The sequence below is a fragment of the Peromyscus maniculatus genome, chromosome 21, assembly GCF_049852395.1.
Source record: "Peromyscus maniculatus bairdii isolate BWxNUB_F1_BW_parent chromosome 21, HU_Pman_BW_mat_3.1, whole genome shotgun sequence".
NCBI classification, from domain to species: Eukaryota; Metazoa; Chordata; class Mammalia; order Rodentia; family Cricetidae; genus Peromyscus; species Peromyscus maniculatus.
Genome location: NC_134872.1, coordinates 27,610,916 through 27,752,846, shown reverse-complemented (window position 1 = coordinate 27,752,846; position 141,931 = coordinate 27,610,916). Strand labels below are relative to the sequence as shown.

Sequence of the window (141,931 nt, the reverse complement as noted above, 5' to 3'; positions counted from 1 at the left end):
CCTTTGACAAGAGACTTAGGTATCCCAGGTCTCTAGAGTATGCTCCAGCATGGGAAAGGGTTGTGGGCTCTAGTCTGTCAGGTCCCTTGGGTCCTACAACTCTGTCCAGGGGACAAGATATAAATAGCTCTGAGGGCCTGTGTTAGTTTTATTTTCTCATTGCTGTGATCCAATGCTTGATGAAAAGGCAAGCTAAGGAAGTGTTGATGTGGACTTCTGACTTGATGGGATGCAGTCCATGCAGAAAGGGACGGCCGCAGGAATGGGAGGCAACTAGTCACATTACAACCACGGTCAGGAAATAGAAACTAATGCTGGTGCCCAGCTCACTTTCTCCTTCGTAGCCAGTTCCCAGCTTAGGGGATGGTGCTGCCCACATTCAGGATGGGTCCTCCCGCTTCGGTGGAGCCTTTCTCGAATCATTCCCACAGACACACCCAGAGGTGTGTCTCCTAGGTGAGTCCAAATCCAGCAAAACTGATGATGAAGATGAACCACCCGATGGACCTGTGAGCACAAGCTAGTAAAGCCTTACATATTCTGTGGTTCACAAGATGTTCTGATACGATCAGAATTTTGAGGTATGCCAAGACTAATAATCCAAGATCCTGGGGCTTCAGGGAGGTCAGTGTCCCCCAATTTTAAACAATGTAAACAGACCTTTTCCTGTCCCAACTGTTTGCTCCCAAATAACTGACACAGAGGCTTAATATTATTTATAAATGCTCAGACAATAACTCAGGCTTGTTACTAGCTAACTCTTACACTTAAATTAACCCACAATTCTTATCTATGTTTAGCCGCGTGGCTTGCTATCTTTTCTCGGCATAACACTCTCATTTTGCATCTCTGCGTTTGTCAGTAACTCTCTACTTCTATCCTTCTCCTTCCCATCATCCTTAGTTTGGCTGCCCCATCTATACTTCCTGCCTGGCTACTGGCCAATCAGCATTTTATTAAACCAATTGGAGTGACAAATCTTTAGAGTGTACAAGAGGATTATTTCACAGCAAACCCACCTCTGATTCTTACATTTCCAGAATCAAAGTAGCTAGCCTTTGACCAATAGAACAGGGTGTAAGGAGTGACCAAAAGAAAAAAAAAAAAAAAGGCAAGGAGTGGGAACATTTTCCAGCTCCTCACAACAGCCCAGAGGCCAGGCATTGAGCATTAAACTACCATCAATTGGCCTGGCATGTTGGGGGCACCTGACCTCCCACTCTATCCCTGGGAGCTTAATAAGCAGAAGACGAACTCCAGACATCTCTTTTCAGAAAGGGGACTTGGAAGAAGCGAGGCCAGACTTCTGCATTTTTAGTTCACGGGACATTATTAGAAAATGCAGAAGGTTCAGTTTCTGTTTCCAAGAGTGTTTGCTGAGTGGTAATGGCTCATTTCCCTCTCGGAGTCTCAGCAAAGACTCAGCAAAATGAGAAGCACGGAGCCTCACCTCAGCAGCTAATGAGCTCCAGTGAGCAGCAGGTAGGAGGTGTGACCCTCTCCCTGCAGGTGACGGCCCTGCACCCCACCCCAGTTCCAGCAATGCCTGCCAGGAGTGAGATCACAGCTCTGCATCTAGACAGTCCCCCCTCCAGTCCTCACCCTTCCTTACCCCCCTCCCTCAGGCCTCAGGTGAGAGGGGAACAGGTGGGAGGGTGTGACGGAGAAGACAAGCCATGAACCACACGGCACATGGAGAGGCAGAACCTGGCACTTGAAATGCAGAGGCCAGCCTGAGTCTGTGACTGTGTCTGCAGAAGGCTGAGCCTCGATGCATCGGCTCCTTCAAGGACTTTCCAGGTGAGCCCTCAGCCAGAACAGGAGCAGATGAAGTCTTCACTCCCTCCCGGGCCAGGGGCAAACTCCTGACAAGCCCTCATCCATCTTCCGGCGCGTGGTGGTTCTCCTATAGGCAGCATTAGTGACGCCTGGGAACTTGTCATCCCACCTGCACTAGGAGATGGGGCCCTAAGGGTGGATTAAGCCCTCCGCATTCTAGGGAGTGCTTCTGAGGTTTCTGATGAGACCTGCTACTGTGGGAATGGCCATGAACTGGTCCTGGAGGCCAGCAGCCTGGGCTTCAACCTCTGCAGCCTCTGCCACGTACAGCTGCATACCCGTGTCTCCATTTTGGCTCCCCTGAAGTGTCCACGCTAATGTGTGTGACTCAATGACAGTCATCAGACCGGACAGGTGACTTCAAATAGGCCATGGGAAGATGCTGCAGCAGCATCTCTCGGGCTCTTTCAGATTCATAGCTTCTGCCTTGGGCCAGAGTCGCTTCCTGCATTGTGTGGAATGTTGACTGGCTCTTAGCGGTTGGCCAGAACTGAAACTTTGGGTAGATTTGCTTCACCCTCTAGTTTCCCTAGAGGGCATCCTCCTAACTCTGAGAGCAGACTCGCTCTCCCATGATGTCACCTGCCAGCCAAGGCTCTAGACCTGAGTCGCCATCTTGTCTCCATTGTTCCTCCTTACGGAACCAGTGCCGAAGGGGACAAGTGACCCTCTGGCTTGGGTGACCAGCCATGTGTGGATGAGCTCAATCTTTACAAGCTGTCAAGGAAGTCATGGAGACGGGCACACAAGGGACCACAGCTACAGAGGTTTCTCCAAGGTCATTGGCCAACTGGAAAGAATCCTGCTCAAAGTCATTCTTGAGCAGGAGCCCATCTACATCGGTTACAGGAGCTGGGTGCCCAGGCGCACTAACACCATGATCCATCACTGACTCTTTTATGATCTGCTGAAAGCTGTGATTCCTATCCCCAAGAGAGGCAAACACACTGCTGCCCACAACCACAGGGGTTCCTTGACTTCCTCATCCCACCCAGGAACCCCAGGGTAAGACTTGGATATGGAGCCCGGTGGTGGTGGTGCACGCCTTTAATCCCAGCACTCGGGAGGCAGAGGCAATGAATCTCAGTGAGTTTGAGGCCAGCCTGGTCTACAAAGCCTGGCCCACCATTACATGGCCAGGAAGAGGCGAGAGTGCAAATCCACACCACTGGACTGGACAATGGCCCAAGCTCTTGCCCTAAGGGTGGGGACTTGTTTTTTTAGGATATCTGTGCTCTTGGTGGGGACAGGCATTTCCTAGTTTAGGCTTAGCAATGAGAGTGAGGTGGCTTGTCTGTGGGTCAGAATGAGCAGCAGCTCAGCTCCCGTGTCTTACCTTTCCCATCCCTAGTGCTCCTGACTCCGGGCTGGGTGTGTCTGGGAGGCAGACCCAGAATTGGAGGTGTTGGCATAAACAGCAGCCAATAAGACCTGGAGCCAGGCAGCGGTGAGTCCTGAGCACTGGGCAGGGGATGGCCACCCAGAGGGAAGTTGCTGGGCATTGCAACAAGCTGACTAAGCAGCAAAAAGTGGAAGAAAACCAAGTTTGCTGAGGGCCTGAGAACATGTCATCTTTGCCACCATCATTTGGAGTCAAGCCCAGAGCGGTCTATGCTGTGGTCAACGTCGGAGGCAAGGGCTACTTTTATATCTACCATGTGGCTGAGGCTGGGGTGGGAGCAGGAAGCTGTGTACCTGCCTACGACGGTGCCTGTAACATGTGCTGCCATGTCCGGTGTGTCGGGGGTGGGAAGTGGGCATGGCACGCTGTCACTGTCATGGGACTGACTGTTGCCTTGGTTTTAGAGACGAGGAATCAAGACACACAGGAAGGCTGACTTGCACTCCACAGGGAGTAAGACTTTCTGACACCCACACTGTTTCCCATGTCCCACTCTCCAGGCTGGAGTGACAGTCATGGCCGTGGCTGGTATGGGGGAGGAAGGGCACATGGGAGAAAGCGAGCCAGGGCCTTAGCAATCTCAGATCCTTTGCCCAGCAAGTAGGTGAGGGTGTGCTCTGGGCTGGGGCAGGACTGAAGTGGGCTCTGGCTCGCGGGAATCCCACCAGCGCACCTCTCGGTCCAGCATAGCCAGCACCAGGCCAGGGTTCTGAGCAATATATCCGGATGGCACAAAGAACCAAGGAGACAAAGGTAGGCACTGTGCTTAACTGCTTAACGGGCAGTTAATTATGCCTACTGCTTGGGAGACGGAGGCAGAAGAATCTTGAGTTTGAAGCTAAACCGGGCTTCAGGGTATACCCTCTCTCAATAACACAAAGTCAGGACCACGGAGAAAGCTCAAGTTGAACCAGGAGAGCAAGAAAGGAGGGTGGATAAGGACTTGTGAGTCTGGGAAGAACGAGGTTTGACGTCTATCTACGCCATTTATCAGCTGAGTGACCCTGGGAGAGTTGTTTGACCTCTCTGAGCGTTACTGAGTTCATCTCCAGCTCAGGGCAGGGAATCTACATAGAAGAATTCCCTTGCCACAGCAGGATGCTCACACTCCTGAGTGTCTGAACTGCTTCGACAAGGTCACTGTGGTCAGAAGACTCACGCCCATGTGCTGCTCACCACCTGAAGGCGCGTGTCTGCCCCTGCCTGGAACTGCACCTTCCTCTCTCCCTCCCCTCTCTGAGAGGGATGGCTCTTTGGGCATATGCCCACTCAGGTGAGTCGAAAGGAGATAACCCTGCCAGCTGAGCAGCCACTTTTCTCCTCTATGCTCGGGATGGGCACCGACTCATCCCTCTGTCTGGTTGCTGTCAGACCACAGCTGCTACCACCTTCCTGTCCACTCAGATGCTACCCTTGTCCCCGAGAGCCACCCCTTCATCAGAGCATGTGAGAGCAGTCCAACACACACACACACACACCCCGCTATTTCTCTTTAACCAGACACATGGTCCACTTCCAGCATACCCGAGGTTGGGATGAGTCACCAGCCAGACCCACATCCCAGACCATCCACAGCATTACATGGGTCACGGGGAGGGAGGAATAGAAGGCAGATTGTTTCCCCCCCCCCTTTGTTTTGTTTTTTACTAGATTCAAGTTTAGAAACCCCCTCAAGGGTGTCTTCTCCCATCCTTCAGCTGGAGCGGGAGTGCAAAGCGGGTGACACTAGGGAGCAAAAGCTAATGCCACCAGCACCAGGGCGGGGGATTACACTGCCTCCCACTTACTCAGCATCTGCAGGATCCCCCAGCCCACGCTCTTCCATCGGCTCCTGGCTCAGAGGGTAGCCGTATCTTGGGGATGAGCTCTCCTCTCTCTGCAGGAACCTTGAGAAAGGACGCTTGGTCTAGTGAAGTTACCTGGTCCCCAAGCCAGCTTTTCTCCCAGAAGAACAGCCCCTGGCATCTGTCAAACCAGGACTTGGTATCCATGTCACTTCATGCAAGTATGTCGAATGTGAGGGGACATGGTCTCCTGGGTGGGGCGACTGAGTCTGGAGGTCCTCTCCCGAAACCATCCCAACTGCAACCGTCGGGAACTGAACTCTGATTTCTGCTGAGCATCAGTCACCTTGGCACTGACGTCTGGAGACCTACGCAGCAAAGGTGACAGCTGGCCCTGCTGGGCAACACCTCAGGCAGGACATCCTCCTGCGTCCCGTCCCCCCCCCCAGCTCACGTTTCCACCCTCTCAGGCAGTTGTATAATCTTTAGGGATGTATGTAGGGTGGGTGGGTGGAGGAGGGAGTCTCTGCCTCCCAGCTGTCTGGGCCTGCCCCTGCTCGCCCCAAGCAAGATCACATGCCTACGCTCTAGAAGGGCTCTCCCTCTTCAGGCTGAGTGTGAAAGGCCTCGATCTTACTGGGTCTTCAATAGCATGATGGTTAATCTCCATTGTCTATGAGACTGGATTTAGAGTTACCATGGAGACATGAGTGTCTGCTAGGATGTTTCCAGAGGAGTACCACTAAGGAGGGAAGACCCACCCTGAAGGTGGGCAGCACCGCTCCATCCCATGGGCTGAGGTCTGGACTGCGTGTACAGTGTGATCAGCCACTTCCACATCCACTGCTGTGCCTTTCCCACCCTGATGACAGGGGACTGTGCCCCCCTTAAACCGAGAGCCAGCAGAAACCTTGCATTCCTCGAGCAGCTTTATTTGGGTATTTCGTTACAGCAACGGGGAAGGTAGTGAACCCCAAGTCCTTGGGGTTCCTGTACCTGTCCCCACATCCCTCCAAATCACCCAATCTCAGCACGCTGTTTCCTGCCTAGACCTCAACTGATGGAGACGCCAACAATGCTCACATTGAGAACCCCAGTATTTATTATGCCCTTGAACCGAGTGCCCCAACAGGCTGTAAACATGACTGTTAGAAAGACTTCCCCTGCCTTAAACAGGCTGCAGGCCACTGGGCCACATGGTCCTCATCGGGAGACCAGGCCTACCAGGCCCAGGCCCTGACACAGAGAGACTTCAGGAGCCCAGGCCTCAGGTAGGAAGGGTTAGGAAGCCCGCCTTGTGGGTCTTTCCAGATTGTCTACTCTCACCCACAGAGCCCAGGGATCAGCACATGCTTGGGCCCTAGGTCTGAGTACTGGCCATAGCAGAGGGGACCTCGAATCCAGGAGCCACCTTCAGTGGAGGAAACACTGAAGATTCTCTCCCAGCTTGCTGCCAGCCGGAAACAGTGAGGCTGGGTTCTGGCCTTGTGAGAACACAAGTTAGACAGGCTACTTATTAGCCACAAAGGTAACAGACCCCCTCTTTACAACTGTACTTTTTTTTGTCTTTGAGACAGTGTCTCATGTAGCCCAGGTTGGCCTCAAATTCCCCGTGTAGCTGAGGATGACCTTGAACTTCTGATCCTCTTGCTTCTACCTCTCAAGTGCTAAGATTACAGGCTTTTACTAACATGTCCAGTTTACGCAGTGCTGGGGATGGGAGTCAGGGCTTCCCTTCATGAATGAGAAACAAGCACTATATCCTAGCCACGACTGTGTCCTTCAAATGGCTCTGGAGTGTTCTCTTGAAGTGTTTGGAATGTCTTGGGGTTTTTGTTTTAGCTTTTTTTTTTTTTTTTTGAGTTAGGGTTTCACTATGTTGCCAGACTGGCCTCGAATTCACAGCAGTCCCCCAGCTTAGCCTTGTGAATGCTGGGATTACAGGTTTAAGCCACCATGCTGGGCTGTGTCTGGAATGTTTCCTTCCTTGCACAAAATGTGCAAGGATGTGGCTCAAAAGCACCCCTAGAGAAAGGCAGCCCGAGTGGGTTCTGCTCCGCACCAAGCAAAACACCAGCCCCTTGCTTAACACCATCTGAGACCTCGGCTCCCCCGTGCGACTCTCCCAAGGGCCCAAGCCTCACACGGTACACACATCCTCGCCACCCCTACTAGATAAAGTGTTCAAGCAGGGCTGCACAGGCTGAACCCAGCATCAAGCCCACAGACATGTAGAAAGACATCACTACACCAGTGGCCTCCGCCAGCTCCCGGGGCACGATCTTGGGCCCATAGATGAGCACCAGTGTGGTGAGGTAGCCGTTACTGAGCCCCAACAGGCAGGTGAAGAGCACAGGGTAGATGTCGGACTGGAAGAGTACCACAGTCAGGTGTGATCGTGGCTGGTAGTTACAGAGCAGGAAGAGAGGCACGAGGCAGACACGCAACAGCGCCAGTCCGGGGAGCACCTTGCTCCTGGGACCTGGCACCTGGATCCAGACTGTGACCTGTCGGCCGCAGAGGTCAGCAAAGTTGAAAAGGAGGAAGACAGTGAGGGGCACAAAAAACTTGGAGGTCCACGGGGAGCCGGTGCCCTTGTGCATGGACTGGATGTTGGTGGAGATGGCAGGAAAGATGAGGGCAGTGATAAGATAGAGGAAGATGGTACAGAACCCGAGGCCGGCCGTCTTCTTCAGGATAGGTCCGAGGGGTGGCGTGTGTACCACTCTGGACCCAGGGGCCACCGAGTAGGTGCCAGGAGCGTCCTGTGATGGGCTGTCTTCACCAGAAAATATGTGGACTGGGGCAACTGGCCTCATGTAGTACCTGCAGAGGGACAGTGACATGGTCAATGGGTCACTATGGAACCGCTCATTCAGTAACTCCAGGGACACAGAAGGAGACCTCAGAGTCTGCATAACCACTGTGGGGTACTCAGAGCAGCCCACAGAGACCCAGCAGGCAAAGCCCAAGCCCTGGGAACCTCTTGGCCAGGATCTCACAACATGATGTGGGAGGAACAGGTTGTTAGAGATGGCCTGTGTCATCCCTGGCCAGCCCGCCAGACTGGACCCCAGTCCCTGGACCCTGGTCCCTGGACCATACCATGTGCAGGGACAGGAAACCAGCCAGTATCACTGCATGGTGAGTGGAGGCCCTGGCCTGGTTTTGTTTTGTGGTGGAAAGGGGAAGTTTAGGTCAATTTTTAAAAAATATAAGCAGTGTGATGGCTCAGGCCTGCAACCCTGGCACTTCGGAGGCTGAGGAAGAAGGATTGCAATGAGTTTGGGACCCATTTGAGCTACATAGTGAGACCCTGTCTCAAAACCAAACAACTAAAATGATGTGGCGAAGCGGGTAACAGGGATGCGGAAGTGTGGCTCAGTTAGCCGGGTGCTTGCTTAGCATCTTTGACACCCTGGGTTTGATCCGCAGCACCACATAAACTAGACATGGTAGCTCATATGTAATGCTGGCACTCAGGAAGTAGAGGCAGAAGAGTCAGAAGTTCAAAGTCATTCTTAGCTACACAGTGAGTTGAAGCCAGCCGAGGCTACATAGTGTGTTCCAGGGTAGCCTAGGCTACCTAGTAGGTAGTCTCAAAAAATAAGCAAAAACAGCACCCCCACATACACACAATCCTGAGAAATTTTACACACGTATACACACACACACACACACAGATTTCTGAATATCGAGTCCAGCTACACAGCTCTTAAGACCTCAGCCATAATGCCTAAATACTTTTTACAAATAACACCCACAACAGCCTAGGTCCCGCATCCCAGCATTCATAAACACACACCTATCACAGTCTGAACAACACTAACTGTGGCCCTCCTGTCACACACGTGGCTCCCCCCCCCTTCTGTCACTGAAGCACAGCTTAGCATACACTTGAATTGCTCCCCTACAGATGGCTTTCAGGGTGGCCCAGACTTTCAGTACTGCCAGACCCAGGGCAGAGTGTAATGCATGCATACACCTGAACACACATCCCCGAGTATTTCTAGAAAAGACCAGTGGGTTCAACTTTTAACCTATATTGTGGACAGAGAGAACAAACGTCTTTAAGTTGTCCTTTGACCTCCATATGTGTACACGCATGCACACACACACACACACACACACACACACACATCATACATACATGGTAATAACACAAATTTTAAACAAAATTAAAAGTAGATTGTTAGGAAGAAGCCAGGCACAGTGGTATATACCTGTGATCACAGGCCCTGGGAGGTAGAGGCAGGAGCATCGGGAGTTCAAGGTTACCTTCCAGCACACTGCAATCTCAAGGAGACCCCAGCTCAATGGGACAAAGACAAAGAAAACACACTATTGCTACTACTGAAACTATAATATAATCAAACTAGAATACAGTTCTGCTAGCCAGAAACTGCTCTTCAGACAGAAAGTGCCACTTATCTGGGCTCTGTCCTTTGCAAGCTCTGAGCAAAGTGACTCGTCTGTTTCTCTCTGTGACAGCACGTATCTCATCCTTTTAAAATTCTGACCACTGTAAACTCACGATGTTGGTCTACTGATGTATTAGTCAGGGTTCACTGCTTGAGGTACAGAACTGGTTTTATATATGCATATATACATGTGCGTGCATGCGTGCGTGCGTGCATAAAGGACATATTACAATGGCTGTAATATATATCTTATAGAACCCAGGACCACCAACCCAGGGACAACATCACCTGCAATGGACTGGGCCCTCGCTCATCAATCACTGATTAAGAAAATGGATCATATGGAGGTGTTTTCTCAACTGAGGCTCCCTCCTTTCAGATAACTCTAGCTTACGTCAAGTTGACATAAGACCGGCCAGCACAGGAGGTCCAGAAGCCCAAGCTGGTGTCCCCCAGCTCATGGCTGAGAGCAGCTGAGGCAGTGGTGGGAGTCATCTGGTGACTCCGGGCTTATGGCAGCTCCTGAGCATGCACTGGGAGCTCCCTTGAAGTGAGAAATAGTCAGTGCAGACCTCTGCGTTCAGCCCTCCATGAGCACCAACCCATGAGTTTCTGCAAACAGGATTCCTGTCCCAGGTTTAACCAGCAAAGATACAGATGCTTCAGGGACAGCAGGGCCCCAGGAGGCCCAGCAGGAAAGTCTTCGGCCTGCCCAGGTGAACTGATAAGCACCATCTGATGGAGGCAGTACACCATCTGATGGAGGCAGTACTGGGGTGTGATGAAAGCAGGGCTGTGGGGACTCTCAAAGTGTCATTCCACTCAGAGACAACGACACAAGAAAAGACCCTCAAGGCCACAGTGCCACTCTGGGAACAGCCCTAAGGTTAAATACCACAAGGAGGGCTGCCGGATCCTCCGTCCATCCTTCACCTCCTAAGCGCTAGGATAACAAGTACGTGCCACCATGCCTGGTGCGTGTGGCATTGGGGATCGAACCCAGGGCTTCATGCTTTCAAGGCAAGCACTCTACCCACTCAGTTACATCCTGAGCCCCGTCTCTGTTTTTAAAGAGCAGTAGAAAGCACAAAAGACGTGGGTGCAACTTCTGAGAAACCAGGGCGCCCACAGGCAGGGAGATAAAAGCAGGAGTTTGGAGTCTCTGCTACCTCCTGGCTCCCTGACCCCTGGCCCCCTAACCTGCACGTGGAAATATTAACTAATGACCATAACCTTAAGAGAACCAGGAATGGGTGAACATACATGAGATAGAAAAATTTAGCTAGGTAGGCTGCATCTCCTGCCAGAGCAGGGGGTGATGGTGGGAATGTGTTCAGTGGTTAAGAACTATTACTCCAGGGCTGGAGAGATGGCTCAGAGGTTAAGAGCACTGGCTACTCTTCCAGAGGTCCTGAGTTCAATTCTCAGCACCCACATGGTGGCTCACAACCATCTAGAATGAGATCTGGCTCCCTCTTCTGGCCTGCAGGGATACACGCAAACAACACTATATACATAATAAATAAATCTTTAAAAAAAAAAAAAAAAAAAAAAAACCCAATACTCCTTATTTTTCTTGCCCAATCCCACCTCCACCGCTCAGTCTTCCCAAACCCCAAGCTCGCCAGTCCTAATGATTCAGAGGTGTGATCGAAGCCAGCGTCTCCCACCCAAGACCAATTCACCCAGCAACTGGGGGACCCCCTGGAACAAGATTCCTACATGCTATGGCCCTCTTAAAACTCACAGTCCCGGGGAACAGGCAACCCGTAAGGACAGGGACCTATGATCCAGACGGATGACCAGATGCGGAGGACAGGGCGGAGGGACCTCACCTGGCATACTCCAGCCGAGGCAGCAGCAGGTAGAGCCCCACACAGATCCCAAGGAAGACCGCGGCGGTGAGAAAGAAGGCGAGCGCGCTGTCCCGCACGTCACTGGATGCTGCCAGGTCCACTAGTGAGGCCACAGCGCTGATTGTCCCTCCCATGGCCCCTCCTGTAGAGAGCAAGAAGACACCACAAGGACATCACAATAGGCTCAGGAAGGCACATGGCCACACACACACACACACACACACACACACACACACACTGAAAACACCTTGGTGCTCACAGCATCGGAAGCTGGGAAGGAGGTTGGGGATGGGGGCATGGGTCCCTGAAGCCTGAGTTCCAGAGCTTTGAACAGTGGGCAAGTGTTTCTGTCCACCTTACTGTCTCTCCTACAACTGCAGGAACTTCCCTTGGTTCCAATGGAAAATTCTTCCAATTTCCCCCAGATAGATTCTACCAGCCCAGGTGGGGCTGGAAGCCAGGACTTGAGGCCAGGCAAAACACACACACACACACACACACACACACACACACACTCTCTCTCTCTCTCTCTCTCTCTCTCTCTCTCTCTCTCTCTCTCTCTCTCTCTCTCTCTCTCTCTAGCAGAGTGAGCAAGGGGATTCACGCTTAAATCAGAACCCAAGCTGGGCAGTGGTGGCGCATGCCTTTAATCCCAGCACTCGGGAAGCAGAGCCAGGGGAATCTCTGTGAGTTCGAGGCCAGCCTGGTCTACAGAGCGAGATCCCGGACAGGCATCAAAACAACACGGAGAAACCTTGTCTCCAAACAAACAAACAAACAAATCAGAACCCAATCCCCGTTTGACCACTTTGGTCTGTGTGCTCCCTGACACACCCCTTGACCTCTCTGTGCCTCGGCTTGCTCGTCCGTAAGTGGGAGTGTTATGAGCGGCCACCCCTTAAGACGGCTATGAGGATTAAAAGGATTATTACATGTTGAACAGAGTCTGACGCAGACAGGAGCCAAACGCCAAATCAATCTTCAGATTCCCAATTAACTGTTTGGCTATTACCCATCTTTCACACATCAAAGCGGCAGCAACAGGGTAAACCCTTTGCCGGGGCCGGGGGGGGGGGGGGGGGGGGGGGGGCGGGGGACACAACACTTCTGAGAAGCTGTAATCCCCACCTGGGCGCTCTGGAAGAAGTGGGGTTAGCTCAGAGAGCCGCTCGGTGGCCGCCGGAGGAAGAGATCTTAACAGCCCCACCGACTGATCCCCTCTCCCTTCCAACTTGAATCTACAATATTATCAGCAGCCACAAACCGGGCCCCCGGGAGCTCATCCTTCACGACTCCCACTATCTCATCAGTTATGGAAATACATGCAAATGAGGACTTTGAGGGAAAAAAAAAAAAGAAAAACACCAGCACAAAACAAATGAATCGTTCCTCAGATGCCAACATGCGCGGAATTCACAGATGGGCTCCTTTGGACAAAAAGCAGAGGGGGCTGGGACCGCTGGGAGACCGAGGCATCTCAGCTGGTCCGGGGTGCTGGCCTGGTACCAGGGAGGGCCCCACACATTACCCTCCTTCAGTGCTAGCATCTAAGTCCTAATTTCACCTACCCTTTTTACTCTATCAGACAGAGTCTTACTATGTATTCCTCCTGCCTCAGCCTGTGACGTACTGAGGTTATAGGTGTGTGTCGCCATACCTGGCATCCCCCACTTTTCCAAAAATAGACTAAAAAAAAAAAAAAATTCCCAAGAGACACTCTTCCCTAGAGCTCTACAGGTGGACAAAAGGGGCCACTTGCCCTTGCCGGTGTCCAGCAGGGCTGAAGCTGTGCTGAAAAGCTCCACCAGGACCGAGGGAGATGAGGGGATAAGAACCTCTTTTTGAGGCCAGTGGTGACAGAGGGATTAGCGTTTGATGGCTGTTCTGCTTAGCTCCAGACCTGCCTTTCTTGAAGCAACGCCAGGAGCATGTTGACTGCACTCAGAAAACTCAATGACAAGTTCATTTTTATTTTATTTTAGGCCCAAGGGTTTCCTGGGATAGAAGCGAGGCCTAATCCTATATCAAAAATGGCAAACAGACGGAGCTCATATCTAGACTCTGATCCACAGAGAGTAATTGCCTCAAGTGCTGGCTTGAGAGGGAATTAGAGGCTCAAGAGGAAAGATAGGGATCTATTAGTGATGTCTGGCACTGGCATAGAGCGGGGAGGGGGATATGTGCTTGTCAAGGTGCTTGTCATCCCTGCCACATCCTACCTGGCATATTAACTAACAGATACAGTCCTGTGCATTGTGCAATTCTTCTCAGGTAGGCAAGTGTTTAAAGCAGTCTTCTGAACATCAGGGACACATGGGGACAGAGAGGACAGCAGCCTCCAGGCTTGCTTTAGGGGACAGTGGTCCTCAGATAGAGCAGATGCTAACTGACCGGGCTCTGTTTACCTTGTGGGGCCATCTAGGTGAGAGAGGAAACAGCGGAAAGTCCCCGTAACAGGCTTAGCATCCACTTCCAGACTTCAGCTAGAGAGATGCCCCAAGTCAGGGCCCGAGCAAGCCACAGCCTGGCACAGTCTCGGGGAACCAGGAGCTTAGTCACTAGGCTATTGGCTCTGATAGGACACAGTCTGGTCCATCTTTCTGCCCCTGGTAGAGGGTGGAGCCTCCATAGAACTAGAAAGGAAAGAAAGACAGAAGAGAGGGAAGGAGGGAGGGAGGGAGGGAGGGAGGGAGGGAGGGAGGGAGGGAGGGAGGGAGGGAAGGAGGAAGGGAGGGAGGGAGGGAACGGCGGTGTGGGGGGGGAACCAAAGGAAAGGAAAAGGGACAAAGAGGAAGGAGGGAGAAAAGAAGGGAAGGAAGGCTGGTTTCAGAAAGGATGCTTCGAAGGTACAGGGTGCCTCCACCACGGCTGTGATCCTGTCTCCCATCGACCCGCTCTTCTGCTGGTAAGACCTCAACACCTTCCAGGGAGCCACAGAGACCCATCTGGAGTCTGGGTGGACCAAGGGCTGCGGAATTTGTTCCCCACATGGCTTCTATGGCTACATCAAAATGTAAGTGCTGTCCGGGTCTTCTCCGACGCTCAGGCTCTGTACAGCCTGGGCCTATGCCGCAGAGACAGCCCAGGCAAACAGAGCGAGGGCCACAAGGAATGCCATCCAGCCCTAGGCCTTAATCAAGTCACCACCACCACCACCACCCCCCGCCCGGTGGACACTGGGTGGAGCAGTGGAGAGCCAATTGTCTTCTCAATCCGCTGTCCAAGCTGCATACTGAGCAGAATGAACGACTTTCAGCTACCCAGGCTAGGATGGTTTGCTTGGGGACACTAAGAAAACACAGGGGACCCAGGACACATTTCCTTTTCTGTGGCTCCCTCTCATGGTGGGCTCTCACCTGATATCAGTGCCTGGGCATTCCTCATGGGGAACGAGCCCGTCAGGCCATACACGCTGCTGTTGAAGATGGTGGAGGAGCCGCTGACGATGGCCATGCACACGATGGTGACCGTGAAGAAGCCTCGGGTCCAGGAGGAAGTGTCCACCTTCACCAGCACAATCATAACCACAAAGATGGCCAGTGAGACGGACAGTGAGGCCAGGACACGGACATGCACCTGGACCCTGGGGAGAGGACCAGAAGCAGGGGGAGATGGTTGGACTCCCCTCAGGCCTCTGCACGGGTCAGCTGGTGAGCCACAAGAGAGAAGGGGGGTGAGCTCAACACACGGGCTGTTCACTTCAACACTGTGACGCCTGGCCTTGGATTCTGCCTTCCTGCTCACTAGCCCTGTGACACCCAGGAAGAGACTTGGGGGCCTGGCTTCCATTTCTGCAGAGGGGTGTCCATCTACCCAGGGGGGAAGGGGAGGCTCCGGAGACCTTTACGCAGCACAAAGACCTGAGCCCAGTGCAAGGTCAGTAGACACTGGCACTTGTCACCAACTTGTGAGGCTCCAGGCCAGGACACCAGGCAAGACTCCACTTCTCCTCCTCCATCACGGCCCTCCTGTTAGACCCATCTAGTGTTTAAACTGCACAACCACCCCGGCTCCCTTCTCCAGATGTGGCCATGGGCAAGGGAAGAGGATCGCCATCACTGATGTCACAGAACTTGGTTTGTGCCCAGTTTTCTTCTAAACATTCTCCACACTCCACCTCATGCACCTCCCACCCTGGCTCTGTGAGACAGACATACTCAAGGCCCTCCCTGTTCACAGGTAAGGAAGCTGAGCTCAGAAAGGTTAAGGAGCTGGCTTAAGGTCACTCAGCTGTGAGCCCAGGAGCTCTCATCACATTTCTCCTAAATGGTCTTAGCTGGGACAGCAGCTGCTGAGACCACACCCTGACAGTCCAGTGCCAGGACCCCATGCATTCCATAAAAGCACTACCCTATACCCAAGTTAAGCGCTCCAGCTACCTCCCCAGCCCACCGACCAGGGAAGAGGACAGGGATGGGGACCATTGGAGATGGCTGTGCATGTCTCTACCGTTAACAGAGAGAACACCATCCCAAGGCTGTTCAAACCATCAGATTAGAATAAGCTCTAAGTCTGATTAGATGCTCAATTCCATTCCCCAGTTGCCAGAGAGAAAGTGGGGGCTGGGAGAAAAGCCCGATGAGATACAGAGATGCTTTCTGGATTAAAACAACAAAGTCCGCTGTATAAGGTAGGAAAGGACAGATCTGTGTACACAGCTAGGTGTGAAGTGATTTACATGGAGGAAGGAAAGTGTTAGTACAAGGAGCTCCTGCCCTTGGCTGATGCCACTTCTGGATCCTGAGAGGGAGATCAGGGCTGGAGGAAGAATGGGGCTGCCTCCCCTTCGTAAGGGGAAGGACACAGAGGGAGTCCCTGGAAGCTGGGATGGGATCTTAGGTGAGCTTAGCCCCAGCCCAGGCTCTTCTGTGACCCTCTGTCTTGATGATAGTCTTGCCCATAGACACTGGGTGATGACTGAACTCCTGGAGCCCAGGTACACATGCCAGGGTGGCAGGGACTCAGTGCACCCCAGTACTAGATACTCTGGCAGGAGAGCTGGTGGCATCTCGGGGCACAGCTGGGGCACCTCAAGGAAGAGAGCATGTATGTCCTTGGAAGACACAAGAGTCTGGCTGAGCCTTGCCGAGGTGAGCTGGAGACAGGCAGAACCCCAGCCTCCATGTGAACATCTCATCTACCTTATGAGCCAGGCCTTAATCTTCAGAGGGGGCACAGGGTGGGTCTGCAGGCTTGTCTGCCAAGCATCTCCTCTCTGGGAGAAAGTGTTGCTTCATGCCAGCATGATGGAGGTGGTGGGCCATGGCATCCACACCAGTCCAGATTCAAAGAACAGCCCCTGGTGGTCCTGGCTCCCACAAGTCAGGGGACTGCATGTGACCACGCAGTAAGTAACTGCATGAGTGTGTCCAGCCAGCTGTGTGGGATAGGACTGCATATGGAGTGCACCCCCCCCCCCCCCCCCCCGTGATGATGCACAGAGCCCCAGGACCATGGGAAGAGGAAGAGTCCCTGGACCCAGCGATGCCTGAGGGCAAATCTGACTTTAACTTTCAGTTGGAGAACAAATGTCTACTTCCTGCAGGCCATTTGTAACTGAGTGTCGCTGCTAACACAGAGACATCAGAGCTCTAGGCAGGAGCTGAATTTCAGAGATACTTTCAGGACATTATGGCCCAGGGTTAAGTTGGACATGACTTCCCAACAGCAGCCTCCAGCCAATGGCTGGTGAGATTGGTGGGTACCCCTCCTAGCTCCCTCTGCGGGGTGGAGGGCTCTTTTAGATCCCAGAGGGCTCTGGTGGCTCTCTGTGGGGCTGGTGACAAGGCCTCCTCTCCTGGCAACTTTCTTGCTCTCTCCACATTCACCCCCAAATTTACTACACGCTCTTGAACTTTTCCTTGTTTGGGGGCCTGCTTTGGGGAAACGTCTAGCCTTAATAACCATTAGGACCCCACACTTGGGGTGTCTCTTCTTAGACTCTGTGGGGCTCCAGACAAGGTAGGGCAGGAGCGAGGGCCAGGTAGAATGGCTGGACCTCTGTAGCCCACAAGAGCTGTTATGACAAATGAACCCCAGCACCCTGGAGGCTTGCAGCCAAGCCTCAGATTGGATGCTCAAGGTGACCCTACACACTTACCTGCCCCACAGAGCCCCACCTTCACGGCGTAAGGAGCCATTTACCCACCCACAAGATAGGAGATAGCACACGGCCTGGCTTTGTCATGGATTTGCTGTGCGACCTCAGACAAACATTCACTGTCTCTGTTCCTTTCCTCCTCATCTCCAAAGTGAGGCTGGTCTGGGTGATAAGGAGGTCCTACTGAAGAAATCCACTTGGTGACATCTTGGGACAAATGCCAGTGTGAACTGACTGCCTGGGCACCTGGTGGGGACTGCTGGAGGCAGAGACTGGCCGCGGAAGGAGGAGGTGGAGTGCAAGGCGTTTGTCCAGCTGCACACCTCCCCCTGCGTCTAGCCATTTCCCTGAAGTTAGGGTGATAGGGTCCTGTGGGGTGCCTGGGGCTTGGGCAGGAATAGGTGGCTTCTTACTCAGGCCCCCCAAGAGGAGCAAACAGCAAAGGCACCCACGGGACTGCCTGTACCTGTCCCTTACCTGCCCAGGGCTCCTTCCCACCTGCTCTCTTGGTCCTGCCTTAAGCACCCTCTGGCACAGGCCCCAGGGCCCAGAAGCCTCATAGGAGCCAGTCTCAATGTTCTGAAGATGGAGGCCAGCCTTACGTACACTGTGGCGGTACACTTTCCTCTGCAGGGAGGGTGGCTTGGAATGGGAGCTCCTGGGATTCTAGGGTCGTCTAGGCAAATGTTGGCTTGCCTCGTGTTCTACTCCAGGTATGAGGCCGGCTGAGGGACCACACCACCCCAGGATGCTGGAGGAGGGCGGCCCATCCCCACTTCACTCCCCTGCCAGTGAGAGCTCAGGACCCCGGGGGACTGATTTCTTCCCACATCTCCAAAATGTAAATCTAGCTCATCTGTATTTATAAAGCTGCAGATTTAACATAATAAAACACTTGGCGATTATGGATGAGCCAGTCGGAGGAGCCAGGGTGCTCCAGGAGGGAGGAAGGAAGGAGACATTTCAATCTCCCACATTAAATAAAAAACAGCTTCGCCCTAAACTGTCCTTGGCAGCTGGCAACAATTGAGGCCGGAGAGCTGTTTCCCCACGGGCCCTCAAACATTGCCTGCAGCCTGGGTTAGGGAACCTGTGGAACCGCTTTCCTGCCCAGCCCCCTCCTAACTACCCGCCTCCAGCCCAGAGCCAGAGGCCCGGCCCTGGGGGCTACAATGCTGGAACTAAGTACTCTCGGGTAGGCCAGCTTTCAAGTGCAGACAGGGTGCGGAGATCCCTCTAGAAATAGATTCCTGCTCTAGCCTCAGTGGCCAAGCGATCTGAGGTGGTCAGCTGAGTGGACTGTTTTCCTTTAAGCTGGAGGGTTCAGGAATATAAAATTATAAGCTTAAGAGATGAACACTGACAGTCATCAGCTCTAAAGATTAACTGCTAACAATGGCTGTCTGCTTTACAGCCCGCTCCTCTGTCCACAGCCAGGGGTTAACTTTTAGGGTTAACTTTTAACCCCTTGCCCCTTTATAGCCAACAACGGCCTGGACCAAAGTTAACTTGTAACAGTTGTTTCTACGTGACTCCTAGCATGCACCCCGTGCCTGATACTATAAAAGGGGGGGCAGTAACCACCTCCATGGCCACAGCCCCAGAATTCCAACATTGGCTCTCAGCTAGCTGATAAGCTTTTGTACCCTGCCGTGTTTTTAATTTTAATTATTTTTATTTTTCTGGAATAAAGTTTGCTTCTGGTTTAATAGGCTTGGGTGGTCTGTCCCCCATTACTGCGTGACCCCGGACCCAACAAAGCAGGGCCACGAGTGACTGACTGGCTATTGTGACTGGATGCCAGATACTCCAAGATCCCAAGAGGGACTTTTCACTGCTCCTGCTGACCCCAGAAGAACTGGGCCAGCTTCTGGTTCCATGGCCACCAAGGAGACCGTCAGGGATGTGGCCCCACTGTGGCACATCTGGGACCGAAACAGGAAAAACAGGATGTTGTTTCCACCTCATGAGTCACTGCACAAAGTCACAAGGCCTGGAAGGACCAAGGGTGGGTGGGGTGGGCCTGCCTGCTATTGCAAGTGCTCCTGTCCTTTTTTTTTTTTTCTTTTTCAAGACTCTTTTTCTCTGTGTAGCCCTGGCTGTCCTGGAACTCACTCTGTAGATCAGGCTGGCCTTGAACTCAGAGATCTGCATGCCCCTGCTTTTAATCTCTGCTGAGATCAAAGGCGTGTGCCACCACCACCCGGCACTCATCTTTCTTAACTTCTTCTGATACCCTTCCTCTCCTTTCTCTGGGCACTTGTCAAGAACTCTACTCTGTCGTCAGGGGCTGGCAGTGCTGAGGGAACACCCAAGTCAGCGCTTAGCCACGAGAGCAGGAGACAGACACCGGCCAGGTGGGGCAGGGCCCCCACAATTCTCACTCTGAGAATGTCCTTGCTGGAGGCCGGGAACGCCAGGAGAGGTTCTGGCTCCCCCGTCCCTTGTTATTTCTTAGCCTTGCCTGGAAGCTAGGCTTGAAGATTTCCCTGAAGCGAAGAAGAGATACCTAACACCTCATGGATGAGCCAACTGGACGGACCATCTCATCCCACCCCTCATGCTCACTGAACTTTCTGCCTGAAGTCCTCCCCAGGTCCCACACTAGCAACTTCATGGTACCGGATTTTCTAAGACCCTTCCTGCTATACGGGAGCTTTTCCTCTGTGGTGTGTGACTTTCATCCTTTCATCTTTTTAGCAACTCAAGAACCCAAAAGCCGCCGGCTTGGATAGCCCTAAGGCTGGCCCTGGACCTTTCTGCAGCCTCTTCCTGCCCCACCCCCACCCAAGCTCACTGAGAGCTCAGAAAGGCTATGTTGTACTCAAGGATACCTCCGAATTTTCCCTTATTACTTGTACCCACAAAGAGTGTATGTCTGAAGTCCAGAGACATCCGCAGGTAGCCCTAGGGGCCGGGAGGTGAGGCTGAGTTCTTTCTTCTCTCTCAAACTATGCCCGTGGTCTTACAGCAGTGGTTTCAACCTGTAGGTTGAGACCCTTTTGGGGGTCGAACAGCCCTTTCATGGGGGTCACCTAAGACCATCAAAAAAAAAAAACACAGATATTTATATTATGGTTCGTAATAGTAGCAAAATTGCAGTTAAGAAGTAGCAATGAAAACAAATTTTATGGTTGGTGCTGGCCGCCACAACACAAAGAACTACATTAAAGGGTCACAGCATGAGGAAGGCTGAGAACCACTGTTTTAGAGGAATACTGTTTCTTTGACACTCCCTCCATGGGGAAATGGGGTCTCTGTCTCCTTGAAATGGAAGAGGCTTTGTGATGACAGCCTTGACCAGCTGAGTGTGACAAAAGTGACACTGTGTGGCTTGTCCCTGGCTTTCATGGAACATTTGCTCTTCAGCCACAATGGGAACACTCTCTGACCCCATGTGAGCGAGCCAATGAGGAGAGACAGACAGGGAGGCGGGAAAGGATGAGCATCTCGAGCCCCTGTGCTGTCTGACTGCATCAGCATGTTCCAGTGTAGCCTGGCTGACTCCAGAACCCCAGATAGTAAAAGAAACTAATTAACTGTTACTGTTACAAGCCCCTAACTATGCTTTGGGATCCACTACACAACTGTGCCCTATACCATGATGTGTTTTTGAAAGACTGCTCTATACACAGGCTTAGAAAGCACACAGGGTGCATTCTGCTCTTTCCTCCTGTGCCCAGAGCAGACATTACTAATCACTCCCAGCACCCTTGCTGAGGCCAGATCTGCCTTAGAATGCTTTTCAGCAGGAGATTCAAGAACTGAAGGACCAGAGCTGAATAAATTTGTCACCATAGGATCTGACGTTTCTGAAACATGCTCAAGGGATGCCCAGAATTTTGGACCACAGAAAGGCCATGATTACTGACTAGAGGCAGCTTCAGGAAAATGCAAATGAGGTGCTAGCACTGTTGCCATTGTCAGGTCAAATTGAGACAGGAAGGGACAGTCTATGAGATGCCACTGTGAGTGGGGGACACATTGAATGGTAGCCTCAACATATACAGTAGATAGGACAGTGGGAGCTGTCAGCATCTGGCTGCTCTGGGAGCATGTGGAAGAAGAGCTTCCTCAGGCCATGGCCTACAACACGGCGACACTGTGTCCTGCCTGCAAGGGCCTGTGGCCCTACAGGTCTCTCAAAGGGAGATGCCTCTTACCTGGTGTCACTGTACGCGACTGTAAATGAACACCGACCCCTAAGTGGAGTCCCTGGCACCTGCTCCAGTCTGCAAACTGCACGGCAAGGCTGAACTGCCTGCCTCCAGTTTGAGGGGGACCACCACTGGAGATGAAAACTCCTACTGTGGAATAGAGGGGAATGAAGGAGGCAGGGGGTCAAGGTCAGGGGAGAGGGGACAGTGACTGACCTACCTGTTGACGAGCAGGAAGTTGGCCGCGAGGCAGAGCAGGGAGGGAACAGTGGAGGCAACCGCCAGGTAGCTCTCAAAGTAGTTCTGGAAACACACAAGGGAGAGAGTTGCTTGTCACTGGGGGTACTGAGGGCTTGGGGGAGGGTGGCTTTCACCGTCCCCAGATAGCCAGGAGCCATGGCTAAATCCGCCCCCATCCATGTGGTCCCGACCCTGAATCTCCAATCTGACACTCACTCAGTCATTCAACCAATGGCAGTCAGTGACAGCTGTGCTTCCTTAACTGTGCTAAGTGCTGAGGTCACAGGGAAGCCTTTGACATTGTCCTCGTCTCCTGGGAGGCCCACACTTCCTTTGCTCCACTTGCCCCATCCACAGACTGGATCAGGGGAGTGAGGCTCAGTAGGCAGCTAAAAAGGAAAGCCCCGCCCTCTTAATCCGGTTGGCCCTTTGACAGGATGCAGTAACCGGCCTCTCAGACCATTTAGACAACCCCAGACCTGGGAGAGTCAGCTTTCCCAAGGCCACTGCAGAAAGCCAGGAGGGTGAGTACCTCCGGAATTAGCCAGGAAAAAGGACAATCCTCACAAGGAGGTGGAGACTGTTCACGGAGAGCAGGATGAGGGACTTGCCCAGCCACTGCGAGATGGGACTCAGGGCTACAGACCGGCCTAGTAAAAACTGGATGCATCTCTCAAAATCCCAAAAGCTGCCCACTCGTTAGGAGAGACTTGATCGTGTGGGTATTATCTCTGGGCATGCACATCTTTAAAAATAACCACAGCAAGCTGTGTGTGTGTGTCGGGGGGGGGGGGGGGGGAGGGGCTCAGTGGCCCTCAAAGAGATGGCCCTGGCTTCCACCCCCAGCACTACTGGAAGGGGGTATGAAGGAAGAGAGGGAAGCAAGAAAGGAGGGAAAGAGGCAGAAGAAAGGAAGGAAAGAGGGAGAGAGGAACAGAGGGAGAAAGGGAGGAAGAATGGGAAGTAAGAAAGGAGGCAGAAAGGGAGGGAGGGAAGGACGGAGGAAAGTCAGCCAAGGACTGACTATCTTGCTTTGGTCATGAACCCCAGATGAGCTTTGAGCTGCAGGAAGGGCTTACGTACATTAAGCATTCGCTGTGTTACAAACAGGGCGGGGGGGGGGGGGGGGGATTTAAATGGATTACACCGTTTAACTCTAAGCAAACAAAAAGAAGCATCCGACTTTTCCTATTCCGCTCTGGAGTGCTTAGGAAATGCAACGCACAACTGACGAAACAGATCGGGCAGGAGCCAAGTGCAAAGAACAGCGTGTGTAAAACCCTCATCTTGTCTACAGGAGGATGGAGGAATCCAAGATGTGCTTCTCGCCCCTCGGGAACGCAGCGCGTCCCACTGGGAGTAACGTAACAGGGGGAGTGTGAAGGCTTTTTCACAGCTCCAAACCCGGAGAGCTGTGAGAGTTTCCTGCTAAGTTGTTACAGTTGCTGCTGTTTGGCAAACCAAAAGAGAGATGGATTTCAAGGAGTTCCAGATAGAAAGTGGGCCCTGCCTTGGAGAAAGTGGAAACTGCCTGGGTGTGAGGTGAGGTCCCTGGGGCAGCGGGGCTGAGGTCAGGCAGGCCTGGACCGAGGGTCAGATTGCCCAGAACAAAGATGAAAGGGATAAATATCCTGGGTACCTCCCGGTCTGCGGCACAGACCCTCTGGGGTCCCTTTGAAGGCTGCAGAGGGCTTTGTGCTCTCTGGAAGGGGCACCCTGACTGTAAGGTGACAGCCTTGAAATTAAAATGATAATCGCAGCTCATCAGCCGTGAGCCTTAGAAATAGCCTTCTGCCGGTGAGGTGCCCCTTCATTGTCCTGCCCTGATGGGCTCAGCAGAGCCTGCCCGGGGCTGGGCAGTCAGTCAATTACCTCCTGACACACTGGCTGAGTCCACGTGAGGCCAGGCAGGCAGAAGAGGAAAAGGAGAGAGTGAGGGACACAGGCCAGATGAAGGCTAGTGGGAAGTAGAGACCCCCCCCCCACCCTTGACAAGCCCCCTCCATCCCTTGGTCAACCCTGGAAGTGTGGCCACATGAGGTGGAGAACCTGTTTCACGTTTTCCAAGCATGTTCAGGGTCCCTGGGTATGTTAGGGACGGGGATTTTCCGGGTAACTAACTGAATGTTCTGGCTTGCTGGTAGCCAAGCTGAAGGCTGTGCCTTTTAAGGTTGGAAAAGCTTTTCAACACCGGGACAACTGCATTGTCAAGTTTCAAAGCTGGGACAAATAGCTGAAAGTGCCTATTAGCATATCAAAGCGGACCCGACCTCCAGGTTCTCCCAGCATCCCTCAGTCCCTACCTGTTACAGGGTATGGCTGGCATACCCCATCCACTACCCTGAACTCTCCAGTCCAGGGGCTGGGCCACCCTTCCCCCAGAGGCTCTTCCCTACATGATCCAGACATTTGGGTTACCCACCTCTTTCGTACCTTTGATCTCCTGGCAGTTGCACCTGGTTCCCCTCTCTCCCCTCCCCCATCCATTCTCCCGACATGGTCCAGCTCAGCCTGGTCATATCCACTCTGGACTCCCAGATGTCTCTGCCTCTGACTATGCTCTCCTACATATCTGTAATAAACTTTCTCCTCTACCATACCTAGGAGCAGTCATGTCCTCTCGTTTCCTTTTTATTTCGAGTTTTCATTCATGCACGCGACTCCGAGTCCCTCGCTGTTGACTAAGCCCATTTCTCCACTTTATGAAGAACAAGCCAGCGGGGAGAATGGACTTGGACTGGGCCATCACTGCATGAGCAGGGACTGGAGCTGCAGATGGTGATGTGAGGTAGATGTGGCACCGCCCATGCATCTTGATTCAAAGATACAGTGGTTTCACTGTGGGGTGTGTGTGTGTGTGTGTGTGTGTGTGTGTGTGTGTGTGTGTGTGTGTGACATTAGCAAATGAATCTTGGGCTTCATACCTGCTAGGCAAGCACTCTTACCAGTGAGCTACAGCCCTAGCCCTTTTTATTTTGAAACACAAGTCTCAACAAGTTGCCCGGGATGTCTTTAAACTCACTCTACAGTCCAAGCAAGCCTTAAACTTTTGATCCTGTCTCAGCCTCCTAGGTAGCTGGGATCACAGGCCCAGCCTGGTGGCAGACACTTAAGATGACTCCATAACCTCCACCTGGGGCATCACACAAGCCTGCTGTGATCCAGTGATCAAGTGTGGACTTTTAACCAAGAGAAGTAAGTAAACGTGACAGGCATACATGACTGAGTGTCCATTAGTACGAGATGATGTCTTGCTAAGTTCTCCATCTCTTCAGCTAACTTTGAGGAGACAGGTGGCCTTCTGGGGAACCCCATACACCAAGAATCTGCAGGTGACCCCAATTCACTTAGGCTGGTCTCCTGCTAGAAGAGAAGCTGTTGGCTCTGCAGCTGCCAGGTACTAGGCTCTCTCACAAACCCAAGTGAGCCTGGACCTGATCCTCCAATGGCTGAGCCTCCTCAGAGAGACCCAGCCACAAAGGACCCTTGCTCATAGCCTCACAAAGACCCAAGCCACACACAGACCTCTGATGTACTTGCCCTCAAGGGAACAAAGGTATGCTTGCTGGGAACCCTGGTCTCTCCAGCCTCACCTTGCCATCTCTCTGTGGAAATACACTGTTCTCCTTAAATGGCACTTGATATACGTGCTACCCAGGCCCACCAGGCCTATGCATTGTCTACTATCCAGGGTGGGCCTTTTAGTTGTGCAAGAGGCCCAGTATCTCTCCCAGAAGGGTGTTGGGAGTAAGGGGTTGAATCCATGCCCCAGAGTTAGCTCTGACCAATGAGAGGCAGGAAATGAAAAGAGTTATTATTCCCACCCTACCTGTGGTTCTGAGATGTGATACAGTCCCCCTGGCTTCTGGGGAGCCCGTCCATGTACCTGGGTGGTGGCTGTGTTTGCTGCTAAGCTGTGGCCAGCTCCAGTGTTCCCTGGGCCTGTCTGGCTCCCTTGCCCCTCACTGACTCCGAGCAGAATCCCTGCAAAAAGGCTGGCTATGTGATGAAGGCCAAGCTTTGCCCAAGCCCTGTGTGATTTTGGTGCTTTTTATACAGCTTCCTGAAGACCAGAAGGCCAGGTGGGAGGGGGGGGGGCTCATGGGACAGCAGGTAGAAGACGCTGACAAAGCGGAAGGGGAGGGACCTTCACAAGCGGGTTTTTCCACCTTGGCAGGCTGGGCCCCAGGCACTAGATCTGAACCGTGTGGACCACCCTAAGCCGTCGGTCATGGCTGGGCAGTCACTGTTCGTCCCATCAGCACCTTCTCTTTTCACTCATTCCTTTGCTGGTACCCGACCCCAGTGCACATGCAAATGAGCAGGAGTTCCTCAGTGCCCGACAGAAGCACACTGCCTTGGCCCAAGAGACACAGATGGTGAACACAGAAGGAGGGGTGACCAGGGGCTTCCAGTAGGACCTGTCTGGGTGTCCAGGGGACTGTGTCCACAGACATGGCAGAAGGGTGAGGTGGAGAGAGAGGGGGAATCAGCATGAGGTAATGTTTTACTTTGCTTTGTTCCCTTTGGGAGCCAACCTGAGAGGCCTTGCTGTCCTCATCGGGGCACACTGCCAGGATTCCAGACGGCCATGCTCTCGGGGTGCTAATGCCTGGTGGGGTGAGGTGGGGGTGGGGGGCATCAGTTCCACTCTGAGTGCCCAAGGCTGGCGTCTGAGCAGCTCTGAGGAAGCAAGAGGCAGAGCTCCACCCTGGGATGCCTGATCTGCTCACCCCATGCTCACCTCACCATCAGCTCCCCGGGTTGTCTGCATCCTACAGTCTTGGGCTCAGGAAAGGCTCAGTCTGTGGAGGCAGTGTCGCCAAGGGCTACCTCGGCACCTGCGGTGACTAGAGTGGGCAGAGGAAAGCCACCCAGAACATTTTGAACGGCACGGCTCCCACACACAGCCCTTTGTTCTTATTACAATCTGTCCGCGCAAGGCAGGCCTGGAACAGGCCCCCATCTTACGAATAAGAAGCCCGAGGCTGGAAAGAAGGTGATGCCTCAGTGGCTAAATCCCCATCGCTTAGTGAGGGCTACCCGGGCTATGATCAACACCATAACCAAAAGCAAGTTGGGGGACGCAAGGATTTAATTCATCTTTCGATGCTCAGGTCATACTCCATCACTGAGGGACATCAAGGGCAGGAACTCAGGGCAGGAACTGGCAGAGGCCATAGAAGACCACTGCTTACTGGTTCACTCCACCTTATGGCTGGCTCAGGCTTTCTTAGACCATCCAGGACCACCTACCCAGGACTGACACCGACCCCAGTGAGCTGGGCCCTCCCATACCAATCGCTAAGAAAAATGTCCCCACAGGCTTGCTTACATGCAACCTGATGGAGGCCGTTTCTCAACTGAGATTCCCCTTTCTCAGATACGTCTAGCTTATGTGGAGCTGACCAAAACAAACAAACAGACAGATCAAACAACAACAACAAAAACCAGAATGCAGCCCACGATGGGTCGGGAGCACATGTCTGCGATCCATCCTAAGGCTCAGGTGGGGAGATGGGCGATGGAACTCTCATGGGCCAGCTAGCCCGGCATATTCAGGGATGAACAATAAAGAGACGGTGAGTCAATCGAGGTGGAAGACCAGGAGGCTGACCACCAGACTGGCCACCCACCTTCACACTTAACCACGTGGGTAAATTCAGAGATGCTGGCGGCAATGGCGGGGCCTTCCCCCACAGGACCGGTGGGGACACTGCCATTTTACCCTGTAATCAGGTGCCTCCCCCACAGTTGCATAAGCCATTGTGGCCACAGTGTATCACCTGCCTCAGTGGCCGACACAAGCCTTCCAAGTAGGCTCTTGGGGCCTATGGGTGCAAGCCACGGTTATTCCTCCAGGCACTGTCATATTCTTCTGCCCAAGGCAGCAAATGTCGGGGTTTGTTTGATACCTCTCCTCTCTGTCTGCAGGGTGCCCAGGAGTGAGGGGATGCGAGAACTGTCCCACCCCCTTTTTTTTTTTTATTCCATGGGCCGATAGCTCTAAGCAGTGTTAAAAAGAAAAGTCTTCCCTCTATTGACCACGGGGGATGGATGGACACGGTCAGTGGTTAAGCCGAGATCACTTTAAAGAGGACAGATGGTACGGGCTGGGGTGTGGCTCAGTGACAGAGGGCCTGCCTGGCACATGCGAGAGAGACCCTGAGCTCCCTGCCCGGCGCCACAAAACAATGGCAAACCACAGGTGGCTTGGTGAGCAGCAGTGGGCAGATTTCCAAGCTGCTTCCTGACGGGTGTCAGCCTCCCAGTTCCAGGGAGGTGCGCCAGCACAGACCCCAGACTATGGGCAGAGCGCCTGGCCGAGGGTGCCTGGTACCAGCAGCCTCTCCAGGGCCTGTGAGTGTGAACAGGCCACCCCTGGCCAGGCAGGGGGTACGTTCTTCACTTGCAATAAGGAAAGCCGTTTACATCTGCTGTGCTCCAGTGTGAACCCTGGGAACCAGAGAACCGCTCTTCGAGTGAAATTTAAAAGCCTAGCCGAGCCAGCCGGCCAGATGTGAGGCCATTTTCCAGCAGAGAACTTCCTCTAGCCACCTCGCTGAGAGCGCCCCCCCCACTCCCACTCCCCCCACCCCACCCCCACCCCCCGTGCTAAGCGGCTCTTCTGGAAGAATCTAATTCTGGGCTCAGGGTCCAGGTAAAGAGGTTTCTCTGGGCAGGGAGGGCCCTGAAATGAGCCTGTTTATCTCTGGCAGGGCTTGGGTAAGCTTCCTCTCCTCGGAATGCCATTTGGACCCTTTGATATAAGTGGAGTGCATTAGTCACGAGCCGCAGTGGCCTCCGAAGTCTGAAGCTGCTGCCACTGAACAGTTCTGTGTGGCCCCCACCTCCCAGTCTGCGGTGGAGGAGGCAGCTGGGCTCCTGCAGGGTGAGAAAAGTGATTCCAACCCCCAGGGGTGGTAGCTCAGGGCAGCAGAGCATTACCTGGATCACAGGGCCATGAAATTAGCAGCAGTAAGCAGGCTGCAGGCAAGAATGATTGGCCACACAGACCCATGCCTTCAGCTCTATGGTTCCACGGGCCTGGGGTGTTAAGGATGTATCCTCATCCTGGTACAGTCCACTCTGGTCAGAACAAGAGGGAAGGCATCGGCTTCCTGTGCTCCCGGAGGTCCCACGGTAGGGGACATGGACCTGGGATATGGGGAAGTTTTAGGAGCCCAGGTCCCCAGAGGCTGGCTCCTCTGGGGTGGGGGGAGAGAGCAGGGGTACCAAGAGGAGAACAAAGCTGAAGTTGGGATCAGACAGAGGAGCCTCAGAACACTTTAGCCAGTCAGTCTGAGCCACCACAGGTCCCGAAGGATGGGGAACCCCCATCAGATGGTTCCCTCAGCCCTGGGTCCCTTGATCCCTTGGGCCATCTCCAGGCCGAGGTGCACTGAGAACAAATCTCGTTCTCCCAAGAGCAAGGCCTCCCCGGCCCTCTGTCCTCGTTCATACTTTCTAGTCCCTCCCAGAAGGTCAGCAGAGCTGCCCTTGTCTGCACAGAGTCAGGAGTTACTCCCTCTTCCATTGCCATCATGGGGGGTGGGGGGTCTCTCCTTCTCACCTCCCTGCCAGAAGGAAGCACCATCTCTCCCTCCCCCTGAAAAGGGGTGGGTGGGGTGGGGGTGGGGGCTCTTCCTTAGCCTGTGCTGACTGAATCATTGCACCAAGACTGCCTGACTCAGCTACACTTTCTCCTCCAGGGCTGGCTGGCTGGCTCTTCCTTCCCTGTGGGTCGAGAGCTTAAAAAAAAAAAAAAAAAAAAAGCACTTGACCTCACTGTTCCTCCCCCACCGGGTCCTTCCTTCCCTTTAGGACTCCTAGAAAGCCTTGGCTCCTCCCTCCCTGTGGAGAGCTCTGTCTGCCTTCCTCCTTGGCTGCCCTGGGAGACTGTTCCTGCATAGGGTCCCAGAGTCCCTACAGCCTGCAGCCCCAAGCCAGGTCTCCATCCTCATGTTTCTGGTATCACATGCCCCACCTTCCAGGGTGGGTCCAAGAGCTCTCCTCTGACCCGAGGGTAGTCTTGGATCTGGCCAGAGCGAAGGAAGGTGAGCCCCACACCCAAGGCATGGGGTACACACGGAAACAGAGGGTGTGCACATGGGGGTGGGGGACAGACCCAGGAATGCTGAGGGTCGGAGGCCCCCAGAGGCTGCAAGATGTTAGGAATGCTCTTTCCAGGAGCCCTGGCTCCCGGCTCCCAGTTTGATGTGCTGTTGAGTTATTGAGAAACACCTGCCTCATCTGTTGGCACCCACACATGCCTCTCAGCCCTGTACAACCTGATCGGTGCCCAGGCCTGTACCACCAACACAGGTGAGCCAGGAGCAGTCCCGGGACCAAGTGTGGTCCTCACCTTTCTGTAAACATGGGGATATGGTCCCTCCTGTCGTTCCTGCCTGAGATGGCAGCTTTACTGAGCATCCTAGGGCCCTGGAAGCCTTTGATCTCTGGCCCTCACGGGCCAGCCCAGTCTCATCTCATTTTGAGTATGTGCACACATGAATGGCATGTGTTCTTACGGGTGCGTGCACATATGTGTGTATTTGTGAATGTGGAGGTCAGAGGTCAACACCAAGTGTCCTCTTCAGTCTCTCCATTGTATGCATTGAGACAGGGTCTCCCACTGAACCCGAAGCTCATTGCTTACGCTAGACTGGCTAGCCAGCAAGCTCCAGGGACCTTCATCTTTCTCCCCATCCCCCCGCCCCTTGGTGCTGGAATTAAACCCACATACTGCTCATGTGCTGGGGATCTGAACTCAGGTCCTCAGGCTTGCATGGTAGATACTTTATTATCCCCTGGGCCATCTCTCCAGCCCTCCTCTCTTTACTCCTAAAGATGGCCATGAAGCCCCCAGTAACCAATAAGGAGGAAACACGGAATTCGAGACCAGCTCTCCCCAAACCAGGGTCCCCCTGCCTCAGGCTGAGGAGTAAAATGGCACTGTTCTTTCTGCCAATCTTATACCCCACCCTTCCAAGCCTTCCCTAGGCCCCAAGAGGACAAGCCAACATCTTCGCCGTTCCTCTTTCTATTCCTCCTACACCGGAACCAGCCAACCAAACAGCGGCTCTGGGGGCCCACAAAGGAAGGGCCAGAGAAAAAAAGAGCCTGAGAAACACACAGACACACACACACAGACACACACACACACACCAGTGATAGTCACTGTGAGTGTCCAAGTCTGCCTGCCTCTCTTTCTCTTAAGCCATGGAGACACAGAAAGGTGACCTTCTTAAAAAACCTCCCTAGCACCCATCTAGCCCATGCCTGCACAGGGCAGCTTCTATAGCCCCTAGGTGGGGCCCAAGCATCAGTTAGGGACAAGGGCCATGCCTGAGACAGAGCAGTCGAGGGGTACGCTGCCACTGGAGGGGCCTCTTCCCCAGCCTTGCCAGGTGCTTCCTCCCACACGGGCGCGTGCGCTTTCATTGTGGCAACAAACTTCTCTGAAGATTCATGTGGTGTCAAATCGACAGGTTATGACCGGATTCAGGTGTGCACACATACGGCACTCTCTCTCTTTCCCCCCCTCCTCTCTCTACCCCCCCCCCCCGCCACCCCGATACCAGTGACAGCCTAGTGGAAACCCAGCCCCCCCCCCACTGTCCCTGCAGAACTTTCTCAGCCAGGGCCTGCCCTTAAGAACACAACTTTGGGCTTGTGCAAGGCCTCTACTCCGCTTTGCTCCCAGCTTGCTCGCAATGATCAACCACATTAAAAAGACACCGACAGACAGACACCCAGGCTACCTTGTAGCATGCTGGGGGGAAGACTCTCTGGATGCTGAGGATAGATATGGAAAGAAATCAAATCGTAGAACCAAAGACAGAGGGAGAGATGGATGGGCCTGGCTGGCAGTGCAGGTGGAGGAGGGATAGCGCGCAGGAGGGGAGAAAGCAAAAAGGGGGTGAGAGTTGCGGGGGTGGCCAGAGAGGTGACTGACTGACAGGGCTTCAAGGGAAGTGGAAGAGCTAGCAGAATGGGGAGCCGTGGCAGGTGTTACATGCTGGGAACCGCACGCAGGCTGGACTGTGGTTGGCAACAGAGGGTAGACAAGGAACCTGAAAAAATGACTCATTTTTAGTTCGTGGTTCCACAAATGGCTTACAGCGGCCATCCACACGGGCCCAGTGATGCGGAGCTGGCAGGGAGAGAGGCAGCTGACCCTTATGCCTGACGGCCACCTACCCACACTCCATGGCAGATAGCCAGAGTCCCCTGCAGCCCACTGACGATGGCTATCTCTTTTTGAGGGGTGGGCAGGGCTCAGGCAGGTGCCTTAGTTCACTTTGGTGTGTGTGTAGGGGGGTGTGTGTTGGGATTATTTGGGATTTGACCTTTAAAAAGTTCATGACCAAACAGACTACCTCTCTTCCATCTGGAAAGAAATCCATGTCACATTAATATCTGCCTATCTCTAGGACACCAGTGTCCCTATACTGGGGACACTCTGGCAGGTCCGGTCCCCCTGGCAGCTGGCCACATCTGCACCTTGGGAGGCGAGTCTGCAGGACAGGGCTGGGAGCTGAGGACACACCAGGTGCCCTAACACGGATGTGGGCTGCGGCCCCCATCATCTGAGCAGCCACCAGCACGTTCCTTCAACCTCTACTCACCTCTGTGAGCAGAGGACACGTGTCCTCATGTCTCACAATGGCAGAAGGTTTCTCACATTACAGGCTACAGTCCACGACAGGCTAGGACCGAATGGGATGGGGCCAGGCCAGGGTTCCACCTTTATTCTATTTCCTTTGCGCTGCCAGCCTTTCATACCACCAGTGAGCTGTAGCATCTCCTGAGGCGCTCTCAGGAGACAGAAAGAGACAGACAGACAGACAGAACCACGCGCATGCCAGGAGACCAGAAGAGAGCGTTGTATTCCCTGAACTGGAGTTACAGATGACTGTGAGCCACCATGTGGGTGCTGGGAACTGAATTTGGGTCCTCTGCCAGAGAGAGCACTCAGTGTTCTCAACCTGTGAGCCATCTCTCTATCAGCTCCAACAGCGAGATTGTTAATTTAGGAAACACCCCCCAGCAAGCTATCTAGGTACCATCTCCACTCCCGAAAGTCTGCAAGGACATTGTCCCAGGGTCAAACCCAAGGGCAGAGGGTCAAATCCAAGGGCTTCCTGCCTGGTTCACACCATTGCCTGTTACATGCTACTCCTCACACCTGCATGCAGAGAGGGCTTTATCTCCTCAATTGCTTGATTCACATTTTACCGGGAACTGAACCTAGGACCTCCCATACACGCTAGGCAAATAGTCTACCACTCAGTTCATTCCCCGGCTCTCTTTCTTTCTTCTGAGGAACTGGGATGACATACAGGCCTACACCACCAAGCTAGGCTGAAGGAGTCGTTGCATGTTTACACAGAGATACCACTTCCTGGAAGTACAGCTTTCTTGCAGACGTTGGCTTTCCCAGGCGCATCAAATATTATGGTCCAAAAGAAGTGGAAACATTAAAAAATGCAGACACAGGGGGCCCAGGAGTTAACACGGATGACACACAGGATGCTCGGCTTAGTCCCAGCTGTCATGCATGTGTTACTGGGTGAGAATTCCTTGCCTCCGTTCAGCCATGGTGATGATGTCCCCTGCAGCGACGGCCAGGAGATTATGCCTACGAAGGCTCTGCCTGGCACAGGATGCCCGCTAAACATTACAGAACTAATGGTCAACTTGGTGCCCCTAGCCAAAGGCTCAGTAAAGACCGTTGCTGTGGCCCGGCTTCAGTGAAGGCCTCAGAACACATGCGGTAAAAACGCCAGCCTTCCTCCCTCGTGGTTTCCGAGCACTGTGTGCATACCACTGGTACAGAGACCTAGGCCCACAGAGCATGTCTTATCCTTGTCACACAGCAGGTGGGGGGGATGTGACTGGCTCTCCCAGCTGCCCGATGGCCCCAGGAGGCAGCGCTGGCCCTGCCCTCTCCCAGGTATACAGAATTCATGACATAAATGACCCCAAACTCTTCCCACTTCTTCGAAAAGCCTAGGTAGGTTCCTGGGCCAGTCCAGGCCTTGCGGATGTTCATAGTAGGTCGGGGTGTGTGTGTTTGTGTGTGTGTGTGTATGTGTGTGTATGTGTGTGTGGCACACATGCCTTTCCTTTTCAAGGTTTCCTATCATCTTGCTTTGTACCCCCCTCAGATGACTCCTATCTCGAGATAGTCCCCACTGTTGCTGTCCTTAAGCCCTGGAGACAGGAAGAGGATTATTCAGCCTTTTTCCTAGCCACACTCACTAGGCTCCCCAGTCCCCCTCATGGTGAGCCTCTCCCAGAGACAGGGCAAAGAGACCCAATGCCATCCCTGGCTGACGTGCAGCTTGGAGACAACACAAATACACTCAAGAATCAACCATGCTCGATACCAAGCCTCCCCAGCCAGTCCCCAGCCCCCTTGCTCTGTAAGGGTCCTGTCAGCCCCCACGCCCACCCCACCCTGCACCCCGGCTCTCTGCTACAGGAGAGGTCATTCCTTGGACTTCCTGGTACGGTTGCTCTAATTCTCCAAACAGGAAACAGGCTTCCCACTGCCAGGTTTGGCAACTTGGCTTGCACTGGAGGAAGTTCTTTGAGATGGCTTCCCGGAGTCTCTGCTGCTCTAGCCACAGCCCACTTAATGACAGCTGCTTTTCACCCCGTTGGACTGGACCATTTCCCTTTGATCTTGGTTCTTCCCTAGCTGTGCGTAAGCCTCGTCCACAAAGCTGGGCATGCGTGTGCCCAAGTGAGTCAGAACTGGGTGGCCGGGTAGTTTGTAGCAGCTCCCTGGTGACTCCACCGTGGTGGGGGGGGGGGACGGGACAGTGACAAGTCAGGGCATGGTTATTGCAGGGACTCGGCCGGTCTCTGGCTTGATCGAAATCCCAGTTGCTAGCAAATGACCTTGGACTGGTTGACCTCAAACCTGGGAGCCTCAGTTACCCCATCTGGAAACTGGAGACAAAACACTAACCAGAATGGCGTGTGGGTGGTGGATGGTAAGTCACAGCGTGGGTGGGTGCAAGCGGCATGGTAGGGACTCGGTAACGGTCAGCAGATCATCCTCCAACAAGCCCTGTGATAACCCATCCTCCATTTCCTCTTTTAGAAGCCAGTTCATCCCGGTTCCTTTTAACCCTTCCCCTCTGGAGTCGGGTGCCTGCCCTTAATTATATGGGGGAGCTCCCATATTGTGCTATTCTGCGCCTAGGCAGTTGGGACAGGACTAGTAGGCTGTAAATACTGGAATGGGACTCCCTAGGTTCCCCCATCGGCTGAGCCAGGCAAACTTGGCCTTCCTTCCCTAGGGAAAAACCTCATTTAACATCTGTGCCAATCCATCTGAAAGGTGGGCCACGGTGACCCCAGATCTGTTTTCCTACAGCATAAGCCCTCCCTTAAATCAGGGTATAACTTTCCTCCTTAACCACATGATAACTAACGCCACACATCCTTGTGACACATTACCATGTGCCAGGCACCTGCCAGATGCTTACCCGTGTACGTCCTGAGGGTTGACAGTGCAGTGGGAAGGCAATCCTCCCAGTTCACTAGATCCTACATCCCTTGCTGTATAGCAAAACTGGGCCATAGTCACCAAAGCTTGGCTCAACACCCTGGGTTTCATGGTGAGGCCCGGACGGGGAAACATTGGTGCTCTAAGGACACAGATGTGAACCTGTGGCCTAGGGGGAGCCTGAGGGTTCTCAGGGAAGCATCCACGGACTTGAAAACACACACACACACACACACACACACACACACACACACACACACACACACACAGCCTCAGACACAGAGGTGGGGATGTTGATAAAGGACCCTGATAGCCTGGGACCAGGGGTGGAGACCAAGGTCGGAGCTCCAGGTCCCTGGGCTTCACAGGAGAAGAAGGCAGCCTGGCCACACACCCGCAACAGCCTCCTACACCCCACTCTCAGAGCGTGTCCAGTTTTGTGATCGTCTACCTATCCAATCCCCCAATGCATTTCTCTCCAGCCCCGCCTTACTGTGTGACCTTGGGCAGGTCGCTTAACCTGTCAGAGCTTCTGGGATAGAAGAGAAAGCCTGTGTCACCCCTGCTCGCCCGGCGGGGACGAGGAAACCCGAGCCCTCGAGGCTCCCCCTGAGCTATCCTTTCACGTCAGTTTGTCTACTTTTGTGCTGATGGTTTTCGGTCCAGGGCGGCTGCCCTTCCTCCCCGGGCCCCCCCCCCCCCCGACTCCCCCACCCCACGGGCTACAGCTGAGGTTCTTATCGCAGAGAACAAAGAGGAGAGGGGCTGGGAAGGCAGAACGCTTTCTAAACCGTCTCCAGACCTGCTGTAGGCAATAGGAAATGAGCCCGGGGACGGGAGATGGCCCCCCGAGGGTGACACAGTAGGGAGGGCTGTCAACGTTCCTGTTGGGCCAACGTCCTCCACCTTAGCAACACGCTGGAGGAAAGGGGTGTACGGGAACAAGCTGTCTCCCCGACTCCCGGTGGCCCTCAGGACGCAAGGCAGACTGGGGCTGTCGGCAAGATGGGGAGAGAGCAGGAGGGAAGATGGGTGGCAAGGGGTGGTACACGAACGAGGAGGCGAAGAAAAACAGCCCCTGTCAAAGGCAGAAAGGCCCCAGCACGCTCGCTTCCCCCAGCCTGGCCCATGAATCGACGGGGTGACAGGTCTCTCATCTCTGATGCCAAGAGCCAGGAGCTGCGGGCAGCGGGCAGGTAACTATGCCTGCACCTGCCAGTGCTCGAGCGCGGCAATAAAGCATCCAAGCGGGACCTGGAACGCTAAGTGCCTGCAGCTGGGAAGGATTGGGAGCCCCGCGTCCCCTCGCTGGCAGACAGGCCCGAGGATGGCCCGAGCAGGGGAGGGACAGGTGCACACGCAGCCTAGCCCTGCCCCTGAGGAGACAGACAGATGGACAGGCAGGCAGAGAGGTTCTGGAGGAAGGCCAGTGGGCTGTTTCGGTCAGTGAGGCCGGCAGAGAGCTGGCTGGCTCGTGTCACGAGGTCCATAAAAGAATGAGGCCAGTTCCGCATGGCGCGAGATGCTGTTTACACAACACCTGGGACACTGGTGCCAGACCTTATCCCGTGGCGTGGAATAATGGGCCTCCTTGCCACAGCTTCCCTAGGAGGGTGGTATAACCAGTCTATCCATAAGGAACAGAGAGTGTGCAGGGTCCAGAGCCAAGAGAGGCCACGTCCTGGGGGAGCTTTCCTGAAGTCCACCATTCCATCAGCCACCTGTGTGAATGTGTAGGCCCTGACTCCAGGATCTGGGTGGAACAGGCCTGTAGTGGGTAGCCATTCCAACCTTGATCTGGAAGTTCCAACCCCCACTGAGGCTTCGGTAATGGTGACGCCTACAAGGCGGGGCCAAGAGAGGACCCGAAGACCCGAGATCCGGATGCACCGACTCTCTTGGTTTCTGGACCCTGGACGCTGGAGGTAGACCAAGGAGAGTTCTCCAGAGAACACCGCTGGACTGTGCTACGTCTTTCCCAGACCCTGCAACCTACCTATCCCTTCATTTGTAAGTTATGCCACTAAATAAACCTCCCTTTTAACTACGTGGAGTGGCCTTAATAATTTTACCAATATAGGCCTGTCACCAACAAGTTCTTAGGCTGCTCCTGGTCCCATGGTCCCATGTGGGGGCAGTAGGATTCTAAGCCACTGTAGTCTGTCCCTAAGGGCTCTTCGGGTGCATATATGCAGTGACAGCCTCTGCTCTAGACCCTGGAGCCACCTCTGAATCCACAGGCACGCAGAAATGGCCCCCTCCCATGCATGAGGACCATGTGGGTGGGGTGAGGGGTATGCAGCAGTCAGTGTCATGCGAAATCTTAGAAAAGGCCAGCGTCCCTTCTGAACCTTCAGCTAGATCCATCAGAATCCCCGGGCTGGGTGTCACGGGTAGTTCCGGAACTGGCTACCAGTGATCCAGGCATGTGTGAGCTGGAGCCCTGGAGTGATGCTCACAGATAACTCATTCATTGTGTGACTTCCAGCACACAAAACTGAGGCGTGTTCTGGAGGGCTGGCCAAGGACTCAGAGGGGCTTCCAAGGAAAGAGAAGTGAGCCACCTCTGGGGCCCCTGGAGGGGTCGGCTGGGATCTGCCAGCACATTGCTTCTGGTCCCCGAGGGCCCCATGGAGGAGGGGCACACGGCTGAGCGGTGTCAGCCTCCTGGGTTGACATGCCTAAGAGCTAGCCCTGTGCCCACCAGTACTGCAGGTAAAAAGAGCCAAGCTTTCCAGGTCCCAAGCCACTGCGGAACGACTCCTGACGGACTCCGATACCAGGTGCAGTCAGGCTCCTCTGAACCCTCCTTCTCCCTTACTAGGCATTGACCTTGGACCCGGTACCCAGTACTGGTGCAGCCTTCCTGAGGGGATAATATAGTCACTGCCATCATGGAGGGAACGTTGTTGTGGTGACCTCCAGACAATCTGGATCCTCACGGCAGAAAAATAGGACAACGGACTCTGAAAGCTAATGCCTCCTTCCTGGGGCAGTTCACCTGCTCACCCTTCAAGTCCCTTTGCTCCAGGCCACAGTGACTTGAGTGTTCCCAAGACTTCACCCCCACCCCCCAGGACATAGGTGGCATGTGGTCTGAGTCCCCCACACTTTCCTATACAGAAATACATTCCTCACCAGGAGGGATGAAGAGGATGGACACTGGTTCCAGCTAGGATGTGTAGAGGGCATTATGGTTGGTCATGGGATGGAGGCCTCACAGCTGCATCCTGGTGGCTTTATGGGAAGAGGGAGAGGGGGCCAGGCTCACATACACAGATGTTCATCTCTCCTCATCACAAGATGCCTTGTGCCACCTGAAGAGGCCACTAACAAAAAAACCGCTACCACCAGACACAGCCTCTCAACCGAGGGCCATAACCAAGAGCCAAGGCGATCTTCCTTTCTTCAGAATGGTTACCGCTCACCTGGCTTGTGGTACTTTGCTCCCAGCCATGGTAAACAGACTGGTACACACTGTCTCTCTTAGCTACAGGGCCTCTAGTTTACAACAGTGTTATAAAACTATGATATAAGACTGTGCTTAATGCCTATATTTGACAACTCTCTCTCTCTCTCTCTCTCTCTCTCTCTCTCTCTCTCTCTCTCTCTCTCTCTCTCTCTCTCTGTGTGTGTGTGTGTGTGTGTGTGCAGGGCATGTTAACAGGTGTGAAGCCTTGGTTTTAAGCTCTAGGACACACACAAAGACTACATTTTCCAGCCTTCTCTGTAGCTGATGGAGTCGCGTGATTGAGTTTGGACCTATATAATGTAAAGAGGAGGCAGGTACAACTTCTTATAAGCAACAGGCATTCCCTCCTTTCTCTCTTCCTACAGATGCTGTAATGGCTGGAGCTTCAACAGCCATCTTGGACTATGAGGTGACCTTGGATGGGTCACCTACATGTGGCGAAGCAAGCTACCTGCCCAAAGTTGATTGTGACAGAAAAATGACCTTCCCTCATTTTAGCTACTGCTGGTTGGAATTTTCTGTACCTCACAGCTGACTTAACATACCTTCAATTTTTTTTTTGAGCTGAGGATTGAACCCAGGACCTTGTGCTTGCTAGGCAAGCGCTCTACTGCTGAGCTAAATCCCCAACCCTGAGACTCTGTATTCTAACATGCACCACTACACACTGTATAGAACCATCATATCCATCCTTCTCCCACAGACAATGGCAGACAGTCTGAAGTACGGGTTGGGTCTGCCCAGCTCCATCCCTTCAGCCTCAGGAGGCAGAGACGAGGCCTGGGTACCACACAATGCAGGGCCTAGGGTCCAGTGGATTCTTCCTGCTGTGCCCACACAGCCTCTGCATCAACACCCATATTCTCAGCCTATAAAGGACCTCGCTCCAGAACCCCTAAGGACGATCTGGCCCCAGATTTCCTGCTCCCCTTGTGAGCCCTTACCAGGATGTCTGTGTCCTCAGAGTCCATCCCTGAGGCCAGGCTGGAGCAGTTGCGGAGTTTGAAGGCCCAGTACTCCTTGGCAGTGACAAAGAAGTTCCAGGGGAGTAGGCCCCCAATTCCCAGGCTGAAGAAGATGATGTAGGCTCCATTGAAGCGGTCCTCTGGCCTCTGCAGGCCGGGGGCTGGGTAGTCTAGTAGTTTCCCAAGCAGGGCTTCCTGGTCAGCTTTGTGAGGGCTGCCCAAGGCTCTGTAGGTGGCATTTGAGCTATGGTATACATTGTCCTCGGAGGCAACGGCCACTGTGGGAGCAGAGAGAGACACAGACATGGCAGATGAGCAGGCATCAAGGCCGGGGACTGACTTATTCTAAACAACATCTCTAGCCTATGCCGGGTCTACCCTGTCCTTGAAGTCTGGCTGGAGAGATTCGGGCTTTAGGGTCAGGAAGAAAGTCAAATGTCATACTGGAAAAAGGACAGGCTGTCAGAACGGTAGTGACCTCAGAGGTCATCTCAGCTCTGCAAGGATAACACAGGCAATGCATATACCGCATGGGGCAAGTGGTGTGAACATCCTTGCAGGTACAGATTGAGGCAAGCAGTGCAGAAGGGCAAGCCTGGGCTAAGGGCCTTCACCTGGGAATCAGAACCCTTGATGGGCAAAGAACGAGCTCCCCAGCTCTTCTGCTTTACACAAAAAGTGTGAGTAAGGGGAAACACACACACACACACACACACACACACACTTTTGTGCATGTGCTCAACATACCTTGGAAGATACACAGGGGTCTTCCAACAGTGGGTGTCTTTGGAGGGAGACTGGGACAGGGAGGAAGCTTCACTGTTAATCCTTATTTTTGTGCCTTTTGAATTTGAGCAGTGTGAATTAGCTGTTCAGTCATTGAATTGGGCCAGGAATAGTGGCGCGCGCACACACACACACACACACACACACACACACACACACACACACACCTAAAACTCAGTAGAATTCTGGAAGTAGAAGCAGAAGGATCAGGATTCAAGGCCAGCCTCTCCTACATAGAGAGTTCAAGAGCTAGCCTGGACTAAGTGAGACCCTACCTCACAAAGAAACAACTGCAGTACTTCAGAATGCCACGGTTACACCCAACATGTGAGCCATGACAGCCGGCTGTTAGGTACTATCCACAGATAAGAAGTCTGAGGTTCAGAAAGACCAAGCCACTTGTCACATGCCAGGTCACAGTGGCATGAAATGATACAGCCAGGCAGTCTGCGTGCCCCCTGGGGGTTCCCAAGCCCCAACCCTAGGGATGGTCTAGGAATGTGACTCTGCTGGTTCCAAGTCCCTGCAGACCTCCCTCCTGAAGGCATCCTGCAGCAAGAAGCTATGAGCAGAGAAGGCCCAAGGGGACCTCCATCAACACTGCTGCATGAATGGACGCTGCGTGGCCCTGACATCACCCCAGACTACTGCAGCTGTGCCCTGGAGCAGGGAGGCTGGAGGTTCTACAGTGTCCTGTCAGGATGAGCAGGGTCCCTCTGTAGCTTTGACTCACATGGAGACCAAAGAAGACCATCTAACCAGACAGTGTATGCACGGAGGTACACACACACACACACACACACACACACACACACACACACACTTAAAATTATTGTTTAAATAAATGTAAACAGGGGCTGGAGAGATGTCTCATCAGTCAAGAGCACTCGCTGTTCTTTCAAAGGACCTGAGTTCAGATCCCAGCACCCAAGGCAGGTAGGTGTTCAACTACTTATAACTCCATTGAATCTCTAGGGGAGTCAACGCCTCCTCGTAGCTTTTGTGGGCACCTGAAAGAACTTTCACAAACCCACAGAAAGACACCCGTATGTATATACACTTAATTTCTTTTTAAATGTAAAAGATAACCATGAACCACAGAGACCACCAGAGAACCTGCGAGGAGCCATTCCCAAAAGTTTAGGCTAGGAGGGTGGTGGGTGCGGGGTGGGGTGGGGGTGGGGCAGCGCGGGTGACCCAGATCCACACAGGGCTGGAGGCCCTTCTAAGCTGCGGTGTCTGTTCATCAAGGACCATTCAGCCTTGACCAAGCATCTGAAGTTGTCAGGGATCCTCTCTAACCGGGTCACCGGCGGTGCAGCAGACTGAGCAAAGCCTTATTACTCTTTATAAAAGGGTAGCTGTGGCTTCGCATGAACAGAGAAAGACAAAGAAAAGGAGAGGAGGCCACGAGCTTCCCCAGGCCAGGCTGCCCCCTGCTCCTGCCTGGAGTCCTGGGGGTAAGGACTAATCAGAGCTGGAAAGGGTGGGCGTCTAGGGCCTGAGAAGAGCCTGGCCAGCCCGTGTGCGCGTGCTGCCTCGATGGCTCCTGGGGACACAGACTGGGGGCGAAGAGCTAGCCTGACAGCAGGCTGGGACTAGTTCTCGCAGCAGAGACAGCTGTGGCCCCCGATCTGGACCCGCAAAGCCTTCTGGATCCTTCAGGCTGACCTGTCCCCACACGCAGGATCAGAGAGTGAGGCGGGGAGGCCAGGTTCAGCCTCGGGAAGGGGGAGACCCAGCCAAACATGGGGGCCGCCGCGCCCGCACTTACTGTCGCTGTCGCGCTGCTACCTTCACCAGGTCCCAGGAGCCGGGCTACGGCGCCTAGGGATCAGCCAGGCCGGGCTCCGCCCTTGCCTTCCCCAGCCCCGCCCAGTTCTTCCGGGTTCCCTGGCCCCTCCCACCGGGCCCCGCCCCGCAGCGCGCCCCCGCCTGGCGCACGGCTGAAACTGCAGGCATCCGTTCGCCAAGTGCAGAAAGCGAAGCTCTGGGCCAGGACCCGCGCTGTTAGCATCCCGCCCCCATTCCCCGGGGGGGCGGGGGGAGGAATCTCCCCCGCCTCGTTCCCCGGGGAGCCCCACCACACTCTGATTCTCCCCCCAACACTTCCAGAGCAGGATGCAGCCCTAAGGATGAACTTGGCCTCCCAGCCTAGGTGGAAGGGGATTCAGAGCTTGAAGCTATTTGGTGACCGTGAGCCGAGGCCAGCTCGTGCACTCAGAGCGGGTGTGTGTGGAGGAGCGATCCAGACGCCAAAGAAGGGAAACTTTTGGGAGACTCCGAGATATAGGTCAGGAAAAGGGCTGAAGATGGAGCCGGAGCTCTGAAGAGCTGGGCCCGGGTAGGGGCTAAGGAGCAGACCTGCTTTGTTTTGTCTTCTTTTTAAGAAAGAAAAAAAAAAAGGAGCGGGGGCGGGGGGGGGGGGGGGGGCGAGGGAAACACCTAAGAGTGACAGAAGTCCGGGGCCTCTTTCTAGCTGGGTGACCCGGAGCAAGACTCCTCCTCCATCGCCCTGCAGGGGCCGTGGAGATGCCCACCTATATCACCCAGCCCAGCCCTCGGGAGGGGCTGGGGTTCGGGGCCCCCCCTCAGCTACATAGTGAGCATGTTGTCAGCCCAGGCTACTCGAGACACATGCACACCTACATACCTACATGCACACTCATACGCATGTACACACATGCATGTTCATGTACTCATATGTGCACATTGTACACACATGCACACCCACATATATACACATGCACACATGGGTGAGGCTCAGAAATGAGCAGATCTCAAAAACATGGCCTTAAGCTCAGGTTTAAATACATCCTCAAGTGCAAGAGGAAGGAGTGGGGACTGGAGCATGGCCCTGTGGGAGAGTGCAAGCTGGCATGCTCCAGACCACCGTAGGCACATCCCCTCCAGGGCGCAGGGTGGGCAAGGGTGCCTTAGGATCAGGAAAAGCCAGCGAACAGGAAGGCGGCCTGTGCAGTTCTCCTCATCTCCCTGTGTCGTTTACTGTGATAAAACACTGAGCAAAACCAACGTGGGGAGGAAGGGGTTGATTTCACCTTAGAGTTTCACTGAGGGAAGTCCCAGCAGAAACTGAAGGCAAGAAGCTGGAAGCAGAACCCAGGAAGGAACTTTGGCTTACAGGGCTTGCTCTCAGTGGCTTGCTCAGCCTTGCGTGCGTGCATGCGTGCGTGCATGCGTGCGTGCATGCGTGTGCGTGCGTGTATGTGTGTGTTTGGGACAAGGTTTCTCTGTGTAGCCCTGACTGTCCTGGAACTCGCTGTGTAGACCAGGCTGGCCTTGAACTCACAGAGATCTGCCTGCCTCTGGCTTTCCAGAGCTGGGATTAACAGCATGTGCCACCACTCCAGACTTCAATCTTATTCCTTATCCAATTGAAGACCACCTGCCCAGGGGTGGTACCACCCAGAATGAACTGGACCCTCCACATCCATCATTAATCAAGAAAATGTCCCACAGGCCAATCTGATGGTGGTTATTCCTCAGCTGAGGTTCCCTCTTTACAGATCTGTTTGAGATTGTGTCAAGTTGACAAAAGCCATCAGGAATGGGGAGGGCCACCCTTCCGCACAAGGCCCTTCTTTATAGATGTCAAGTCCCCTTACTAAAGGGCAGCTTTTCTTACCATGTGTCTGAGGGTCGCTGTTGCTGTGAGGAAACACCATGACCAGAGCAACCTGGGGAGGAAACGGTTGGTTTGGCTTACACTTCCACATCACTTCTCATCTTAAAGGAAGTCAGGACAGGAACTCAAGCAGGGCAGAGACCTGGAGGCAGCTGATGCAGAGGCCCTGGAGGGGTGCTGCTTACTGGTTTGCTTCCCATGGCTTGCTCAGCCTGCTTTCTTATAGAACCCAGGCCCACCAGCCCAGGGATGGCCCCACCCACCATGGGCTGCCCCTCCCTCCCCCATCCATCAATCACTAACAAAGAAAATGCCTTAGGGCTGGATCTTCCGAGGCATTTTCTCAGTTGAGGTTCCCTCCTTTCAGATGACTCTCGCTTCTGTCCCGTTGACATAAATCTAGCCAGCACAGAGGGGAAGGAAGGAAAAGCAGGAGGCTGTCTTTGTTTACTTTTTGCTGTTGTGGTAAACATGACAACCAAAGCAAATTGGGAAGGAATGGGGTTAGTGGCTCACATGCCCCGGTCACACACAGTCCCTATGAAGGGAAGTCGGGGCAGAAACTCAAGAGACGGGAGCTCCTGGAGGCAGGGACTGAAGCAGAAGCCGGGCGTAAAAATGCCTTCCAGTTTGCTCAGCTTGCTTTTAATACAACCCAGGACCACCCGCCGAGGCGTGGCACTGCCCCAGTGGGCCAATCATTAATCAAGAAGATGCCCCATAGACTTGCCTACAGGCCAATCTGATGGAGCAATTTTCTCAGCTGAGGTTCCCTTTTCTTGGATGACTAGCTTGTGTCAAGTTTACAAAAACTCACCAACATAGACATCGTTGGGAAGATTCAAATTGAGTGTTGGGAAGATTTAAACCTAAATTAAAAGTATTTAGGGCCTCATCTTCTAAAACTGGGGGTCTATGTTTTCTGCCTCTACCAGCTGTCTTCATTTACTTTTCTGCTCCTGTGATAAAACACTCCAACGAAAGCACCATAAGGGATGAATGGGTTTCTTTTTTTTAGCTCACAGTTCTTCTTCCGGTCCATCTAGGCAGGGGCATCCAGGCAGCATGGGCCTGAAGCAGTGGATCGCATTATAGCTGTTGTCAGCAGAGAACGGTGTGCATGCTTGTCCTCAGCTCGCTTTCTCCATCTCTATACAGTTCGAGACTTCCCTGGTTAGGGATTGGTGCTGCTCACAGTGGGCTAGTTTCCCCACCTCAATGAGTGTGGTTTAAGTAGTGCAACCCAGACATGGTCCATTTGCTAGATGATTCTGATGTCTGTCAGGTTGACAATGAATGGGGGTTAATTATACCTAGAGTCTTAGTTTTTTTTTTTGTTTTTTTTTTTTTTTGTTTTTTCTTTGTTTTTTTACCATATGGTCTTTTCCCATAACTGGTCAACATTAGAGAATAAGAGACTGTGGAGGGTCTATATCACACCTTCCCTTCCCTCTCAGGGAAGACTCAGGGGTCGCTGAAAAAGGGCGAAAAGATGATAAGAGCCAGCGGTGGTAAATGACTTTAAGGAAATAGTGTTTGGGGCGCAGCGGGGGCGGTAGGGGGGTTTGCACATATGAACTCACAGGGCTTGGGACAGCATGCGCAAGAACCACACGAACTTAGCCAGACAAAATCCCAACGTGGAAGGGGACAGGTGGACAGAAGGCAGGGCGATTCTACCCCTCCCGGAAGAGCAGCTAGGAGAGGGAGAGTCAGGGTTCTTTAAGGGTGTGGCCCCTGATAGGTTGACCCCTCTCCAGGGCAGGCACCACCAGAATTTAGACAACAGAAAAATTGAACCCTAGGAGGAGAGAGAGAGGCAGAGAGACAGAGACAGAGAGACAGAGAGAGAGAGAGAGAGAGCATGTGCCAGAGAGCACAACAAGTTGGGTAGATAAGGAGTTGGGGGTGAGTATGATCAAAATTCATTCTATGAAGTTCTTTAAAAATTAATAAAATTATTAAAAATTTAAATTCACAAAAGAAATTGTGTATACACATTTCCAACAAAGTTAGTTTATACTTTTCTTGTCCAAAAGACAAAACAAGACGGAAAGGATAGGGGCTTCCTATGTATCCCTCCTCCTGCACGCCCCCTCCCCCCCACCCCCTCCCCGCGCACAGGTGGTCGGAGTACCTTCTTTGGAGTCAGCCTGACAGGCACAAACTTGTCTATTGGGATTTACTAGTAGATGCTGCCATCTTGTGGCACTTTTTCTGCCACTGCACAAGCTCCGGGTTTAGACCCGCCAGTGTCACCCCACCCCACCCGCCAGGGTTCCAGGGCTCCCAAACAGAACACTTCTAATGTCCCTGCAATAACTAGTTCTAATCCAAGTCCCTCTCCAAGGTGACTTGCTTGTGTGTCCCCTCTCCTGGCTGCCTGGCTGTGGGCTGGCTCATCAGCTCCCTCAGGCAAGTTCCGACCTTTAGGGGGCTCTGGCCCTTGAGTCCTCTGCCCCTGCTCCATACGTGGGACACCCCTTTACTTTCACCCTGAGTCTGCTTAGAGCCCGAGGTCTTAGTAACACCCTGAACACCCATGTCTCTGTTTCCCTGGTACCACTATGCACCAAACCTGGGCGGCTCACTTAGACGCAGTTTAAGAGTGTCGCTGGAGAGCGCCAGCAGTCGGTGGGTCCACTGGAATCCATGACCACCCATCCAAGCCAGGGCTTCCCAGTATTCCCCACGCGCCTTAGCTCCGCTTTCACCTGCTCCAAGCTGCAGGGTCACATCCCACCCGGCACGGTCTGTCCTCCCGTCCCCACTTTACAGAAAAGATGAAAATCACAAGGGGGTTCACCCTGCCCTGTATCCCCTACCCCTCTTCTGCATTTACATCGAGGAAGTTCCTCTACCACTCCTTAGTCTGGCCCCCTCTCCGCCCCACCTCACCCCACCCTCTATGCCCCCTGCCTGCTCAGGAGCCTCCTGGGACCCATGCTTTCTTACACTGTCCATCCCACGCTCTCTGTTGCTTTCTGATCTCTCATATCCCTAACAGAAGCATAATCTACATAGAGATCCGTATGCAGATCTCAGGTGGTGCTTGTGGATGAATGCACGTGATAACAACCGCACCATCCGCGTCCTGGCCAAGAAGTCTGTATTAGTTCCCGTTCTTATTGCTGTGACATGATATGGGCAGCAGGAACTTAATGGAGGGCTTCTCTTGGCTCACACTTTGATGGCTCACCGTCCATCATGGGGGATAGGGGGAGTCCTGGGAGGAAGAGCAGAACATGAGGCAGCTGGTCACATGGCATGCCTGCACAGGGGCAGAGAGAAATGAATGCTGCCCAGCCAGGGACCCCAGCCTGTGGGACGACACCAACCATATTACTGCTGCTCTTCCCAACTAATCTAGATAACTCTTCACAGACAGCCCACATGCTGTGTCTTCTGTCAGGATGGGACTCAATAGTCACCATCACCCAACAGAGCTGTACTTGGGCCCCAGAAGGTCATTTCTGCTCACTATAGCCTAAAACGAATGCCCTTTACACAAAGCAGAGTCAAGTATTTATTATGCCATGGGCGGTGCCCAGTGAACACATCTGTCTCTGCCTTGTGGTCTCCATCATTAGGAAGGTCCAAAGGCTGAGGCCCCAACTGCCTTCCTCACCTGTTCGTGTGTCTGACTCTCGGTGGTCCTGGCTGTCACTGGGACCTGAGCTGGAGTCCCCGACCGCAGTACACGCAGCTGCTTGCTGAGACTGCGTAGGCTTTCTTGCATGGTGGTGATGGTCTCTGGGGGGTGATCATCTTTTTGTGACCCAGGAGTTATCCAGGGTGGAGTCTCACGAGGAGGCTGATCTCCAGCTCACTATGCAGCCGAGGATGGCCTTGAACTCTAGATCCTCCTTCCTGTGCTGGGATTACCGTTGTGCGGGCGCCATACCTGGCTAACCGTCATCTCTAGGTGGAGGAGTGCCCAGGTCATTTTGTAAGAGGAAATTACGGCAGAGAGAGAGAGAGATGCTGTGTCATAGAGACCCCAAGACACTCCAAGGCTGCAGCCGCTGCCGGGTCTCGCGTTAGTGCTGTGTCGTTTGATCCCGCAGTATTTGAGGACTCACTTGGATGCCGCCTTTTCTCGTTGTCACAGCTGCTGCTGTTCTGTCCAGGTGCTCTCTCCACCATCCTTTGCTCCGCCCCTCCCCATGCTTGTCTCCTCCTCCAATCCTTTCTGTTTCTATCAAGGTCAGTCTGCTAACCTTTAGAAGGACAGCTTCTGGTGTCCCCAGATAACTCGGTGGGTGAGGGTGAGGGAACCTCTGTAAGTGGTGGGTGGAGAGAACCATCTCTCCGAAGTAGTCCTCTGACCTCCACGCTGTGGTACGTGTATGCTCTCTCTCATACCCATCAAAAATAAATACAGCCAGGCGGTGGCGGCACACGTTTTTAATCCCAGCACTCGGGAGGCAGAGCCAGGCGAATCTCTGTGAATTCAAGGCCAGCCTGGGCTACAGAGTGAGCTCCAGGACAGGCACCAAAACTACATAGAGAAACCCTGTCTTGAAAAAAACAAAAAAATAAATAAATAAAAATATGATGAAAATAAATACATATTTTTAGAAGAAGGGTCTCTTCACAGGGTCTGGAATTCCAGTTGGTTTTCTTTTCATTTTTTTATGGATGTTAATTCACCATTTACTTCCAATGGAGATTTCTGTGATCCAGCTCTGCGGGGCTTTTACCCACCAACCCCAAAGCTCCCCAGAGTTTTCTTGAGTGAGAGCAGCAGGAAATATTAGATAGAAGGATTTATATTGCAGAGATAAACAGAAAATAAAGAACAACCTCGAGAGGGCCTGGAACCTTTTCTAATGGGCCCCGACTGTCTCTGGCCCAGAGTTTTTATAGAGACGCCAAGGGGTGGAGCAAAAGACCTCCTCCGCCAGCACAGCCAAGTGCAGACCATCTCAGACCCCTGCACTCAGGCCCGTGGCCCTAATCATACTCTATGTGGACCTGCTGGGTAAAGCCACGAGGAACCTGAAAACGGGCTCCCATACAGCTCTAAGCCTCACTGCTATTCCCATCACACACCAGAGGAGGGCGCTCCTGGGATGCCTGGAGAAAAGCATTCCAAGCTCCCGGGGTTGCGGTCAGAAACATCAGGAACACTGGAGCAGCTCCTTCTCGGTTCTAACTGCGTCGGTTTTCGGGCGCCACCTAGTGGTGGCTTTCTTATTGTCCCTGTGGCACACTGGCTCTACCGCCTCAGAAGGTGGCTTAATTAGCCACAGTACCCAGGGCCAGGTGTTCCAGGACGTTCCTTCTGAGAACCTTTCCTTCTCGCCAAAGTCCACACCAGGCCCTACCGCCCCTCTTCTGCTGTGGCTCGATGGCATCTGTGCAGGTCTTGCCAAAGTGGAGACCCGCTGTTAAGAGGAGGGCAACTAAGACCTCCTGCCGTCCCGGGAAACGCTGAGGCGGCTTCTCTGACCCCCACAACTGGGAGACACAGTGGCTTTAACCTCAGTCTAGGTACAAAGTTCTGAGGCCTGGCCTTTGTGATCTAGAGTTAACGGTGGCCTGGGAGACCCCTTTGTCCTCTATAGCCTGTCCTCTGTTTTCTCATTCACAACTCTGTGCTGAGGACCACACTGTCCTCTCCACCCCACTGATCCCAAGGCAACCACTCTCTCGGGGCAAGCAGGACCCTTACTTCCTGTTCTCACCCTGACCCCGGTGTACCATCTACAGGTTCCACTTTTTACACTATGAGCTGCCCAGCCTAGCTCACTCCCCATACCCCACCCCACCTACCCCCCAGACATGTCCACCTGCCTGTCCTATCAATAAATTCCCCTTGAATTTTCAGACCACACACCTTCGCCCTGGGGCAGCTTCTGGGGCCTAGAAACTCGCTGAATGTGGCTGTCTCAGGTCTAAGCTGCCCAGGTAGTGAAAGCAGGCCAATGGAAGTGTGTGCACACTTGTGTGCGCACACGCCACACGCCCTGCCTCCCTCCCAGACCAGACACCCAGAGGACCCATGGATTTCCCTCTTCTTAGTAACGTCTCATCTCAGACCTGCCTCACATGCCCTCCACACTGAGACAGCCCTAGAGCCAGTCACAGGTGCTGGGGGGCCAGAGCGGGCAAGGCCCTTAGGAACCTTGATCTCTGGAGACACCCTGTATTGACGAAGATGAGGGTCTTACCACGGGGATAAGAAAGCCACCACTAGGTGGCGCCACCCTTAAGTGTGTGGTGGACCGTGTGCTCCTCCATAACGGAGCCAAGGGCTGGCTCTCCAAACTCAAGGGACTGGAGCAACACAGGCTGGGAACTTCCAACCAGACCAAGTCACAGGGTGAGGACAGGATGATGGGGACCAGTTTAAATGGAGGTAACCAACAGTCGTGAAAATTAAAGAGTGCACCCCTCCGCCTGCAGGATCCATCCCATCTGCAGGAAAACTGACACAGGCCCGTTGATCTCATTAGGAGGGCTGGGAGAACTCAATGCTGTCTGCCATTGGCGAGGAAATATGCTGCCACCCTCCTCCTTGGATGGGTATGTGTCCATGTTAACTGCTCAGCTGTGCCTGGTACCCAACCATTCAACCCTGTGTTCATGTCACTCATGTTCATGTTCTCCTCCTGCCTGGACAGCATCCTCACAACACAGGCTGACGGCACCGAAAGGACCCCCAGCCTCAGTTGGGGCGCATCCTTCTGAACGGGGAGGCAGATGGTGCTGGTATTAGTCCATCATCCCCCTGCGCCCCCCACCACCACCTATGTTCTGTGCTTTAAGCCCTAGGTGGTGAGCAGGGTGAGTGAGGTCCAGGCCATTCATGGGGACCTAACTTGCTGTCGAAAAGCCCATCCCCCCCTCCACCTGTTTTCCCTTCTGTAAGGTGAAGGGGTTGAGCTGGATCAAGGATTGGAGCTCTCACTTGCTGTGGATTGATGGGAAGAACAAGACCATCACACTCAACTGCCATTAAAAGACACCAAGACGACATGACAGGCCGGGACCTGGATTTTTTTCTTTTTTTTTATTAGACTAGGAAATATAATTTATCTCATAAAAATTAATCTCGTTACAAGAGGAATGCTGAAGGCTATTTACAGGTTGTTTACAGAACGAATGGGTGGGACTGAGAGCGTCCCCAGCATATACTCCAGGGACACGGCAGAGCCATGTTCACATCCCTGCATCCAAGCTCCCAGCCACCTGCCCTCCGAGGGTGAGTGGGAGGGGCTGATTCAGATGCCTGGGAGCTTCAAGGTGGGGACCAGAGGGCCCTGGAAGATGCAGGGATGAGGAGGGTCCCCATCCCTCAGGAGGAGTCTGGCCAGAGCTCAGAATCATGGGCCCCATCAGAGAGGGCAGGAGAGGCACATAGGATATACACTGACTGACCCTGTGACAGCAAACAGGCATGGCCACCTCCAGGGGCACAAGCCTGGGCACAGAGGCCACGTCCACATATGGGAACAGGTGTGTGCGTTCTGGGGGAGGGGGTGCCCTGATGTGCCCAAGTTGAAAAGCACAGGCATGCACACACACACACACACACACACACACACACACACACACACACACACGCCGCACACACTTGCAAACACACATACCCCAGATGACACACGAATACCCTGCAGGACCCGGCAACACCAAGCTGGCCAGGAATGGGTAAAGGAGGCTCCAGGTCACTGGAGGCAGGAAGTGGAAAAACCCAAGCCAACAGCCCCGGCTCGGGCCAGAGTTGGCAGGTATTGCCTGGGTTGCTGCTGCCAAACTGCCCGCTCGGAGCCCTACCCCAGGCTCCAGCTAACTGCAACCCACTCGCCAAGTGCCCCAGCAGGCAGGTTTCTGAGGATGGGCAAAGGAGGGCATACAGACCACGATCAACTTCTCACTACTTGAGTCCCTTCTGAAGTCCAGAAGAGTGTGAGACCTCAGGGGGCCTCACAGATAAAAAGGACACTGAAGCCCAGAGAAGGCAGCCATGTGCCCAAAGTCACACAGCACAGCATGGACTTGGTTCCTGGTCTCTGACTCCCGGGGTGCAAATGGACAGAGGTCCCTTCTGTGCATGGGCTAACAGTGACCAGCAAGGTCATGTCCACAGGGATGGGCATCTTTGGCAGGAAGAGCTGAGGGGCCACTGTCTGAGGCAGTGTTTACCTAGGTGCCAGGGGCACCTTGGTCTCAGTCTCAGAGCCCCACCTCAGGACCTGCGGCAGGGAAGCCAGGACACAGACGCTTGCTGGGTCTGTGGCCAGGAAACCTGCTCCCCCTGAAGAAGCTCCAACTTTCAAATCCCAGGCTGTGGCCAAGAGTGAAGGCGTCCACTTAGCAAAGGCCACCTTCACATCTCCTGACCCCAGCAGGGGAGCGAGTGGGCGAACGGAGGACCAGAGGCGCAGGGGTGCGGACTGGCCAGTGCCCACCTAGACACAAAGCCATCCAGCCTGAGAACCTGGAGGACCCCTCCCCCGCTCTCTGCAGGAGCCTCACCTCTGGGCCACATTACTAGACCAGAAACCTCCAGGGTAAGAAAGACCTGAACAGTCTCCCCAGGTCACAGCCAGCCTGGGCATCCATCCAGATTCTCAGAAACCCAGGAGGCCACAGAAGGGCATCTGCCTGGGGGGTCTGAGGACCACCAGGCCCCAGCTTCCACGTGAGATTTAGAGCCCAGTGCCATGGCTCAAACTTCATACCAGCTCCCTGCAAAGCTGGGGAAACGGAGGCCTTGTCGGAATCCAGTCCACAATGGATTCAGGAGGAGCAAAGCATTTCCCTGTGCGGTCTTTGCCGGACCACACTCATGCGCACACGTACACATATGTGCACACATGTGCCCATGAATTCGCTCGCCTGTGGTCCAGGCCACAAGCATACCCACTCTTAACCACACTGGAGAATAAAAGTCCCCCTGCCCCACGCCACCCCCCTTTTTTCTTTTCTTACTTTTTTGTTTTTTGTTTGTTTGTTTTTTCTTAAAAAGGACTATCCAAGTATCTGGATAATAAATCACTTGCGTTTCCTAAGAAACTGGGTTTTTTTTTCCCTTGTGGTTTTTGCTCACTGACTTATGAAGTGTTCATTCTTTCTTTCTTCCTTCCTTTTTTTTTTTGCTTGTAGATAGGAGACAGCAGTTTGTCTGAACTAAACTCAACCTTTCAAAGAGGACCAGGAATAAGAGAGACATCCCTAGCAAAAGACGATGTGAACACAGAATGGAAAACTGTGAGCCCCCAAAGTCACAGGCCTGAGGGTGGTGGGTTGTTGGCGTCGGGGGGAAAGTCTCTGGCCTTAGGCTGCCCCAGAGGCCTCAGCCCATCCCAGTGTGAGCCAGGAAACGGTGAGGCAGCGGATCCTGGCCTCTCAGCAGTAGAGCATAGAGGTTTTCTAAGGCTGGTGGTGGTCTGAGGGTTGTGGCAGAGAAGGGGGGTGAGGGACTGTTCCAGCCGTGAGCCAGGGATGGCGGAGGCTGGACACCCCCATGGAGAGGCTGCTAGGCCTCCTTACACTGTCTCATACTGCCGCATACTGGTCCCAGCTGGCCTGTGGTCACAAGCACTCAGCAGTCCCCATCAGTGGCCATGGCTACCAGCATCTCACTCTTGCCCATCTCCTCCAAGGCACTGGCCAGGCTGTTGAGGTCCCCATCATCTTGCTGCTGAGCTTCCCAGAGGTCCAAGATTACGCCTGTAGGACTAGTTTTGGTGGCGAAGTAATTCAGGTACCTGTTGGAAAAAAAGAGAAATGTTGGCTTCCCTGAGGTGATCTGCCGGTGAGTTGGGAAGATCCAGGTGGTGAGAAGACTTTAGAGTCCCAACAGCCTTGGGTCTGAATCCCAGGTCCTCCGACTGCAAGCTGTACAGCCCCATGCACATCAGTGCAGCCTCTAAGACTCATCCCATCTCCAAAATAGGAACAAACGTCAGTTATCTCCTGTTAGAGTCTGGGATGCAGTATTCCTGAAAAGGCTCGTGGATGAACGGCCTGATCTACAAGCAGTGTTTTTTTGAGGTGGGGCTTTGAACAAGTGCCTGGGCCCCAAGCCTGTACATTCACCAACAGATAAACCCATGGAGGGATTCAACATCTGATTAAGGGCTGGCAAGACAGTTCCATGGGTCAATGTGAGGACTCGGGTTCAAGTCCCTGGAACCAACATAAAAGCCATATGCATAGTGCGAATGTCTATAATCCCAGCGTTCCTTGAGCACCCCACCTCAGGGAGCAGAGACAAGGGAGTCCCTGGAAGCTCCTGGGCTAGGCCAGCACACAGGCAGAAGAATCAAGAGACCCCCCATCTCAAACACGGTGGAAGGTGAGGCGGGACATGATGGAAGAAACCGGTCACGCTGGGGTGTGTCCTGCCCTGGCCCTTCCGGTCTACTTCTGAGGTGACTTTGCTCCATCGTAGCCCCGACCCCTACCCCCTCCCGCCACAGTGCTCAGCTCTGACGTACAGCATCGGCAAAAGCTGAGCAGGAGCCAAAGCCTCTGGAACTGTGGGCCGGGGTCCCTTTAAACGGCCTGATGAACTCCACAGTGGGAAAGAGTTGACTCCTACAGCCGCTCACACTGCCGATGAGGTCCAAGCTCACCCAAATCACCCTCATCAAAAGATGCGGGGACCCTGAGAGACCTCCCAAGCGGTCATGCTACACAATTCTCTGACATTCACTTTCATTCTGGGCCTGATCCCCCAGGACAAGCTCCACTGAGGGTCGGAGCGGAGTCTCATCCATCTTTCTCAGCCCCTCCCCTTTCGAGGAACCAGTTGTTTTTTAAAAATTAATTTTTAACGTGTACGTGTGCGTGGGTCAGAGGACAATCTCCTGTGTCATCCTGAGCTACACCGCCCACCTCATTGGAGGCAGGGTTTCTCACTGGCCAGGAGCTCACTATTCAGCCGGACTGGCTGGCTAGCACATCCCGGGGATCTTCCTGTCTCTTGTCTCCCCAGTGCTGGGAATGTAAGTGTGTGTCAGCATGCCTGGCATTCTGACGTGGGTTCTGGGGATTGAACTCAGGTCCTCATGCGTATGAGGCGAGCGCTTCACTGTCCGAATCATCTTTTATACCTGCTCAAGGCCAGTGGATAAGAATTTCCAGCAAGTGACCATGTAACACTTCCACCATGTATCCCTGGCATTCAGAGTACCCTAAAAGAGCCTGGGCACCGAGACGCTGGTAGCGGCCATGGCTACCTGGTGTCAGGGCTGGGTCTGCCCTTGGTATGGGCAAGGAAGCGTTTGCCTACGCTGTGGAAGAGCAGGGCTTCGAGGATAGTGAGGCGGTCACTCAAAGCCCACCTGGCTCACAGGCCTCGTCTCTGAGAGGGACACTGAGCAGGGGGACAGTGACCTCCGTGCATACAAACCCAGCTGTGGATCTGTCACTGATGACGGCACGAGGGGATCGGAGCTGGGGAGCTGGCCTTGGTCTGCTGGGATACGGGGACAACAGAGGTGACCGTGGCTTGGGATACTCACCGGTCCATCGAGAGTTTCTGTGCCAGCAGCCGCCAGTCATTGCCCCGTGAGCTGGGGGCGTCCAGGCTGTTGCAGATCTTCTGGCGGATGGACAGTGGTATCTTGAAGGCATAGGGTCCCAGCTGGGTGGTGACAGTATTACCAGGGGCAGAGCAGAGCGCATCCAGGGAGCCAGCAGGCGTCTGGAAGGGTCGGGAGGAGAGTGATACAGCCGGTGATGGACAGGAGCTCATCCCGTCTCCCTGCCTGGATAGGGACTGAAGGGCTGAGGCTGTAGATTAACTGGTCGAGTGCTCGCCTAGCCAGCACCCATGGATGCCCTGGGCTCTACGCTCACCTCTGTCTCCTCTAGGTCATCTCTAGCAAGGGTGGCTCGGGGCCCCGTATCGGGTATGATCTTACTTGGGATCAGCCCTGGGCACACGCTGACTCAGCCTTGGGAAGAGGAAGCCCCAGGAGTCATAGCCATGGCCTAGGCCATGAAGAAGACCAGCCCTCAGCCGGGCGTCGGTGGCGCACGCCTTTAATCCTAGCACTCGGGAGGCAGAGCCAGGCGGATCTCTGTGAGTTCAAGGCTAGCCTGGGCTACCAAGTGAGCTCCAGGAAAGGTGCAAAGCTACACAGAGAAACCCTGTCTTGAAAAAACCAAAAAAAAAAAAAAAAAAAGACCAGCCCTGATACAGGTAGAAAGCAGAGACTAGAGAGGACAGGCGACCTACCTGGGGGAGAGCTGGCTTGAGTGCTTTCTACTTCATCTTAGGGGGCTTTGTCTAAAGCTCAGTTTGGAGTTAGCGGTTGGGAACCACAGGCCAGTCCTTAATGATATTCCCTTCCCTAAGACCCTAAGACTTTTTTTTTTTTTTTTTTTGAGATAGGGTCTCAGGTAGCCCAGGCTATCCTTAAACTCACAATGTAGCTGAAGATGGCCTTGGATCCTCCTGCCTCCACATCCCAAGGGTTGGGAGTACAGGTGTACACCACCGTGCCTGCTTTATTTGATGGTGTCGCCCAAGACACCATGCATGCTATGCAAGTACCCTGACAAGTGAACCCCAGCCCCCCAGCCTTGAGACTCATCTCCCACACCGGGGACCACGACAACCCCTCTCCCTGTGGGTGTGACACTTGGATCTGGTAATATATGCCGTGGGAACAGTGCTCAGTAAGTGAAGGGATGGTCGCTCGCTCGCTCGAGGTGACCAGGTCCCTGCTGTGACTTGAGGGGGCTGTCACCGACCCTCACCTCGGCCAGCGTGGTGTGCAGCTGGAAGATCTGGCCTTCCCCTTCCACCTGCCGCACGCAGACCTTACAGGAGAACTCGGTGGAGGCCAGGCTGTGCCTCTCCAGGGTGAAGGTGCAATGCAAGGCTTTCTGGCTGCCGTTCCAGATGTGGTAGAAGGGAATCTCCTGCAGGAGAGGTAGGGTAGGTCAGTGGTCAGGGCTGCAGGAGAGAGGAGGCATTTGCCAGAAGTGGGTGGGGACCAGCCTCAGGGAGAGCTGGGCCTCTGGGGGCAGTTCAGGACTCTCTGCGGGATGTTCTTAGAGTAGGGGAAGCTGGCTAGCTAAATGGTGGTTCTGGGAGGGAGTTGAGAAATGGGCCTGTATGGGAAGGGAAGACCGGAGTGTGTGTGTGTGTGTGTGTGTGTGTGTGTGTGTGTGTGTGTGTGTGTGTGTCAGCGGGTATACATGAGCTGGAGCATGGAGCCTAGGTAGGGCCTCCATGGTGGCACATACTGCAGAATGGAACAGAGGACCATGAGTGCAGCGGTAAGCAGAGTTAGTCTGCAAGGCTTGTATTTGTTTAGACGGGCGTGGCCCCAGCCCAGCAATGTGCAGTCTAAAGGTCCTGAGGATGTGATAGGCATGGGTATTGGGGGGGGGGATGTGCAAGAGGGGCTGCAGACGTGGCTGTCACTGGCACAGAATTTAGGGTTGGGCCTGAAGATGGCTGGAAACATGGAGGACAATAGACTGGGGAAACAGGACAGGGATGAGAGACCCGGGAAACAATGCTTGCGTCACTACAAGGGATGGAGCAGTGGTTCCTCCTCGACCCTCCTCACCCCTCCCCGCCCCTCCCCAGGTCCAGTGCTCACCTGGTACTTGGCCAGTAGCTTGCTTCTCCAGTGGGCATGGGGGATGTCGTGGAGGGAGAGGCGCAGGTTGTGGTAACTGTCCTTAAAGAGCAAAGGCTTGGGCTCTTCTACCAAGTAGCCGCCCAGAGTCCGCTCCAGCTCCAGCACTTCCTGTTGACGGGGCAGTGGGAGGGGCTTGTTACCCTTGGCCCAGGGGTCTTTTATACTGCAAGTTGCTAGTCTGGGGCCAGACCCATGTGATCCAATTAAGAAGGTGCTTCAGACGAATGGATGAGCAGATACATGAGTGGATGAATGGAAAATGGGTGGGTAGATGGATGATGGATGGATAGGTAGGTAGACAGACAGACAGACAGACAGATAGATAGATAGATAGATAGATAGATAGACAGACAGACAGAAAGACAGACAGGCTTACAGGCTATGGGGGATAAACAGATAATCAGTAAACTGGATAGATGATATATGGGTGGACAGACAGAGAGATAGATGCATATAGAGAACACATGTGTAACAGGAGCTTGGAAGGAGAATTAGATAAATGTATAGATGTATATAGTTAGGATACTGAGTATATGAATGGGTAAACACAAAGATGATGAATGGATGGAAGGACAGATGATTGAATGGATCACTGGATAGATGTGTGGGTTAGGTGGGTAAACAGATAAGCAGATATACAAAGGAGTAGGTATATGAATAGAACATTTGGAAGGAAAAGATACCTGAGTGAAGAGATGGGTAGTAGCTGGATGGCCACGTAGGCTGTTGACGTGTACAGTTAAGAGTGTATGGTAAGAGCAAAAAGGCCGTGGGAAGGAAGGGTGAACAGATGAGGCTTGAACAAGTAAAGAACGCAATCAGGCCAGAACGTGGCTGCTTCCTGTCGATCCTCACACCACCCTCTGGCCAGGACCAACACTAGCCAGCACCGATGCCACCAGATCCAGCTGCCGGAGACTGACAGCAGGACCCCACCCCTTTGGGAGGCCTCTTGGAATGTCAGGGTAGTCCAGTTCCCACAGGGGATATCCCCCCCCCCAAGGCCTTTTTGTCTGTGTTGCATCAGTCTCCAGCACGGAGCTTGAGAAAGCCACATGAGCCTCAGAGACATGACTAGCAGAGACCCCAAGTCAGGGTCGGGAGGAAGCATCCGTCCATCCGGTCTGTCCGGAAGAACTATGAGGCTTCTCAGAGGGCTGCTGGAAGGATGGAGAAGAGAGCCAACTCTATACCCTCCAGTATCATGCTAGAATGAGACTGAGGACCTGGGAAAGGGACAGTGACTTTGAGACAGGTACGACAGGCGGTACCTACACTGGGCTCCACATCTGCCAATATTATTATCCCCTTCCATCTCTGCCTAACATCTCCTCATCTGCCCCTTGCTTCTCCCTCACTTCCGGTCTCCATGGGCTTTTCTTTGTGTCTGTTAGAAGTCTGGGCTAGGCTCGCTCATCCCATCAGTCCCTGGTCTGTCCATCCTACTGACCAACCACAAGGTCCAGCCTCATCTCCTGGCCACTGCCTGCTGTCTGGGACTTAGCCCCAGCTTCCCAGCTGGCCTTTGTCTCAGGTTTACCAACACACACACACACACACACACACACACACACACACACACACACACACACACACACACACACACACCATAGCTGCAGACCGTTCTACAGAGCACCTGTGAGCAGGGATCTGCTACAGCTGGGCCCCTTGCCCCTGGACAGCATCCCAGGCACTGAGCATGACCCGAGCTTACTAACAAGCGGCTCGTTTCTCCAGCCCTCTCTCTCTCACTTACACGGTCACACGTACACACTCCCTCCACACTCTCTGCACATGCTGAGCTGCACACCTGTTTTGGCAGAAAGTCTCTCTGCTGGTTAGAAATACCTTTCCTCTTCTCTACCCAGACTGACCCAGAGTTGGTCTGAGGTCCACTTTCTCAAACTCCTCAAAAGAGATTTCCCTGCTTGTCCCCCACCTCCAGCCCCGAGTCAGGAGCCGTGGCCGCCACCCCTGTCTGAGAGTCCGGTGCTGTTCTGATGATATCTGATGACAAGAAGAGTGACTACTGGCTGACGGGAGGCTGGTGCCAGAAAGATGCCTGGCAGGGACCATGCACCCTGGGAGGGGAGCCACTGATGACGGGGCTGTGCCGATGCCCCGGCCAGTGCCCCCACATGCTCCTACCTTCAATGCCACAGGCGTGTCCTCCAGACAGTAGACCCTGAGGCTATACTCCAGGGAGGTGCAGAGGGCTGGGGCAAAGATGGCCAGCTGGAGCCGCTTGACTGCCGAGCGCGAATAGGACTCGCCCGTGAACACGTAGGTGCCCAGCTGGTCCAACAGGATGTGGCAGGACTTAGCCTCCAGCTGGCAGTAGCAGGGGGTGTTGAGGGTCTCCTCATCCAGGGTCACCACCTCCTATACAGGGGGAGGAGAGGATGTCGTCCTCTGGGCTGGGATCAGTCAGGAGAGGAGCCGTTCTGAGGGGTCAGCCACTCCACCCCGGCGCCTCACCTCCCAGTGGCCCTGATGGGTCTGGGTCTTGAGCTGGAAGATCCAGTCTCCGGCGATGACTTCAGCACAGTGGGGCACAGTAAGGATGACAGGGCGGCACAGGAGGAGGCCCGTGGGGCCACAGGTCACCGAGGGGCTCAATACTGTCTGGGACCCTTCCGAAAGCGGGCTAGGGGGAGGGCAGAGGGAGGCAGTGAACAAAAGCCGGAAGGACCCACACAGCAGGGGCACACTTCACTCCTGCAGGGCCCCCCCCTCCACTCAGGGCCTGTGCCAAGGCAAGTCTCTGCTGCTGGGGGGGGGGGGGGGACACGGACGGGGACTGGGGCTGCCAGGCATCACAGCGGTGGGAAGTAGGGATGTGGTCTACACGGGGAATTACGTTCTAGGTTTTGCTGTTACGTCCAAACAGTCTCTTCCAAAGCTTTGCCCAGCCTCAAAGGTCTGGGGTTTTACATAACATTCTGGTCTTCCTTTACTTTTTTTAAAACAAATCAACCAAAACACAAAAACAAAACAAAACACAGTCTGGAGAGATGGCTCAGTGATTAAGAGCACTGACTGCTCTTCCAGAGGTCCTGAGTTCAAGTCCCAGCAACAACCACCTGTAATGAGATCTGGTGCCCTCTTCTGGCTTGCAAGGACACATGCAGACAGAAAACTACATTATAAATCTTAAAAAAAAAAAAAAGGTGGGGTGAGGGTGGGAGAGAGAATGAAAGATTCAGAAACCAGAATGAGCTGGGCATGGCACATATCTTTAATCCCAGCACTCAGGAGGCAGGAGTAGATGGATCTCTAAGTTTGAGGCCAGCCTGGGGAGTATATAGGGAGATGCTGTCTGGGGGGGGGGGGGGAGGACAGGGGACACACGACCATTTGAGACCATAAACCAAACCATAGTGGTGCATACCCTTCATCTCAGCACTCGGGGAGGCTGAGGCTGATCTGAGTTCAAGTCCAGCCTGTCTACATAGTGAGTTCCAAGACAGCCAGGGCAACAGGGTTGCATGCCGTTTACACTACCCTCGGGAGAGCTGGTTCTAATCACCAGTGTGTCAGAAAGGGCATGTGCCCGTGTTCTTGGAGGCAAGACGGTATTAGCATGAGGGAAAACATCCTTGCAGGTTCCTTAAGCAGAACACTTCTTCATGTCTCTCCAGGTTGTTTCATTAACTGTCTGTGACCACCATTCAGATGGAATGACCTCTCATGAACAACGCACACGGCGTGTGTACGTGTGAATCCCTTGTTCATATTCTAAGGCCCGTGTTCGAGCTGAGACATTCCATTTTTCTTACTAGCTGTGAGTTAATCTTCTCTGTGGACTTGACTGGATTTGGGGTCATGGAAGAGATGCAACCCCTGACATGCCTGCCTGTGAGGGTGCCGCAGAGAGGGATAAGTAGGAGGAGAGACCTACTCTGAAGGTGGGCAGCATATCCTGTGGGCTACGGACCCAGACTGAATGAAAAGGAAAGGGGAACCCTGGGACACCGGTGCTTGGCCCTCTCCAGTTCCGACCACGGATGCGTCACGCTCCCGTGACCACAGTCAGAGGGGCTGTCACTACGGTGAGCCCAAATCAATGCCACCTCCTTAAGTTCTTATCAGGCATTCGCCACAGCCACGGGACAGTAAGCAGTGCACTCATTGATAAGTCCCCTTTATACAGGAAGGTTTGCTACTGCCGGGTTTTACCCATTTAGAACACGCTTTCTCCGGGGGACCCCCGGGCACTGGGGACCAAGCTCCAAGGGGCATATAGAAATATCTGTGCCCGGTGTGGGCAGAGGAGAAGGTGACGCTGCCTGGCCAGGGTTGGAGCGTCTACTCACAGGGTGCTTTCGGCTTTGTTGATAAGTAGATACATCTCATAGAACTTGCCCGGGGGGATGGCTCCATTTGGCACCAACAGGCTGACCCCTAGGGAGGAAGGGAAAGGTCGTCAGGAAGGAGGCCGGAGGAAGTAGAGGCGATGAGAAGAATGGGGTGGGACCTGGCTCCAGCTTAGGGAAGTTCCGGAAAGACTCTAGATTGGGGAAGGGGGGCGGGGGGCACCAGATATAGGGAGTAGCCAGGTCACTCAGCCATAGCTGGTATGCCCAGGAATACAGGAGTTTCTAACATTGCTGGGGTGGGGGTGGGGGGGGGGGAGGGGGGGGAGGAGTGTCAGAAGGCCCTGTGCTTGTTCCATGCTGGCTTAGGATAGCACTCTGAAAAGCAGCCAGTTGACACTTGCACAAGTTGAGACGAGTACCCCTGGCCTGCTGTCTCTCAAAACTGGGCTCTCTCTGTGGGACTTTTAACGATAAGAGCCATTCTCCCAACCTGACGGGGGCGGCGAGGCCCCCTCCAAGGGGTTGACCCAAGACGTTCCCTGACCTCGAGAGGCCCAGGCAGGTCTGATCTCAGGTCTTCGACCAGACTTCTCTAAGTATAATCTGCCCCGAGCTCCGCTTTTCCCATCTGAGCGACGAACAGGACCACGGGCCTACCTGTGCCAGGGATGCTCAGCCTCCCACCCAGGCAACCAAAGGTGCCGCTGAGGCTGCTGCTGGGGTCTCGAGGCAGGCCCAGGAGCTGCTGGGAACCAAGGCTGGCACTGCGCAGGTGCAGCAAGTGGGTGTCCCGGGGGAAATCGCCTGGGTACGTGCCGGGCGGGAGGACACCCAGCAGGTCGGCTCCATCAGCCAGGCCAGATCCAGAGCCGGTGGTGCTGGAGTTATAGACCTTGATCTTGAGGCTGGGCAGGGGATCCAGCAGGGGCGAATTCGTCATCGGGATCTTGTCGGCGGAGTCCTGCAGGGCGTACACGGGCCCACGGTAGATGCCGGCGCTGGCTGTCAGGTCTGGAGGGGCGGCCGGGTGCAGGAGCTGTGGGTTGTCTGCAGGGGTGAACGTGACAGTTAAGACTCACCTTCCCTACCCATCACCACACTGGCCCTGCCTACTCTGTTCCCTCCGATCTGGCCCTCTGCCCTCTCCACAGGTCTAACCACAGACGGCTCAATTGCCACCTGCCACCGGGAGCTTGAGACAAATGGAGAAACAAACCAAGAGGCTGTCAGGACCCCACAGCTCTCGAGACAGCTCCACTGCTCTGCGGTCGTGTCCCTCCCCCGCCCCCAACCGTGCCTGCCACCCCAGGCTCCTCCAGGTCCTTACTAGGCCTCGCGGTCTTGAAGTTGACAGGGTGGAAGCCGCCAGTGAGGGCAGCTGAGGAGTCAGTGATGTCCGTGTCAAAGTCCCGGCAGTTTCTTCGGTACACGACCACGCCCACGGCCATGAGGATTGCCACAACCACGAAGACGGCCACCACGAGGCCTGCATACAGCGCCACATCTCCCGAGGGTTCCAGGACTGTAGAAGCAGTAGAGTTCAGTGAGGGGTGGGCCCCTGAGGGTCCCAAGGAAAATCTAGGTTCCAGGCTTCACCCGCCCCCAGGTGAAGTTTCACACCCCCAGGAGTCTCTTCCTCCCATACACTGTCATAAAATCCCTGCCCTAATGCCCATCCTCTTCTTCTTTTTTTTTTTTTTTTTCCAGAGCTGAGGACCGAACCCAGGGCCTTGCCTAGCGCGCTCTACCACTGAGCTAAATCCCCAACCCCAGCCCATCCTCTTAGGATAGTGTTGAAGGTAACAGAACCAATTTTAGGTCCGATTCACAAGCTGAGGAGCCAGGGGTGTGAGGCTCGGAAACACGCGGGCACACAATTCCACCTAAATGACAAAGCTTCGCTCCGGGCCTACGACTTCCCTATGATGGAAGGCCCTGGCTCCCCGAAACCTCCTTAAGCAGTCTCCTCGGCCATGCCAAGGATGGGAGGTGGAGAGGGCGGGAGAGGTGGCGTGAGAGGCAAAGCAATGGATGGAGAGGCGATGGGCAGATGGATGAAAAGAGGTGAACTGGGGGAGGCCACCCACGGCGACACCTCCTTCCTCCAGCAGGGGGCTGTGGTTGCAAATAACTACTTATTGCCAGGCAGGAATCTGGGAAGGTCAGAGGCAGGGTCCACAGACCGTTCTAGGAGGACAGGAATATCCCGTCCACACACCGTCCCTTGTGCACTCAAGCAGACATAGGCAGCGACTGAGAACTGAAATGTGACCGGCGCAACTGAGGAGCTGTGTGTTTTAATGAATTTCCTTCTAATTAAGTGAAATATGAATTTTAAAAGCCACCTGGGGTGAGCGACCTTCACGTCAGCTGGCTCAGGCACAGCCAAGATGGAGGGGCCACCAGGCAGGTGTTCTTTGACCTTGCTTCTTTTGGGAGCTCCAAGTGGCACTCATGTCTCGTGAAAAGTGGGGAACTCTGGGAGAGGCAGCCTGCGTTCCAACGCCCGGCCGGCCTTCCGCACCCGTGGGTGAGCCCAGGCCTCCTAGCATGGGAGGCCGTGGCTTCCTGCTCTGGGCACCTGCTCATTTCCACACTGCCTTTCTACTCAGCAGTCCTCACTAAGGGCTCCCTAGAGCATCCTGGCAACCAGGGAGCTACTAGAGACTCGTCCTCAGGGCTGACCTCCTCCCTCTCCGGAGGCTGCTGCCCCAGCAGGAGCAGGCTCTTCCCTAAGCTTGGCTCAGATACTCTCCCGTCCTCCTCACTCACACTGGGGGCCACTTGATTGGCGATTTATACTTCCTAGTCAGCCACGGGCCTGGCCTCTCGGGGTGCTGGGCTGAAGACTTCCCTGCAGGTTTTATGATTCCAGAATGATCTGAAATTGCTCTTTAATTACCACAGGCCCCAGTCTGAGGGAGTGGCTGTGTTGCTCTGATATTGCAGTCGCAGCGGCAAGGGCCCGAGGGGCAGGAGAGAAGTCACCCGGGAGCTGAATCAGAGCAATACCACTCTCGCCAGAGTTAACTTGGGAGGGGTGGCCCAGCTGCTAGGGGTACAATGTGGGACAGACAGGACACTGTCTCCCGGCATGTCTCGGAGAGGAGGGACAATGATTAAAACCATCTGCTCTGGCCACAGAAATATCTGGGTTCAAGTTCTGGCTCTGCTACCTTCCTGGTTTGTTCCTTGGACAGATTTCTTCTCCTCTCTGAGATTCAGTGTCCTATTCTTTAACAGGAGGGTAAGGGGAGTCCTGGGGCCTTTCTGTCAGCCAAGAGTCTGCTTGCCTCTCTGTGATGGGAGTGTGGCAAGATGCATGAGGTGGAGGGATCCTATGGGGTTGTACTGGGGGTGTGGGGGTGTGGGAAATGGCATCAACTCTCCCTGCCTTGCACCCCACACCCATGGAAAGCCAGCCGAGGAGAGCCAGGGATCCCCAGAAGAAAGAGGACAATCATGAAATGGGACTTACGGTGGCTTTTAGGGTCGTTTAGAGTTCTCTTATCTGTCAAGGGAAATAAAGGGGGAGACAATGACATGGATGACAGATAAAGGATGGCAGACGAGGTGATGGGGGTCACGGTACGGATGAGATGAAGGATGTGGGAGGGAGCGGCGAACAGACGCCCTACGGGCTGCTCTGCTCTGGGTGGGCACAGTGGCTCAAGGCTGGGCAGGGGCAGAGGGGTCTGTCACCTGACTCCAGAGCACTCACTCTGCACGCACAGCCCATCGGTGCAGTTCTTGGAGTCCAGCAGCGTTCCGATGCAGTCCCGACCTCCGTTCTGAGGTGGGGGCGCCATGCACTCCCGGCTGCGCCAGTGCGCGCACTCTGTGCTGCAGGCTGACCACTTGCTCCACTCCGTCCACGCTCCATCCACTGCGGGGACACAGCACGCGCGCAGTTATTGCATGCCAACAGCAACACAGAGACAGTAACAGCAATGCACACATGCACCTACACATGCATGCATGCAACATATGTGCAGGCCAGTCAGTAAATCTACACCGTATCCGCACAGCCACAGGCTAGGGGCAGCTAGATGCACTCAGCGGACTTTAACAAAGATACTTAAGGTTACTGGCTCAGGGAGGAGGCTGTTAATAGGACGAACATCTGTGGCCAATAGGCATCCCAACAGATACACACAGCAAGCTCTTGGGGACCCCAGCAGTTCTCAAAGTCAGGAGCCCCATTTAGCTTCAGCTCGCTGCCAGCTCTCCAGCAGTCTGGGACAGAATCCGACACTACAGACTACAGAGCATGCTGAAGACCCGGGGTCTGGACTCCTTGTTGCTCAGGGGGAAGGTGCCGCCCCAACTTTATAGACATCCCAGAGGCAGGGGAGCCTAGAAGGGCTTGTGGCTCCTACCTGGGCACACGGTGGTGCAGGCTGTCTTCTGGAAGGCCTGTCCCTCACAGAAGGCACCTCCATTGAGTGGGGCCGGGTTGGTGCAGGTCCGCGTACGCTTCTGCCAGCCTCGGCCACATCGATTAGAGCAGGGTGACCACTCTGCCCAGCTGGACCAGCCACCATTCACTGGAGGGATGGGTCATCACACAGTTAGCCTGGATCTGGGTTTCTCCAGGTCTTTCAAACCCATCACCCAACTTTACTAACCCAGCCACTCTGGTTGGAACCCTTCACCTGTGGGGCTGGGCACCTGAAAGGGTTTAGGAGGTTACTGACTATTGGCTTATTGCACAGTAACACAGGAAGACTAGAAGGTTAACACTTAACCAAGGCCACCCAATGTGTGATGGGGTACCTGGGTCTTGGCCTGGGACTGAATTCCAGGAGAGGGATTCACTGCCACTATGGTTCTTCCCTCCATCCTTGGGCCCAAAGAAAGAGCAGAGAACAGTCTGGGTAGCACCCATACCCCTACTGGGACAAAATGACCCGAGTGTGGGGATCTGGCTGTGACGCTGCCTTGGGCCTGACTAAGAAGAAGTAGGTGGTTTTTTTTTTAGAGATGGCTAAGGGCCCTGAGAAATAGGGGAGTGGACCCAGAGTGCCTGACTTGGCCACTTATCTCTCTAGATTGCTTCTCCACACAGTTCAGGGGGCCCACCGGCCTCCTGGAGGTCAGGATAGGTGGGATGTACTGCAGGCCTCCCCCTAGCACCCTAGAGAGAGCTCCCACCATAGAGGGCACCTAGGATAACCCCGGCACATCCATACCGTAGACAATGACTGTGGCGGTGGTACTCCGGCGCTTGGCCACAATATTCTTGGCCACACAGGTGTAGTTGGCTGTGTCCGACAGGCGAGCCTGGCGGATGATGAGGTTGTGGTCAATGGTGAGCAGGAAGTTGGTGTCCTGAGTGGGGTCGATGACATCTTCGTTCTTGAGCCATTCCACCTGTGGAGGGGAGCAGTGGGGGGCTCATGGTCTGCCTGCTGGCACTGGGGATGGGCCCCCTGCAGAGGGAAGGAGGGGGGGGTCCAAGCATAACTAGAATACCCCACCCTGCCTATATCCACACCCAGGTTCACACCCGGCAGCAGCAGGTACCAGCACCACCGTGGGGCACATCATTTACCAGCGGAGCGATCTTGGGAGACCCAGGGTGCTCTAAGATGGACCCTGAACAGCACCCACTGTGGTGGTATTGTGTTCCCCAAAGTATTGTGCACCCTAATAAACTCTTCTGGAGTCAGAGACAGAACAGCCACTAGATACAAAAGCTAGAAAATGGTGGCACTCACGCCTTTAATCCTAGCATTCCAGAGGCAGAAATCCCTCTGGATCTCTGAGAGTTCAAGGACACATTGGAAACAGCCAGGCATGGTGACACACGCCTTTAATCCCAGAAAGTGATGGTAGAAAGCAGAAAGGTATATAAGGTGTGAGGACCAGAAACTAGAAGCATTTGGCTGGTTAAGCTTCCAGGCTTCTAGCAGCACAGTTCAGCTGAGACCCATTTGAATGAGGACTCAGAAGCTTCCAGTCTGAGGAAACAGGGTCAGCTGAGGCCAGGTGAGGTTAGCTGTGGCTTGTTCTGTTTCTCTGATCTTCCAGAGTTCACCCCAATAACTGGCCTCAGGTTTGATTTTTATTAATAAGACCTTCTAAGATTCCTGCTACAACCCACCCCATGGGGCAGGGGTGAATGTGGCATGCTGGGCTCAGAGAAGTACCAAACATGTACAGGCTGCCAGTGTCTATGCCCCAACCCCCAAGCTGCTCAAAGCTGCAGCTTCCCCGCCCCCCCCCCCCACAGCAGGACCCCTAGGTTCAACCCTCAGCTCCGCTCCTCACTACCGGTCACAATCCAGGTGGTCACACCACCCCTCGCATCTCTAACGGGGTGGCTCTGCCCACATCGCAGGGGTGCTAAAGAGACCAAAGCCCCAAAGGTAGCAATCACCACCCAGGTGCCCACTGTGCCCACTGTGCCCAGGAGGGCACAAGAAGAAGCCTAGGTGACCAGTACAAAGTCTGGGGGCTTGACAGCTGAGTCCTGAGTAAGAGGCCTGTCCTTTGCTGCAAAGCTACATCATGTCCTCCTCTGAACTTCTCCACCAGTGTAGGGCATGCGTGGGGAAAGGGGAAGGTGGTGTCTGGCTGATGGGGTGGACACCTGAGCGCACGCACCGAAACCTACAAGTATGGTTTCCTGGGTCTGTGCCACGTGGGGGTGTCGGAGACTAGACCTGGGGCCTACCCAAGGAGCCCCGGGGTTCTCTTCCTGTGAGGCTGCACCTACGGAGGGCTGGACAAGGTCCGGTGTGAGTGGAGAGCAGAGGGAGAGGCAGACAGACGGAGGTCTAGAGGCTGTGGCATTCCAGCTGCTGAGAAGTGCCCGGCCTGGCTGGCCACGTCCCCCTCACCTCAGCCACAGGTATTCCCTCGGGCGGGCGGCACTGCAGAAGGACCTCGTGATCCAACGGCACCTCCTTTGCCAGAGGCTCCTGGTCAAAGTTCTTGCGCAGGTCTGGGAGAAGAAGAGTTCAAAGTGTATCAAGAGAAGGATGGGAACATGAAGTGCCCATGGTGGCCACTAGGGGGCAGAATATACCTAAGGATTTATATTACAGGCTCCCTTCACCTGGGGAAAGAGGCCCCCCTCCCTGACTCTGGGACCTGGCCTAGAAGCTCAGCCTTCCTTTCAGAGGTGGCAAGGGCTGCTGGAAACCCTCAGGTCTGAGGGGGCCTGGCTTCTGGGTCTAAGAGCCCACGGGGGCTGGCATGCACACATGGCTGTCCCTAAGCAGGTGTTTCTCTCTCTGACAGCAGCGGGGAGATGGAGCGGGGGAATCGGAATCGGGGCAGCATACAGGCAATGCGGATGTAGGCTCGGCGACTCTTGGTGGTTCCCGAAGCGCTCCAGGCTACACACTGGCACCAATAGTCCTCCAGCCCGAAGAGTTCCTCCACCTGCTGCCGCGACACCTCGATCTGCACCTCTCGCACCCTCAAGCCTGGGAGAGAGAAGATCCAGGGGTCCTCGGTGTCAGGGGAAGACACCGCCTCCCTTCTACCCCAGCCGGAGGCTCCCCTGCAGAATCCTACCGGCTTCCATTGGGAGCTATGGATAGCCATTCCCCAGGTCTGTGTGGGGAAGCTAATGCCAGCCTCCTGTATCCTCAGACCCATGCACCGCCCAGCTAGTCTGTGCTTGTCAAGATGTTCCACGGATCCCTCAGCAGAAAGACCCAAGTCTTCCACAGGGCCACCGTACACTGTCTCCTGCCTTGAACTCTTCTGTCCCTGCTACGCCCAGGGCACTCTATCAGTTAGTTACCAGCAGTTTGGGCTACCTGCTGGTCCAGGCAGGAGCCGCGAGGGGAGGCCTGTTCCTCTTGGCCTAGTCACGGCTGTCCTCGCATGCATGGGCTGTGGGGCCACTGTCACTATGCACAGCCAGTGGGGGACAGCAGAACCCCAGTTCTCACCCCTGCTGGCACCGTTACTAGGAACCATGGAGTTACTGCTGCGGTCAGTTACTGAGGGTCATCATCCGAGGACCCCAGCAGGCAAACCGCCTCTTGCTTGGGCTAGAACTCGTGGTTGGCTCTGACTGGGACAAGAAGGGACTCACAGGCCAAAGAAGTAAGAACTAGTTGTTAGAAGCCAGGACAACCCACCCAAGAAGAACACAGAGGTGTTTGGCAGGGCCCAGAGGGCCCTGGTTCTCTGCCTGCCGGGCACCGTGCATACGCCATCTTGTTGCCTCCCCATTGGGACCGCCTGCTAACAGAAGGAAGGACATGGGGCTCAGAGAGGCTGAGTGACTGCCCCACAGTCACACAGCCAGAGTGACAGCGTCTGGGTCGTGGGTTAAGCTATTATTCTCTTCTGTTTTTTGTGGAGATTAAGATTTCATTATGTATGTGGACCTGGGCTGGTCTCAAACTTTCCATTCTCCTGCCTCAGCTTCCCAAAGGTTGGGAGTGACAGGCCTGCTTGTTTGGTTTTGCTTCTAATTCTTTTATTCATCGGATTTTAGACGAGGAGTGGGGATATCAAGTCTTTTCTTTTATTACAGTCCCGGTACCATGCTCACACCTGCCACTGAATCTCCAGAGCAGCGCTCAGTGGTGGTCAAGTCTGAACCTCCAGAGCAGCGCTCAGTGGTGGTCAAGTCTGGGGCGGGGCTTTCCATCTGGGTGGGTCTGAAATTAAGGCTTCTCGAAGCAAAGCAGAAATTGAAGGAGACAGAAAAGTAGGAAAGACACAAACACAGACTGAAAAGGGAGCATCGGGCATGACCAAGGAAAAGAAACAGGAAGAGAGGAGGAGGAGGAGGGAGGAGGGGGGAGGAGGGAGGAAGTGGGAAGAGGAGAAGGAGGAGGAGGAGGAGGGAGAGCAGCGTCGGAGCCAGGCTGGATGCCAGTGCTGCTCGGCTTGGGTTGTCAGGCTCCCCTCTGTCGGGGGCTCCCCTCTGTCCGGGGGCTCCTGTGCGTGCTCTCTTCCTAGGTCTACGTTCTGGGAAAGCATTTCTTCCCAGGGCTCTCACACCAGAGACCGGGCCTGGTGACAGGCACCTTCACTGAGCCGGGGCACTGGGGCCTGCCAGCCCGCGGGAGATGTTTAGAGCCCCTGAGCCTCCACCTGGCAGCCCCGTGGGCCCCACCTCAGCAGGCAGGGCCTTTGTGCCTCTTCCCACCCCCAAGGTTCAGTCACTGTCCTTCCTTCCTGAGGGTCTGGGCTGCGTTCCAGTAATACCTGTTTGCTCATTCATGTAATATTTACAAGACAGGGCACCCCTAATCTGCAAGCCAAAATGCTTCCCCAAACTTAGTTAGTTTTGTTTTCGTTTGGTTTTTTGTTTGTTTTTTTGTTTTTTGAGACAGGGTTTCTCTGCACAGCCCTGGCTGTCCTAGAACTCACTCTGTAGACCAGGCTAGCCTCAATCTCAGAGAGATTAATCTGCCTCTGCCTCCCAAGTGCTGAAATTAACGGCATGTGCAATTTTATTATTTAAAATATCTTTACATTTAGTTAGTGTGTGTGTGCGTGTGTGCGTGTGTGTGTGTGTGTGTGTGTGTGTGTGTGTGTGTGTGTGTGTGCGCGCGCCTTCAGGTGTGAATGCCTGGGTACCCAGCATGCATCTGGAATAAGAAGACGTTTTTCTGGAGTCAGTTCTCTCTTCTACCACGTGGGGCCAGGGATTAAGTTCAGGTTGTAGGACAGGTGCCTCTACCCACTGAGCCATCATGCCAGTCAACTTTTTATTTTCTTGCCATGTAGGAGATTGAACCCAGGACCTTGTGAATACTGGCAAGCACTCTACCACTGAGCTACAGCCCTTCCGATTCTTCTCACTTTCTGAGACAGTGTCCTAAAATAAACTTGAACCTGTCATCCCCCTGCCTCAACCTCCTGAGTAGCTAAGATCACAAGCCTGCACCATGCGACCCCATTCCAAAATCAAAACCTTCCAAGCGCTGACAGAATGTTGCAGAAGTTTCCGGTTTGGGAACATTTTGAATGTTGCTTTTTTTTTGGTGGGGGGGGTGGGGGCGGGGACTATCTGATTCACAATCTGGGCAAATTCAAAGTCCAGAAAATTCTGAAATCTAGAACACTTCTGGTCCCGTGTATATGGACAAGGGCGAGTCTTTTCTGGTACACCAAGAACAACTTCTATCTAGGAAGCACATTGTGAATGTAACCGGAAAATGGCACCATTTTCCTGTAAGGCAAAGTTATGGAAGGACAATGCCAGGGTGAATCTTGTGCATCAGTGCAAGACTGGCCACCATGTGGGAGGATGGGGGAGCCTCGTTCCCTGCTGGAGGCTTGTAGCCAACAACTGGGGGACCAGAGGGGACACTGAGGCCCAGAGGAGCATCACGGCTGTATGGCGTCTCTGGGGAGCCCGGGCAGGGTGGGTCTCACCTGTGGCCTCATCCAGGCTCTCCTGTGTGACGTGGTCGTTCTGGCTGACCCATTCGCCATTGCACTTGAAGTAGATCTGTGTGGCGGGGAAGGCTCGGCAGCGCAGTTCCACGGGCTTGTTCTTTACGATGTAGGCGTCCTGTGGCTCCTGCAGGAAGTGGGGCAGCTGCTCGGCCGGTGCTGACGGTAAGGAGTCTGGGAGCACCTGGCCACCGACGTCAAGAAGGCCTGTGGAGGGAGAGTACCATGAAGTGCAGGCTGGACACCCCTCACCCTGGGGACCTGCTCCATCACTCACACGAGGTCTCCCGAGCCGAGCCCGCAGCTTCCCCGTCCTGCTTCGCATCTAAGAGGCCAGACTCTGGGGGTCTGGGCTGTTAGTGGTCCTTCTTCCTCCTAACTGGAGAAGTCGGGGAGACCAGAGGCGAGGACACCCCCTCTGGACCTGCCCACATCTCCGTCTCCTGTCCTGGCTCTGCCTGGCCTCGGCCACCTCCCACGGCGAAGCCTCAACACACAGACTGAGGCTAAAAAGTACCAAGCTTGCCGGGCGGTTGTGGCGCACGCCTTTAATCCCAGCACTCAGGAGGCAGAGCCAGGCGGATCTCTGTGAGTTCGAGGCCAGCCTGGGCTACCAAGTGAGCTCCAGGAAAGGCGCAAAGCTACGCAGAGAAACCCTGTCTCGAAAAACCAAAAAAAAAAAAAAAGTACCAAGCTCTGCCCCAAGCTACAGCGGCGCTCTGTTGCTCCAGCCTGGTAACACAGAAGCATCCAGGACCTGCAGGGTGTGTGTGGGGGGGGGGGGGGGGGGCGGGGCAGGGGTGCCAAGCCCAGGGCTCTGAGCATCCTGCAGCCTCCTCCCAGGCTCACACCCTTAGCAAGAACCCTAGAGGAGAACCTTCAGAGCACACAGCTACTAGGCTAAGCGGGTGGCCACCCCCTCCCCCGCGTGGCGGCCGGGTGGAAACGCCTGTGTCCCTGGAAAGAACAGCACCTTGGGAGGTGAGACAAACAGGAAGGGAGGAAAGCAGGCCAGGCCTCTGATTGGTCACAATCCACTTAGGAAAATTGGCTCTGCATCACAAATGCAGAACAATCGGGCAGGCTCAGGACAAGCAGTGGGGGGGCCCTGTGCTCCCCGCCCCTCACTTCTCCTGGGAAAGTGGAATCCAGTGCAGGGTGGGTGGCACGTGTGTGCGTGTGTCCAGGATCACATGCGGCCCCTCCCACCAGCCATGTGCTTGTCCCCGCAGTGGGGTCCTGAGAGGCCTAAATAGGGCACCGTGCACTTGTCCCTCAGGGGGGTCAAAAGGCTGTGCATGGCCCCAAGGAACCCCCCTGAAGGCAGAAGGGCAGGGGACACACAGTTTTGCAAGACTACAATCAACAAAATGTGTCTGCTCTTTCTCTGCGGGCAACAGGAGATTGGCCTAAGGGGGGGGTGGTAAGTGGGTAAGTCTTGGGAGAGAAGAGCTGGACAAAAGAGACCGGCTTAAGTGGGGTGGGATGGAGGAGAGGAAGTGTGCAAACATACACCCCCCAACCTAGTGGTAAACAAGAAACCACCCAATGGGGTGCAAATCCATCCCTTCCAGAACCCTCTATGTGACCCAGAGAGAGTGCATCCTGATGAGTGCATCCTGCTCTTTTGTGGCTGAAGAAGACTGGGAGGGGAGCACCAGCTTCCTATCGGCTGCTTTGAAGGTCCCACGATGGTCCTGAAAGTGGCCTGGCACTTGGTAAGGACACACTGCCCTGTTGAAGTCATACCAAATGCCTACCATAAGCAGTGAGCCATGAAGTATCTGGGAAAAAGGTGAGTTACCAAATTCTTGCAACAATCCTCTGTGTTCTGTTGTCTTCATTTTATAGAAGAGAAAGAGGCTCAGAGAGGTTGCTCAAGTTGCTCAAGGTCACACAGCAGAACTAAGGTTTGAACCCAAGAAATAAAATATCTGGACTGGGCCCCCCTCTTGGCACAGCAGGAGCCCAGCTGCAGTGGCCTCAGCCAGGTCCTGAGGCACCAGCCAAGGATGAGGGTACTTGAGCGTTCCTGGGGGCTACTCTGCCTGATCCTGTTTAAAGGTTATCACCTAGCCCCTTAGACATACCTCATGATCACCCTCAACACAGTCACCTTCACTTTCTAGTGTAGTAGTAGTAGATCAGTCCATTTTAATGGTATCACAAGGCCACAAAGAATTCTCAACAAGTGAGGAATTTATTACACAGTCAGAGTCAAGGAACTCAGCATGAATTTATTCCTAAAAGCTCGGTCGCCATTTAGAAAAATACCCAGTATAATTGCACATCCATGGTCATCGTGGCTCCACTCACAATAGCAAGAAAATGGAATCAGCACAGACGCCCATCAATTTGGATGAACGGATACTGAAAATGTGGCACACACACACATACACACACACACACACACACACACACACACACACACACACACACACACACACTGTGGAGTTTTTATTCATCCACAAAGAAAAATGAAATTTGCAGGGAAATGGGTAGATATGGAAATCAATCTCTCTCTCTCTCTCTCTCTCTCTCTCTCTCTCTCTCTCTCTCTCTCTCACTCACTCACTTTTCAGGGACCTGGGAAGACCCTTCCCCCTGGGCTGCTTTGACAGACCAACAGCTGTTCACAGATGCCACTGGCTAGCTGTTCCAGTCATGACACTAAACTTGGAGGTCACAGAGCCTCCCCTCCTCTGGAGGTCTCGGCCTCTCTTGTGGTGACCCTGATGCCAGGCTGGGGCTGGGCAGGAGTGGGCAGGTTGTCCAAAGCCCCCCGACTTGGTTCAGTCTGAACCACAAGACCTGGAGAAGGTGGATTGCCTCTCCGGCCTCTGTGCTGGTCTGTTCACTTCAGGGTGTGACCCTGAAGTTCACCCAAGGAACCAGATGGAAGTGTGCCTTGAGAACAATGGTGCTGAGGTATGGACAGGTAGAGGACCTGGAGCCTTGGCTCCCTCAGGCTCCGTGGTCCACTGTCACCTGAACCCCTTAGAGGGAGTTGGTCTGGAGACCTGCCTGTGACCAGCTCACAAAGAGGGGGAGGGGCTAACCAACAACATCGGACAGCACATTAACCCAGCCAGATCAGAGTCTAGTTTCTGGCTCAGGGCTGATAGATGGTTCAGAAAGCTGCCCAGCTGTGGCGGGATGCAGGCACATGCCCAGTGTCCCACACTGGAGGACAGGCACCCATCATCCTTTTAGAGGCCAGACTTCGCTCCCAGGGTGGAGGTTCCAGGACAAAGCTGCAGCTTGGCGGGAGGGTCTTGACACCTCCATCACGGACCTTTGTCCCTGGGGCCGAGGGACCGTGGCACAGTTCTAGGCATCTATTTACAGCAGAGCGGGGCCATGTGTCCAGGGCTGGCTGGCACAGGATAAGGAGGGAAGGAGTGAGTGGGTAAGGGAGGTACGTGCAGAGCTGCCCCACGCTGGGCACATTCATCATCAGTAATCACAGTGGTTCTTCAGCTTCTGGACACCGGCTAATTCTCCCAGCCCCGACTCCCACTGCATGGAAAATCTCTCCCATTCACTGCAAACTGCCGTGCTCAGTGGGGAGCAGGCCGAGCTGGAGGAGACCAGCCAGCTTATTATTATGTTTTAAAAACACAAACCCCACAGACTGGATCCCTTCCTGGACACAAAGCCCTGCCTCCATCTGGCCCTGGCTCCTATGGGGTTCGGGCCGTGGTCCCCCTCAGAGGCTGTCACAATGCCTGTTACTGAAGACAAATGGGGGACTGGCCAGCTTGGAGGATACCAAGTTGCTCCTAACAAAGAAGGTTGTCTCTCACCCAAGCCCTGTTCCCACACCCTCCACAGACCCATCTCTGTGCCCATGATGTCATTTCCTGTGATGGCCACCGGAAGTGGCCTTTCCAAGAGAGCCAATGGGGGCAGGAACCTGTACCCCGAGAGGAGTCCCGATGCTCCTGCGAGGTCCCCTCCAAGGCCCAGGCATTGGGCTAGAGTAGCGATACTACTTAAAGAATGGGGATGGACACATAGTCCTTGAGTCACCGGGCCACCCAATTCACAGAGGCACTTGGGGAAGTTATGCTACACACCGTCCCTCCAGACCCTTCCCCTGAACCCCGGACCCCTGGGCATGGACACCTCTACAGTTAATTTCAGTCCCAGCCTGGGGGGGGGGGGCAAGAGCTCTGAGGACATGTCATCTGCTTCCTCCTCTCCTGGGTAAGGGGACCAAGGCCTCTCTCATCCACCTAGTCCAGAAAAATGACCTCTGATCCCACTCAAGGCTTTTTACAGACCTTTGTGGTACCACACACTCACCAGCCACGCAACAAGCCTGTGTCGGCACTCCATTTTACAGGGCCAGAACCTGAGGCTCAGAGAAGCCAAAGGGTACATCCAAGATCACAGCTACTAAGAAACCCAGCAGCACTCTCTCCAATCAAACACACTGATGATCCTGTGGGCCCATGGGAACAGCTTTGTCTGTCTCCTCAGAGGTAAGGACTAGGCCTCAGCCCCTTAAATCCACCATGTGGGCCCCCTTCCTCTTGGCCTAACTCTCCCAATGCTCCAGACCTGTTTGTGGGCGCCTTCAGATCGCATGGCAAATACCCCTCCTTGTTACTGCTTCCCAGCCTGCAGCCCTCCGCCCCCCAGACCTTCCCCATGGAACTTGCTTTTTCTTTGACCCCTGGACCCACCCTGCCCCCAGCCTGGAGGGGTCTTGAGAGTCCTCAGCTATCCTTCCAACAGCTTTCCTAATCCTGTTTTAGACACCCACTCACCCATCCAGAGCCCCTGGGATCCCCCCCCCCATCTCTACCCCAGGGCCTCTTTGAAATGAAGCCCTTCCCCAGATTCATGGCTCTTGTGTAGCCATTTCAGCTCCAATGCCAGGGCCTCGGGGCCTTCCTAAGACAAGCCTCCCCACACTACCCATTCTCATCTTCACCAAAGGATGCTCACACTCCCGTGTCCTTGGAGTAGAGACCTAAAGCCACCTAGGTCACTGTAAAGCAAACTTCTTGCGAGTCTGGGGCCCTGTCTGTCTGTGGAGCTGGGCCCACTGGGAGGGCAGGCTTTTGTCTGGCTATGCTGGCCAGCCTCTTTGGAACTGGGGTAGCAGTTGGGGTACAGGGAGTGCCTGGGCCATGGGAACCAGCCCCCTTAGAAACTAGCCCCTTTGGAAACCCCGGATCCTCATAGCTCATCGGATCATTGTCCTCTGAGACCAGAGAGGGTATATTTTGGCCTTGAGTCACACTGTACAGAACAGTGGAGCCCCCAGGCACTAGACCCCAGGGGAGCAGAAGGGACTTTATTTTAAAAATCTTTCCTCGAGGCTGGGGTAAAGGTCAGCAGCAGAACACTTGCCTAGCATGCACAAGGCCCTGCCGGCTCACTCCCTGACACTGCACAAGTAAGTTACATTAAAATGTTTCTCTGGGCTGTGGTGGCACACCCGTTTAATCCCAGCACTTGGGAGGCAGAGGCAGGCAGATCTCTGTGAGTTTGAGGCCAGCCTGGGCTACCAAGTGAGTTCCAGGAAAGGCGCAAAGCTGCACAGAGAAACCCTGTCTGGAAAAAACAAAACAAACAAACAAAAATTTTCTCTGGGCTCTGGTGGTGCACACCTTTAATCCCAGCACTTGGGAGGCAGAGGCAGGTGGATCTCTGTGAGTTCAAGGTCAGCCTGGTCTACAGAGAGAATTCCAAGGACAGCCTGAGATGCTACACAGAGAAACTCGGTCTCAAAGAACCAAAAACTTTTCATTTGCTTCTAATGAAAACATGTTTCTGGGACTGGAGAGATGGCTCAGAGGTTAAGAGCACTGACTGCTCTTCTAGAGGTCCTGAGTTCAATTCCCAGCAACCACATGGTTGCTCACAACCATCTGTAATGAGATCTGGTGCCCTCTTCTGGTCATACATGCTGTATACAAAATAAATGAATAAATCTTAAAAAAAAAAACATAAAAAAAGGAAGAAAACATGTTTCTGAGTCTGTTCTGATTATAAAAGTAATCACACCCTTGATATAAAGAATGGTTTGGGGAAAATAAATAATAAAAACCACCCCATTCCTACTGTTACCCTTGATGGCTTTTTGTTTTGTTTTGGTTTTGATTTTGATTATTTGAGAATTTCATACTTGCAAGGGCATGGCCTCGTCCTCCTCCATGCATCAACTACTTATGCCCCACAACCGCAGGAATTTCCCATCTCCAGGCTCCTACCATCCCATGCCCTTCTTGATCTGGAAGTCATTGGTATTATCTGAATCACAACTGTCCCTGGAGAGTCCACTTCCCATAGGCCCTGGATCTTTCCCATCTGGGAGACGGGGTCGTTTTAATTTGTGTTGCCAATGTCAAGATGTTGGGCTTATCCAACTCAGAAGTCTAAAACTTTTCTCAGCCGGGTTGCCCTGTTGGCTGCTGATTTCTCTTGTCGCCTCCAGAAGAAGAGGAGCTGAGCCCCTGAGGGGTGTTAGGGTGCTGGCTAACAGGTTTTGGTGTTTTTAAGACAGGGGTCTCGGTATGTAGCCCAGGCTGGCTTTGAACTTGCAAGGATCTCCCTGCCTCTTGAGTGTTGGGATTTCAGGCATGCAAGCTTGCCTGGCTGGGGCTAGCATATGCATAGACAACCTCGGGTTTCCAGGGGCCCCCCACCCCCACTCCAGCCTCCGCCTGGCCTCCCTGTGATGACACGGAGCTGTAAAAGGCTGATGCAAGCTGGAAGAAGGGAATGAAACAGACTCCGTGGGGCAGATGGAGCCGTTGCCAGCCCCCACGGGACGTAGGGCCCAGCTCGGCCCGCCTGTTTGCGCCTGCTGATGTAACCACCAGGCCGCCTTGGCTCAGGGCTGGGCCTGCTCACCTGGTTTTCCAAGGGAGCTGCAGGCAGAGGGTGAGAGGACAGGAGGGCGGTGTGTGTGTGTGTGTGTGTGTGTGTGTGTGTGTGTGTGTGTGTGTGTGTGTGTGTGTGTGTGTGTAAGAGTCTGAGGAACTGCATGAGCATGCACTCCAGGTCACAGGGACCACTGTCACTTCAGGGGAGCTGGCTCCATCTCTGATGCCCCCATGGCATGAACCTGGGATGTAACAGGCTCTTGGTTAGTTCTCACCCATGGAGTTCTTGGATAGAATAAGAAAGGAAGAAAAACACGTGAACAGTCCCTGGTCAGCTGCTAGCCCGCTGGGTGACTCGAGGTCAGCTGCCTTACCGCCTGGAGCCTCAGTTTGTTTATCTGTAGAATGGGTGTGGTGGCACTATACCCACTTCTGAAGCCGTCGGGGGCCAGAGAGTGAAAGCAGAACACGACACCAAGTTCTGTGGATGGCTAGGGCACTTGGGGCCAGCAGTAGTGAGTGGCCTGAGTCCCAGGGAGCCAGAGCCACAGGCTAGGCAGAGAGAGGAAGCCCAGGAGCTTCCACAGGAAGAGAGAGCGTGGAAGAGGAGTACCAACTCCCCGGGGTCTTGGAGGAGCTAACAGAAACATGCTGGGGCAGAGACCTGCTAGGAACCCCAGAGGCACTGGGAACAGTAAAGCTTCCGGCTGCATGGTGAGAGCCGGACCCTCAGGGAGGCTTTGCCTCTGACTACCACCCTGGACATTGGCCTTCTAGAGCTCTCTCTGCCCCTTCCCTGCAAACGGGGAATGGGGCCTCAGATCATCGTCTCCCTGCTTGGTCCCTATAAGCCCCCGGGGCACAGAAAGTCACTGGACAGTACCAGCAAAGTTGGTACTTGGGGGTGGGGACTCCATCTCTGAGTCCCCAGCCCTCTTAGTTAGGGGGGCAGCAGGAGGGCCAGCCTGGCTAACACCACCGCTGAAGCCCGGATGACTGGCTTCCCAGGCCACAGAGTTTGGGAAACAATTGTTCCCAGGCTCCACACCCAACATCCACTGGCCAGCAGGTCCTCCCACCAGCCCTTGCTGGTAGGAAATGGGCACAGTGACCTGCCCGAGTCCACAGAGGAGGAGAGTCAGTACCCAAAGCCGAGTCCCTCCGCTGCATGTTTCTTAAGCCTTTTGGTGTTATATCAGAGCAACTCAGTCCATCACCGTCCGCTCCTGCAAGGGTTGGCAGGAGACTTTTCGAGTGGACCCGAAAGAATGACGTGGACACACGGTGGAGCTCTGTTCTCTTGCACGAATGCCCTGTCCTCCCCGGGAATCCAAATTCTCACTTGATAAACAGATACTGCACTGTGGGACACCCCGTGAGGATGCCGCAGGGACACACAGGCCACGTGAGAAGGCTCGAGGACTAGAAGCCCCGCATATCGAGTACCGTCCTCATCAGCGTCTACGTCATCCGCAGCATCTCAATGGCTTCCATGACTTTGCCATGTGAACCGTTGCCGCCACTGTTTACGGAAAGTCACAGGGTCACTAAGAGTCAAAGCCAGGTGTCCAACCCAGGCAGCGGATGTGCCACCAGCAAAGAGCAGTGCCCCCTTAAGGCTGCTTCCCCTGAAAGGAACCGAGAGCCATATTTTAAAATGTCCTTAACTTCCTCCCAGTTCAAACACCTGCCCCTCATTAGCCCAGGGCACGGGGCAGTGTTGCTGGGGGAAGGGAGGGTGTCTCAGAGAGGGCAACTTGAGGCTGTCGGTGGCCTTGGGTCGCCTAGCACACTCCCTCTCCGACTGTCCATCCTCTGGTTCCTTTACTGAGCATTTTTGGCTCAAGAGCGGCTCCTATCATCCAAGGGGAGGGGGCCGCCATTGGCTCCCCAAGTCCCCTGGGATCCAAAGTTCAAAACAATAGAAGCATCGGGCTGCCCTTGCTGCAGAGGTTTTGTGGGTGGCTAATTTTAGCTGAGAACTCCAGCATTTTCCCAGCCACATCCCTGGTCACTGTCTCGTCCCTGGCCCTGGACAAAAAGGCTTCGCTTTTCCTCCCCCAATTGTTCTCAGCTGGGAGCTGAGAACTGCCTGGGGCTCAGGACAATTCCCTTTGTGCCTGTTTCCGGGTGGCTCTTAATAACTCAGGGAATGGTCAGCCTTGGGCTCCCGGCCCTAGCTCTCAGCCTCGGCCACCTCACGTCAGCGTCCCCTTGCTAGTCCCAAGAGGTGGCCTTGGTAGACACAAAACCTGCAACTTCCTTCCAGGCTCCAGGGTCAGGGCAGAGTGAGGAACAGAGTGACAGCCACAGTTCAGAGAGGGTGTGAGTGGCCTGAGGTCAACACAGCACTGTGACAGAGCTGGTCCTGGGCCGTGCACCTATTTATTTATTCCTAGGCCAACACTGTAGGAGCGACATGCAGAAATTCTATCCCTTCCACCAGGGGTGCCTGAGTCTGACATTGACACTATCTGGGGGTGAAAGGCTGACTTCCGGCTTTATCTGGCTACTCCTGGATCCTTCCTCAGGACTCACCTGCAAAGTGCCCTGCTCTGACTGCAACACCCCACCCCACCCTGAACCCCAGCCAGGGTCCCGCTCTGCTTCTGGCTTGTCTTCTTCATTGCCCACATCACCTCCTCCAGCCCAGGTGGATTGGCACTGGCATGCTTCCTTGTTAGTATCCGGACCCTTCCAGACCCCAGGGTCCCAGAGGACAGATGCTCTGCAACAGTATGTTCAACATACACCACATTTGACCATGTGTGTGGGCACCGAGCAATCTAAAGATCCTGGGATAGGAGCCTGGAGACCCGCCCCCCACCCCCGCGGTGCCAACTGAAGCTACAGGGTCCCAGGAGACTGGCTGGGGCAACTGAGAGTCTCTTGAGGCTGGGGACAGGGGCATTCAGATATGTTGCTAGCAGCGAGGCCTCGCAATGCTTTCATTTTGAGTCGGATAACATAAAGGCATTTCTTTGTCTAGTGCAGTACCCCTGGGTTGGCCCTGCATACGGTAGAGTGTAGATACTTTTCATTTTTGAGGCACAGTCTCAAGTAGCCCAGGCTGGCCTTGAATTCACTGTGTAGCCAAGAATGACCAGGAGTTTTTGTCTCTTCTTCCCCGAATGCTAGGATTATCAGCCTGCGAGACCACACCTGCTCCTGCTGTGCTGGGGACTGAACCCAGGTCTTCGTGTATGCCAGGGCAAGCACTCTATCAATTGAGCCACATCTCCAAACGTTCCTGTATATTGTAGATGCTTAAGAAGTGCCCCGCCGGGCGTGGTGGCGCACGCCTTTAATCCCAGCACTCGGGAGGCAGAGGCCGGCGGATCTTTGTGAGTTCAAGGCCAGCCTGGTATACAGAGAGAGATCCAGGACAGGCACCAAAACTATACAGAGAAATCCTGTCTTGGGGGAAAAAGAGAGAGAGAGAGAGAGGGAGGGAGGGAGGGAGGGAGGGAGGGAGGGAGGGAGGGAGGGAGGGAAGGAAGGAAGGAAGGAAGGAAGGAAGGAAGGAAGGAAGGAAGGAAGGAAGGAAGGAAGGAAGGAAGGAAGGGAAAAAGAAAAAAAGAAAGAAAGAGGTGTCCCTTGCATGAAGTACTGAAGTTCCTGGACTCTCCTCTGGAGGCCCCACCTTCCCACACAGACAAGAGGAATAAGGAGCCTTCAGGAGGGTGCCCAAGGCCAAGGCCAGCCCCCACCCCCCAGCCAGCTCTGGGTGCCGCCTCCCTGTAGAGGCAGGCTGCTTCTGCGGCCTGCCCCTGAAGCCACTCCAGCCGGGCCTGCATGCTGTAATTAAGAGTGCTCCTAGCAGGCCCTGGTAATGAGGGGGTGTCTGGTGCCAGCCGTAATTACAGCCTGGTTGGAAGGCGCAGGGGCCGCCTCCAAGCCACATTACAAAGTCTGCAGCGGGACTCCCGCCCGCCTGCTCCCTTTTTATGGGGCTGGTTAAAGGGAAGGACAGGAGTTGATGGAGGAGCCAGCTCAGGCTGGGGGCTGCGGTCTTGGGAGAGTTGAGAGATGAGAGTCCGGGCCTGTACTGCTTTGAAATTATGCTCCTGCCTCACCCCTACCACACCCACGCCAACATTCCCATCCAAGGCAGAGGTCAGACACGCAAGGACACCAACTGAGACATCCATGTGGCTCTCAGCTAGGCCCAGGGTCATAGGCCTTAGGCAACCACCCCAAGATGACACAGCACACCTATTTACTTAACTAAGGGTCAAGGCTTTAAACAACTTGGTGTCATTCACGTAGCCGGTGAGGACAGATCCTCAGCTCAGGCCTGTGTCCCTGATGGTAGAGATACAGGGCAAAGAGCAGGTATGGCTCAGCCAAGGCCGAGCCATGGTTTGCAAGCTGCTACCTGGGAGGCCCACTGGAATCCTCTTCTTTCTCTAACAGATGAAGAACTCGGGGTAGGGTGTTGCCAGGTGGCAGGACACCTTCTTTACCATGTTCAAGACCAGACACAGGGCTGGATCACCAGGATGGGGGTCCATGGTTCAGACTCCCAGATTTAAGTTTCTGCCGGGATCCCAGGGTCTAGTAAGGTACAGAGCCAGCATCACACCATCCTGAGGCTTCTAGGCCTCAGAAATACCAGGATGTTAGTGCGGATGGGAGAAAGCCATTCCAGGGGCAAATTCCTGGCCGCCTGGCACACCCCCGGGCATGACAGACATCACTAATCAATGGTGGCACATCTGGACAGTGCATCAGTGCCCTTAATACAGAGAACAGTGAGCTACAATCAGCTAATGAAGAAGATATTCCTCCATCCCTGATTTAATCAGTCCTCATCCACCCTTTCTCGACAACTGGAGGTGGGTGACTTGACTTTCTTAGTGAACTGGTCTCCATGCTCAGTCAGCCTGCCACCCCAACCCTGTAAATATCGGGGCTTCCTCAGTGGACTCCCGTTAAACCATACTGCAGGCCAGGGACCATTCTGCTGCACGAGACCCATAGAGGCAGCTTTTGCAATAAAGCAGAGTTCCCTGGAGAGTTGTCCAACGCAGCATTGGGCATCTCTGCGCTCGGCTCCCATGCCCCGCTCCCTTCCATAGTCTCTTCCTGGGCTTCTCTCACGGCCCAAATACCCGAAGACTCCAACAACCACTGCCCACTCGCCTCAGGTGACCCTCAGGGATGCAGTCTCTTAAGATGCCTCCCCTCCCCCACTCTGCTCGGAACCCCTCAGAAGCCTCTTCACAGTGGTGCCTTTAATCCCAGAGAAAGGGCGGCTGTGGCTGGCTGGCTTCAAGGGTGTGTAAGAGCTGTCCTAGAGGACGGGGTGGGGATGGGACTGGACAGGCTGGCCATAGCCCTGCCAGCCCCAGGCTCACTTTCACAAGGTAGGTCCTGACCAGGGAGACAAGGGAGCCCCTGAGACAAGGGGAGGTAACCGCCTCGCCTCACCTGCTATGCTGAGCCAGGCCCCCGAGGGCATTTTCAGAAGGACACGCTAATTAGGAAATAGGGCAGCCAGCCACCGGGACTATGGGCCACACCCTGAGCCAGAGACCTACACAGTGTAGGCCCAGCCTGCTCTCTGACCTCAGGCAGCTTCCGCCTCCTCTGTGGGGCTTGGGCAGGGACCCCAGTACTCCCCATGCCTCCTCGGAGGGTGGCTCCTGGCACAGAGCCCTGGATTCTAAGATGCGGTCTCTATGCAGAGTTTTGGGTCTGGGAGGCGGGAATGGTGTGGATGAGGCCGGTGGAAACCTTCTGACAGAGGCATGGGAGTGAACCCCCCGCCGTGGGCCACTGAGCCCTGATTCGACCTGTCCCCGCCAGCAGAGACAATGACAAAAGTCTCTTTGGGCCGCTGGCCTGTTTCTCAGAAGTTTCAGCTCGAACCCGAGCTGTGCCGTCCCAGGTGCTCATCCCCAGACAGTGGGTTCCACCTGAGGAAATGCCGGCCCTCCTGTCTGTCCCGAATGAGTGGACGGGACCTGGGCTCCACCCTCCACCCTGCCCCAAGCACCTGTTCATTAGTCTCGGGTCTCTGTGTCCTGTTACTTCCTCCTCTATAAAACAGGAATCACAGAGACTCCCAGGCCACTCTAAGGTAAACAGAGTCACAGTATGACAGTAACCACAGAGGACTGAGCGGGACACCGGACTTCAAGTCTTCTCCACAGACTCCTACAATCTAGCTGTGTGGGGCTGGGCCTTTTCAGCCTCCTTAGCCTCGTCCACGGTCTTGGATGGGGTAAACACTAGATTCTGATGAGTGCAAAAGTCCTTTATAAACTGTAAAGGGCTGTCCGAGCCTAAGGTTAGCCGTTACAATTTTTCCAATGGTCTGTTTTACTTCATTCACTCACCTCCACCCTGCCCACGATGGCCACGTCCATCCCAGCTCACCTTTGTGGGACTCTAGTGACGGCTGGTTTACAGGACCCCCAGAGGCCTGCCCCTTGAGGCCCGAGGTCCCACTTAGACAGGTGACAGTCATCCTTGGGCAGAGTGGAGGAAGAAGGACTTGGAATGCTCGGGTTTCTGCTAAGAGGATCTTTACCCATCACGCAGATGGCTCTGCATGCAGGGCTGAGAATCAAGCCCAAGAGAAACAGCCACCTAGGTGTGAGGACCTTGGTAACTGGGAGATGAGGCGGTGACATGGTTAGAGCTCCCCATGCAATTCCACCCTTGGCTCCTTCTGCCTTTTCCTGGTAGGAATCTGGGAAGGATTACGTGGAGGCCCCATGCTATGTGACTTCTGGCAAGGCGCATCCTCTCTCTGGACCTCCTTCCTCAAAAAATGAAGTGCTAAGTTCATGGCCTGTCCTGAGGTCTAGGTGCTGGGAACAGAGGTTTAGGAAATGTCTAAAAGTCTATCAACTGCTGGGGGGAGATGCCAGGCTGCTTAGTCGGGGGAGGGGCGCCATGTTTAGAGGAGCAACTATAGCCTTGGCCCTTAAGAACAAGAATGGGAGAGAATGCCAGCCTTTGGCCGATCTGCAAACCTTCCTCTCCTCTTGGCGTGGCGGTAGTGGGCAGAGACAAGCACGAAGCAGTTCATGTGGATGCCTCCAGCCTCACCAAGAGGTGGGGGCCTGGCTCTGCCCTGCCAATAGCTAAGGGCACCTATCTCACCCAGACACTGAAGGGGCCTTGCCCTTAAAAGGGACCAAGGCACAGGACAGGAACTTGGCTTTGATAGCTGTGGGATTTTAGGTAGGTGATTTGCTTCTCTGGGCCTTATTCTTCACCTGTAAAACAAAGTCCCTAGAAATCAAACAGAATAACCCCAATCCCACATGGCTTTACTAGCTAGATGGCCGGCATAAAAAGGATGCTTTAAAAAAAAATGTTTCCAAGTTAGGTATCACTTTTCTTGGACACACTGTCTGCGTCTCTGGCCTTTATTTTCCTCGTCTATGAAGTGGGTGCATACCCACGAGACCACTGGCAAGGCACTTATGTAGAGCAGGCACTCAGTGTTTGTGGGAGCCACTGAGACCAGGTGACCTGGCAGAGGTCCCGGCACACCTGGCCATAGTCACCTCTCGGCCTTGCGACAGGCACGGGAGTTGTTGTCAGGTCCCAGGTGGCTGTTGGGCCCCCGGCCAGAAGCAACAACACCTTCCCAACCCACACACACCTCCGAGGAGCACCTGGCGTGAGGAGGAGGAGAGAGCTCACCGACCAGCGGAGGGATGCCAAGGAGGAGGGAAGCCAGAGCCTAGGCAGGTGGCCCTGGGTGCTGCCCACTTCCCGGTGGGGTCCAGCATGGGGACATGGGCCACCTGGGTGACTGACTGACTGACTGGTTTGGAGGCCTTCAGGAGAAGGAGGCTGGGGATGTATCTGGGCCTTTGAGTCTGAACTATGGGCAGCGTTTATTCACTTAGGCTTAGAAATCTCAGCCCCAGACTCCTACCTTTCCCATGAGGTAATAGAATCATTCCATTTAGCGAGTGGGGGGGCGTGGGGGGGGGTAGGCAGAGGCTCCGTAGAGGTGAGTGGCGGGCTGCTCACACACTGAGCTACAGATAGCTTGGGGGGGGGGGACGGGGAGACACCTACCCAGGCTTCATTTTCCCATCACGGAGCAAAGGCATGTGGTGACATCTGGGGTACAGTCCCTCCCTGCTCGCTTCTGAGCGTCAGACATAGGATGTTCCAGCCAAGGAGGGACCCACTCGGTTGTGGGGTTCCAGTGTTCTCCTCAACTAGCCTCGGCGGGACACTATACCAGGTGCTGGCCCTTCCCAAACCCCCTCAGGCCTGGTCACCCTGACCCTCCCCGACATTCCCAGCCCGACCACCCAATGTCACCCCTTGGCTTCTCCAAGCTCATGTCTCTGTTCCCTCACCACACACTGGCTGGAATGCGCCTTGGGCTTGGCAGAGAGGCAGGAGGGCCTGGGCTCTGGACCCAGCTCAGTAGCTGTGTGACTTTGGACAAGTTCTGACCCTCTTCCAGCCTTTGCTTTTTCCATCTGCCACTGAAGGTCGGATGAGACTCTTAGATAGTCTATGATCACCAAAGCTCGCTTCCTGGACACAGGCTGGGGTGCCGCCGCCGAGCATCTGGGACCTCAAGTCTGAGTTCACCTCTTGGCTCCCCACTGGGGTGCCTGGGGAAGCTGGTCTGAGGAATGCCAGGCAAGGCCACCCTCCACGCAGGCATCCCCACTGGTCTCCATCTGCTCTCTCTCAGAGCTTTCTAGACTGGGCTCTGGCCCCTGTCTGAATCCACGATGTCCCCCCATCCCTCTCTTAACCTGTGGTGGCTGCCCCCGTCACTAGATGCATTCCTGGCAGAGTTATTTCCCTCTGTGCGAGCTTCCATTAGGCAGGAAGTACACCGGTTGCAGGCGGGGCACAGGGGGAATAAGGTGGCCATAAATCACTAGCCTCTCCCCGCACCACCAATGCTGCTGGCTCGGCAGCAGCACCTCCCTTCCTGAAGGAGCTGCAGCCCAGTTACATGTGGCTTCTGTGCGGGACCAGCTGTATGGGTGCGGCAGGCAGGCAGGCCTAGGACTCACCTAATCACTCCTGAGTAGGCCCTTATGACCACAACAGTTCAACTCTCCTCAGAGTGACACCTGGCTATCCAGAGGGAAGGGCCAAGGATGGGAACAGATCGAGTCATTGAGACGACAATAACAAGCTCACAGAACAAAAATCTAACTCGGCCTCCTAGGGACATGGAAAGAATGTGGCCCAGGGAACGTGGGCGCTCACATCAAAGAGCGCAGCCTGCCCCCTATTTACAGCTACCTCTTCCACACTGCCCCTTTTGCAGCTGGTAAGGAATAGCGCTTTTGTTTGGGGGTACGAGCTGAAGGAAGCCCCAGCCGATCTTCTGGAAGTCAAACCTGCCGTCGGGAAGGGGTGAGAATCAGCCTGCTAGCCGGGCGCAGAGCCTCTGGCTTGCTCTGCGAACAAAGTTTGGTTGAGGAAATTAAATGAGATCACAGGAGTGATATTAAAAGAGCAAATTACTTGAAAGGGCTTCCGCTTGGTCCAGATCTGACTGCAGATGGATGGCGCTAATTAGCCACGGGGAGTGGAGCCGCTCCGTAAAGCCGGTCCTCACACGCTGGGGTTTCCAGGGGCTCTGGAAGTGAGAGCCCCCAAGTTCTCCTCCTTCACCATCCTCCCCCATGTCAGTGAGGCATAGTGAAGTATGGAATTTGGCCATCTGTCTGTGCCCATCTGCTGGGACTTCTGACAATGAACTTGGGAGGTGACTCTTACCCCAAATCCACAAAGCTATCCGACAGGGTGTGTAAAGTAGGGCATGACTTTTCACCTACAATCCCCACTTCTGGGAAACTCTCCCAAGGGACTCGACTAGCTGTGAGCACAAAGATGTTCGCTGCAGCCTTGCTTACCAGCGTGAAGTGCCCCTCTGGCTGGGTAAAGGACACCTATGATGTGAACTGCACTCGCTCAGGTATGACAGTGCAAACCAGAAGAAGTCTGTGCAATTATTCAAGGGCAGTCGTGGGGGCGGGGGAGGGGGCGGGTGTTACCCGAGGAGATCAGAGCGATATTTAAGTACATGAGTAAACCATAAAACAAACCCGGGCATGTGCCTGAGAGGAAATGTACTAACAGGCAAGGAGGAGTCGGGTCTGGGTGGGAGCATGAGTGATTGTTTCTCAGAACTTTTCCCATCATTTGGGGGGAACTGTGACTGCAGTTATCTGGATGGTGTAAACAAACAAGCAAATAAACCTCTTCCTGGACACCCAGATACTAGTGAGGACGCCAGAGCCTGGCGTTGTTTCGAAGGACCTGGGGATTCTGGGAAGTGACCCTTAGGCAACCATCTCAGTGTCGCTTACCCAGTGAGGGGCAGCCCAAGTAGGCTGGGGGCGGGAGCTTGGGGGCTGTGGCTACCCACCCATGCACCTGTTCCCACAGGAAAGTACCTCTGGGGACCCTCATTGTTCTCTGGCTAGGAGGAAAGTGAGGGGCAAGGGGCACAGCTCACTCCAAAGCCAGGAAATAAATCTCCTTCTGCATTTGGGTCACCTTTATTTGACGGGGACCCAGGGGGTCTGAGGACTCGTGAGAAAAATCTCCCCAGGCCAGGCCCACGCCATTGAGTAGACTCCAGGGGCCCATCCCGGAGGCTTCCTCTGGCGATTTCCTGGCATTGTTGACCCCATTAATCCCAGCGGCAGCAGGACATGCCACCTAGCAGTCCTCCCCATCAGCAGACTGTCGGGGACACAGGTCTTTCACAGACCTTGTGAGATCTGATAATCTGTGAATGAGAAAAATCCCCCCCCAACCTCCCGCTCCCCTTCTCCATCCGCTCCACGAGGACACCCCACTCCCCTGGTGCAAGAAGTCATTCGGATTTGCATAAAATTTACATCAATTTGCATAGCCACCTGCTATAGTGGAGAGAGCACTGAACCAAGACTCACACGTTGGAGCCCAGTCCCGGCGATATGATTAACTGACTGTATGACCTTGAGCCAATCACTGTCCTCCCTCACTATCAGTTTCCCTATCTATTGAACTAAGGGAACCGCATTGTCAGGAAGTGTGGACCTGGCTGGAGGATGGATGGAGCCGCTCGCTGCCAAGTGACGGCAGGAAGACAGACAGACAGCTGGGAGGGGGTCCCCACTGTAACCCCTACTTTGGGCAGGTGCTTCCTGAACACTTCCTGGGAGAACACCTATGAGGCAGCATCTCTAACTTCCTGGCAACTGTGCTTCTGCCCACTGTCTCCCCACCCAGGCTATGGGGATGCCTAGGGAAGGGTACACACTCATGCTCTACCCAGCTGTTCTGTCTCTCCTCCCCTGGGCTCCCCCTGGGGAAAAGAGTAACTCTGGCACCCTGGAAATGCTTTCCGCCAGGTGCCAGGGAGCTTGGTGGGGCCCCAGGGAGTAGGAGGTGAGGCTCCAGGTTGTCCTGGAACCAATTGGACACAGCACATGTACACACTCATGCTCACCCACTGCCACATTAGCTTAGACCAAAACAGTAATGGAGAACAGGGACAGCGGTCTATACCAGCCTTTCCTGCAGAGTCCCTGGGCCCTGTTGCAAACATTTGCTGGGAAATGGATGGAGAGGAAGTGGAAAGAAAGCCTCCTTCCTGGGGAGCTGCTCTTGCGTCTCCTTGCGTCAAGATCTCTTGGGCATGGTGGCAAGGGGAGGGGAGGGTACCAAACTCTGGAGGGGGCCACCGGTGCCGGCTTCCCTGTGGGGTCATCAGCACGGGGCAGTCAGCGAGGCTGCAGCCAGGTTCTGGCGAAAGACGCAGGAGAGCTTTGGCAGCCGGGGTGGGGAGCTTCTCAGTCTCAAGCCAAAGTGAGCCAGGCTTGGGACAGTCCCAAGGGGTCTGTAGTGAGAGAACTGAGTGGGCACCAGAGGCAGGGGGCTCGGGCTGAGCTGCAAAGGACCATGGGGCTGTAGCTCGGCTGACAGAGCACTTGCCGCACCTACACTGAGTCCTGGATTCACCCCCGCACCCTATAACCTGGTGTGTGGTGTACAGGCCTGTCATCCCAGCACTAGGGAGACAGAGGCAGGAAGATGAGATGTTCCAGATCAGCTGGGGATACAGGAGACCCTGTCTCAAAAATAAGGACAAAAAAAGCTGAGCGGGCGAGTGAGCGAAGTTTCCTCATACTCTGAGGTCCTTGGAACCCAAGTGCTACCTTCTCTCCCACTGTCTAGTAACCCCCCTCACCCCCTCCTTTATGTCGCATCCACAGCCGGAAAAGGGTGAGAAATAAATGCATGCGGGCGCTTAGCTTACCCTCTCCATTTCATACACCCCAAAGTCTCCTTAGCCAGGGAACAGTCCCACCCACAACTAAGATGGGTCTCCCTATATCAATCCCGGTAATGCAGACAATCCCTCACAGACATTCTCAGAGGCTAATCTCCCTGAAGACCTGCCTCCTGGCGTGGCGTTGACAGTGACTACCATCCATCATAAGTAGTGTCACCACGGTGGGATGTGCAAGGAGATCCATCACAGGTTTCTGGAAGGTGGAAAGGTGGAAGTTTTCCTCTTTATGAGGAGCCATCAGATAACCCCATGAGAACCATTAGGAAGCAGTAACAAGACTGTAATTTGGACCTGGAGCTTGATGCTGACCTTTGCAAACTGGTCCAGATGTGGCCCTAGATCTCTCAGCACAACACACCAGGCAACACTCTCAGGTTTTCTGACATTTAGGCCACCGCTACCCTTGGGAGTCCAGGGAGGCTGGAGTCAGAGACAGGAGCTTGGCTGGGACTCCAGGAAACACCCCAATGCTCTACTCAAGAATGGGAGTTTTGAGGGGGCAAAATGGTTCAGGCTTCCCAAGAGGGCTAAAGCATGTAGCCAAGGAAGGGGATACTGTTTGGGGGTCAGCTGAACAGCTGAAAGCTTAGGGTCATTCCTGAGGGTCGGTGAGGAAGGGCACGGCTCTAATGTCTACCAAAGGCATCCTGAGGAACAGCGACTGGAGCTTCTGTGTGGTAAGAGGTCTTCAGCAAGCTGCTGGCTCAGGCTTGGCAGAGTCAACTCTGGGCTTCCACATCCGGCTTTAGAGTTAGGGGCTGCCTGGCACCACAGCAGATTCCCCATGGTATAGGGAAATCGGCACCTGTAACCCCCACACTTTACACATGGCTATGTGGGAGCTTGGAATGCTTCTGCGTCTCATCCAGGCACCAAGACCAAAGCCTAAGACCCGTTTGCATTGGGATCAATAGCCGGATTCCCAAGTATACCATCCTGCAGCCCGAGTCCTCCATCTCTATAATGAGGACTGCCCACTTGGCAGATGACCGCTCTGCCCAGTAACTACCTGCCTTCACCCTCCTTGTTGGCTGTGAGGGAGGCAGGAGACGTCACAGGTCCTACCACACGGGCTCTCCTGAGTACAGAATGACAGCTGGGAGGTAACGCCATGGAAGCTCCAGATCCAAGGGCCTTGCCCAGATAGTATGGAATTGGGGTGACTGCCTGCAAGGCCAGGGTGGCATCCCAGCCAAACAAGGATCATGGGAGGTCATCACTCTGTTGCTACTGTCCTCATGCCTGGAAAGTCCTGGACCCTTGCAAACTGGTGCAGGGGAAGCTGGGCCAGGGTTCTAGAGGCAGATGGGAACCAACCATCCCAAATGTGGTCCCTTTGACAGCACCGTTATATCAGGGCAAGAGCTCAGGTTGTACCAGGCTCTGGTGCCAAGGCCCAAGCTGGCAGCATGCCTGAGACACCTAGGTGGAGTTCACACGTGGTGACAGCCTATGCCAAATGAGCAAGCTGGACATGTGGCCACTGTCCTATATTCATGGTATATTCAGGCCTGGGGTCAGGTGCCAGGGCAGAGGTGTACAAGGAGGGACTGAACGCCTGGCCACAGCATAGCTCATGTGAATGAATACCCCTCCGAGTCCCAGTGGCATCCATCAGAAGTGGTAAAGTTGGGACAACAGGTGCCCAGGACAAATGTGTGTGCTCATCACCTGCGGGAACACAGAGGGGTGGCACACAGGTGCGTATGTGCAGATGGCCTAGCTGACAGGGTGGGCATTTATGTCTTTCTTTGAGGGTGCGTATGCCAGAGAGGACCCGGAGATGCCTGTCTCCGTGTGCGTGCCTGCAGTGAGTGTGAGCCAGCATTCACCCTGGGTACAGACAGCCTCCCAGTGTACCCGTGAGGGTGCCCGCGGGCTCCCGCTCATGCAGGTATTCATGAGAGGGAGACACTTTTAAAACAAAGACCCCCGGGCTGCGGAGAAAAAACGCTGAGATTCTTGGGACCACGGAGCTCAGCGGATCTCCACAGGTCTACTGGGGGCTGTTACATGAACCGCTGCGTGTCCATTCTGCCTAATGTATAAATTACTAATGTAAATTAAAGGATAATTGAAGCCCTTTAGGCCCCAAATTTAAATTATTTAGCAGGTAGTCAGGAATAGGAGAAAAGGGGAGGAAGAGCTGAGTTTAACACCCAGAGGGGGGAAAAAAATGCCAGCTCAGGGGGAAGAGAAAAGGTGCCCCTCCCCCACCCCTCCCACCAGCTTCCAGCCTTCTGCTCTGGGACTTCTCTCTACTCTGTCTACATAGCTTCTTCCTGGCCATGTAGCCTCCCGGGAGAACATTCCTGCTTGGGTAAGCACAGCTGGGCCAGAGGCAAGGCTGCCTCCCCTAGGGGTGCGGCGGGTGGGGGTGTACACTGACTTCAGCTGCTGGGAGTGAGGAAGGACCTGGGGAGGCCTTGGGATGACCCCACCCCAGGAGCTGAGAGCTGGAGCCAGGGGCTGGAGCCTTGGCTTACTCCAAGGGAGGAGAAGACAGCCAGACCTGGAGGCTTGAGATGGACCTCCCAGGGGTCAGTCAGCAGGACACAATAAGACCTCCAAGTCACTGCGTCATGCGCTGACCGGGGCTCAGCAGCCTAGAGATGGCAAAAGTCTACGCTCAGGTTCCTGAGTCAGCCTGTGCTTGGCTAGGGAGTAAAGGTCAGGTAGAATATGGAGTTCAGGGGAGAGCATAGGGCGAGGCCACTGGGCAGTGTTGGCAATACCCACAGCTTGGCCAACAATGGAGCCTTTGGTGAGGAAGAAGGACACGAGCCAGGACCGTTGACACCTTTTTTCTCTCCAGCTCACCCAATGGCTGAGAACTCGCCATGAGCGCCCTTTGCTCATTCAGATCCCATGGCACGGCGCCACGCCACATCGATGTCCCTGATATCTGGGGTGCTCCTTCGTTGGCCCTCCTGTCATTTCTGTGACTCCTCTGCTTTGGGGACAAGGATGTCCCTTAGCTACCCTGATTGTCTCCGGGAACATCTGCCTGACCAAAGGCTGGAGCTCAATTACTTTCCAGTGGCCGGCTTTCTGGAGAACCTGCCGGGCCTGAACCTGCCACTGGTGGATGGACGGCCAAGGCCACTGATGCTCACATTGGGTCCATGCTGGAATCTAAGCAAAGGCTCAGCCCAGACGCCGCTGGCGCCAGCGCTCTTGGAGCAGCAGAGGCAGGACCAGACAGGTCCCTGGTCAGACGGGGGATGGGCAAGGGAATGGTGATGACTTGGGCTGGAGGGAAGTTACTGAACGCTCATTGCTCCCCTGTGGGTCTAACTCAGCTTCATGCCACCACGGATACTGCTGTGGCTCCACGATCCAGAGAGGGAGAGGGTGGGGGGTGGGGGATGGAAAGGGTGCTGGCTCTTACGGGATGACCATCACTCACTTGTCCATCCATGTAGCTGTTTCTCTCTCCTCAGCTGATGACCCACCATTCATTCACCCAGTGACTCCTGATAGACAAGTGTGTATTTATGTCACTTGGCTGCTCCTCGGTGCAGAGGGGTACCCAGCTCCCACGGAGCAGCCGACCTCTTCTTAGGAAGGCTCTCTTGCCAACCCAGCCAGGGAGATTCCAGCATAGACTCCACCCCCCCTACTCTGAACTCACCTGCCCCCCAGATTAGATAGCCACCAAGCCACCCTGCTCCTTGGGGAAGCCTCACTGATACTCTTCCCTGGGGCCCTGCAGCTTGCCGGGACCTCTCCATGCCCACTCATTCTCCTTTGCAGGGCACAGAGCACCTTCTAGCTCTCAGTCCCTAGTCAGAATACCCCTATGCTCTGTTTCTATCTTTCTTGCTTTGTTTTTGTAGCCCAGTCTTGTCTCCAACTTCTGGTCCTCCCGCCTCAGTTTCCCAAGTGCTAGGATTACAGGTGCACATCAGGACGTCAGGCTTAGAGTCTGGTTTTTGTCTAACTTTTCATAGAGGGGAACCTGGTCCCCCTCCGCTGAGCTATCAGTTAGCAGAGGTCAAGCTTGGGTCTGTCCTCTTGAGACACTTGCTATCCCCACCTAAGCCAGTTAGTTGCACAGCTCACTGAAAGCCAAGGGACAAGCCCCACGCATGCACGGGACATCAGATCATTTACAGAACACCAGCTACGCTATGTGTTCTGCTTACTAGGGGACAGGGCCACCATCCAAGCCACCTAGGGACAGACTACAACTCCATGGCATCCCTGCAGGGCCAAGGACCTCTCGATTGGGAGAGAGGGTATGTAAGACCTATCTCAGAGGTCAGCTGGAGATGGGCAGACAACCAGAAGAGCCCAGGTCTTCTTTACCAGCCTGTGTGGCCAGGCTGGTATGGTACCCAGTCTGGTGTCTTAATCAGGGCTAGGAAAGCATCCACTCTGGATACATATACCCAATATACCCTCCACTGTCTCCCACCATCAGAGGCAGTTAGGTTGCCTCTTCCTCCAGCCCACCCAGAAGGGCAACTCAAACGCCCCAGCTTCTGTGTTCCCAGGCCCTGCCTAAACCCCTAGGCTGATGATACAGGGCTCTGTCCCACTGGACTCTGGCTCCATCCACATGATAGAGAGCTGAGCTCTAAACTTGAAGGGAGGTAGAAACTCCTGGGAGCTTCTGGCTTGAGACTGAGTAGCACTGGGACCTCACACTGCGAACAAGCTTCCAGGTGACAATGACAGAGAGATGCTCTAAGGAGGGCCCCAGTTGAACCCCAGCTTCACTCTACTTCTCCAAACACCAGCCCCAAGCTTCCCGGAGAGCAGGAGTCGCGGGCAGCACATACACTGTGTAGTATAAAAAAAGAATCCTTTTCAAAAGTGGTCCCCAAGGGGTGGGGGAAGGGAGGTGGATGAGAAAGGAGCTGGAGGACAATAGTGAATAGAGTTAGGATTATTTCCTGAACTCTGACTCCTCGTGGGAACAAGGTTATGAAAAGCTTTTCTTTAAATGGTTATTATTTAGTGGGCTGCCCAAAATAAACACGAACATCCATTGCACGGAGCCAAGCAGGAAGCGAGAAACATCTGGGAGACATCTGGCTGCTGGAGAACAGGGAAGTGGTGGGAAGCTGGTTGGGGAGGGGACAGCAGGAGCCGGACGTCTGCGTGCAGTGGTCACCCATAGTTACGCCCTGACACGCTAGCACGCCGCGCCTGTGGCCCGGCTTGCAACATAAACACGTGCACAGAAGCATGCATACAAGCACACACGGGACGGTCCCAGGGACCCAGTAGGGACCCCAGCTCGTGGCAGCCGCCCTTGCAAGCAGACACTCTTATGCTCCGCATCCTTCCCTCTTCCCTCTTCTCTGGGAGGCTGCTGTATTTATGTGTGCCCTTTACCTGATCCCCTCTGTGATTCTAGGAAAGCAGAAGGGGAAAGTGTAGTCTGGAGGTGACAGGAGAGCTGGACGGCCTTGTTCCACTCTGTTCTAAGCAGGGAGAGACCTTAGGACAATTCTTCAGGCTCTCCTGAATCCATTACCTCCTTTGGTAATACCAGCTGTGAGTGATGCTTCTGAGTGGCTCCCCCAGAGGGAGAGCACATGAGAACAACCTGGGGAGAGTAGGCACATTCCCCAGCATCCATCCAGGCTTCCGATACTGCCATATTCTTGGAAGGTCCCAGAGTGGAAGCCACCCTCTTGCAGCAGGCATAAGCCTAGGCTGCAGACAGGAACCTCATGTTGGCCTGTGGAGACCAGAGACAGCCTGGATTGTACACTTGGCACCCTGGACCATTTCTGTGTGGCAAATTATCATGCGCAGAGATGTAGCTGAGAGATGCTGGATGCCCAGGGGTCCGGAGAACAAGTGTAGCATGCTGGTCAGTGGATGTTTCTGGTCTGCCGGGACACAGCCCCTGCCCTCTGAGGAGACATGACAGTCTAGTGGGGGACAGCACCATACAAGAGCCTGAACCCCCCGGGGCCACCATCTTCCAGCCGCAAAGAGCTTCTGCCATGAGCTGTGTCCACACACTGTCCTGTCTCAGGGGACAAGTGATAGCCCGGAACACTCTCTGTCCTCCTAAAGAAGAGTGGAGTGAAAAGTCCTACTGGGTAGTTGTAATGCCCAGCAAGTGCATTCTGGTCACTGGCCATCAGTGTTTTATTTATATAGAGCAATATCCACAGCACACCTACTGTTCAACCTCTGTTCTCCCTGTGTGGGCTTCCCTCTGGGCAGAACCAGCCTGTAGGACTCCAAAGCGCCTCAGCGTCCTCACCTGCACCAACGAGACTGTCACACCCTGGTGACATGGGATGTGCAGCAAGTGCAAGCCAAAAGCCCCTCCCTACTCTACCGGGAGGTCCTAGTTAACTAAGAAGGGCCATGAAGCTCAGCCAAGCACAGACTGACAGGTGGGGGCCACGGCAGCCCAAGGGCCAGGCTGCACGCAAGTCTATCACCACCCTTTATTTGGGTGATCTCTTCAAAACGAGGTCACATCCATTGTGCTGCCCAGGGTAAAGGGCAACATGGTGGCCTATCTCAGGAGTTTGAAATCACTACAAACCTGGCCTGACCCCACCTAGTAGCCTGGAGACATCACTATGATCCTGTGCCCTGGGGAGGCACTGAATTCAGTGTGGCTCTGGGTCTCCCCCAGGCAGCTAACAGAAGGTTCCCTGCAGCTCTACCAGCCTGTGATTTAGAAATAGCCTACGGATGGGTCAGGCTAAGAAGAACTGCTATCTCTCTGCCAGGGATCGCTGCTGGTTCAAGTCCAGACTGTCCCTGTATAGGAGCAAAGAGAGATAAGCCCAACCGGCTTATCTCAGTCCTCTGTCGGCCTCTGTGCCCCCTCCCTACCTGATATGGTGCCAGGTCCCACGGTACAAAAGCTGGCAGCTCTCAGACCCAGAGGGCTGAGCTGCAAGAGAGGCCTTCAAAGCCTCTGCGACAGGTGGGGCTTGAGTAGGACACTTGCAGAGGGCTCACAGTCCCTCCAGGGACTGCCCTGGGCCTACGTGACCCACTAGGCTTCTTGGACTTGCTCAGACCACCTGTCCTCCAGTGGAAGAGGATCCCAGCTACACAAGACCTCAGAAGGCAAGGAGGTAGGATGCAAGCAAGACCCTAGCTGATTGCTGGACTCCCCCCTCTTTTTCCTCATCGGCAGCTCGTGGCCCTAGTTTCTGCTTCCATACAGGCAGTGCTCAGAACAGGGCCTGGCACACAGGAAGCCTTTTGATGAAGGCCGAGTCTAAAATTAAACAAAACCACAGAACTTACCGCCTCAGGCTGCTAGCTTCAGAGAGGGTCAACCAAATGTGCCCTCTAGGCAAGGATCTTCACAAAAGCCACCTTCTCGGCCCCTGGGTCTGAGTACCAGAAGAGGCCACAGGCATGCTCAGGGACAGAAAGACAGAGAGAACACACATCCCTGCTCTTCCCCAGCCCCGTCCTCCCCCGGGTCTCTAAGACATCAGCTGAGAAGCAGTGAGGAAGCAAAGAGCACAAGAGAGCATGAGGGAGCCATACTCCTGCCTCTACACAGATGCAAACATTAAGAAGTCACTGCATGGGCCCAGGGGACCCCAAAGTCTAAGGGGATGCAGAAAGGATGAGAGGAGACGAGACCTAACAGGCTCACATCTTCCCGAGCTGTTGGCTCCATCCACAGTGTGGGCCTACCCCGGGCAGACCATGCTACCAACCTCCATGGCTGGGCTCCCGGCTGCCCTCCCCCCGAGGACCGCCTTCCTTCATGGCGTCTTAAGGACGCTTCACTAGAGAAATGGGAGAGTGCATTGGTGAGTGCATTGGATCCCGCATGTCCTTGGTAGCAAGTGGCCGGCCCAGAGGTGGGAAGGGGTAGCAGCCAGAGGACAGCAATTCAAGCATGACACCAGCAGTAGTCTAAATGACCCCAAACCCGGAGTGGGCCTCATGGAGGAGAGCAAGTGCCTTGTGGGCAGGCCACATTCGGTTGCCCATAAGGAGTACGGCTCATGACCTCTAGGGCTACTGCTCTATGAGCTTCTGAAGGAAACACAGCGGTACAGGGGTGGGGAAGGAGGGTTCGCCAGGGGCAGCACCTACAAGTCCTCCTCTCTCTTACCTAAAGCCCCCTTTCCTGCTTGTTTTCACCAAAGCTCAAGAACAGTCCTCCCATGCACCAGCAGTTCCCAATAAGCAGGCCCAGTGACTTACATACATAAGCTCACATTGAGCACCCAGCCCAGACCTACACTTTCTTTTTAAGAAAGCATAGCTCACAAGCTCAGCAATTAGGATTATGATAATCACCATCATTATTATTATGTATGCGTATGAGGGTTTTGCCTGCATGTACAGCTGCGCACCACATGCCTGCTTGGTGCCCGGGGAGCTGCTGAGCTTCCATGTAGGCGCTGGGAATCGAACTCGGGTCTTTCAACAACTACAAATGTCCTTAACCACTGAGCCAGCTCTCCAGCCGCCACACCTACACTTGACCACACGGAGACCCAGAATAGAGCTTCTGGAAGCTGACCTGAGGAACCTGGGCTTCAAGTCACCCAGGAGCCGTCTGGCACCAAGGACCACCCCCGCCCACTACACACACCCACAAGGGAATCCTGCTCTTGCACTGGCGGAATGAACTCTCAGACCCTCTCACTAACATCCCAGCCGCTCATGTGGTAGCAGCAAGAAGGGACACATACATGCCTATGGGTTAAGGGACCAGCAGGTGAGGAGCCCCTGACTGCTCAGACCTGATGCATCACACCTACCTTGTCCACCTCATTCATCCCCATGCTACTTTCTAGGTCTAGAGAAACCTCTTCTGGGTAACTAGGCTCCCTAAGAGGGGAGCCATTGTCTCGTGCAGATTCTTGTACAGGAAATGTTTTTCCCCTGAATCTCAGCCACAGTTCCTACAACCACCTGTTACCCACCAGCCAGCCTCCAGAAATGTACTCGGGGAGAAGCTTTGGCCACCCCTCGAAGGAGGAGAGGAGGCAGTCTTCCCTAGGTTACGGGCAGACTGGAAAGAGAGGACGTGCTGGGGTGGGGGAGGGACTTGCAGCGGGACCTTCTCAAACCTGACCTTGCTCTCTCTCCACCTGGGACACCTCATGGATGAAAGAGGAGCAAGGAGCTAATAGCCACCGTTTGCAACTCTTCCCGGAGGAGGTCCAGACACTTCGTTCCAAAGCCTGCCACGAGGTCTGTGGGCAATGACAAGCCGAAATGACAGTCTATTCTGCATCGAGGTGAGGTGGGGAGACTGAGCTCAGCCATGGCAGCTCTGGCCATGGGGCCACACAGACCAGCTCTGCCCTGCTCTCAGGGGAGCCCTGCGAGAGCCATGGCAGATCCTGGTGGACTTTTGCCTGGCTCTCCAGATCCCTTCTCTAAAACAGTCTATACATGAGTTTCACAAGCGACCGGGTGCCTGGCACTCCACCTCATGGAAAGGCTTGGAGTCCCTAGCAGGAAGTTAGCAGGCTTTCCATCGGGACTGGGGGCCATGGGCTTTCCTGTTTCCAAGCTCCTATTTATACAGATGCCCCAGATTCCTATCTGGGAGTGGGGGGTGGGTGGGAATCAATGGCAGCAGCTGTTTATGGCCAAGTCAATGAAGGACTGCCTCCCCTCTCCCCTGCACCTGTGGGGAGATAGGGGAGGACCAGATCCCCAGTTACCTGCCCAGGGGGCCTCTCCCCGCCTCCTCACTTCTCCCAGCTCAGGTTACAGCCTGCTCCCACCGCCCCACCCCCCACTCCAGACCCTCCCGCTGACCGCAGATAAAAACCCGACTCAAGATAAGTACACCAGCATACCAGCACACACCATTCATCCCCCGTAAAGACATTTCTAGCTTCCAGGCAGGGGTTGTTATGCTAAGGATGGAGTCGGGAGGCTTCCAGCCCAACCCCACTGCCCACGATGAGCACCGGGGATATCAACACTCCACTGTGAAGGTGGCGACTCTTCCACGCACTGGTGCTCAGGCTCTGTGCTAAGGACCTTTGGTGAATTCACTGCCATCCCATAACCTTAGGGCTCATCTGCCCTAAGGTTAGCAGACCAGAGAAGAAGGAAGAGCAAATTTCAGACCTAGGCTCCAGTAGGAGCGCACCAAGCCCGAGGGCTCTCTGAACGAAGGACTGAACTCCGTGGCAATGTTACAAGGCAGAACGCTCTGGATTCCATTGTGTGGTTGAAAATGAGGCTCAGGCGGGCTCAGTGACTTGTCCTAAAGACCGAGAGATGGGAAGGGCAACTTGAAGCCAGTCAGGTGTCAGAGCCTGTTCCTATAATCCCAGGTCTTAGTGACTGACAAATAAAAAGAGGGGCCTCTGCTCACACCCAAAGGGACCAATTCCTGGCTCTCCAGCCTCTACTGTTCATTCCACACTGGGCTCCTGGCTTTCCGTCACTCTCAGCAGTTCCCTCTATCAGCCTGAACACACCCATTCCCACTTCCCCTAACTCAGACAGTCCTGGAGCCCCAACCCACATCCAAATATCCCTCCCCCTGTTCCCTTCAGGCCTGGGCTATAAAGACCCCAACTCCTGAGCTGCTATACCAAGATTCAAACTCCATCTAGATGTGCTCCGTGTATATGTGTGTGTGTGAGTGTGTGTGTGTGTGTGTGTGTGTGTGTGTGTGTGTGAGTCGCTCTCCCCCCCACACACACACACACCTCTGAAATAGTTTCTCTGTGTAGTCCTGGCTGTCCTGGAACTCTGTAGACCAGGCTGGCTTCGAACTCTGAGATCCACCCTACCTCTGCCTCCTGAGTACTGGGATTAAAGGTGTGTGCCACCACTGACTGCCCAGCAATAAATAGACACTTTCTCTTAGCATAAGTGAAATGAATTCTGGGAGCTCCTTGGGATGTGGTTTGGGTAGTCTGGGCACAGAAAAAATATAATGAAAACAGGGGCTTTGTAATTGTCAAGAACACAAACAGCTCTGGGGTCTTCTGGAGCCTCAAACTCCAGGGACCCTTGGACCTGGACCTCCCCATTCATCTCCCCAAAGGAGATAAGCAGTCTTCCTTTGCACAGATGCCAAAACCAATCTAGTGGGATGTTCAAGCAGCAGTGTGGGCCGGGAGACCCAGAGCAGGCAAGCCAAGCGGCCATGGCTGAGGCTAATCAAGGTGGGGTGGGAGACCCGGCTCCCAGAAGCTCCCACGAGGCACGTTACTAAGTGGGTGCTCTGCTGTCGGCTTAAGGGCAGCTAGCTCCTTCTATAGCCCTAGACTGTATATTTATGAGCTGAGAGGCTGGGGGTGGGGGGGTGGGGGGTGGGGGTGGCGCTCAGGAGGAACCCAGCCCATGCCGCTAGATTCTCAGCCTTCTGGCTGCAGGTCCAGGAAGCCATAAAAGATGAGCTCGCTGAGCTTCCCCCTCCCCCAGCGGGTATTTTAGGGACTAGGGAGGGAGTTGGTAGGGAGGCTGGGGGCAGGGAAGGTGGGGAGTCTTGAGCAAAGCCTGCGCAAGCATGGAGTGCTAGGTGGAATGGTCTTTGCCTCCTCATAGGCTCTATCTACCCTGTACTGGGGTTCCTGGCCTGAGCTGTATCATATAGGCTGGACTCATAATTATGGGAATCTACACCAGGCCAGAGTGACGCTGGAAGGGTATGGGAAAGTGGTGTCTGTTCCCTCCTGTCCCTACCAGAAGGCATCCTCAGTTTATAGCAGAAACAGGAGACCTTAAAGGAGCTTGCCCCCAAATCACGGAGGGCATCAGGGACAAGACGTGGGCCAGAGCAGAGGGCTCACCTCCCAGTGAGGCAGGGGCTGGGATGCTGGTACCCAGAGACAGAGGAGCAGACTGCAGGCCTGCCGATGGGCTTGGTGCTCCCTTCTGGTCCTAAACAGATCACGCTATCATAGACTGCCTGTGGAGTCCACCAGAAGCTCTGAGGAGGGAGGATGGGGGGGTGGGGAGAGGGCCTCTAAGGCTGGGCTTCTAAGCCAGAAGCCAGGGCATTTATCTTGGGAGACCACTCCCCAGAGTCTCTGGCTGGGCTCTAAGAGCCCTCTGGCATTCCTTCTCCCCATTCCCAAGTGTCCTGAGCCCTTCCCAGGCCAGCTGCTCCCACAGGATGTGGGTGTCTGGCTGGCTGCAATCTCTACCACATCCCCTCTGGGCACTGTCCAGGCCCAATGCTGATGAGTGCTTGACCACGGAAGCGACCCCACCCTCAGCCTCCATCTTGGCCTGCGGTGGCCCAGCCTCCATGTCCGCGTGTCCATTTCTCCCCCCATGCAAGCCAGTCAGCCAGTCAGTCCTACCCTTAGGACACCAGCCCTAGCTTGGCTTGGGGCTAAACCTCCCGGGGAGCTTAGCAAAAAAACAAAGATGGCTGGGGGCCTGGGAGGCAGGGGTGGGGGGTGGGGGTGGGGGTGGCTCTGAGCTCTCAGCACAGTCCCTGGTGGCCCCCTGGAGAGGGGCTGTCTGCAGATAATCAGGGGACAGATTTGGAAAGAGGGAGGAAAAAAAAAAGCACCCAGGCGCCAGACAGGATCCTTATCTGCTGGGGCGGAATGTCAGAGGCAGCGCAGTGGTGCAGGAGGCCTGTAGGAGGCCGCATCTGCATCTGCAGCCTGGGAGGAGGGCAGAGGGGACCTGCCTGGGTCCTAGGGGACAGACGTGGGGGGGCTTTCTGGCGCAGACAGGCAGGAATGCGGCCTACCCGGAAAGGACTAGATGCCACATCCTGGAACCTCTCCTAGCTCTAAATTCTCACCTCCCCCAACCGAGAAGGGAGAGGGACCAAGGTTCCCAGGAAGAACACCCCGACCCAGCAGGTCCCTAACTGGCAGGGCTGTCGGGAGTCACAAGACTAGCTGGGTCCTCTGACTACCTGTACTCCTGTACCCCCAGAAACACCACACACGCAGGTCCTGCTCTGCATTCTAGGACATTCACCCACTTCCCCGAGGGGGGGTGCGCGCGCGCGTGTGCGCGCGCGCGCACACACACACACACACACACACACACACACACACACACGCACGCACGCAGACATGCACACACACACGCACACATACACACACACACACACACACACACACACACACACACACACACACACACACACACACACGGCATGAAGAAAACATCACATGAAGGCAGGACCCAGCAGCCCCAAGAAGGCCACGGAGAACACTGTCAGTGAAACCCCAGCTGCAGCCGGCTCCAGAGTGGAAGGCCGGTTTCTGGTGGGCACTATTTCCCTGTGGTCGATTCCCTGGCCTTTTCTCTGTGACAGGGTCAAGCGCACAGGCCCCAGGTCCCCGAACACATCCAGGATCTACCACTGTGAACCTGGAGCAGGCAATCTGAAGCACCCACTGCCGGAGGCGTCAGCATCCTTAGCTATAAAATGGGCTTTCCAGCGCTAACGTTCCATGGCTCTATACTGGACCCAACAGCCCCCCCCCCCCCCCGCGCCCCGAGAACCAAAACTAACTAACAAGAAAGCCTGTGGACACAGATAACTCACACGCATCGTTCACAGAACATCCAACTGTGCCCCCCTGTGAGCCCCGGTCCCAACTTCCTGGTGACCTCAGCCAGGGGCAGTAGCTGGAGACTACAGGTGGCTGAGCTGGAGGGGCATCTCCTCTGTGCCCCTCCCCCAGCCCCAGGAGGGTCTGGCGGGACTGTCCCTGTCAGCTGCAGAGCTTCGTCCCCATTAGCTGCTCTGGCCGCTGAAGGAGCCAGGACGGGGCGGTGGCTTCAACCCTGGGGGTTGAAGTGATGGACAGAGGCCTGGGGAGTCGCGGGGGAGGTGAGACAATGGGAGTGGGTGGGAGCCCAGGCAAACAGGTTTGGCCAGTGGAAGGGACATGGAGAGAGCTAGCAGGAATCTCCAGCATTTTGCGGGCTGTTATTCTAGGCAGCTTTTTATTTATTCAGAGGTTGGGGACGGGGCTTAACAGCTGTCAGCTCGATATTTATTACAGGCGCATCAGCCTGTACTGCGGACCCTGTGATGGGGTGGACCACAGGACCCTCTTCCCCCATCTCCTTAGGGTGGAACGTACTTGAAAACCTGCAAGGAAAGCCTCAGGCCTTACTTTCCTGAAAGAAAACAAAAGCCAGGTCTTGGTTTACTTTGGGGGAAACTGAGGCATCATCCTAGCTCAAGGTCACAAAACATACTGGTCATCAGCTAATGCTCTGGGAGAGAAAAGATTCCGGACCACATTCAGAGATGTGGTCTGGATGCGACCTGCCTGTCAGCCCAGGCTAGGTGTAGGCGGAGCTAGCCCAAATCCTAATGCAAGACTACACAGCCTGGCCTCCAAGGTGCTCAAACTCCTAGTCCCTCAGTTCCCTCCTCTGCATAAGCAGGGTCATGCCACCCACCTCATACCCTGGCTGGGGATTACAGGAAACTGGAAGGTACCCTGCAAGAAGAATTTGCTTATTCATTTCTCTGTGGCCTGGGATGTGCTAAGAGACCCGGGATGGGGGCTTATGTCTGTCCATGGTCGCCAAGTGCCTTCCTTATTAGGTTTCTTACAAAGGCTTCTAGAGAAGGCAGAGGCGACCAATAAATCCTCACCAAGAGTCCCTTCCTAACTGACTGAAGACATGTAAATGACCCAGTGCATCCCTGGGAGTGCCAACTGGCGGAAGTGGTGGTGACATCATGCGCCCATCCGGCTCCAAGCCTTCCAGCAGCCTGAGGTCAGCTCAGAGAGCCATGGCACCTCCCCCAGCAGCCACACGCTGAGCCAAGTGGAGCCTGGCACTGCCAGGGCTGGGGCTGGGCTGCCAGCTCGGATTCCATGAGTCCTTCCTTCCTCACATACCCGGCTCTGTGATGGCTTCTCCTCCCGGCCCCTCCTCCTCCTCCATCGAGTCTCTGAACAGCACTCCCCGACAAACGTGAGATTGCTGCTTCTCATATAACACATGAGCTGTGGTGTGAACTTCTGGTAAATGAAGATCTTATTTAAACTGCATGTTATCAGGGGAGGAGAAGAGACAGGTTCCAACATAGCTCAGCTGGCTTGCCAGAAAAATGGAGGTGCTGGGGGGTGCCGGAGGTGCTGGGGCCCAGAGCCATCAGTGTTTCGGAGAAGTGCTTCCAGAGGGGCAACAGGGCCCTGGACAGCAGTTTGCAATTTATCTGGGAGGGACAGACAGGGTACCACTTTCCAAGGAGGGTTTGGCAAGGAGGTTACCCCTCCGGGGAACTGTTTGCCACGTGGAACAAAATAGCCCGAGGTCATAAGGCATCCCCAAAAGGTAGGACTTGGATGGGATGGAGAGCACAGAGCGTATCTGATCTCAGCCCTCCACCTTCTTTGCACAATAGAACCACAAAAGAGCTCTGACAGATCCCAGCTCCCAGGTCCAAGCCTACAGCCACAGAAGTCAGAACCTCGGGGTGGATCTGGGTGCCCCAGGATCCCACGGTTTCAGCTAAGGTTGGAGAATCCCAGAACTAGACTCTCCCCCGGGGTCTTGCCAATTCCCGTTGTCTGCAAACGCAGGTGGAGAGAGCCAGGTGTGTGAACTCGGGGTAAACTCTAGCTGATGCTGCCATACGACACAGAATTCACTTAAGCAAGCATCTGCTCACGGAGGCCCACTCGGGGTGGGACACTGGTCCGAGCATTGGGATACATCCCTGAGGGGCACAGCCCTGCCCTTGTGGAGTGAGAGAGAAGCCAGGGGCCTGATAAAGCAGGGAACTTCTGGGTGCACACACATGATAACTCCAGATGGTGGCAAGTACTGACAGGTGGTTACGACGGAGCCTTCTAAGAGGGGACACCTGAGCTGACATATGACCAAAAAAAAAAAGAGTCAGTTAGGTCAAACCTGGGGTTCCCATACTCCACACCGGGGCAGGTTTCCTCACGTGAAAACAAGGGTTCTTCTCCATGAGCTATGGGTCCCACGCTCCCGTCAACAGCGATCACATTCACAGGGTGGCCCAGGTGGTGCCCTGCCATGTTCAAATGGCACCTAGCTGGACAGGAAACGCTGGGGGCCAGTGGGCATGACAACTGTCCTCTCTACCCCTCAGGAAATTCTACAGGCTACTGGGGTATGGCGACATTAGAAAGTGTTGGACTGAGAGAAGGAAGGGGTTGGAGTCTACTAAGCTAACCCTCCATCTAACAGGTAGGGAAACTGAGGCATCTCTGCTTTGTAAGGGTCAAGGGAACAATGGCCCCCGCTGTGCTCTAGCTGGCTGCCTTCTCAGTCTTCACCACTAAAAAGCCCACACCAAGTCACTCGGTTGCTCTCTGTGTAAACAACCTGTCCTGGCCATGGTACAAGCCTGGGATGTATCCAGGGCACCTCCATGGCTCCCTGAGTTTGTGAGGGAATGGGCGGGGTGGCCTTTCCTCTCACCCTATCCAAACCACCAAAGCTCAGACAGAATGGTACTAGAATAAGGTTATGGAGTTTGAAGAAGTCTGGTGGGATCTGGAGTCTCCCTTGTAGCAAACAGAGGTCCCAGCTGTCCACTCCTCAGTTACATCACGAAAGAGAGTGGGGACATAGTTGGGTTGGAGTGGGTGACCCATGTACCCAGGAAGAAGCCAGACGGGCATCTTCAGGAGGTTCCTGCTCAGGAAAAGCAGGCTGGGACAGACAAGTGAAATCGGTTTCTAGTTTGGCCGCTGGCTTGCTGAAGAATCATCCCTGATTTCTACCTTCGGGGTAAGGCCTGGAAGCCAGTCTGTATGGCCTTGGCTCTGCTGGACACTTGGGGGACCAGGAGCTTCCCACTCTGAGCCTAGGGGTGGGGGGTGGGGGGTCCTGCTCCATCAGCAAAATGCTTGCTTTGAGTTTGACCTCCAAAACGCGTATAAAAAAGTCAGGCATGGTGGCACACCCTTGTAATCCCAGCATTGGGGGGGGGGGGGAGGTGCAGACACAGGTGGATTCCTAAAGCCAGCTAATTAATCTACTAAGTGCGATCCAGACCAATGAGAGACCTGTCTCAAAAAGAGATGGATGGTCCCGGGGGAATGAGACCCCAGGCTGTCCTCTGACCACCCCACACACATGCAGCTTCACACACAGGAATACACACACACACAAAGCATGGAGAAACACGGGAGGGTGAAAATACAAGCCTTGGGAGGCGTGCAACCTCTCTATCTCGGGCTCTGGACAGCCTGGCCTGTCCAGGGCAGACCAGAAATGCAACAGACCATCTCCCCACACCTCTGCCTCAGGACATACTTGGACAGCATGGAGTGATTCTCACTCCGGCTCTTGTTCAAGTCCAGGGGACAGCCTCATGTGCTTTGGTGGGTGGGGTGTGTGTGTGTGTGTGTCTGTCTGTCATTAGGAATGCCCTTTCTGGCCCCTAAACATGAGAATTCCCTAGAAGGAGCTTTGGAAAGGAAGTCCCGGGAAGTGACATGAGAGAGCTCCAATCCAAGAACGCAGGGATTTTGTTTGGTTTCCTTTTTTTTCAGCAGACACCAGGGCGTCTTGGCAGTGGGTAAGCACTCTGGTACAGTGGCCAAGGTGGGAAGCGGGGAGGCTGCCAGAGGCCCTCTCAAAAGAGGCAGACTCTCGGCCACACCCCCTCCTCTGTAAGGCCCCAGGATCCCGGGCACAGTGGGCAGCATCAAGGTGTGAAAAGTATTCACTGACTCCGACTGCCAAGCAGGATTCTCAGGCTTGAGCACGCTCTTCCAGTCCTTAGCGCTAGGGCCCCTGGCTTGCCCACTCCACGGGCACGCTGAGGTTGTTCAGTCCCGCATCTCCTGGACGCTGTTGGCATGCACCTGTGGCTGGCTGCTAACACGGCTCCCCTACTTACACCCTAGTAAACATGCTTTCCCTGCCATACTTAAATGGCCAAGGGCTGCCTGCGACTTTGGAAAAGCCCCATCATTCCACCGGTCTGAGGCACTTTACCCAGACCCAGTCGCATGGTGACTGCAGAGGAGAGAGTCTGTACTTCAGAGGACAGCTCCAAGTCCTTCAGTTCACCCAGCACCCATCACTCCACAGGTAAGCATCCGACATCCTCCTCTGGCCCCCGCATGCACGCACGCGTGGATGCTTGCAAACGGCAACTGTGCACTCAGATCCATATACCACACACACGTACACACACCATACACACATAAAAAATAAAAGAGTGGAACTAGACAGTAATCATAAGCACAACTATGGGATGTTTTCTCCGACCCCCATGTGCATGGTCTAACTCAGCCCTTATTTCAGGTCTATTTGAAAGCAGCTACGTTAAACCCGCATCTCAGATGAGAAAACTGGACAAAGTGCAGCCAACTGTCAACTGAAGGATCCTGGGGATCCAGAACCCCCAAGAAAAATGCACGCTTTGTCTGAGATTTAGGATAATTTACAAATGCTTTGCATCTGACTCAAGGTAGGAAGCAGGATGACCCCAAGAGCTGGAAAGGGGGAAGGGGACCGATGTCACCCCCTACAGACTCAGCCTTGGGGTGGTAAGGTGGTGGCCAGCAGTCAGGTGTGCGTTCACTAGGCTCCTGGAGTCCACACGGCAGGACCCTCACCATGCATTCTTCCGATCTCAGCGCCCTTTGCAAAGCTTGACCTCTTTATCTCAGGCTCTGGACAGCCTGTCCTGTCCATGGCGGACCAGAAGGGAACAAAACCCACAGGCCTGGCCGGGCGTTGGTGGCGCACGCCTTTAATCCCAGCACTCGGGAGGCAGAGGCAGGCGGATCTCTGTGAGTTCGAGGCCAGCCTGGGCTACCAAGTGAGCTCCAGGAAAGGCGCAAAGCTACACAGAGAAACCCTGTCTGGAAAAAACCAAAAAAAAAAAAAAAAAAAAACCCACAGGCCTGGCTGACCGTTTTCTAAGAACGGGTGGCCAGCAGGGCCTTATGTAACTTCTACTGGCCACAGCAGATGGTGCGCTGGCTCCCGTGCCATCCAAGCCGGAGCTGACACTAACCTGCCCTGACATGGCACCCGGTCTCCTCTGCTCATGAGCCCAGGGCACATGCCAGGGCACAGGGGCAGGGAGAGGTGTGGAAAGTGGCCCGAACGTTCGTCATTCAGATCGGCAGTCACAGCCCAGCCAGGCCCAGCAAGAAGCCAAGGCCCACTCGCTAGCAGGCAGGTTCCAGCCATGCAAGAAGGGAACCCCCTCGCTATCCAACTTTTGGGGCAGTACCATCCCTGGATCAAGACCTCTGGGGGCGGGGGGTTCAGATGACAGTTTCCAAAGCATGGGCCTCTGGGAGATGCAGAGCTGTTTGCTCGCTTGGCTTTGCCCAAGTCTGTTCCCTTGTTTCTCCTCTTCCTGGTAGGTGGACTGAGGCAGCTGGAGGGTCTGTTATCTGTGTGTCACACTGAGACTTGGCCTTTGAGCCAAAGCTCTTAAGCTCCTGGAAATTCTTCAGATAACACAGGCTCTCTCACTGATAACCCCTGGAACCTACAAGTCACTTCATGGGGCCAACCTGAGCCTTATCCAAAATGGCTGCAAAGAATCTCAGAACTCCCCAGGATGACCCGTTCCACCTTAAGTCTAATACAGCCTGTCAAGCAGCACTTTCTAGGAAGAAGAAAGGTGAGCAGAGAGTTATGGGTAGGCTCCCTCCCTTCAATGGTCCAGTCTATTCCATTCCATCTTCCCAAAGACTACCAGGTCCGCCACTTTCAGACAGGAGAGCCCCAGGCTCAGGAAATTGCACTTAAGAGATGCAGCCAACAGTTGCCTTTAGCCTACTGGCTATGGGTGAGATAGGACCTCTGTTGATCTTTTCTGTGTCTAACACACAGATTGCAAGCCCAGTGCCACTTTGAGATCTTTGGCAGCAGTTAACTCTGCAGCTCACACACGATTGAGCCTGTATGATAATGAGTATTCAGAGACGGGTAATGCCTGGGGGCACTCACCAACCTAAGACAGAGCGCCTGTGTGGCCTGGACAGGTGTCTCCATGACGGGTAAGGTGACCTGCTGATGTCCCATGCAACCCAAGTCAGAAGCTCATTTTTTAATAAAAGGGGGACCTGTAGGGCCCTGGCCCCCATTTTGGTTAACTGTTGTCTTGCTTACGGACCTTGACCTTGATATCCTCCCTATGCTAATTCCCTGCCAGGTTTCACCCTCCTAAATGCTTAAGGGAAGTTCCTTGTCTGTGTATCCTGAACAATGGGCATTAACAGCTTAGACGCAAGATTGTAAAACATCAGTAGCGAACTTCTGCCCTCCGGGGTCCTCCCATTGTGCTGTAAGTCTGTATTTAAGACCTCCTCCTCCCTTCAAGAAATGACATTAGGCATTTAAAAATTAAAATATATATATATAACTGAATGAATACTGCGAATGTAATCTATGAATACCACAAATGTGATTAATATCATGAGTGTAATTAATGAATATCATGAGTGTAATTTAAAAAATAAATAAATTAAAAAAAAAAAAAGAGAGATGCAGCCAAGACTTGAACCTGTGTTTTCTGATTCCAGGGTAGACCCTGCTTATTTGACTAGAGGAAGCACAGAGGGGGCAAGAAACTATTTAATGCTACCCAGCAGATCAGCTTTGGGACTGAGATTAGAATTAGGCTTCCAATTTCTCCCAAGGTTTTTCCTTTTTCCTATTTATTCCTCTCTCTCTCTCTCTCTCTCTCTCTCTCTCTCTCTCTCTCTGGGGGGGGGGAAGAGGGGGGGGTGAGAAGGAAAGGAGGGAAGGGGGAGGGGAAGAGAGAGAGGAGGAGGGGGAGGGGAGACCGGGAGACCAGACCAAGTACTGGCAAGCCAGGAAAAGTGAGGCCAGATGAAATTCGCAGCAGGGGTCGGCGTGCACAGCAGCCCTGGCTGCTCTAAGCTGCCAGCCAGGAGTTCAGATCAGCCTGTGACTCCTGGCAAGGGCCAGTGGCTACCCAGCTGTGCGGGTGGAAGCTGAGCCAGGCATCTTGCTGCCTCAGCCCAGGGCCTGGGGATAATTGTCTCCTAGGAATGCTCTTGAATGTTACTGCTGGATGTGCCACGGACAGCCTGGAGCAGCCTGACCCTGCAGCCAAACCTGCTATCCTCACCAGGCTCCACGCATGCCAAGAAGCCAGGGGCAGTTGCTGTGGAGGGGCCGGGCCTGGACTCAGCCCCTGGCCCTGCGCCTCCCCACATGCTGCTTAGCCTGCACCTGCTGCAGGCGGCAGAGCCAATGTCCGTGCAAGGGGCACTCTGTGCGGCTTCAAGCCATGATCAATGGGACTGGGCATGCAAATCGGATGCAAGTTTATTTCTGAGATAGAGTCTCCCTGTGCAGCCCGACGGTGGCTGGCATTGCTACGTAGACCAAACTGGGCTTGAATTTATGATATGCCTGCCTCTGCCTACTGAGCACGGGGGTTACAGGTATGTGTCATCTGCCTGACCAAATGCAAACATCTTACAGCCCAGCATGTGTCCCCACACAGCAGGGACCCAGGACACCTAGTCGCAAAACTTGGTTAATTCCTTGTGGCTTCATTAGATTTACCGAACAAATTCTTTCTTACCCAAGGGCCCTGGCCACTGAGTACATAGCACCCAATCTTGGTAAGTACTTAGTAAGAGATAGTAAAAGTAAAGAAGACTCGGGCAAGGCAGAGGGGAGGCGGTGAGCAGAGGACCAGGCATGTCCCGCTCTCCAGTGACTCATCCAGGCAGACAGGCACCGGTCAGAGCTCCCTCCTAGCCAGTGGCGGCTGCACATGGCTTCCATGTTATCTCACTTTGCAGCTACTGAGCACCCGACAATGAGGACGACGACGCTGTGCTGGTCCTAGTTCATATCAGGGAGTAAAACCAGACGCAGCAGGCTCCCACTTAGTAATCACTGCTGACAGTGATTACATGGCTGTCCCACCTTCTGGTCATTTCAACCCCTCCCGGCTGTCTCCCAGTCCCCGAGACAGGAAAAGGGGAGACGCGGGTCTGAGATTACTACTCCCCGAGACAAGACCCCACTCGGGATCACTGCTGGCTCCGCCTCTGCCCGTCTGTCTCACAAAATGACTCGAAGGTGTTTGGAGCAACTTTCCTGGCATTTCTGACTCAACTTCTTACAAGCTCTGCATCTCCAGCTAGGTGCCGGAGCCCCGGGCTGGGCAGCCAGGCGCCTCTGATAGCATTACCCAGCTGCTTTGCTTCAGCTCCATCTCTGGACGCCAGTAATGCCTCCGGGCGCCACCCAGGGCCTCTGGGGATTGCCGACGAGTGGGTGATCAGAACTGAAGATGCCTTCTGAGCTACCAGGCAGCAGGGTGGCTACCGGAAGCAGAAAAGACACCCTCTTCCCTACCACCCCCAGCTCTCCCACCAAGGGAGATGCTGCCACTGGGGGCTCCGGTCCCCCGTTCTCCCACAGAGTCATGCAGGAGAGCAAGGCCCATCCCCCCACCAGAGCTCATCCCAAAGGAGGAGGGAAGGCGAAGGACTTCAGAGAACCCCAGTCGGTGCCAGATTATGTCACATGGCTCACCAGGGAAGGCCATACTGTCAGGTTGGTCTTGGGGAACCTAGAGAACCAAGAGGCTGAGCTACCTGGCCCGGGAATGAGGCACAATCACATCCTTTTGGCTCCAAAGCCCTGGGCTCTTTCCTCAGGGCTGAGCAGAGACCCCAGGCCCTGGAAATCTTCTGGATCAGACAGGACTCTGAACCAGATCCTTCCTTGTGGAACTGCAGAGGCCTTCTTCCCTCCCGGCATTTGATCTTCTCCGCAGCCCAAACTGCTGACCCTTCAAGGGGCAGTCAAGAGCTAGCCTTCCTTCCTCCAGGAAGTCTTTCCTGACCCCAGGCCCAACATGGGTTTCCTGTTGTTTCTACTTCCGATGGTAATGATGACAGTGGCAACCAATGGGCATGTGTGTGAAGTGTAGGGCTGAGCTGGGGTTCCTAGGTCCAATGTGTGCCCGGAATCCTCACTTCTACCCCGTAAATCAGCTTCCCTTACTCCGGAAAGTGAACAGTCCCATTAGGACCTCTGTAGACCTCTTAAGCCTTGCTGGGATCCCTTTCCTCCTTCAGTCAGTCTCCTGAGCCCCTAGAATCCAGGGCTCTCAGTCTTTGAGGCAAGAGATGCCTACAGAGCAGGGGAACGTGAACTTACATCCTAGAAGGTAATTTATAGACAGGCAGGAAGAGAGACAGAGACGGACACAGAGACAGACCAACGGAGACCCAGGGCTGCATAATGCACACATGGACTTTCCAGTCAATAAATTGACTTTTTTCTGGATGGGCCTCTGTAAACACAAATGATGTGAAGTGGTGCTGGGTCTTGGCTAGCTCTGTCTGCTGCTAACCGCCAGCTAGAAAACCCCACAGCCCTTAAAAATCTACCTTCTACCTCCCTCTTCCAGACTCCAAACACAGCTAGGACGGGAGATCAACCAATCCTGACCCAGAGAGGGAAAGGAGGTCGTCCAGGGTCCTATAGCAAATGAATAATAAGACTCGGTCTTAAAGTTCAAGGCCAGGAGCTGCTGGGCCACCAAGTCCTGAGGCTCCCTGCCTACTCTGGACCCTGCTTCTTGTTCTGAGCATGACAACAGGGTGAGTGGTCACTACATGCCAGGCACCTCACAAAAGTCTTTCTTACTGGACATCGGCTCACACAATCTGCAAAGCAATCTTGTGAGGACATGACCACCCCTATCTGACAGATGAGGGAACTGAGGCATGGCAGTTAGGTAAGCCGTTAATGACAGCCTGGGGTAAGGTGCTCTGTTAGCCTCCTCAGAATTCTAATTGGCCACACCAGGCCCCCTACCTGGCAGCTAAGGCCCTAGGGACTGGCCTCTGCAAAGGAGGTATCAGAGGAGGTAGGTGAAGACTGAGTCTGGGGAGGGTGGTGGTGAGGGCAGCAAGTAGGGAATGCTCCCTTAACCCCCCAAAAGGAGCTCCCTTAACCCCCCCAAAAGGAGCCCATCCCTATTTGCTCGGCTCCACCCACTTCCAAGAGCTGCAAAGAGAGGAGCAATGTAAGAAATCTTTCCATCTCAACCCCCTGCCCCAGGTTCTAGGATGAGCCAAAGGCACCAAGGTCATCCTCATGAAACCTAGATGCGAGGTGGGGTGGGGAGGGGCACACGACTGGGACCGGCTCATCACCTCGTCTTTGCGAATTTTTCTGCTGCGCCTTCCTGCAGCGTCCAAGACTCTTAAGAGCCATTTAGCATTTCTGGAATCAGGGTCCCCCTGTAGACAGTGACCTCTTTGGGAGCCAGGGTTTAGGGCCTCTGTGAGTGATCTAGGCCCAATCCTACCTCTTCAGCTTCCCAAGAAAGCATCCACCACCCCCCCATAAGGTTCTTGCAGGCATTCGCAGAAAAGGGTTTTGTAAATTATAAAGTGGGTTGAGGTGTGAAGTTTCCTGCTCCCAAGTATCACATCTCATCTGAGAGTTAGAATGGTGGCAGTCCTCAGCGCGGACCCATGCAGGAAGGACAGGGAGCCCTCCACAAGCCCTCCCAAGGCACGCGTGTGTGTGTGTGTGTGTGTGTGTGTGTGTGTGTGTGTGTGTGTACACGCCTATGTCCAAGGCCAGCCACACCTGCTGCCCAAGATGCAAGAGGGCCCCTCATGCAAGCTCTGCAAGTTCCTGCCCCAGAAAATTTCGGAGACCTCCCTGGGGGAGATGGGCTGCAGGAGTCACAGCCAGGTGGGAGGGTAAAACCATCAAATCATCCCGGCCATCTCACTCCCACAAAAATGCTCTGGGTGAGCCGGGGCTGGAGGAGGAGGGGCAGGACTCTAGACTTCAACCACCTGGATCAGCAGTCCTTGCCCCTAGGCTACCTGCAGATAACCCTTCTTGGTCCCTCGAGGGCAGGTCCCTCGGGTTCTGGGGGCGGGGGGGGGGGGGGGGGGGGGGGGCGCAGGGACACCAGACTTTCCAACAGCAGATTCCAGCACTCAGGCCAGACCCTTCACACAGCAGGGTGCAAGATGGCACTAGGTCTTCCAGGACTGCAGGGCAAATGGCAGGTCCAGTCCTGAAGAGGAATCCCCAACAAGACAAAAAGGATGGAGCTTCCCAGACCTTTCATGACTCATGGTCCTTACATTACACACACCTATTTATACCCAAACAAAACGCAACCACGCCCATAAGGACATTGCACCCCTCCCCCACGTGCTCAAACATCCACACACAGATAGATACACACACACACACACACACACACACACACACACACACACACACCACCCTCCTATACAAAAGGTGGAAACCACAGCACACTCTGGTCCTCCTGCACACTTCACCTCCACACACACAGACACACACACACACACACACATACACAACGCACCTAAGAGCGACATGACACTCACCTTCCCCTCCCCTCTCCAAAACACGGTTCCACCTGCCACCTTCCCACGGCACATTCTCGCAAACACTCCTCAGCGCACAATCTCACACCCACAGGCCCGCCTTGCTGGAACTGGGGAAGTTGCGATGCGCTAGGGGCAGTTTGAGGGAGCTGAGAAAAGAGGGGCGCGCCAGGAAGGAGGGGGACACAGTGCTCAAAGGTTAAGCGGCACCTTTGAGCTCCCAGGACTGGGCAGACCCAGACCAATTTAAATTGCCTGGGGAGAAAGGTGCAAGCGAGGTGGACACTGGGAACAGGAGGGTTCTGGTGCAGTGTGGTTGGTACTTAGCAACACCAGGTGACTGTTCAGAATCCAACCCCCCCCCCCCAAGTTCGGAGACGCTAATCAGGCGGCTTTGTAGGAAAGGGGGCAAATAGGAGCTCTCCCAGCAGCCCGGAGCTTTGGGAGGGAAAAGGAAACAAAGAGAGAGGGGGGGGGTAGGCAGCTGATTTATGCCTGCACTTCAGCAAATGTTTTCCCTGCCATTAGCCCCGGGAAGACCAGGAGCCAGAGGAAGGGCGCGCGTGGGGGGTGGGGACCTGTGGCTTTAAGGAGCTCAGCCTGGGCTTGTCTGCCCCGCGGGCTGCAGCGAGCGGAGTTCCGATCCTCAGCCTCCAGATCCTACGAACCAGATTTGGCCTGTCAACTAACTCCCTGGGAACAGCCGGCAGCCGGCTTCAGAGTGCCAGCCTTCTCCCAAATGCCTTTTTTTTGGGGGGGGGGGGGCGGGGGGGGAATGCTCACTTGTTGCCCTAGCTCACCAAAACAGCCCAGGTCGCGGGGGAAAATCCCCCAGGCGCCGAGCCAGAGCACAGGTTCCGAAAGGGCAGGCAGGAGGTGGCGCTCCAGCCCAGACTTCAGGACCCAGCCAATCGGGAGGGGAGCAGGGTTCCTCGTGCCTTCGGACACATGCTTCTCCCTGAATGATTCTCATGACGGCCTTTTAAATTCCCTTTAAAAGAGAGGGGGAAAAGCACAGCCCCGCACTTGTTTGGGTTCATTCTGGCTTCACAGCTTTAATGACTCCATTTGTGGAAGCTGTTTAGGAAGCTGGTGGAGAGGCGTTGGAGAAGGATGCCAGTTGGAGTGCCAGCTCAGGCCTGGCAGCAGCCTTTCCCCTCCCTTCCCCCCTTGGGGGCCATCTGCCTAGGCAGCAAGCAGTTTCTCTGGTGGGCTCATGGCCACCAACCTCAAGTCGCAGCCTGGTACCCAAACCCCTTGCTCTTTCCTGTAGACCTCAGAGCTCCAATCTGTTTCCTTTCTACCCAAAACCCTGCTGATGCCCCAGGATACTACGGTGGCCGGCCAGCCCAGAGGAGGGCTGAGTACTGTTCACTCAGAAACACCAACCTTGCTGTCCAAGGACCTGGGATGGAAGGGCTACAGGTCACCCTGCTTGTCCCCCAAGGTCCAGGGCAGCCCGTAGCGACCCTATACATCAGGGTGATTCAGGGAGAGGATGTTGGGGGCCCAAACCTCATCCTAGCCCCTACAGACAGGAATGGCATCCTAGTACCTTTCACCTAAAGATTCCATAACCAAAGGATTAAAACGGGTTCCTGAAGTGTCCCCAACTCTACAAATGGATGTGGCCATTTGTAGGCCAGGGAGCTCAGCCGATGACCTATGTTCTGCTAAGACCTGTACTTGCTTCTCTCGGTGCCTCATCCCTGGTCCTTTGTCCAGCTGTGTCCTGTTGAGCGGGGTTCACGCTCCCCATTCCAGGTACACGTCCCATCTAAGCTAATCTGTCAAAGTGATCCAACTTTAAGATGAGGCCTCGGTTTCATTCAGCATCCTGACCCCCCAGGGAAGCTGTCCAGCCTGAGGGGGAGGATGGAAAGGTGAAGGAGCCTGAAGAAGCACTAGGTGAGGCAGGCCCTTGGGCTCTGAGTTCAAAACCCTGATTCTACTGAGCTCCACTGTGGCCCTGGGCAACTCCAAAGGCCTTTCTCAAAAGCTCCAGCAGTTAAAAAACAAAAACAAAAAACGGAGGGAACTGTGAGGTCCTATGGAATTCCCCATTGTGTGGGGGGAGGGGGTGGACCAGAGCAGAGAGATTCCAGGAGACATTCCTCCCCTGCGTGGTACATCCCCTTTAATGAGAAAGCCCATTAAGACGCTTGATTTTTCCATTTGTTTAAGCAGGATGGGTGCCTCGCTGTGGTGCGCAGGGAGGGAGCTCGGGGTAACACCAGCCACACAAGCGGCGGCCGCCGCAGCTCAGACACCGGGAAAACTCCCATTTTAATTGCTCCTTTAAAAGACCGATCAAGAGCTCTGGGCTCCTTCTCAACCATCCCAGCCAGAGGCCTGGGAAGGGCTGGAAGGAGTAGAGTGGGGTGGGGTGGGGTGGGGTGGGGATAGGGTAGAAGGGAGACTCCAAGGGCCAGCCAGTGCTTTTGAAGTGGCCTCTCCCAGCTCCAGTCACTTGCTGGCTGGCGTCTTCCCAGGGTCTGAGGTTCTGGGAGTCTGGTTTTGATTCTTCCATCATCAAACTTAATGCTTTAAAAAGAGAAAGAAAAAAAAAAACTCTCTGCACTCTCAAGGAGTTGACTGTCCTATTCTCAGGAGAGTGGAGGGAAGTGCCTGGTACTTTGGAGCCGTTGTCCCTGTACTCTGCTACCTCAGCGACAGACATCTCATCGCAGCCAGGTGGAAGAGTGTGGAAGGAAGCCCCTGTAGTTGAAGCTGGTCTAGCTAACAAAGGAGCCCAGCATACTAGTCCAAAATCAAACATGAAGCGAAGACAAGATAAGGGGAAAAAAAAAAAAAACCTACGTTCTGGCCTTGCTTTTCCTCATCCGTGAAATGGGATCAGGAGGGAGGCACTGGAAAAACTCCGAGCCTTCTGGTGGAAAGATGCCTGGTGCCTGAGGCAATGGGGAAACCAGGCTGTGTGGGGAAGAAGAGGAGTGTCCTCCCTCCCAGAAGGTAAGCTCCTAAGGGCAGCATATTCTGGGCAAAGGAAAGCTGCAGGCGGACCCCAGCAGCTGGCCCTTCTCCAGGCTGGTGGGCAGGAGACCCCCGCCGGGCTATGCAATGAGCACAATTCCAACACGGCTTCTGCTCACTCAAAGCTGGGTGTGAGAGGCCATTTCTGACTGGGCACCGTTCGTGCCCAAATCCATCAAAGCCCTGGGCCTGGGGTTTCTTCCGGGGAAGACGGGGGCCGAATGCTTTGTTAAGCAGAAAAAGCAGGCCATCTCCAGCATTCCTGGCCCAGCCCACCCACTCAGGCCCACCAGTCCCATTTTTCTCCAAATGGAGCCCCAACCTCAGTAACCTTGGTATCTATTCCCGATTCCCAAGATGCAGCCCGACCCATGGGCCACTTCCAAAGACTTCACTCTACCCTTCAATCACCCCCAGACGGCCTTAAACAGAAACTAACACCCAATCCAGCACCTCCCACATCTAACTGCACCCTTTAAAACAAGGCTGGTCATTTAGCTTGCCTCCTCCCGCCCCCCTCCCCCGCCCCCTTCCCCATCATTACCTTCCAACTTCAAAACACTGCTTTAAATACCCGAGTCTGCCCAAATCATAATTAACTTGGATCAAATGATTGAGTGTTGTAACTTTACAGCACTAGGCTTGGAGAAAAATAAAATAAAAAGTGGGGGGATGTGCTAAAAGCAAGCTCTGGCCGTGGGAATCATTAATTCCAGAGGAGGGACCTTTAGCTCTTTAAGAAAGAGAGGTGGGGAGGAGGGGAAGGTGGATGTCAGCATCACTGAGGAAGGTGGGGTGGAGAGAGAGCTGAAAGCGCTAGTTTTCTTGCCCCATCCTAAGCCTTTGCTTAGAGAGGCCTTTCTACAGGATGCCCCTCCATCCCCCGCCACCCCCCACCCAGCTTCGGGAGTCAAGGCACCCTGCCGGCAGTTCACCTGCTTGGGTACCAGAAAGGCTAGCGCGAGCGTGTACTTTTCCTTCCAAGGAAGATGCAGCCCACTTTGCAACGCCCAGCACAGCTCCTACAGGGCCAGCAAGACACTTCCACGTTCGCGGCGGGAGAGGAGGATTAGGGGACTTCATAAACTTGGGAGTCCACCGAACCCTATTAGGGAATCTTGCTGCGTCCAGGTGCGATGCAGAGGCGAGCTCACCTGGTCTATTCCCCCAGACGGTGAGAAGGCCAATAACCCACTTAAAATTGGGGAAGTCGGCAGGGGACATTACGTCCCTCCACCTTCTGCCAACATTCACCCAGAAACAATCCACCAACCAACCACGAAACCCTTCCAAACCCTCCGGCGCCGCACCTCGGGAGAGCAGGGTGTGCAGAACTCGGCCCCTCCCCCTTCAATAGCTAAAGCCTTCGGGCCTCCGCTCCCCAAAGGCGAAGGGGAACAAGCGCTTTCAGGGCTCCGCAGCCTCCAGCTCTCTCCCTCTGACCCTCAGAACGCTGCGCGTGTTGCCCGTGGGAGCCCGCGGGAGCCCGCAGGAGCCGAGACTCAGACTTAAGTTACAGGCGAACAGCACGGAACACACATTCCGCCCAGGTAGCCACAGTGTTTCGGTAGCAATCGGGTGGGGGTCACCTGGAAGTGAATCAGATCCCGTTCCATGGGCAAGCAACTATCCCTTGGAGGCAGGAGCAGGGAGCTTCGGGCTTACGTGGCACCGCACCCCAGGTGGCAAAGCGTCGCCCCCCTCTCCCGGGCACCGAAGCTGCCTTTTAACTTGGGCGCGTCCACCGCGTTCCCGGAGCGTAGCGACTCCCTAAGAACCACCCGAACTTGCAGTTGGACGCTGGGACTCTCCAGGTCCACATCCCCGCGTCCCACTCCCTCTCGCTCCTACCTGCTAGGCTCAGTGTCGGGTCCCAGCAGAACAGCAGCGCCAGCAGCAACGCACCCCGCGTCCCGCTCCGGGCCCTCATGCTCCTGTCGCCCGGCCCGGGCGCCTCTCCCTCGGGGCTCTTTCCCGGGCCCCAGCCTCGCCGCCTTCGCCTTCGCCTTCGCCGCCTCGCCGTCCTCGCAGGCGCCCGGCAGCGCCAGCCCGTGCCCTCCGTGGGCGCAGCGGCAGCCACGCTGCGCCGGGAAGCCGCCCGGCTGCTCGGAGCGCTCCGGGAGTCGGACGCCGCTGAGGATCCCGGCGCTAGTGCGCCCTTTCCGCGATCCCCCGCTGCGAGCGCCGTCCGCGCCCTGCTCCGAAGTTGCGCGATCCCAGCGGAGTGCGCTCAGCGGCGCTCGCAGCGGCCGCGCCGCGAAGTCTGTCCGAGTGGGATGCGCGCTCTTCTCCGCGCCCTGCCGCTCCCCGCGGCTCGGCGCCCTCGCCCTCCCTGCCGCCGGCCACAATGCCCAGCGCCGCCGCGCGCTCGCCCTAGAGTCAGCCGGCCGGGGCGGGGCCTCACGCGCTATGGGGCGGGGCGTGGAGGACGGGGGCGGGGCCCACGGGGCCCTTCAAGGGGGTTCTCCTCCGCTGGGCAGGAGCGGCCGAGCTGGGGCCTATCAGAGGGGACCTTCGAAGAACGTAGGATTCAGAGCACAGAAAAACCAGTCCGCTGAAAAGCCGAGTCCACCGAATCTTCTTTCCAAAAATAAAGAAAATAAGCTTTCGTGCCCTTCTTAGCTTGGGTATAAGTCAGCTTTCGCTTTTGATTTTGTCTCAGAAGGTGGGGTAAGGGGGCTTTAAGAAAAATCTCAAACACCCAAATCCTGGTGGAGCCGGGGTTGTGGGTGGGGAGTTCCAGTTGTGGGAATTTGGGTATGAGTTAGGATCGTGATTGGTTCTATTTGTCTACATGACCTAGGACAGAACTCTTTACATGGGATCCGGAAGGATGGCTCATCAGAGTGAGGATGTGGTGAACCAGCCAAGCGATAAAGGGGAGTGTATGGAGAAGGGCCTGCTGCTGCCTTTGGCTCAGTGTAAACTTGGTTCTGCTCCTTCTGCGCGTGACCTTGAAGGAGCTTGTTCAGTTGTTTCCATCACTGTCCTCTGTGAAATGGGGAATAGTGGTGTTAACTGTCTCAAAACGGAACGAGGAACAGACGCAGAGGACGAAGGAGCGTGGGGGTTCCCAAGATTCTTGCAGGAAGTCCTGATCACCCGAAGGTGGGCCCACAAGCTTGTGCGGCCAGGTGAAGCTTGGAGGATGTCTGTGCATCCGCTGACATGAACTTCAGTGTGGCAGTCCATGGATGGGCTTTATTTCAGCTAACCCCACAAGTCTCTAGTAAATACCATATACACTCATTTTTAGAGAGGAGTAAAGCCATTTGTCCAGGATGACACTTTTGAGTGAGGGAGTGAAGGGGATGGGGGGGGGGGGATGAGACTGAAAAAGCCCTGTAGCTGAGCATGGTGGCGCACGCCTTTAACCCCAGCATTCAGGAGGCAGAAGCAGGTGGATCTCTGTGAGTTTTGAAGCCAGGGCTACATAGTGAGACCTTGTCTCAAAGAAAGAGAGACAGAGACAGAGCTGGGGGGGGGGGGGGCAGGCACTGGCAGATAGCAAGAGCCTCCCTACCTACCACTTAGCCCAGATCAGCTGACCACATAAGCTTTTCCCCATTGCAGATCTGGAACAGTCCTCAAATACGGAGGCAGCATGCTTCTGCATGAAGGGAGTAGAGGCTCGGCAGGCTCTGAAGTTGGTAGGAGGGTGGGAAGTGGGGGGGGGGGGAAGGTGATAGTAGTTAGGACATCAACAGAGCCAAGCAGTCCCAAGTTGTTCCTAGATTGGAGAAAAAAGGGTTTGGGAGGCACAGTGGCTGGCTAGAAGGTTGGTAGTGTGAGGGCAGAGAAGCAAGAGGACCCCCTGGGGGAGGGGGCAAAGAAAGCAGGACTTTGGGACACCTCCTTTCTCCCAGCTCCACATACCGAAGAAGACTGGAGATCTATCTATAGGAGGCAATGGATATAGGCGACGCCCCACATCACGGCTGGCCACCCAGGGCCAGGAGGGTGGATATGGGTGGAGTGAACTCCCCAGGCAGGACTTCGGCTTCTGTGGGCAAAGGTAAATGGGTTATTTTTAGCCTGGCCTGGAACAGCATGAGCAAGGGTAAAGGCTGATCACACCCAGCCATCTCCACCCATTCTAGACCGCAAACACACACAGCTCTCCACACCCCTGGACAGTTACACATACCTGCAAAAGGAATATACAAGTAAAATAGACAACAGAGACACACAGGTGCAAGATGACCTTTCCTGAAACACCCTGTGTGTAAACAGACACCCACCTAGAAAAACACCCACAGACCAAAGCCCACGAGACTAAAAACCCCAAACACACCTCCAGACACACACACACACACACACACACACACACACACACACACAGACATCTGACTGGAAAGACAAACAGGTATTTGGATATTTAAAGGCTGCCAGGAAACACCGGGGGCACATGGGTACCAAGACTCACATCTCCTGCTCAGACCCTCGAAGGGCACTGTGCCTGAGAGCTCAGTAGACCCTGAAGGCTCCTTCTCCCTCAGTGGGATATCAGAGACTTTTCTCTAAAAGTTGCTTGCTAATTCATGCTGGGCACAGGGGGGTAACAAGCATTTTTCCTCCTTTCTACCCAGCCCTGATCCAGTCCTTCAGTCTGGAATCTCTCTCTACTTTAAAAAAGCTAAGTTCCTTTATTCTAATTCACTCACAAATAAAAGCATCCCACAGCTAGCGTAAGGCAGCCACTCTAACCCTGGTCCGGTTGGTCCCAGGCTCCTTCATCTCAGTGAACATCTCTGTACTTAGAATGGCCATTCTGAGGCCATGGGGACTTCCTTAGGGTTTTGTGTATTCACTCTCAATTACATTTTTTATTCACTTATCCACCACAAAAAAAAAAAAGAAAGAAAACCTATAACAGAGTTGCAACTAGATGAAAATTAGATTTATATTCTCTTTCATGACTCATGTATGCTTATAGCTGCCTTCTGTCTTTCCTCGTCATCCAATTTCTCCAGTCTTAACATCTGCTCTGGAATTAGGGTCAGCCCTTTCAGGGAATCTCCCATAACTCCCCTGGGCCCCTTCCTGTGTGAAGTCTCAGGACGTTGCCTTTCCCAGCCACCTGCAGTTAGGGGTGTCCTGTTGCTGCCGCCCCCCACCCCCACCCCCCAGGTAGCCCAGGCAGCCTCAACTTTGGCCCTCAACTGGGATTGGCCACTTCCCTCCCACGTGCAAGGTAACACAGTGGAGAAGCTGTACAAAACTTGCCAGAAGTGTCCCCAAACCCTGTGCCATGACACTCCGTCGAGGGGGGGCCTCTTCTAGTTGAGGAGGAACGAGGGCCCTGGGTGGCCAAAGTTGGCCTCTGTTTTTATTTTTCGTGATGTACCAATGATGTTCCCTGCACACAGTAGGCTGCATTGTGCGTCGGCAAAAGAGAAAGAGAAGTTATTGATACAAGGCCTACTATGGCTATAAGAAGTAGCCCCAAGGCCCCACCTCCATGTCTTGGAGGCCCGGGCAAGGGGCCCAGGTCTGAAGCTGGAGGTAGGACAGCCTTTGTGGGGGCGCAACTGCTTTGAAAGCCCCGGCCAGTATTGACCCTTAATGGAGGCTTCAGATGCTTCTGGGACCACTCTCATGTCTTCTAAACAGGATAGCATGCTGGACTGGAAGGTGGAGCTTATAGATGTAGCCCCAGACCCCCACCCCCACCCCATCCCCCGCTGTTCTTCTTACCTGCTGGGAGATCTCCGGCCACTTAGTTGCCCTTTCCAGGTATCAGTGCCCTCCGCTGTAAAAGAGAAATAATCACTACTTCGCGGGACTAAAAGGAATATGCATACATCCTCTCATCTAGCTGAATAACAGCTACCTATTTCATAACAATTATGATTTGAAAGCAGCCTTTGGGGCTCCCAGCAAGAGTGGCTGGCAGCTTGTGCGTGGCGTCTTTAGTCCTGGCTATGCTCGCAGGTGCCACCAGGGGGCGCAGGGCAGCCTCGGCCTCCTCAGTGCCGCTGCACAAGGCAGAGGGAGCAGGCTGTGGAACTGTCCCTAGTCACCCTTCTGGGACCCTTCTAGGAGAGATTTCTGCTCCCTGGGGGATGGGAGTCGGGGGTAGGCTTTCACAAGAATCAGTTTGCGGGTTCTTGAGTGGGAAGATTTGAGAGTCACGTTCACAAAGCTTCTCCTGATTAGTCCGGGGAAGAAGGACCCCTAGACATTTGCAAGCTCCTGAAGGGAGGCGTCTGTGATAAAAGTCCTTCTGTTTGTAATAATATGAGCATAGCTAGTGCTGATCCTGGCCTAAGTTCTTCACATGCTAACCACACACATGATAGGTGCTGTTGGGGCCCCACTCACAGATGAAGGCCATGAGACCCAGGTAGTAAGTTGACCAAGATCAAGGTGAGGGCAATGGAGAGGCCCACCCGGACACCATGGATCTCAAGCAGAAACAGTTTTCCCTTTAAAAAAAATTGAGATGAGGCCGGGAAGCAGTGGCAAACGACTTTAATCACGGCACTCAGGAGGTAGAGCCAGCAGATCTCTGAGTTCAAGGGCAGCCTGCTTTATAGAGTGAGGTCCAGGACAGCCAGGGATACACAGAGAAGCCCTGTCGTGAAGAGGAAAAAAAAAAGATGAGGAGATGAGGGGGCCAAAGAGATGATTAAGCCAGTAAAGTACATGCTGCAAAACCAGGAAGGCCCGAGATCAGATCCAGGACACCCAGTAAAAAGCAGGGCTCCGTGAGTCCTGTGATCCCTGTGCTGAGAAGGTGGGTACCAGAGGGTCCCTGGGACTCACTGTCCAGACAATCCACATAATGGGTGATCTCTGGGTTCAGGGAGAGTCCCTCTCTCAAAACATAAGGTGGGGAGTGATTAAGGAAGACAATGTTGACCTCTGGCCTCCACATACATACACACACGTGTGTACACACAGGAACATATATACCACACACACACACACACACCACACACACGCACACACACACACACACACACACACACACACACGCGCGCAGCGCGCGCGCGCGCGCGCGCGCCGGTGAAATGGCTCGTTGGGTAAAGTCACTTGCAGCCATACCTGGTGACCTGAGTTCGCTCTCAGGATCCTACAGAGCGGGAAGAGAGAACTGACTCCCCAACGTTGTCCCTAACCACTGTGCTGTCTCTCATGGTCTTTTATTTTGAGACTGGGCCTCTGGTAGCCCAGGCTGGCCGTGAACTCCTGGTCTTCCCCGCCTTTACTACCTAACGGCTGAGATTACAGGCAAGGGCCACCACGCTGGGCTTCAAAACTTCTTTTATTGCCAATTTATGAAGGTAAATTTCATTTTCGTGGCTTGCAGAAGAATTTAAAGTACAATGCAGAATATTTCCCCACCCCCCTTAGGCAGTCCCCTTTGCCATGGCTAACACACACGTGGAATATTTGCTTCACGTGATGCGTCCCTGATGGCAGGTACAACAGGAAGAGCAAGAATTAATTCGAGTTACCTTGGCTTGTGCCTTATATCCTCCTTCTGTGTTGGGGGCCCAGTCCAGGACCCCTCCCACTGTGACTCTTTAGGGCCCTATTGGCTGTGGCAGTTTCTCAGCGCCCCACCCTCATGTCTAATGACCCTGACAGCTGAGGATGATGAGTATTTTGGAAGATGTCTCCCACCTGGGATTTACCCATCTCGACATGGACAGTCATCTCCAGCAGGGGGTTCTGATTTCTCCTATCCACAGCACTTCAGCTTGTATAGTGGCCACCGGTTATGGGCAAGCATGCCTGGACATGCTTGACTCTGTCCTAAAGTTGGGGTGCTGGGAGGTCCCCCCAGAGGGTAAAAGATGAAGCCATAAGCATGGAAAAGGGATAAGGAGGGATTGCAGGCACCAAGTCACAGGGACAAAGGCCCTGAGGCAGTAAAGGGAGAGCTGAGACATGTCAGGAAGTTGCATGACCAGACCCCGGAAGGAAGAGACCAGAAGGAGCAGTCCCAGCCGGGGCTTGCTAGCCCTGTGTGCTAGGGCTGAGATCTGACTATGGAGGGAGCAGGAGTCACAGCAGCTGAGTGAGAGCAGAAGGCCTCATGGGTGCTGTACCAGGGAGCATCTTCAGGTTGCATGTCACAGCAGCCTGAGGAGGGGTGGGTGGTGAGGGAGGTGGCCACTGAGTGGTCCTAGAATAAGAGGTTCTGTCCCAGGGCTACAGGGAGTGTACCTGGGGAATCCATAGAGGAAAAAAGAAGTCTCTGGACTTGGTGCCACAACTTTGGGGACTTGGATTCAGGAGAAGAAACAGCAAGATGATGAAGGGGCATGGGCTGGGGAGAGGTGGTGAGTTGGAGTTTGGATGCTGTGAGTTCAAAGACTCCATAGACTCCACAACTGTGGGCAGAGCATTGACTGTTGGGCTCAGAAGAGATCATTATTTAGAAACTAAGGACGCTGGCTGACGCACCCATTGATAGTTCCAGTCCTTACAGGCGGGAACACCGCATGAATTAGCTGTCAGTAACTGTGATAAGCAAGAGTGGGGAGCCATGGTCATTCTCACTTTGAAAACAGAAGCGCTGAGACTTGGATGACCCCACTTAGCTAGGACAGAGACAGGCTCAAAGCCAGGCAGCTGGTTCCAGAGCCCACGCAGGCAACAAACTCGGCATGCGGGACTCCTTGATCCCCGACACAACCTGAAGGACTGTGGAGAACCCCACGTTCTTCTGTGTTAGGCCATGCTTTCCTACTGGTCCCCTAGGTTGTTCTTGGAGGTAGATGTTAACTGGGAGCTCATGGAAATGGAAATGGAGGAGCTGGAAGACAGCTCAGTGGGTAAAGCGTTTGAGACAAGAGCATGAGGACCTGAATTTGTATCCCCAGAACACATGTGCAGCCAGATGTGGTAGTCTACAGCTGTAATCTCTGCATGCCTGTGGCAAGATGGAGGCAGAGACAGGGGGGTTTGTGGACGCTCAAGGGTCAGCTAGCCCGCTGTGTGGATGTGACAGAGGACAACAAGAGACACTGCCTCAAACAAGTTGGGGGGTGAGGTTTTCCCCTAACTCTATACACACACACACACACACAGAGAGAGAGACAGAGAGAGAGAGAGACAGAGAGAGAGAGAGAGAGAGAGAGAGAGAGAGAGAGAGAGAGAGAGAGAGAGAGAGAGAATTTTTTTTTGACACGGGTTTTTTTGTGTAGCCCTGGCTGTCCTAGAACTCACGCTGCAGACCAGGCTAGCCTCGAACTCAGAGCTCTGCCTGAGTGCTGGGATTAAAGGCATGCACCAATACATTTGGCAAGAAAGAAAAATTCTTATGCTCAGCAGTTAAGAGCATTTAACTGCGAGGACCCACTTTCAGTTCCCAAAAGCCACAGCAGGTAGCTCACAATCGCTTCTAACTCCAGTTCCAGGTGACCAGATGCCCTCTTCTGGCCTCTGTGGACATTGCATCCATGTGGGGCACATACAAATAAGCAGGCACATACACACATTAATAAAAGTAGTTTTTTTGTTTGGTTTTTTGTTTTTTGAGACAGGGTTTCTCTGCGTAGCTTTTCGCCTTTCCTGGAGCTCACTTGGTAGTCCAGGCTGGCCTTGAACTCACAGAGATCCGCCTGGCTCTGCCTCCCGAGTGCTGGGATTAAAGGCGTGCGCCGCCGCCGCCGCCGCCGCCGCCGCCGCCGCCGCCGCCGCCGCCGCCGCCGCCGCCACCACCACCACCGGCCGGCTTGTTTTGTTTTTAAAGGTAAGTAAAATTCCCAAAGGAAAATGACTTATCTGAGGTCTCTGTTGAGGACAGATTGTTCTCATGATCGGCCCATTCCACCAGCTTCTCCTAAGTCATGAACGGGAGTTAACGGATGTAGAGGTCAGACAAAAGAGAGAACACGTTACCACCCTGGGGGGAAAAACACAACAACCTTTTTCTACTTTCTCATCGTTGACTGTTGAGACATTCCAATTGCAATGCATTCAGGTGAACAGTGAGCTACCTTATTTAATAAAAAACATCTAGAGTCATCTTACTCTATATTTGTCTTGAAACTATAGGAATACAGCTCTTGGCACATACAGCCTCCTTTTGCTGTGCCAAACATGTCCAATTTCAGTACTGCTTATATAACGCCTCCAATATTGTTCATGCAATAGTAGACGGTTTATCAAATTAAATGCAGTATCCACCCTTTTCAGAGAGGGCAAGACAACATAAATAACCCACTCCATGAAGTTCCGTATTTAAATCGTCTTCTTTACAAAACACAGCTTTCTTGGAGAACTGTGATTCTGTGTGGTTTGCACTGAGGCAGAAGCGCGGTCACCAAAGTTATAGCCGTCACTTGAACTAAAGGCCAGAGACATTTCAGAAGGAATTTGGAAGACAGACAACTTCCACAGCCATGCTTCTCGCAGTTCTGAGTTTTTGGTAGCACGGTTGGTTCTCTCGAAGACTGAGCCAGCACTGAAGATAACGGACTGTCATCTTCAGGACAAACGCCAGACGCGTCCTCCGGTGGGAACCATTCCGAGCTGATTCCCATGCACTTTCTGGAAGGGCAGGAGGAAGGAGGTCCTCCTGCAGGGAATGGTCCCTTGGGATGGGCTGCTGGCAACAACCAAGAGCGTTTCCCTTTTCACTTTGCTAAAATATACATTGAAAAGCCTCTCTATGATAAGTAAACAGTTTAGTGACTTTAAATACATTTTAGAGAAAATAAATTATGCCAGAGAGAGAGAGAGTGTGAGTGTGGGGGGGAGACATAGTGAAACCCCTCCTTCCCGAATTCCAACCCTAATGAAGCGCCCCCATCTACTGTCAGCACTCGAATCTGTTCTCGTTGGAAGTGAAGGACTCAATGCGTCTGCTTGTGAATATTTAGACATCCCTCCGTTTTGCTTATTTGCCACAAAATCTCTTCCACCCTGGACTGTGAACTTGGCCCTGTCTATCTTTCCTCGGCGGTGGCTGGGGATGGGCTGTTCCGAAACCGCTATGCTGGTTGGCATGTTTAAGCAGGATCACACTGTTGTAATATGTGTCTGTTTAGAGATGCCTGCTCTCTCTGAGCATGGCTACGCTCTCCAGATTTTTACTCACTTCTTTGAATTGACAAGTTGTGTGATATCGTGTTTTCAACAAGGGAAAACTTGAACTGCAAATGAAGGGAGCTATAAAAAGTTTCCAGGGGCCGCTGCCCAGAGATAGCCCCATCACTCAAGGGCACAGTGTGGAAATTAAGACCTAGAAAGAGATGTGGCTCAGTGGTTAGGTGCACTGGCTGCTCTTTCTAAAGACCCAGGTTCAGTTCCCAGCACCTACATGGCAGCTCACAACTGTCTGTAACTCCAGTTCTTGGGAATCCAGCGCCCTCTTCTGGCCTCCACAGACCCTTGCACATGGTACACATATATGTGGGCAAAATACCTGTACGCATAAAATAAAAGAATAAAAAAAAACAAACAAAAGACCTAGAGAGACACTGCTGGATGTGGATGCTCACTGAGCCAAGGAATGCTGAGTGTGGAAAAAGTCAAGATCAAAGAACCAATAAAACCAGGTTCTGCTCTCTCCTGGCAGGGCTGCCTCCACCCCCTCTTAAAATGGGATTGATTTTTAAAATGTAATTAAATGTAATTTATACACTGGGAAATGTAGATCTTAAATGTGAAGTTCTGTGGAATCTGGACAAGTGCCTAGGGTTACTAGGACTAGGAACCCTGTCAGGACAGAAACACCTCCACCCTCTTAGAGAACCCCACCCCTTCCCAGCCACACTCAAGAGCTCTGGAAGACTGCAGGTGAGCCTTGCCTGTCCCCATGTGACATGTTCAACTAGCTTGTTGCCCACACCGGAAGTTCAGGTTTTGTTATTTCTTAGTCCTATTAATTACGTGCACCACATTCTTTTTTTCCTGTTCTATTAGTTAGTTGAATATGTTTGGATCGTTTCCCATTTTAGTCTAGCATGAGCAAAGCCTCTGTGAATATTCTTGAGCAAATATGATTTTTTTTTTTTGTGGACATATGTTCTCATTTCTCCAAAGTGAATATCTATAGGGAAAACTCCTGGGTCATCTGGTGAGTATATATTTAGCTTTCTAGAAAACTGCCAAGGGGCTGGAGAGGTGGCTCAGCAGGTAGGAACATTTGCTGATATTGCAGAGGACCTGACTTCAGTTCCCACCATTCACATTGGGCAGTCACAACCACTCCAGCTCTAGGGGATCCGGCACCCTCTTCTGACCCCCATGGGCACCTGCACACATGTGATATACATTCACATAACCTAATTCATTTAGTCATTCATTTGTTTGTTTGTTTGTTTTGGTTTTTCAAGACAGAGTTTCTCTGTTTAACAGTCTGGGCTGTCCTGGAACTCATTTTGTAGACCAGCTGGTCTTGAACTCATCGAGATCCACCTGCCCCTGCCTCCCAAGCACTGGAATTAAAGGTGTGCACCACCACTGCCCAGCCCTAATTTATTTTTTAAAATTTATTTTTACATGTAAGTGTTTTGTCAGCGTGTATATCTGTATACCACATGTGTGCATGGTATCTATGGAGGTCAGATAAGGGAATCAGATTCCCTGGAACTGCAGTTCTAGATGGTTATAAGCTGCCTTGTAGGGGCTGGAAATTAAACTCATGTCCTCTGGAAGAACAGTCAGTGTTCTTAAACACTGAACCATCCTTCCAGACCCCCCCACATAAATATTTAAAAATAATAAAATTGGCAAAACTTTTTTTAATGTCACTGTCATTTTATACGCCTATCATCAGTGTGGGAGAGCCCCGTTGCTCTACACCCTTGTCAACATTTGATTTGGGCAGCCATCCTTCCATGTGAGCCGGGAGAGGGAAGTGACATCAGTTTCAGTTGCTACTTTGCTATTGGTTGCTGGGTTGGTACTGGGCACATTTCTGTGTGCTCATCCGCCATTTGATAGTATTTTTCTAATGAAGAGTCTGTTGAAATCTATTGCCTCATTTTTTTACTGGGTTTTATCTTGCTGATTTTTAGGACTTCCATAAATACCCTGTGTACACAACCTGTGTCAGCTAGAGGTGTAGAGGTGAGTCTTCTTTGGAGTCTTCGGTCTGTCTTCCCATTTCTTTCCTTTTTTTTTTTTTTTTTTTGGTTATTGTTTTCTAGACAGGGTTTCACAGTATAGCCCTGGCTGTCCTGGAACTCCCTCTGTAGACCAGGCTGGTCTCGAACTCAGATATCCGCCTGTCTCTGCCTCCCAAATGCTGGGATTAAAGGCGTGAGCTACCACTGCTCGCACTGTCTTCCATTTTCCTAACAGTGTCTTTTCAAAGAGCCAATGTTTTAATTCTTTTTTTTTTTTCAGAGAGGGTATCATAGAGCCCAGGCTAACCTTGACTCCCCTGATCCTCCTGACTCCATCCTCCCCTACTTCTAATTTTTAAAGTTTTGTAGCAATCAGTTCTTTATGCTTCTTTTGTGATCATGGTAGTTTGTGTCTCCTGTGTGTCCTTCCTGAAGTTTTCAGATCCTTAGCCTTCCATTTAAGTGTGCGATGCCATCCTAATTGTCCTTCATGGACAGGAAAAAGTGGCTGTCCTAGTTAGGGTTTCTACTGCTGCAATAAAACACCACGAGCAAAAGGCAAGCTGGAGAGGAGAGGGTTTATGTGACTTACTCCTCCAGATCATAGTCTTTCATTGGAGGCAGTCAGGACAGGAACTCACACAGGGCAGGACTCCGAGGCAGGAGCTGATGCAGAGGCCATGGAAGGGTGCTGCTCACTGGCTTGTTCCCTATGGCTTGATCAGCCTGCTTTCCAGTAGAACCCAGGTCCACCAGCCTAGGAATGGTACCACCCACCATGAACTGGGCCCTTCTGCATTGGTCACTAATTGAGAAAATGCCTTACAGCTGAATCTTGTGGAGGCATTTTCTCAACTGAGGCTCCTTCCTCTCTGTTGACTAGTTCCCGTCAAGTTGACACAAAACTAGCCAGCACAGTGGCCTCCCCCCCACACACACACATGATTAACCAGGGGTGTCAGCATAGTCTTTTGGAAAGGTTTTTGTTTCTCATTGAATTTCTGTGGATGCTTTGGTCAGAACCAGTGGGCTGTGCTCTGTTCTGGACTCTCAAGGGTGATGCCTTAACCTCACTGTAACACCATACTCTACCTGTTATGGTAGATTATATATATATATGTTTTTAGAGACAGGGTTTCTCTGTGTTGCTTTGCATCTGTCCTGGAACTCACTTGGTAGCCCAGGCTGGCCTCGAACTCACAGGGATCCACCTGGCTCTGCCTCCCTAGTGCTGGGATTAAAGGCGTGCGCCGCCGCCGCCGCCGCCGCCGCCGCCACCGCCGCCGCCGCCGCCGCCGCCCCCCACCCCGGCTGGTAGATTATAATTTTTAATTAGATTTATTTATTTGTCTGTTTGTGTCGGAGGTACATGTGCTATGACGTATGTGTGGAAAGCAGAGGACAGCTTGTAGGAATCGGTTCTCTCCTTCTGCCTTGTAGACTCTGGGGATCGAACTCAGGTCTTCAGGTTTGGTGACCAGGGCCATCTTGTTGGCTCTATAGAGGTCTGGAGTTCATCCTCACGTCTCTTGCCCTGTTGGCAGCTTTCAATATTATTTTGACATCCTAAATTTCTATTTATCTTGGAATCAGCTTAAGTTTTTTACAGTGAAACTAAATCTTGACATGAATGGAATGTGCCCTTGTCCAAATATAACATGTCAAAAACATTGCCTAGTATGTAAATCACATGGGCAATGACGAGACGATAATCCCCCAATTTAATCGTTTTTCCTATGCTAAAAAGGTAAGTCAGTTGATGTGAAGTTTGTATACAAAATGCAAAATTTATAAGGAACTTCCACAAGACGTCAAAGAAGCAACAGTGTCCAAGGCTTTGACATCGTGCAACAAAGTGGGAATAATGCATGAGCACATAACACTAATCGGCCTGTTTACTCTGTGCATCTCCCCTCAGGCGCCAGCATTACTGTAAGTCAGAGGACAATTGTCAGGAGCTGGGGTTCTCTTCGTCCACCACGTGGGTCCCAGGAATGGAACCCCAGGCTTCAAGCCTGGCAGCAAGTGCCTTTAACTGGCAAGCCACCTTTCCAGCCCTCAAACGTGCAACTCTTGCATCCCAATGTCTTTCTAATCATGAAGGAAGATGTAACTGCCATAAGCTATTCAATCACAACACGTACATATTTTGCATGCCATATTTTACTTCTTATCGCCATTATGGCAGGGGACACAGGTGGAGGTCGGAGGGCAACTTTGAGAGTGGGTTCTCTCCGTCCACCTTTTATATGGGTTCTGAATATGGAATTCAGGTTACCTGGCTTGCACAGCAAGCGTCTTTACTGGCTGAGCCAGCTTAAGCCGCTCACATGAGCTATTTGAAGCCACATCTCAGGGAAACAGAATTCATGATGCAGTTGGTGTACCTCAAGGTCCCTTCCCATGACCATCAGGCTTTATTATTTATTAACACAGAACATCTAAAATCACATGTGGAGGCCCCCAGAGGACTTGGAGATGTCATCAGCCTTTCTGCCCAGTAGGGTCATGGGGCAGGTCTCAAGACTCTCATTCACTGACAAGTCGGTGATCCCATGACCGGAGGAAGGGTGGGCCTGTCTCCCTCAATGAAAAACTCTGAGATCTGGCTTCCTTCCAGGTTGGGTCCAGCAGGGTAGACAGAGCAGCTGGAACAAGCCAGCCGCCAGGAGGGAAGTCAGTGCCTGCCAGCCTAGCTGTGATGGAGAGGGTCTGCCCTGGGGTGTGCAGACGCCCCCAGAGCCAGGTGAGCTCAGAGCTGCTCCATGTAGGCAGGGCCTGCCTTGATAAATTGCCCTGGCCTATGTCTTGATAAATTGCCGTAGACACAGTACACTGAAAGGCACCAGGCTTTCACAAAATGGGCTATGTTCCTGAAGTACTGGAATTCTGGCTGCTTGCTCCCCCCATGGCTAACCTCCAGGTCTTCGGCCAGCATCAGGTCTCTGCTTAATTCCCCCATCAAACATCAGAGGACCTTTGTCTCTTTCCCAAATGGGAACTTTGTTCATTTACTAGACTGATCCCTATTGAACTAGCTTGGGGTCCTTGGATCTGTTTCTCTTCTTCATGGTCCTGTCTCGCACCTGAGTTGAACTTTAATTCTGAGAGTCATTGAGAGTTTCAATGAATGCCTTCAACTGGCAATCTCCAAATGCTCTCCCATGCATTCACACAGGGAGCCAAGGTTGCAGGGGGAAAAAAAGGGAAAAAATGGGATGCCAGCTGTTCTTGGAGCCCAGAAACATTAATATTAGTATTATTAACAAAAGAATGCTAGGGACTCCAATAGGACAGTATTGAATGTATTTATTAACATTCAATTTATTAACATCACATATTACCACCCAGTCTCCCAAACATAAACAGTATCTTCTTCATTTTCTTAACTTTTCTCAGGGTTGCTTTATAACTTGGGACAGAGATTTTTATTTTATTTATTTATTATTTGTTTGTCTATTCATTCATTCATTCATTCATTCATTCATTCATATGCTTTTATTTTTTATGTTAGTAAAATGTCTTAAATCTCATGTCCTAATTGTGTGTGGAATACAGTTACTTTTATCTATTGAGCTGGTATGCCCTTCAACTGACTGCGGCTGACCAGGGCTGGTCGTTTTGTTCTCAAGTGCTTTGAGTTTCAGACTGCCAGATCCGCTCAGCTCCAGGGACTGACCTGAGTGAGGCCTCAAGGGAACGAAGAAAAGACAAACACAGAGACACACAGAAAGCTGAGATCTGGTGGACTGGGCTCTCTGACGGAGAAGCCTCAGCACCTCAGGAGCTCTGCATATTTGTTATATACAGGTAGACGGGGAGGCAGGGTTATTGCACACACCTGAACAAGGAGTGGAATTGTTGCAGATAAACAAGGAGGCCGCTCTAGCCAGTCTCGCTTGTCAGGAGCAGTCTTGGTGCAAATAATAGCTAGGGGGAGAAAGCTATGGTGGATATTTTCTGCACATACTGTTAACATTTGCACTTGGACCAGAAGGCTTTGCTGTTCCTCCCAGCCTCATCTGAGAAAAGTTTTGTTATTCCTGTGGGGTTGAGGCCCTGGGGTCTATGTTAACAATACACATTCATTCACTTAGGGCTTCCCTTGTTCTCTATACCAGACATACATCATTGATTGCCTTTGAATTAAATAGAGCATCATTATGTTCCTTTCCGGTAGTCTTATAGGATATTTATTTTTCTTGCCTTGTTGCACCGTCTAAAATCGCTAATATAATATTGGACAGAAGAGCCAATAATGGACATCTTTCATGTGCTCTAGATCTAAGGCAGGAGGTATTTATAAAGTTTGCATCCCTCTAATGTTCGTATATTGAAGTCTAATCTCCAAGGTGATGGCATTAGAAGGCCATGCAGGTGATAAGAAGGTAATAGGCCTTATAACAAGGTCACCAGGGCTCTGCCCTCCAGAGAATTACCCTGGCCCTCTTGGCCCTTTTATCTCTTCTACCAAGTGAGGACAGTGTTATGGTTTCCACCAGGTGAGGGTGGTGCAAAAATTGCCAGCTATGAAGCAGACCCTGCCCAGACACTGCATGTGACCTTGAACTCCCCAGCCTTCAGAACTATAAGACTTATATTTCTATTATTTATAACCTAGCCAGACTTTAAGTATTTTGTGATACAACAGGTTTATACTAGGAAAATATTTCCATGAAGATGTGTACAGTTGTGGGTTTAACATTTGAGTCAGTGATCCATTCTTAGTTACTGTTTTTAATTTTTTTTTCTCTTTGAGATAGGGTTTCTCTGTGTAGCCCTCGTATAGACCAGGCTGGCCTTGAACACACAGAGATCTGCCTGCCTCTGCCTCTCAAGTGCTGGGATTGGGCATGTGCCACCACCACGTGGCTTGTTTTAAATTTTTATTTTATGTGTATTAGTGTTTTGCCTGCATGTATATATGTGCATCATGTGTGTGCCAGAAGAGTGTGTCAAGTCCCCTAGAACTGGAGTTACAGACAACTGTGAGCCACCATGTGGTTGCTGGGAATTGAACCTGGGTCCTCTGGAAGAGCAGCCAGTGCTCTTAACCTCTGAGCCATCTCTCCAGTACCTGGGTTACTCTTTTTAACATTATATAAGGCTCCAACTTACGGGCCTCTTTGCCCCTCCTCCTCCTTCTTTCTTCGTTTATTTGTTTTGCTTTTCAAGACAGGGTTTCTCTGTGTAACAGCCCTGGCTGTCCTGGACCTTGCTCTGTAGCCCAGGCTGGCCTCAGACACACAGAGATCCTCCTGCCTCTGCCTCCCGAGTGCTGGGATTAAAGTGCACCTTCACTGCCGCCGGCACCCCTCCTCCTTCTTGTTCTCTCTCTCCCCCTCCTCTTTCCCTCTTCCACAGCATCTTCCTCCTGTTCCTCCTTTTCTCTTTTTGTCTTGGAATATCCAAGCATCCTTGCACAATTTGTTGTAAAGACCATTTTATACTCCTGACTTGTCCTTTTGTCCAGGTTCAAGCTTCGTTGTGCACCTAAGTGTGGGCCGATCTCTTACCTCTTCATCGTCTGTCTTTACACCACTCTGCTCGATTGCATTTGTGCTGCCTTCTCAATACACCGCAGCTCTCCAGCTTGGTTCTTCTCTGGTAAGAGGGTCCTGACTGCTCCCAACCCTGTGCTATTCCCATGTGAATTTCAAGACAGCCCGTGGAGGTCGGCTAAGAAGCCTGCTGGGACTCGATTGCCTTCTGTCTCCACACCGAGTTTGAGATCTCATGCCTTAACGATATTAGGTGTTTAATTTGTATCAGCAACGTTCTCTACAGTGTGTTCAGAAATGTCACCTCTTTCCCCAGATTTATCTCTAAGTACCTCACATTTCAATGCTATTGCACCTGCTCCGTAAATTTTTAAAGATTTCAGCTGTTCGTTGTCAGCATATAGAAACACAGTTGACTTTTTAGCATTGATCCTCTTCTGCTACATGGTGAAACTTATTAATTCCTCTAGCTTTTCTGTAGATTCGTCAGATTTCTTTTTTTACATATAGCAGTGTGTCATTTTTAGTAGAGAGAGCTTTGTTTACTTCTTGTCAGTTTGGTTGCCTGTCTGGCCTTTCACTTGCCTGAAGGGCCTGGCTAGAATCTAAAAGATGCTGCATTGAATAGCTGAGCCGGGGACTGGTGAGAAGATTTAGTGGGTAAAGGTGCTCGCTGCCAAGCCTGAGGTCCTGAGTTCGAGCCCCGGAACCTACATGGTGGAAGAAGAGAACCGACTCCCAAAGGTTGTTCTCTGAGCTCTGAATGTGTACTGTGGCATGTGTTCACCCTTTGCCCTACACACAAAGTAAGTAAATAAAATGTTTAAAAAAAAAAAAGGGCAAAGGGGGGACCCTCAGGAGCTCCTATTCTGCACTTCAACCTCCCCCACTCAATGCATTAAACAGAGGTGTCTGTAGCGTCCCTTGTTTCGGGGCAGCTACCCACCAACCCCACAGTTCCCCAGAATTTTCTTGAGTGCAAGCAGCAGGAAATATTAGATAGAAGGATTTAGATTGTGGAGATAAGCAGAGAGAAAATACAGAATAGCCTCGAGAGGGCCTGGAACCTATTCCAACATGCTCTGACTGTCCCTAGGGTATTTATAGGAATGCCAAGGGGTGGAGCAAAAGACCTCCCCCCAGCACAGCCAAGTGCAGACCATCTCAGACACCTGCACTCAGGCCTATGGTCCTAATCATCCTCTATGCGGACCTGAGGGGTAAAGCCATGAGGAACCCGAAAACGGGCTCCCATACCTTGTCTCATCCAGGATCACACCCAGTTCTTGTTTGCTGAGGGTTTTTCTTTTCTTTCCAGCAATGGGTGTCAATGATGTCACATTTATTAAACTCCTTTTTCTTCCTGGCCCTTGAACTCAATGCTGGGAAAAGGCCCAGCACGTTACCACTGTCTCTCTCAAAAGCTGTGCAGCTTAGCAGGTAAATGCAGAGATTGTGGATCCAGGCTTCACTCTCTGGCTCTTCTGCCTTCATAATTTTATTTTTTTTTTTTTTTGAACCATGCCACCAGCCCCTCACTGGTGGATTCTAGGCAGGGTCTCTACTACTGGGCTATATCACCAGTCCTTTTATTTATATTTACATTTTATTTATTTACTTATTGGGTTTTTTTTGAGACAAGATTTCTTTGTGTAGCCCTGGCTGTCCTGGAACTTGCTCTGTAGACTAGGCTGGCCTCAAACTCACAGAGATCCACCTGCCTCTGCCTCCAAAGTGCTGGGATTAAAGGTGTGTGCCACTACGGCACACCTGGCTTTTATTTTATTTTAAGACAAGGTCTCATTAAATTTCCCAGACTGGCCTTGAACTCATTCTGTACCTCAGGCTGACCCTGAATTTGCAATCCTCCTACCTCAGCCTCCTGAATAGCTGAGATGACAGACCTCTGCAGGGCCAGCCCTGGCTCCTCAGCTTGACGGCTGTGCAGCTTTGATAGAGACTTGACCACCTCAGGCTCAGTTTGCACACAGAGGTGGGTGATGCTGCTTCTCATGATTGTTGGAAAGGAAAGGTGTGTTTGGGGTGGTGGTGGTAAACATTGTGATCAGCAGAATGTCTGCTGGGAGAGGACCCTCCACTAATGACATTCCTTGAAAACAGAACTCACCCTTTCCTGGAAAGCCTCCTCGGCTCCATCTCTTGGTACCAAAAGGGCCTTGAAGGGGCTTTAGTTCCCCACCCCCATAGTTTTGCCTGCCTGCATCAATGTCATCATGCAAAGTCCTACGTGCCCATGTGGACAGCAGACATTTTTCTCAAGCCTGTGCTCTGCTTCTCCTCCCTAAGAGGAACCCTGAAGTCCTCACCCCCTGCACCTTGGACTGTCACCTTATCTGGAGACAGGTCTGTGCAGATTCATCCTCGTCTGGATGAGGTCATAGGATGGCTCTGATCCAGTGTGACTGTGTCCCTACACACAGGGCAGACTTGGACACAGCCACATACAGGGAAAGGCAGTGTGGATGCACGTGAGTGAAAATGGACATTCAGGGTACTCTAGCCAAGGCCAAGAAACTACCATTGCCAATGATGTTGGCTACTGGAAGAGGCTGGGAAAGAGGGCAGCGTGGTCTGAAGACTTACAGGGAGCACAGCATGCCCTTGATCTTGGACTTCTAGCCTCCTAAGCTGTGAGGTGCTGTGGCAGTTGAAACAACTGAGTGTGGGTGCCTTGTTAGGGCAGGCCTGGGACCTCATCAAGCACTGGTAGGCATCTAAGTGTACACACTCAGCTTTATTATGTGAGCTCTGGGTGATTAAACTTAGGTCACCAGGTGCTGCGGGCCGCAGGAATATCATAAGAACTCAGCTGGTTATGGCAAAGTCACTACCTGGAGGAATCAGGGAATTCCTCCAGAGGAAGCCAAATCCCAAGGAGTTTTTGGTGTTACTTGGCTTGTTATATATCAGCTGTATTCTGTTACGAAAATCATGTGTGCCTTCATAGTTTTCCCAATTGATTTTTCCCTAAGAAGGGCTAACAATGTGGACTGATCACTCCCTAGACATACACATTCCAGGCATTTGGAGAACAGCCTCAGGAAAGGCTTTCTCTGGAATCAGATATCTCCCCTAGCCACTTTCAAGGACTAAAGGAGACATCACCCAGGTGGTCACCCAATTTCCGAGGATTAACAGTGATAACAACCCACAGGCAAGTCTCCTGACTTAAGGTAAATTCCACAAGGGGACACCGCCTAGGTCAGGTAGACATTAAGTAATAGCTTTACACAATTTAGCTCAGACCCCTCCTTTCTTACAGCCTTACTAACTTTATAGACCTCTAACTACTTACCTAACCACTTCTAGGAATATTTAGTTAACCTTCTGTGCTAACAGCTATGCTCAGCCAGAACTCCCAGTTCAAGCCTCCCTGTAATTATCATTATTGGTAGCATCCGGCCAGGTGCATCACCGGATGGAGGAAAGTACCTTATCAGAGATACC

General features: G+C 53.7%; 2 protein-coding genes across 3 annotated transcripts; both read right to left on the bottom strand.

Moving 5' to 3' along the window:
* Positions 1-6,104: 6,104 nt before the first annotated feature.
* Slc29a3 (solute carrier family 29 member 3) lies at positions 6,105-42,442 on the bottom strand. Its single transcript, XM_006972695.4, has 6 exons — positions 42,322-42,442; positions 39,741-40,039; positions 21,780-21,862; positions 14,659-14,885; positions 11,282-11,444; positions 6,105-7,851 (listed from the first exon to the last, which is right to left on the bottom strand). Coding segments are annotated over exons 1-6 (1,428 nt in total). The 5' UTR covers positions 42,323-42,442; the 3' UTR covers positions 6,105-7,196.
* A 10,722-nt stretch (positions 42,443-53,164) lies between these two features.
* Positions 53,165-121,991, bottom strand: Unc5b (unc-5 netrin receptor B). Of its 2 annotated transcripts, XM_006972696.4 has the most exons (17): positions 121,780-121,991; positions 72,491-72,718; positions 69,424-69,567; positions 68,977-69,080; positions 67,324-67,504; positions 66,511-66,678; positions 65,853-66,017; positions 65,610-65,642; positions 63,459-63,653; positions 62,789-63,178; positions 62,129-62,216; positions 60,291-60,459; positions 59,961-60,194; positions 57,771-57,920; positions 56,917-57,081; positions 55,674-55,855; positions 53,165-53,912 (listed from the first exon to the last, which is right to left on the bottom strand). In XM_006972696.4, exons 1-17 carry the CDS (start codon positions 121,856-121,858, stop codon positions 53,747-53,749), a joined length of 2,841 nt encoding a protein of 946 aa, XP_006972758.1. In that variant the 5' UTR covers positions 121,859-121,991; the 3' UTR covers positions 53,165-53,746. The 2 variants fall into 2 exon arrangements, with proteins under 2 accessions (XP_006972758.1, XP_006972759.1); XM_006972697.4 differs by lacking the exon at positions 65,610-65,642.
* Between the last annotated feature and the right edge of the window lie 19,940 nt (positions 121,992-141,931).

What these genes read in the sequence shown, in the direction of transcription:
- Slc29a3 (XM_006972695.4), bottom strand. An exon ending in CTGAGGACACAGACATCCTG is followed by an intron (nt 21,863 to 39,740) that starts GTAAGGGCTCAC and finishes GTGTGTTTCCAG; the next exon opens with AACTACTTTGAGAGCTACCT. An exon ending in TGCCCAGGCACTGATATCAG is followed by an intron (nt 11,445 to 14,658) that starts GTGAGAGCCCAC and finishes TGCTCTCTACAG; the next exon opens with GAGGGGCCATGGGAGGGACA.
- Unc5b (XM_006972696.4), bottom strand. Translation starts at nt 121,858, where the DNA reads ATGAGGGCCCGGAGCGGGACGCGGGGTGCGTTGCTGCTGGCGCTGCTG. An exon ending in AGGGAATACCTGTGGCTGAG is followed by an intron (nt 67,505 to 68,976) that starts GTGAGGGGGACG and finishes TCCCCTCCACAG; the next exon opens with GTGGAATGGCTCAAGAACGA. An exon ending in CTTCAAGACCGCGAGGCCTA is followed by an intron (nt 63,179 to 63,458) that starts GTAAGGACCTGG and finishes TCACCCCTGCAG; the next exon opens with ACAACCCACAGCTCCTGCAC.